This window comes from Ictidomys tridecemlineatus, chromosome 5 (genome assembly GCF_052094955.1).
Source record: "Ictidomys tridecemlineatus isolate mIctTri1 chromosome 5, mIctTri1.hap1, whole genome shotgun sequence".
Classification (NCBI taxonomy): domain Eukaryota; kingdom Metazoa; phylum Chordata; class Mammalia; order Rodentia; family Sciuridae; genus Ictidomys; species Ictidomys tridecemlineatus.
In genome coordinates, this window is record NC_135481.1 from 121,476,262 (window position 1) to 121,592,259 (window position 115,998).

The window sequence follows — 115,998 nt, forward strand, 5'->3', positions numbered from 1 at the left end:
AAAAAATTCTCAAAAATTTAGAAGGGAAAAAGACAAAGGAAGTAAACCTTTTATTTCCGCTGCTATATAAACTCAATACATAATAAAATGTCAGCAGAATGTTCTCTATATAATTTTGTATTTCACTATGTAAGTGCAATAGCCTATAATAAATTCTGATGTAAAAAGTAATTTTAGTTTAAAAAGAGAAATAGTGGGGCTGGGGATGTGGCTCAAGTGGTAGTGCACTTGCCTAGCATTCAGGAGGCACTGCATTCAATTCTCAGCACTACATAAAAATAAGAATATTGTGTCCACCTAAAACTAAAAAAGTAAATATTAAAGATTAAAAAAAAGAAATAGTAGGGCTGGGGATGTGGCTCAAGCCGTAGCGCGCTCGCCTGGCATGCGTGCGGCTTGGGTTCGATCCTCAGCACCACATACCAACAAAGATGTTGTGTCCGCCGAGAACTAGAAAATAAATATTAAAAATTCTCTCTCTCTCCTCTCTCTTTAAAAAAAAAAAAAAAAGAAATAGTGATGTGATAGTTTGAAAAATTCTGTGAGGGTAGTTAATAGCACTTTAAATGGTCAAAATGATAAATTTTGTTACAAATATTTACCCCCACACACACACATACACAAAGACCATCCCTATCTCAGAGAAGCTTTGGAGTGTGAAGAGCCTGGGTTTTGCTTTGAATCCCCCATCTAACTGAGTATGGTGTTCATTCCTAGCTACTGGGTGAGGTGCTGAGATCAGGGAAACCCAAATATCAGGCCAGTCTGGGCAATTTAGCAAGGCCCTGGCTCTGACTCAATAAAAACGAAAAAGGACTGGGGATGAAGCTCAGTGGTAGAGCACCCCTGGGTAACAAAAACAAAACAAATACAAATTCAGGGGCTGGGAAGAAGCTCACTGTGTAGCATGTTCTCAGCATGTGCGAGGTCCTGGTCTAAGCCTCAGGACGGAAAAAAAATCTCCTTGAAAGGCTTGGTGTAGCTCAGTGGTACAGCGATTGCCTAGCACATGTGAGGATCTGGGTTTGATCCCCAGCACCAATGAAAAGACTCCAGATTCAGCCAGGTGCTGTGGCACAGACCAGTAATGCCAGCATTCAGGAGACTGAAGCAAGAAGATCATGTGAGCCCAGGAATTCAAGACCATCTCAAATAGCACAGTAAAACCCCATCTCAAAAACCAACTAAACAAAAACAACAAATTCAAGGGCTGGGGATAGTTCAGTGGAAGAATTCCTATCTAGCCAGCACAAAGCCCTGGGCTTGATCCCCAGCACTACAATAAATAAATTTAAATAAACAAATAGATAAATTCAAATAGATACTATAACAATATTTGGGGCAATGGGTACATGGTGGTTCATAAAACAATTTCCTTTATTTTGTGTGTGTGTAATAAAATACATACATTTTTTACTTTTTCCTTTCAGTACTGGGGATTGAATCCAGTACTTTCCACTCAGCTGTATCCCTAGACTTTCTTATTTTTGAGACAGGGCCTTCACCAAGATTGCCCTGGCTGGCCTCAGATTTGCAATCCTCCTGCCTCAGCCTCCCATATAGCTGGTATTACAGGCATGTGCCATTGTGCCCAACACTTGCAACCCCTTTACTATCCGCTTCCTAGTTTAACACTATAAATCTCACTTATTCCTCGGGGATAACAGCCTTCTGCAAGCAACAAAATAGCAGAACTGGCTTTGAGTTAAAGTAGGATTCAAATACTAAGGTTTCAATTCCTCTTTCTCAGGGGAAAAACTCCCCAGAGGATTTGAAGGGCTAAATGTACCTGAGCAGTAGGGGAATACAGACCAAGTCTCCTTTGTGTGTATCCCAATCTCAATCACTGCTAAACTAGGCATTAGAAAGTCCCACCCATTCCTTTTAGGATTCAAATCCAAATTCTATGCACCACTTGGTACAAATGACTCTTTCTAGGAGCAATTTAGGGACTGTCTCCCTCTCCTGGGACCCCATTCTCCAGCTCAGCTCCACTTAGCTCAGTTGTCCATGACAACCTTCACTATTGAGCAAGGTGGGACTGCACTGTGCTCTCAATCTGGAAAGAACCCGCCCCCCAAAGCTTCCTGTGTTGAGAGGTGGGGCTTCTGGAAAGTTACCTGGAAGGCTCAGACCTCAGCCCAGCCCTTTCCTCTCAGCTCCCGCAGCCTTGAGCTCAGTAGCTTTCTGCTGCCATGTCTTCAGGATATTTCTGCCTTGGAGTTACCATCAACTGAATCTTTGAACTCATACACCAAAAATCTTTAATTGCTCATAAGGTATTTTGGTCACAAAGATGAAAAGCTAACACAGATGGCTCCAAGTAGATTTTGTGAAAACTTAAAAACACAAGGTCAAGGAATTAAGAGGCTAATTAAGAGTATAAGGTGTTAGACACACACACACACACACATACACACACACACATACACACACACACACACACACACACACACACACACACACACGCACGCAGCAGGTGCAGCAGCACATGATTATAATCCAGGATACACAGAGAGCAGGAGGATCACCAAATTCCATGCTGGCAAGACCCAGAACCATATTTTGAGTGCTCCAGAGTTCAATCCCCAGTACTGCTGCCTCCCCTGCCCGCCAAGATTGGATATAAAAATAGTAAGGGGAGTGGTTGTGGCTCAGTAGTCAAGTGCTTGCCTAGCACACACAAGGCACTGGGTTCTAACCCCAGCACTACATAAAATACTACAGGTGTCCATCTACAACTGAAAAAGTTAAGGGTACTGGGCTTGGAGGCACATGCTTGTAATCCCAGTGGATAGGGAGGATGAGGCAGGAGGATCACAAATCCAAAGAGCTGGGAATGTAGCTAAGTGGTTAGGTGCCCCCAGTAACCCAAAACAAGGAAACTCACAAAACTAAAGATATTAAAAAAATCTAGGGCTGGGGATGTGGCTCAAGCAGTAGCGCGCTCGCCTGGCATGCCTGTGGCCCGGGTTCGATCCTCAGCACCACATACCAACAAAGATGTGTCCGCGGAGAACTAAAATATATTAAAAAATTCTTTAAAAAAAAAAATGTAATGCTGGAAATGCAGCCCAGCTGTGGAGCTTTGCCAGTGTGAGAAGACTGGGTGGGGGTGGAAATAAATTACAGGGAAGAGTTTTCTGATCCCATGTTTACTGAAACATGCCCTTCACCTGCCAGCTACCCACATGCACCTTGGGAGGTATAGCTCCATATCAAAAAGTAGCCAGCATTAATTATTCACCTTCACTGGGTCCAGGCACTTTCAACTACTGGGGACCAATGCAGTCCAACCATTAACTCACTCCCCTCCTTTTGCTCCAAAATAAGACACACTGTTCTTAACTCATCTGCATTTATTACTGTTTAAAGCAGAATGTTGACTTGGGCACTACATATTTCCATTCACAAGCCCTACTTTTTGAACAGCTTTGTAACACACCAAGGGAGGTTTAAGCTTTGTTTCTTGAAATACTTTTCTTTGGAAAACAAGCCCTGTAGAGTTCCTCCCAGCCAGTTGTCTGTTTCACATACGTGGTTCTAGAGGACTAGTACATGCACAGTGGGTAACTAAGGGGGATCCTAATGAGATGAAAATCAAGCAACAAATCTTTCTTTTAAACATCAAGGTCTATCCTGGAACACTTCAGGGACAAAAGATTTGGTCTGGTCTACTAAGGGATACAACTTGGTAGTGGAACACTTTAGACTACAAAGTTAGGTTACATGTCTTAGAACAAACATCTCAACCTGTTAAAATAAGCCAATGTGAAACTAGAAAAAGCATTACTAGCTCTGCTTTAGTGCCTAAAGTATCACAGTATATCACTTAAAAGTACAAAGAAATCTTATCTCCCCTTTAAGTAGATATTGTCATGCCATACACATTTTAATAAATGTTAACAAAAACAAAGAACAAAAAAAATCCTTGAAAAGGTTTCAGGAATGAAGGTGAAGTGGGGGACACACTTATGAGTGGTTCTTCAGAAACTAGTCTACTTCTTCCATGCGTGATGTGTCATCATCTCCTTCCAGGGGTGGCATCTCTTCTGTTACAGCAGCACTGGTGTCGTCAGCAGTGGGATCATCCTCATCAATACCTGTTTTGGAAACCAAGCCACCATGTTAGAGTTCTTCAAGCCAGCTAGCAGTCTAAAACTGCTGGTTCAAGCAGTGGGCTTACCAATCACAATAAACATTCAATTAGAAGACTATGTTCCTAAGCAGATGACGGCTTACCTAGACCAAGTTTGATCATCCTGTAGATCCTGTTAGCATGGGTCTGGGGATCTTCCAAACTGAAGCCAGAAGACAGGAGAGCAGTTTCGTACAGCAAGATGACCAGATCTTTCACAGACTTATCATTCTTGTCAGCCTCTGCCTTTTGCCTCAAGGTCTCAATAATGGAGTGGTCAGGATTTATCTCCAGGTGTTTCTTTGCTGCCATGTAGCCCATTGTAGAGTTATCTCTGAGAGCTTGAGCTTTCATGATTCTTTCCATGTTTGCTGTCCAGCCGTATGTGCTTGTGACGATACAGCATGGAGAGGTCACCAATCGGTTTGACACAACCACCTGTATGTAAATCAAGGCCTGAAGTGTTAAGTAGGCCTAGAAAAATTATTTTAACCTCTTCCTTAAGCTTTCCTTGGGAAAAATGAATAAAATCCAAGTAACTGGTTTAGTACCAATGAATGGATTAAAAATGATAATTATTTGCAAAAGAGCCATAAATTACACAGGCTAATTTTTCAAGTTTTTTTTTTTTTTGCCAAATTAAAAAACTCACAGGGGTTGGTATAACTAAGCAAAACACCTTAGGTTAATAATCACAAAGGGAGATAGAAACTTGAGCACTCACATACCTTTTCAACCTTTTTCTCCAAGATGTCCTTCATGATCTTACAGAGGTTTTCAAACTTTGTCTTTTTCTCTTCCTGTTTCTTCTTCTCTTCTTCATCTTCTGGAAGCTCCAAGCCCTCTTTGGTGACAGACACTAAAGTCTTCCCCTCAAATTCCTTCAGCTGTTGGACACAGTACTCATCGATGGGCTCAATCATGTAGATCACTTCCAAACCATGCTTCCGAAGACGCTCCACAAAGGCAGAGTTAGCTACCTGGTCCTTGGTCTCACCTGAGGTATTGTAAAATTACCATTTTAGACCTTTAAGTGGCTTCATCAATTTTGATTTTAAAAGAATCCAAATAATTAACAAGCATGATCTAGCCACACTGGTTATTATCTGGGTTCTACCCTTTATTTCATTTATTTATTTTATGTGGTCTTACACATGCAAGGTGAGCACTCTACTGCTGAGCCACAATCCCAGTCCCTCATGTTAAATATCCTGCCTAGGGCTGGGGATGTGGCTCAAGCAGTAGCGTGCTCGCCTGGCATGCGTGCGGCCTGGGTTCAATCCTCAGCACCACATACAAAGAAAGATGTTGTGTCCACCGAGAACTGAAAAATGGATATTAAAAAAAAAAATTCTCTCTTTAAAAAAATAAAATAAAATTACACCCAACGTATAGAGCCACTTAAAAGAATCAACCCATGGTCTTATGGTATGAAGCCAAAAGAAATAAGCAATGGATTAAAACATTTACTGTTACCTGTGATGTAGTAGATGTGTTTCTGGTTTTCCTTCATTCTGGTGCAATAGTCCTTGAGAGAAACCATCTCATCCCCAGAAGCAGAGGTGTAGTACCGTAACAGCTCTGAAAGCTTCTTTCGATTTTGAGAGTCTTCGTGTATTCCAAGCTGAAAAAAGTATTGATTTTAGTTTTCTGTATTTTTTTTAAATATTTATTTATTTATTTTTAGTTCTCAACAACATCTTTTGTTTGTATGTGGTGCTGAGGATCGAACCTGGGCCGCACGCATGCCAGGCGAGCGCGCTATCACTTGAGCCACATCCCCAGCCCCAGTTTTCTGTATTTTTAAAAATAATTTAAAACTATAGTTAGAAAACTGCTAATAAGTGGCCAATGTGTTTACCTTTATATTTTTAGAGAACTGCTCATAGAATTTTTTGTAGTTCTCTTTATCTTCTGCCAGTTCAGTGAAGAGTTCTAAGCATTTTTTGACCAAATTCTTTCTAATGACTTTCAAAATTTTGCTCTGTTGCAGCATTTCACGGGAAATGTTTAGAGGAAGATCCTCAGAATCCACCACTCCTCTAATGAAATCTGGAAAATAGAAAGACCCAAGGGACTCATTTCATAAACACTGGTGTTAAATATAGACAGAGTCCTTTGCATGTGATGTGACAGTTTAGTGCTCTGCCACCCTAACCCTCAAGTGACATTCTTCCATTTCTTACTTACTCAGATATTCAGGGATTAGCTCCTCACAGTTATCCATGATGAAAACTCTGCGTACGTACAACTTAATGTTGTTCTTTTTCTTTCTGTTTTCAAAGAGGTCAAAAGGAGCACGTCTTGGGACAAAAAGAAGAGCTCTGAATTCCAACTGTCCTTCAACTGAAAAATGCTGTAACAAAAAATTAAGTGGGATGTAAAGGACCAGGCCAGCCAACTTCCACAGGAGCTACCCAACAGATTCACACTTGCACTTTAATAAACTTAACAGTGTTTGGAGCCGAGGGGGTGAAGACAACCCTCAAAATTCAATGGAAAACCTGGAGGCACACTGGCATTGATGCCCTAAGTCACCCACTCACCTTCACTGCCAAGTGATCTTCCCAATCATTGGTCAAGCTCTTATAAAACTCTCCGTACTCTTCGTTAGTGATATCATCAGGATTTCTGGTCCAAATGGGCTTTGTTTTGTTGAGTTCTTCTTGATCGATGTACTTCTCCTTAATTTTCTTCTTCTTCTTCTTGTCACCATCCTTCTTTTCTTCTTCCTCTTCATCAGAACCAACATCTTCAATTTCAGGTTTGTCGTCAGGCTCTTTTTCTTCTTTTTCTTTTTCCTCCTCTTTATCTTCTTTTTCTTCGGCCTCATCATCACTGACTTCTTTATCACGTTCCTTCTCCACCTTCAGAGACAGAAATCACATCACCTATGCACTGCAGAACTCAAGGATAGACTGAAAGCATGGATTGCCTCTACTAAAAAGCCTACATTGGCCATATCCGATGCACCTCCTGAACAGCCCTAGGGACTTAGCTTCAGACTAGTCAGCAAACTTTTTACAAGTTTGGGTACTTCAAACATATAGGCACTAAGGGCTGAATTCAGTCTCTTATTTCCATATAGATTACTTTGCACTGCCATGGACACTTACAAAAAGAGTAATGGGATAGCCAATAAATTGGGAATGTTTCTTCACAATCTCCTTTATTCTTCTTTCCTCCAAGTACTCAGTTTGGTCTTCTTTCAAATGCAGGATGACCTTTGTCCCACGACCCATTGGTTCTCCTGAAAAAGAGAGTGTGCACAGAATTTAACTTTTAGCATTATTTTCAATTTTGTATGTGGTTTTGAGGATCAAAACCAGGGCCTCACACTTGCTAGGCAAGCCAAGCCCTCTATCACTGAGCTACAACCCCAGTCCCTGAATTCATACTCTTTTTTTATAGTAAAGGAACACAACAGTTTTATTTTCTTTATGTGGTGCTGAGAATAGAACCCAGAACCCAGTGCCTCACTTGCTAGGAAAGCAAATGAGCCACAACCCCAGCCCCAATTTATATTTCCATGGCCAAATGAACATTACCAATCTAGCTGTGCCACACCTAACAGCCTTCTGATCAAGCCTGAGGTGAGGTTTCCTAACACTACAAAGGTTCCCAAGAGCAGTTTTAAGCTCTTGCCCAAGATGTTAGATAAACGAACTTAGTTTTACACATTTCACAGCATTTTTGCATGTCCAGTGTTGGCAGTACTCTGCCCCACGTGACTGACGGAAGCAACTTTTCTACCCCGTGCCCACCTGTATCAGTCCTGACGGTGAAGGAGCCCCCTGCCGAGGACTCCCAGGCATACTGCTCATCATCGTTGTGTTTGGTGATCACAGTCACTTTCTCGGCAACCAAATACGCAGAATAAAAACCGACACCGAACTGGCCAATCATGGAAATGTCTGCGCCAGCCTGCAAAGCCTCCATGAACGCTTTGGTCCCAGACTTGGCGATAGTACCAAGGTTATTGATCAGGTCGGCCTTGGTCATTCCAATTCCAGTATCCACGATCGTGAGGGTTCGGTCTTGTTTGTTTGGAATGAGGTTAATATGCAGCTCCTTCCCAGAGTCTAGCTTACTGGGATCCGTCAGGCTTTCGTATCTGATTTTGTCCAGGGCCTGGAGGAGAGACACTCAGGAGTCACGCGCAGCGCCCGGGGACGCCCTCGCCCAACCACGCCCGGCTCCCGGGGCACTTACGTCCGACGAGTTGGAAATCAGCTCCCGCAGGAAGATCTCTTTGTTCGAGTAGAAAGTGTTGATGATCAGCGACATCAACTGGGCAATCTCCGCCTGGAAGGCGAAGGTCTCCACCTCCTCCTCCTCCATGGGCTGGTCTTGTGTCTGTGTCTCCTCCGGCATCTACAAGGACCGCGCGCGCTGAGCCCCGGTGCACCGCGGCCCGGGCCTATGGTTTTCTGCCGACAGCGCGGCCCGGCCCGGCCCGGGCGTGGGGGCGGCCGACAAAGGATGACCTCATTGCGGCCGAAGGGCGCCGGGGCCCGCGCACGCCGTTCAACGGATGCCCCCGCCCCCGCCCCGCCATGGCGGCCCCCGCCGCGGCCCTGCGCGGGCGAAACGCCCGGGCCCCCGGGAAGGCCCGCCGCCGCCAAGGCCCGCACCCCGCTCCACCGGCCCCGTCTTGGGCCAGGCCCGCACCCCACTAAGCGCCGCGCCCCGGCGCCCCCTTCCCCGCCTCCGTCTCCCGCCCGCGGCCTCACCTTGGCTGGACAACCGCACGGGCTCCGCGGCGTAGCAGCACCAGGACGCTGAAGCAACTGGCGCGCCGCCCCCGCGCCGCCCTTATATAGCGGCGGGCCCGCCCAGCGCGCGGCGCCTTTTCCAGAAGGCTCCCGAACCTTCCGGAAGAACCCTCCCCAACCGCCGACACGGCCGCGCGCCTGCGCCTGCGCCCTGGCCACCGTCCGCCCCTGTGCTCGGCGCGCGCGGACCCTGCGCGGGGCTCGGCCGCGCGCCCCTCGTCACTGCCGCCGCGCCCGCGCTCCCGCGCTCCCGCGCCAACCCCAGCGCGCCTGCGCGGCCCGGAATACTCGGAGAGTCTCGCAGCCTCTGGAGTCTTCCGAGCCCGCGGTCCCGCCTCGCCAAGCACGCTCGCGCGCTTCTGCGCATGCGCACGCGCGGCCCCGGTACTTGTGTGGTGGACTCTGCAAAAGCGAAAGTTGTAATTTTCAAGGCGCTCCTGCCTATAGTTTAAGCTTTGGGGGACCCCGCCGCCGCCGCGGCTCGGGCTGCGGGGCCGGCTCAGTGGCCTGGCGCCAGTGGAGGAGTTGGGAACCCAGCAGCATCTACCCGCCTGGGGCCGCGTGTTTGGGGTTTGGGGCAGTTTGGGGCAGTTTGGGGGCCTGGAGCAGCGATTGTGGGGCCCAGGCCGTGTTAGGTGCCGGAGACAGTGATTAGGGGTCCCAGAGTTCCTGTGCCTGGCCCCAGGCGGAGACTGGATTCGTGACGGATGTCTGAGGGGGACCCGACACGTGGACGGCGGGCAGGACATGGACCTGCTGTCCACCCTGACAAGAAGGTCGTCCCCTTGGGCTGGGGATGTGGCTCAAGCGGTAGCGCGCTCGCCTGGCATGCGTGCGGCCCGGGTTCCATCCTCAGCACCACATACAAAGAAAGATGTTGTGTCCACCGAAAACTAAAAAATAAATATTAAAAAAATTCTCAAAAAAAAAAAAAAAAAAGAAGAAGGTCGTCCCCCGAGGGGAAGAGGTCATGTGTGCGCAAGGGGCGTCCAGTTCTGAGGCCAGGGGGACCGGAGCAGCCGTCTCCACTGCCCTAGCCTTTGCAGACACAGACCACTGTCCAGTCGCAGGCCTCTCTCACCTGGGCCAATGGCCGTGAGGAAATGCCATCAGGCCCACTGGAAGAGGTCAAGTCCCCGAACCTGCTCCTACAGCACCCCTCCCACTTATGGGGCCCCTTGGGGCTTCGGGCATTTTAGAATAAATTCATGCTCACCTACTGAGGTTCACCATGATTTTGTAAAGCTCATTTTGTTTCAAACTTTACCTGGGGTGTCCATAGGAAATACTTAATAGTTGGGTGGTTAATTTGCTCCAAAAGCCAGTTTTTATTTTTGTTCCTGGAGATTGAACCTAGGCGCACTTAACCGCGGAGCCACATCCCCAGTCCTTTTTATTTGAAACAGGATCCTGCTTAATTACTGAGGCTGGCTTTGAACTTGCCATTCTCCTGCCTCAGCCTCCAGTGCCTCTCAAGAACTAACACGCGCCACCATGTCCGGCCCAAAAGTTAGTTTGTAAGCAGGAAATTCAAGCGTTTCTCACCAGTTCGGATGATGGCTGTAACAACAATGGGCCTGCCAGGTCAACATTGTGGTTTCATCTTTAAGGAAAGGAGTCTTAGTGCACAATGTCCCTGCCCAGTCCGGTTATCTTTTGTCTTGCTCCTCCCACCATTGGCACTCCTCCCTAGACTCTGGGCCTGGCCTTCTGGAACAATCTGAGAGCTACTACCACTATATAAACAAACTTAAGGAACACTCCTTCCACTTCCAAGTCTCTGGGGATGTTATGCTCGAATTCGGGACCCCCAAAAGACCACCAGAGACCAAGATGGATGTAAACAGCAAAGAGGTGTTTATTGCGAGCTAGCTCGGTCCTCCGTGCACACACAGCAATTGGTGATGCTGAGAGGCCCAAGCCCAGGGTTTGCAGCAGTTTTATACATTTTTTTTGGAGAAGGCAGGGACCCCCACATACATCATAGCATCTCTTAGCAAATCATCACACACCGTGGGAAAATCAAATAACAACTCTAAAATGTGATTAGTACATTCACTGGCAGGAACAAATTGGGTAGGGGTGATTGGTTACTACAAGAGGGGGATTCATTTGAACTAATTGATTTAAGCCAAGAGGGGTGTTCGTACTTAACTACATGGTTTCCCACCACCAAAAACTGCTGGGAGGATCATCTGGCATCCCAGGCATTTCCCTGTCTCATGCTGATTGGTGGCTGCTAAGGGATGGTTATGGGTCCTCACCTAACCTGATTGAGTCAGGGACACCTGGCCCAGCAGATCTCTCCTATTATTTGTAGATAAACCACTTAGCTGGGTGGGAATGTGCCTAGGAGTGCTCTGTGGGTCTTTCCAAGGACAAAGGTCATGTCCCTTCCCTTGGACAGGCTTTGCTCTGAGGTAGAGGCTGGTTTTTCAGGGAAACCTGCTATTCCAGGAGTTCTGGACCATGAGACCCCTTAGGAGCCAGTGCTGCTATTCCAGGAGTTCTGGACCATGAGACCCCTTAGGAGCCATTTACATTAAAAGGGTGGTACATGCCATAGTCCCAGGAGAATGCCAAGTTCCAGGCCAGTCTGCAAAAAAAGACCTGTCTCAAAAAATACAAAAGACTGGAGATGTAGCTTAGTGTAGTGTGTCCCTGGGTTCAAGCCTCAGAATTGGGGTTGGGGGAATTGGGACAATGGAAGAAACAAGTAGTGGCACAGCAAGGGTACTTGATGTTGTTAGGTGTGTGAAGTGTATTTCATGCTGTGTGTGTGTGTGTGAGAGAGAGGAGAGAATGCTGCAGGCCCAGGTCTTCCTTGCAGTCTGGGATGGGGGCAATAAGAGGAAGGGGTCAGGGAAGGAAGAAGGGTAGTTGATATTTTCAGCCTGCAAGGTCTTGGCAGGCAGTACCTTGTGCCTTTTCAACCTGTTCCCTCTTTCCTGATGTGGTGGCTTCCTTCCTTTTTTACCCCAGCTTCCACAGTTGCCCAAGAGATTTAAGATTTCTTTAGATGAGGCATCCAGTGTCCTGGCTTTGAAGTTCTTTGTCCCTCTTTCTAGGGCCTTTACCTTTCCTTTCTACCAGGTTACCCCAAGGCCACTCCCTGTTTCCTGCCCAGCATTAATATCCCTGGCTCCATCCACATCATCCTGTTCTTCAACTAATCATCCTGTTCTTCAACTCATCATCCTGTTCTTCAACTCTCCCAGCAGAGACTGAAGGATATGGAGGCCCAGGGAAGGAACTTCCCTTGTTGTTTCCCTACCTGCCCTCCTGCCCTGCTCTAAATTAACCCCACCACCAAAACTCCTCCCATGACCTGGCCTTGCCCCCAAACTGACTAACTCCTCTAACTCCTCCTTATGATCTGGCTCTAATCCAGACCCTCACGGTAGCCCGCCACAATTTCCCCCTTGAAAATGTTCCCCTCCAGTGCAGAGTAAAGCATCCACTGGTCCTTGAGGTCTCCCTCCATTTTCTTTTTGTATTCTCTTTCATGAGCTTTCAGTAACTGGACATTTTGGGGGGTTAACATTACACTGTTCCCCAGCACTCCCTTCCTTGAGAGCTCTGCCTGTTTTCCTCCATCAAGGTCTGTGGTTTCCTCCCTGCCCAAGGCTGCTCTTTCTCTCTGCTCCCTGGATTGGAATTTCTCTCCCTGGCCTGTGGCTGGAGCCCCTGGAGGGGAGCTCTAGGCCACCAGAAGATCCTCTCCAGTACTTTTTTTTAAATAAAAATTTTTAGTTGTAGATGGACACAATACCTTTACTTACTTATTTTAATTTATTTTTATGTGATGCTGAGGATCGAACCCAGGGCCTCACATGCGAGGCAAGTGCTCTACCACTGAACCACAACCCCAGCCCCCAGCACTCTCACTTTTTAACATTATCTGTGTGCATATAACTCACAGAGGCCCAGGCCAAGAAGCTGGCTCCATACCAGGCTTAAAGTTCCCTACCTAACCAACTCCCCTGGGACTCTAGAGCCAGGTGACTGTAAGCACAATGAGGGAGGCAGGAAGCAGACCTTGGATTAGCAAGCTCTTCTTTATTCAGCTGAGGAGTCAATTGGCCAAATAACTGATGTGGCTCATTTCTGGGGCGGGAAAATGGTGGTGGGCCAAAGCAAGGGTTTCATAGGCTTCATTTATAGGGTGGGACAGGAGGGTAGTTCCTGGGGTTCTTTGTATTGGAGCCTGCTAATCCATTAGTGTGGGCGGGGAGTGTGATAGGGAATTTCCTGGGGCTTATTGTATTGGAGTCAGCTGGCCCCTTAGGGTGAGGGGTACCTGACCTGTCAGGTGTGAGTTCCTTTTGTGTTCCTTCCCTCTGGCTGAGGCCTGGGCTTTTAAATGACAAAAGCTTCAATTTTATCCCAAACAAGGCGGATGGAGAACTGACATAGATAGGGGAAATGTCCTTGGACTTATTCTGCATATCCTTCAATGACCACCCCACCTTATTCCAGAACCCCAGCTTCCTTCTGCACTGGGTCTGACCCACCAAGTCCTGCTTTGTCTGCCTCCTAAATACATCTTTTTGTATTTCTTTTTGATACCAGGAATTGAACCTGGGGCTGCTTGACCACTAAGCCACATCCACAGCCCCTTTTTTATTTTGAGGCAGGGTCTCACTAAATTGCTGTTGCTGGCTTTGGACTTGTGATCCTTCTGCTTCAACCTCCTGAGCCACTGGGATTACAGGCATCTGTTACCATGCCTGGCTTTTTTTTTTTTTTATGTTTAATTAGTGCATTATAGGTATACATTATATTGGTTTCATTTTGACATAATCATACATGCATGGATTATAGTTTGCTCCACTTCAGTTTCCAGTACTTTCTCTTTCTCTCCTCTCCTGCCTCCCCCTATTCCTCTTCCTCTACTGATCTTCCTTCTATTATAGGTTGTTTTTTTTTTTTTTTTGGAGGGGGGTACCAGGGACTGAACTCAGGGGCAGTTAACCACTGAGTTGCTTAGCATCTCACTTTTGCTGAGGCTGGCTTTGAATCCACGATCCTTCCGTCTCAGCCTCCCGAGTGCTGAGATTATAGATGTGCAACACTGCGCCTGGCTAATTTTATATTTTTCAAAATTAGTGCCTAAATACACCTTGAATTATCCTCTGCTCTCCATCTTCATCCCCCGACTTTTTCCATGTGCCTCCCTCACTCACACAGCCATCACTCACATGCAAGACCTCCTAACTGCTTGCTGCATCAGGTCTGTCCCAACCCATAAAAGGGTGAACTTCAAGAACACACCTCAGTCCAGGGTGGCTCCTGGTAGAGTGCTTGCCTACTTGCGTCTCCTCACCAGCACCACTGAAAAAACACACAGCTCTGACCCCATCATTCCTCCCTGCACACTCTCAGTGACTTCCCATCATTCCCAGGAGAAGAGCTCCATTGTGGAGCTTTCACAGCTCTGCAGATTGATGTCTGCTGCCACCCGTGTGCCCTCAGGTCACCCTGTATCCCCCTCCAGGTCTAAGCTGCCCCTCTCTCCATGATGTACCCCCACAGGGCAGTGCACAGGCTGTTCCTCATTTAATTAATTTCTAGTGTACCTTCTGCTCACATGTTCCCTTAGGGACACTTTCTCCTTCTTACCATGTCAGAACACTGTTAAAAGGGATTCTCAGCATGCTGTGTACCCTGCCCTCAGATGGCTAATCAGGTCATCTGTTCCTTGAACCCTCCAGCCTGGATCCCTGCCCATACTTTTCTGTTTAGCCACCTCCTCCAGGAATAGTGTATTTCTAATACACGACCACATTCTGTAGCTTCAGCTTCCTAAATATTTGGTGTGTCCCAAGGCACCGTTCATTGTTGGGGATTGAACTCAGGCTTCTCCCTCCCTAGGCAAGTACTAGCTCTACAGGACTCCCAGTCCTGTTAGTGTCTGTGTCTGTTCCCCTCCCATCCCCAGTGATTTTACTGCACAGGAATCTCACCATTCTCCCTCTCCATTTGAAACCTTTCAGTGTCCCTCCATTAAGCTGGAACACAAGGGACAGACTCTATCCTGGTAGCCTGCATTCAAGTCCTGGCTCAGTCATTGCGTGTCTACCTGTGTGACTTGGGGCAAGGCACTTACCCCTCTGTACCTCCAGTTTAGGATCTATAAAAGCATGGGAATGTCTTCCTCACAGAGTGTTTATGAGTCTTAATGAACTACTTCTGTTTTGGCAAGTGGCCCAGACCAGGGCCTGGCACACAGTAACTGCTAGTAACTGTTGTATATGTTTGCTAAAGTAAACAAACCCTGCTGGAACCTGCCCTCACCTACTCCCAGGGTGGCCAGGTAGAGCAGCAGCTCTCAGCTAACCCTCCTGACTGAAGTAGGTGGCTTTAGTCCATTGAACAGATGAGAGCATAAAGGCTCAGGGGAGGTAAGTCCTCAACTCTGGGGTCACCCTGAGCAGGACAGACATCCAGTTCTGATTCACATAATTTTTTTTTTAAAGAGAGAGAGAATTTTTTAATATTTATTTTTTAGTTTTCGGTGGACACATCTTTATTTTGTTTGTATGTGGTGCTGAGGATTGAACCCAGGCTGCACACATGCCAGGCGAGCGCGCTACTGCTCGAGCCACATCCCCAGCCCTCACACAATTTTTTTTTTTTTTTTAGTTAACCTTTTTTAATATTTATCTATTTTTTTAGTTTTCTGCGGAAACAACATCTTTGTTTGTATGTGGTGCTGAGGATCGAACCCGGACCGCACGCACGCCAGGCAAGCGCACTACCGCTTGAGCCACATCCCCAGCCCTCACACAAATTTTTTAAAAAATATATTTTAATTGTAGATGGACACAATATATTTATCTTTATGTGGTGCTGAGGATTGAACCCAGGGCTTCACACATGCTAGGTGAGTGCTCTACCACTGAGCCACAACTCCAGCCCCCTCACACAAAATTTTTTTTTAATATTTATTTTATTTCTTAGTTTTAGGTGGAAACAATATCTTTATTTTACATGTATGTGGTGCTGAAGAGGATCGAACCCAGTGCCTCATGCATGCTAGTCGAGCACGCTACCACTGAGCTACCACTAAGCCACAACCCCAGTCCCCCCAACAAATTATTATGCATTGTATTTTCATCATCATTCAGTTCAAAATACTGATTTCCCTTTTGATTTCTACTTTGACTAAGAGTTGTTTATAAATGTGTTATGTAGTTTACAAATATTTGGAGGTTTTTCAGGTGTCTTTCAAATTTTTTTTTTTTTTGGTACTGGGGATTGAACCCAGGGGCACTCAACCACTGAACCACATCCCCAGCTCTATTTTGTATTTTAGAGACGGTGAAGTTCAGGAAACCAGTGATCTGTGGGCACCTTGGACTAGTATGCATTTTCTAGAATTTTATATATGTGATCATCATCCTTCTCTCTGAATAATTATGCTGCATATAGGACATTTATCAAGATAGACTATATTTTGGGCCATAAAACAAGTCTGAATAGGGGCTCAGTGTAGAGCACTTGCCTAGCAAGTGAGGCACTGGGTTTGATTCTCAACACCACATAAAAATACATAAATAGGGGCTGGGGATGTGGCTCAAGTGGTAGCGTGTGCTTGCCTGGCATGCGTGCGGCCCGGGTTCGATCCTCAGCACCACATACAAACAAAGATGTTGTGTCGGCTGAAAACTAAAAAAAATTAAAAAATTCTCTCTCTCTCTCTCTCTCTCTCTCAAAAAAAAAAAACTTTAAAAAAATACATAAATAAAGGCCTATACATAAATATAATGCCTATTCATTATAATTAAAACTATTTTTTAAAGGCTGAATAAATTTAAAATGACTCAATCATACAAAATATATTCTCTGACCACAATGAAATTTAATATTCGTAATCAATAACAAAAGACACCTGGAGGAATGGGGCTATAGCTCAGTGGCAGAGCACTTGCCTAGCATGCGTGAGGCATTGGGTTGGATCTAAAGTACCACATAAAAATAAAAACAGATAAAGGTATTATATCCATCTACAACTAAAAAAATAATAACAATATAAACAAATAAAATGAAGGCATTCTGTCCATCTAAAACTACAAAAACAAGCAAACAAACAAAAAAACACCTGGAAGCTGGGCATGGTGAAGCACGCCTATAATCCCAGAGGCTCAGGAAGCTGAGGCAGGAGGATTATGAGTTCAAAGCCAGCCTTAGCAAAAAGCAAGGTGCTAAGCAACTCAGTAAGACCCTGTCTCCAAATAAAATATAAAAAAAAAGGCTGAGGATGTGGCTCAGTGGTCAAGTGCCCCTGAGTTCAATCCCTGGTACTAAAAAAAAAAATCAGCTGGGTGTAGTGATGCATATATGTAATCTCAGCTACAGGAGGCTGAATAGTAGGATTGGAAGTTCAAGGCCATCCCAGGCAATTTAGCAAGACCCTGTCTGAAACAACAAAAAAGGCATATCAAACTATGCTTTAAACATACGCAGTTTATTGCTTGTCAACTGTACCTCACAAAATAGTTTTCTAAAAATTGATGTTACCAGGTGTGGTGGCACACACCTGTAATTCTAATGGCTTGGGAGGCTGAGGCAGGAGGATCACAAGTTCAAAGCCAGCCTCAGCAATTTAGGGAGACCCTAAGCATGTAGTAAGACTCTAAAATAAATAAAAAGGACTGGAGATGTGGTTAATGACCTCTGGTACCAAAGTGTCTCTCAATTCCTGGTACAATAAAAATTAAAAATTGATGCTTAGGAGCCCGTTGTGATGGTATATCCCTGTAATCCCAGGGACTTTGGAGGCTAGGGTAGGAGGATCATAAGTTCAAAGCCAGCTTCAGCAATTTAGGGAGGCCCTAAGCAACTTAAGACCCTGTCTCAAAATAAAATGGACTGAGCTGGGGTTGTGGCTCAGTGGTAGAGCACTTGCCTAGCATGTGTGAGGCACTGGGTTTGGTTCTCAGCACTGTATATAAACAAAATAAAGGTTCATTTGATACCACTGGTTATTGGTGAGGGTGAGGAGTTCTGCTTCCCTACATGTTGAAGTTTGAACATTAAAGAAGCACACCTAGGAAAGCATATGAAGCAGGGTTTATTTAAAAAGGGGTAACATAGACTTCTCCTGCAAGGGAGAAGGGGCCATAGCTGGTATCCCAAGAAACGAGGTGTTCTGCCCTTTTTATATGTCCTAGGATTCCTTTGTTCTCCTGCCTTTTTCCCTTTTATCTTTCTCCTTCTTGTGGAGGTGGTGACTAGGCCCAGGAGTGCTGGGTGGGATGGCCAAAAGGTGGGAACCAGGTGGGCTGAAGGGGGAAGGGCAGGTGGAATAGACAAGGACACTTTAACAACCCTAGAGCTCCCTGGAGGGAGGGGCAATTCCTGGGACAGGTTACCCTGGCAACAGGTTGGAGCAGGGGCAGGTTCTACATAAGATCCCTCAGGGGACAGTCTCCAACTTCCCAGAGTAACTTAAAATTGGCCTCCTAGTTCTTTTGACTCAATTCATCTATCTACACTGACTACCTATCTTTAAATCTGGCTTCACATTGACAACTAAAAAGTATTTTAAGTAAATAAATAAATAAATAAAATTAAAAAATAAAAAGGACTGGGAGGGCTGGGGATATAGCTCGGTTGTAGAGTGTTTGCCTTTCATGCATAAGGCCCCTAGGTTCAATCTCCAGTACTGAAAAAAAAATTCAGGGGACTGGGGATATAGCTCAGTTCGTAGAGTGCTTGCTTCACATGCACAAGGCCATGGGTTCAATCCCCAGCACCACACACACACAAAAAAAAAAAAAAAAAGAAAAAAATTCAGGTTGAGAGCTGGGAATGTAGATCACTGGTAGAGACTTGCCTAGCATGCACAAGTCCTTGAGTTCCACCTCTGGCAATGTAAGAAGAAAAAAAAAGTTGATGTTTATCAAAAGCTTTGGAGAAATGTTTAGAATCAAGTTGTAATTACCACATATAAGAAGAGCAGTGAGGGCTGGGGATGTGGCTCAAGCGGTAGCTTGCTCGTCTGGCATGCACGCGGCCTGGGTTCGATCCTCAGCACCACATACAAACAAAGATGTTATGTCCACTGAAAACTAAAAAAAATAAATATTAAAATTAAAAAAAAAAGAAGAGCAGTTATTCATGGCTTATACTTCAGAAAGAAGTGTGCCTCCCATGTGCAAGGCCCTGATTTCAAAAGGAACCATGGGGATGTGGGGGAAACAAGGTCTGGAGTCAACTTGTGACTATGCAGCTTTGAACAAACTACTCAGCCTGTCTGTGCCGATGGCAGGCATATGGAAAGAGGTCATAAGCTCATCCCAGGGAAGCCCTCAGCACCTGGCATGCAGGGAGTACTCAGAGATTAGAGGCACTGAGGTTCTCCTAACAGAATGGGAGAAGGTGACCTATACCTGAAATAAACTGCTGGCAACCACTAAACTGTTCCAGAGTACTGCCATTTACCCTTGACCCTCTAAACCTTCTGAGTCATCCTTGGCTCACCCCTCACCCTCAGCCCCCATAGTCTGATGGCTGCCAAGACAAGTAGAATTTTCCTTGGAAATGCTCTTTCTCTTCATGCTCAGGGGTCCACCTGCCATTTTAGGCCCTGAGGCCCTGTACTGTGGCAATCTTCTGCTGACTCTTGCTGAACTGAGTCTGTTCCACATTCCTTTCTCAACTGCCCATCTCCTGTTGTAGAAAGTCCCAGGCTCCTGGTGAAGCCAGAGTTAGAAAGGCAGTCAGTATAGACAGGTAAATGGAGTCAGGTCAGATCAAGGAGGCCAATTGTGAGTGAGTCCCAGAAGTTGGAGACAGTCCCCAGAGGGATTGAAATGTGAATTCCCTCAGAGTCCTTCCTCCACCCTCATCAAGAACCTGCCCCTGGGGGGCTGGGGATGTGGCTCAAGCGGTAGCGCGCTCGCCTAGTATGCGTGCGGCCTGGGTTCGATCCTCAGCAGCACCACATACCAACAAAGATGTTGTGTCCGCCGAGAACTAAGAAAAAATAAATAAATGTTAAAATTCTCTCTCTCTCTCTCTCTCTCTCTCTCTCTCTCTCTCTCTCTCTCTCTGTCTCACTCTCTCTTTAAAAAAAAAATAAAAATAAAAAAAATAAAAGAACCTGCCCCTGCTCCAACCTGTTGCCAAGGTAACCTGTCCCAGGAATTGCCCCTCTCTACGGGGAGCTCTAAGGTTGTTCAGGTGTCCTGGGCTGCACAGCACATCCTGCCCTTCCCCCTTCAGCCCAGGGGTTTCCCACTTTGGCCCTCCCACGGAACATTCCTGGGCCTAGTCACTGGAGGGAGAAAGAGAAGGGGAAGAGGGCAGGAGAACAAAGGAAGCCTGGGACATACAAAAAGGGCAGAAAACTTCGCTTCTTGGGATACCAGCTATGGCCCCTTCTCCTTTGCGGGAGTCTATGTTACTCCTTTTTAAACAAACCCTGCTTTATAAGCTTGCCTCCCTGTGCTTCTCTAATGTTCAAACTTAAACAGGTGGGAAACCAGGATTCCTTACCCATAACCGGCAGTATCACTGGGACACACAACAGAGGTCCCTCTTCAGGTGTGCAGACCACAGGGGGCTGCCACGCAGCTCATCCCACCTCTCCCTTCTCTCTGCTGGGGTATCTACCCACATGCTCCTTGCCTGGGAACTCCCATTGAATGTCCTTGTCCAGTTTCATGGTTTGCCCAGGCCAGGGGCTTGTGCCCGCTCTGCTGTTTGACTGAAGGCAGGCCCCAACACAGATGGGCTTCCACCAGAAGCCAAGGGGTTGAGAAGGCCACGGGAGGAGGGTCCTGCCACCTCTCACAGGTCTCTTGCCCTCCCAGTTTCTGGGCCTTTGACTCTACAACATCATCCTGCCCGACCAAGCCAGCCCAGTTCCCTTCTGTTCCTAAGCATCCCCTGTAAGTGTGTTCCTGCCCTCACTCCCAGCATCCTGTTTACTGAAGCCCATCCACCTGGATGCTCCACAGATTTGTTTACCCAACACTGGGGTCATTAAACTGGTCACCTGCCTTCATCAGCTTGAGCCCCATGTTCCCAATAACCACAGCTCCAGCCCACTCTGTGCCCATCTCCACGCCTGACCTGGCTGCCTCAGACCTAGGAAGCCATGCCGGCCCTGCCCTCCCTCCCGCGGAGAGGCCCAGGTGACTTGGCCATTTATGAGGAATACGGGGCGGCTGGAGCTCAGTGGAAGCAGCCTGCTTAGCATGTCTGATGCCGGGTTTCGACCCCAGTCCCCGGCACAAAAACAGTGTGTAAAAGAAGTGGGCACGAGAGAGGAAGGACAGGCGGCGCAAGCCCGGCGGGGCCGCACCCTGGGCTCTGACCGCCCGCGCCCACCGCTCGCAGCAGCTCCTCGGCGCTCCCACCCCGGGGCGCGCGGAAAGCAGGTGCCCTCCTCCCGCCGGTCCGTGGACCCTCCCCTCCCTGCGCTCGCCCACGGCTGTCGCCGCCAGCGGAAGGAGCGCGCCCCGACCGCCCGCCGGGGGCGGAACCCTTCCGCGCGCGGAACCCTTCCGCGCAGAGGCGCCGGGCGCCGCCTGCAGATCCGTTAACTGGGGGTTTGTGGCCTCCGACTGGAACTTCCTCCCCCTCCAACGGCAGGACTGGGCCGTCCGGCGGCTGCCGTCTGAGAATTGACCTCAAATCTTCCAGCATTCCCCTGGGTAGCTGTCTGCACTTGTAAGAGAAGAAAAGGACTTTCTGTTATTTGGGTTGGGGTCCTGGGGATTGAACCGGCATGCTCTACCACAGACACGTTCCAGCTCTTTTTACTTTTGGAGACCTGAGGCTGAGCCTTGAATTTGGGATCCTCTGCCTTGGCCTCCTGAGTTCTGAGATTACAGGTCTGACCCCGGCTTCTATTTATGTATTTATTTTGGTACCAGGGATTGACCCTAGGGGCACTTAACCACTTGGCCCATCCCCAGACCTTTTAAAATATTTAGAGATAGGGTCTCGCAGAGTTTCTTAGGGCCTCACAAAGTTGCTGAGCCTGGCTTTGAACTGGTGATCCTCCTACCTCAGCCTCCCGAGGCAAGCGGAGTGGCTGGGAGTACAGATGTGTGCCCAGCTAAGCTTGTTTGCTTTTAGTGCTGGGAATTAACCCAGGACCTTGAGCTTGGAGGCAAGTATACTACTTCTGAGCTACTTCCCAAACCTCCTATTTTAATTTTAATTATTTATTTGAGATGGAGGTCTCACCATGTTGCCCAGGCTGGTCTCCAGCAGTCCTTCTGCCTAGAAGCAGTTTTTTTGAAAGAAGAAAGCCTGGAGGGTAAAAAAAAAAAAAATGTAGAATTTACATCAAGCAGTCTTAAGCTGGAGAGAGCTAGGCACCTTCCTTAACTCCCACCTCTCCTGGCCTCCCTAGATCTCTTAGGACCTCAGAACGGTGGTGGCCACTCATCTCTTGGGATCTCAGAATGGTGGTGGCCACTCATCAGCTGGCTCTGCTTGTGTGGGACTCCCTTTGTTGTCTTGGCCAACCACAGGGCAGAGGCCTCTGTGCTGAGACCCACCCCAGGACAGTCTCCATGTCAGCCAGAGGAAGAACAGGTCCAGCTGCCCTGACAAGTGTCTGGGGGAGGGGGGGGTGTGCGCAGGTAGGGGCAGCTGTGTTTATCCTCAGATAACCCAGGGTAGTGGTGGGAGTGGTCAGCAAGTGAAACTGCAGAGTGTGAGCAGGTCTGATGACCCTGGCTAGCCCAGCTGATAGTTTTTTTCTGTTTACATGAGGCAAGGGTCACCTTGGCTGTCCGGAATCTGCCTTGTGGCCAGTGGACCAGATGGTGGGCATCTTGGTGAATTGCCTTGTGGTGAATCTGAAAATCCTCCAGGCTGGCCCTGGTGGGTCTTCCAGGATTAGTTCCCTGAGCCTCTGCCCTCAACTCCTCACCCTCCAATAAAGGGTTCCCCTGCCCAGTCTCCTGCTGGCTCATACCTCTTGCTTGGAAACCATCCCTCCTTGAAGATCCAGGACAGCTGTCCCTTCTGCTGCCTTTCTGCCACCTTGGGGGAGGTGGTAGGGGTTTGCTTTTTTGTCCCTGCTTTTTCCTCTACTGACTTTGGGGCTTCTCTGGAAGCCTTGGTTTCCTTATCTATAGAATTCGGGTAGGGATAGGACGGTTGGCTAAGGTTTCATCCTTGTCTTAATGGGACTCAAAATTCTTTCACCTGAGGACACATTGGCTGGCTAGAAGTGCCATAAGTTGACCTGTGCAAGAATAAGTTACTGGGAACTTCTACACATTGCAAGCCCCTTGTTCCTTCTCTGAAGTCAGAGTAGATATGCATGATGTGAGCATTTCACTGAACTGACTGTGTCCCAGTTAATATGATGTGGCAAATCGAAATACTGCATCCACCCTTCAGGAGGCTAGGGTCACGTAGCAAGAGCCAATCTAACACTTCCCAAGCTACTTTGCAGTGTAGTATTCTGAGCAGCACTAAATAGCAAGCAGCATGCTGCCTCTGAATCCAAATCCAATAGTTGTCAATAACTATTTCATTTAGAAATGAAATCAACCCAATCTCCAGTTCTTTTTTTTTTTTTTTAAGAGAGAGTGAGAGAGAGAGGGGGACAGAGAGAGAGAATTTTAACATTTATTTATTTTTTCTTAGTTCTCGGCGGACACAACATCTTCGTTTGTATGTGGTGCTGAGGATCGAACCCGAGCCTCAGGCATGCTACTGCTTGAGCCACATCCCCAGCCCCAACCCAATCTCTATTTCAGTAAACATTAAACATTACTGTTTAGGGCTGGGGGTAGCTCAGTAGTGGATATTCTATGCATACAAAAGAATATTGTGTTAGCTTCCCATTACTGGGACAAATTAGCAACTTGTAAAGAGAACAAATGGTTTATTTGGCTCACAGTTTCAGGGGTTTCTGTGTATGGTGGGTTGGGCCTGAGGCAAGGCAGTACTCCATGCAGCATTTCATGGTGAGGCAAACTTTCACCTCATGGCTAGAAGTCAAAAGAGAAAAAGGGAAAGCTAGGGCCTTACTATACTCTTCCAGGGCATGTCCCCAGTGACCAGCAGCCCTACTAGGCCCCGCCTCTCAAAATCTCTACTCCCTCCCAATAGCACTTAGCTAGGGACTAGCCTTTAAACATACAGGCCTCTGTGGACACTGAGGATCTCAACTGTAGTAAAGATGTCTGTATATAAGTCATAAGAATAATAATGTGTTGAGCTGGGGATGTGGCTCAAGCCATAGCGCGCTCGCCTGGCATGTGTGCAGCCCGGGTTCGATCCTCAGCACCACATACAAACAAAAGATGTTATGTCCGCTGAAAACTAAAAAATAAATATTAAAAAATTCTCTCTCACTTCTCACTCACTAAAAAAAAAAAAAAAAAGTAAGAATAATAATGTGCTGGGTGTGGTGGTACACACCTGTAAACCAGCAGCTCTGGAGGCTGAGGGAGGAGGATCAAAAGTTCAAGGCCAGCCTCAGTAGCTCATCAAGACCCTATGGCAAAATACAAAATAAAAGGTCTAGAGTTATAGCGCAGTGGTGTTAGACCAGGACACAAGAAAAGACCACTGACTCCAATTAAAGCAAGCTTATTATTTCGACAGGCCGGGCTGCCTCTCCCACCCAAAACCACAGGAACAAGACAGCAGCTGCATCTTTCCTGCAGCCCAGCTTTATAGCCCAGAAAGTTACACAAAGGGGGGTTACAGATAACAAAACTCTGAGGAGCATGACACTAATGGTAGTTTACATTTTTGCAGGCCCCAACATCAGAATTTATGAAGGTCATTAGAGCCTCAGAGAGGGTTGTTATCTGGCCAGGGAAGGCCAAGATTTGTGAGGCGTCAGTAAAGTTTTAGAGAGGGCTACTATCTGATCAGAGAGCCAGGCATGGGTGAGTTCAAGGCATGGGCAGGCATTCCAAGCAGGTTCAGAATTTGCAGTAATTTATAGTAAAGCCGAAATTAGCTTTTCATGGCTTTATGGTGAGATGGCTTCCAATTTTAAGAAAAGATCAGGTTGGGTCTATCAGTGGTAGATCGCCCTTGGTCAACGCCCAGTATGGGTGGGGGAATGATAATTCTAGCACCTACCTACTGCCTGGACTGTTCCCACATCTCCCCACTCATTTGCCATCACCACTCTCCTAAGAGCTGGTCACTCCAATCTCTGCCCACCTTTTTCTCCTTTGCTTAGATCCTCTCCATGAGTGGGTGGTCAAGGTGTAGCCACAAGCCACCTTTCTGGAGGCTCAGGGAAAGTACTACCTTTCCACTGTGGCCCCCTTGACACCTTTTATAGGTGGGCTGTTGAACCATGTTGTGGTGATTTGCCAAATGCACTCCAGGCAGGGATCTAGGACCCTCTTGGGCACTGTGTGGGCACTAATGGGATGTCAGTGCAATAAATACAGAGAATACACAAAAAGATAATGACACTGTCTCAATGTACTGTGACCTTTGCCAAGGGTTGGTCGGAGGGATGGTCAACTTGAACTAGAAATGTTTAGATTAGCCAGACACTGTGGTGCACATCTATAACCCCAGAAGCTCGGGAGGCTGAGGCAGGAGGATTGAGAGTTCAGAGCCAGCCTCAGCAATTTGGTGAGGCCCTGAGCAACTCAGTGAGACCCTGTCTCTAAAAAAAAAAAAAAAAAAAAAGGAAATATTTGGGGATGTGGCTCAATGGTAAGTGCCCCTGGATTCAATCCCCAATACCAAACAAAAACAAAAAACAAAGAAATGGGGCTGGGGATGTGGCTCAAGCAGTAGCGCGCTCGCCTGGCATGCAGTGTGGCCCGGGTTCGAGCCTCAGCACCACATACAAACAAAGATGTTTCGTCCGCCGAAAACTGAAAAATAAATATTGAAATTCTAAAAAAAAAAAAAAAAAAAAAAAACAAAGAAATGTTTAGACTAGCAGTTTTAAGTCTTGTCCACTCACCATTAGTCAGCCTAAACAACATGAACACTTGCAGATCCACAGCTCTGTCCCTTTGTTTGGCAACAAAGTCACTGTCTGGGAGAGCAGTTTTCAGAGAAGAGTGCAGTGGTGGGTTCAGACACAGAGGCTCGGGCCTCCTGTGGCCCAGTGAACAAGTGCTCGCTCGGCTGGGAACAGGGCCTTCTGGACTTCCAAGCCTAACACACAGGTGGGGAATAATCTGTAGGTGAAACCTGAGGAAGAGCTAGTGGGTGATGGATTGCAGAAGCCCTGGCTGTCAAATGTGTCCCCATGGCTGTGGAATGGGGTAAAATACGGTCTGCTCTCCTGCTGCTTGGAAAGCCGACTTGGGAAACTGAACAAGGCTCTGAAAGGCAGACTGAGAAAAGGGGGCTGGATATATATTTAAAATTTTTAATTATTTAATTTTAATTTATTATTTATTTAGCATTAGGGATTGAACCCAGAGATGCTGTACCACTAAGTCACATCCACAAAGGGTCTTGCTAAATTGCTGAGACTGGCCTTGAACTTGTGATCTTCCTGTCTCAGCTTCTCTAGTCACTAGGATTACAGGCACCATCAGCCTGGCATGGAGCTGGATTTCTTTAAGGATATTCTATGGCCTAATCCTCCAACCCAGTGGTATTTTTGCTGTCATCTGAGACTCTTGGATGGACCCACAACAAAAACTGGAACGGAATCCTTATTTTTTCCAGCCTCCATACAGACCTATTTTGATGATGCAGCCAACTGCAGCACAGCTGTATGGGTGGACTACAGTTCTGGCTGGGCTCCAAAGACAGTGGCTCAGGGAAACTTGAAACAAGGGGGAAAGCCCCTTAGGGAGGTGTCTTACTGGGGCCGACAGGAGGCCTCTTTGCAGGTGTGAGCTGGTACTGGTGTATGTTCTTCTCCAAGCACCAGGTGGGCTGGTCAACTGGATTTTGGGACCAAGTTGTATGAAAAACAACTCACTGGATCATATGAGGGCATAGCTGGTGACAACTGCTCCCGCCCAGGCACTTGGGTACATTCCTGCACTGAAGGGCTGTGTGCATGTGGAGACACCAGTAAGCCAAACATATCAATAGTGTCAGTGCCCTATAAGTCACCAACTTCTGCTGCTGGGTGAAGTGGTGAGCACCTGCAGTCGCAGCTACTCAGGAGGCTGAGGGAGGAGGATTGCTCAAGCTTGTGAATTTGCGACCAGTGTGAGCTGCACAGTGAGACTGTGTCTGAAAAACAAATTTCTAATTATTTATGATTTTATCTTTTGTGGTGCTGGGAGTTAAACCCAGGGCCTAGTGCATTGCTAGGGAAGCACTCTATCACTGAGCCACATCCCCAGCCCTTTACTTGTTATTTTGAGGTAGGGTCTTACAAAATTGTGAGGCTGGATGGAATTTATGACTCTTCTGCCTCAGCCTCTGAGTGGCTGGGATCATCGTGTCTGGCTCATACTTACTTCTACCGTCTGTATCACCCTGTATCAAAGGGCCCAGAACTGAAAAGCCTCGGCTCACACCCAGGCACTGCCCTGGCCTTGTCTCTCCTGTCAGTTACATGAGGACAACAGCATTTACCACCTGTGGGTCTTTGGGAGGTTAATTTAGGTGAAATATGGGAAATGCCTGGTACACAGGGCTCAAGCTGGTCTGAATTCTCTGTTGCACTGGGTGTGGTCTGTGATTCCTCCTAGTCTCATTACAGCAGGGTTACAACCACCCTTTTAGGAGGGGCTGATGCTAGTATATCTGGCTATAGTTTATTTATTTATTTATTATTTTTGGTTGCCTCAATTTCTGGAAGTTGATGGAGGTGTAAGACGAAAATAAATAATCATTTTTTTTTTTTTGGCATTACTGGGAAATTCAACCCAGGGTCTGGCTGTGGGAGCCTATAATCCCTTTTTTATTCAGGCTAATGGTGGTGGGTTCCCAGTACTTGAATCAAAGGAGTTCTGAATGGCACATCCCTGGAGATTTGTAGTTGGGGGCATGAATCTCAAAAGAAGACATAAATAGAGCTCAGTATCTTAGGAACTGAAGAGATAGAACCTTGTTTCTAGTGAGACAGGACTTCTAGTTAAATGCTCTTGCCATTCAGGGCAGACACTATTGAATCAGTCATTTCCAAAAGCCTCTCCCTTGACACTTCCCACCAGGAGATGGAAAGGGGAACACTGGCCTTCCTAGCCTTGAAAGCCGGCAGAGGGAGCCACTTGACTCAGTCTGGAAAATAAGACACAGCAGGACTGTTACTTGAGCAAATGGCAATGGCGGGGAGTGGTTTAATAACTTTTTTTTTTTTTTTTCAAGACAGGTTGTCAGGAAATTGACCAGGCTTACTTCAAATTGTCCATCCGCCTCCCTCAGCTTCCCAAGTAGCTGGGATTACAGGTGGGTGCTACTATATCTGGCTATAGTTTACTATTTTTCTTTCTAGGTTGCCTCAATTTCTAGAAGTTGGTGGAGGTATAAGATGAATGGGAAAAAATAATCTTTTTTTTTTTTTCTTTTTAGTACTGGGACATTCAACCCAGGGTCTTGTGCATACTACAAGTGCTATACCACTAAGCCAGCTCTACTAATAGATTTTTTTTTTTTTTTTTTGGTACCAGGGATTGAACTCAGGGGCACTTAACCACTGAGTCACATTCCTAGTACTTATGTTTCATTTTACTTTTGGGTACTAAGGATTGAATTCATGGTCACTGAGCCACATCGTCAGCCCTGTTTTTTTGTATTTTATTTAGAGATAGGGCCTCACTGAGTTGCTTAGCGCCTGTTGCTGAGTCTGGCTTTGGACTTGCAAGCCTCCTGCCTCAGACTCCTGAGTTGCTAGGATTACGGGCGTGTACCACCACGTCTGGTCAATAATGGATTTTTATTATAAAAATGTCTAAATTTTTTCTTTATAAAAATAAGATTTCAAACATTCCAAAATAACTTATGAGGTAAAAATAATTTGAAAGAAGAGAGTAGGCATCGCTAATGCCTGATGTTCCCTCTCAGAGGCAAGATGTTTTGTTCAACCTGTATTCAGCAACACCAACCCAGTTTACAAGGTGCCGGGGGCTTTGCTAGGTCTGGGGAGTCAAAGATCCATAAGGCCCAGTTCTTGCTCTCTCAGTTTGGGAGCTCACTGTAGGAAGACAGACCTAGGAATAGGTAACTCTGACTTAAGTGCAATGACAAAAAGAGGCTCAAGGTGTTATGAGGGCACAGTGAGGCCCAGAGAAGGCTTACTGATGGCAAATGACACCCGAGACAGTTGTGCAGTATAGGGGGGGGGGGCTCAGCAGAAGGGCATACTAGATGGAGGAGACTGCAAGTGCAAAGGTGTCAAGATGAGAAGCTGGTGTGGCCAGAGGCAGTTGGGAGGCCAGGGGCAGTGTGGAAAGAGGCCTGCAGGGAGGCAGGGTACCATCTGGAGATCGCCAGTGGGCAGCATGGTCTCCAGCCTGTAGGAGGGCAGTTCACTCTGAGATACATACTTTAGATGGATCTTGGGGGTGGGTGATTTTGGATTTGAAGGCCACAAGGGAGACACTTGTTGCAATGATCCAGGCAGAGGGGAGAGTTCTGTGATTGCTGGTGTCTGGCATTCTCTGTATACTGGGACATGGGCATTGGTAGAGCCTGGTTTCTCTAGTTCTTGTTCAGACACCTAGCTCTCATTCTTGACCTCTAAAGCATCTGCCCATATAACTATGCATTTGTTTCTGGAAGCTTTCTGTATTTTCAGAGCAACTTTTTTTGTGTGTGGTACTGAGGATTGAACCTAGGGTGCTCTACCACTGAGCTATGTACTCAGTCCTTTTTGAGTCAGCATCTTGCTAAGTTGCTGACACTACAGGCATGTGCCCCCATTAGGCTCACTCATAGCTTCCTGAGAAAGGTATACAGAGGGTAAACTGTTTTGAGATCTTTTTTTTTTTTTTTTTGAGAGAGAGAGAGAATTTTTTATTATGTATTTTTTAGTTTTCGGCGGACACAACATCTTTGTTTGTATGTGGTGCTGAGGATCGAACCCGGGCTGCACGCATGTGCCAGGCGAGCATGCTAGAGCTTGAGCCACATTCCCAGCCCCCTGTTTTGAGATCTTGCATGTCCAAAGATGTCTTTACTTCTGCCCCTATACTTGAATGATATTTTGCATGGGTCTAGTTATAGGCTGGTAGAAAGATTTCCTCAGAATTTGGAAAAACCATTTTTCTATTCTTTTGCATCCAATAATTTTTTTCTTTTCTTTCTTTCTTTCTTTTTTTTTTGGTGGCACCCTAGAATGAACCCAGGGGTGCTTTACCACTGAACATTCCTAGCCCTTTTTACTTTTTGGTACCGGGGATTGAAGGGGCACTCGACCACTGAGCCACATCCCCAGCCCTTTTTTGCATTTTATTTAGAGACATAGTCTCACTGAGTTGCTTAGTGCTTCACTTTTGCTGAGGCTGGGTTTGAACTCAAAAATCTCCTGCCTCAGCCTCCTAAGCCTCTGGGGTTACAGTTGTGCATCACGCCACTTCGGATTCTTGAGTGAACAGAAACAAAGAGACCAGGTCTGAGTTTATATTCTAGGTTGAGTTGTGGTTTTGGAGGTGTTGAAGTCTGAAGCTTTTTATATGATTTGTCCTCCCTATGGATGCTCACAGGATGGTCTTTGATCTGAGACTACTAAATTTCATGATAGTGTGCCTTGGGATGGATTTTTTTTTTTTTTTTTTTGGTGGGTGGACTAATACAGAGGCTTCTCAGCTTAGGTCATTCTTTTATTTTTAAAAATTCTAATTAGCTATATATGACAGCAGAATGCATTTCAATTCATATTATACATACAGAGCACAATTTTTTATATCTTTGGTTGTATACAAAGTATGTGTGTGTGTGCACACATATTTCTTTCTTTCTTTCTTTATTTTTTTTAGTTTTCGGCAGACACAACATCTTTGTTTGTATGTGGTGCTGAGGATCGAACCCGGGCCGCACGCATACCAGGCGAGCACGATACCACTTGAGCCACACCCCCAGCCCTATACACACACATTTCATATTTTTTTTAGTTGTAGATGGACACAATATCTTTATTTATTTATTATTATTTAAAAACATTTTTTAATATTTATTTTTTTAGTTTTCTGCGGACACAACATCTTTGTATGTGGTGCTGAAGATCAAACCCAGGTCGCATGCATGCCAGGCAAGCACACCACCGCTTGAGCCACATCCCCAGCCCCTATTTATTTTTTAATGTGGTGCTGAGGATTGAACCCAGTGCCTCATGCACCCGAGGCAAGTGCTCAAACATTGAGCTACAACCCCAGCCCCTACAAGACACCCAATTTGTGTCTTCATACATTTACTTAGGGTAATGATATCCATCTCATTCCACTTTTTTGTTTTTTTGTGGTGCTAGGGATTAGACCCAGGGCCTTATGCATGCAAGCACTATACCAAGTGAGTAATATTCCCTCATTCCACTACCATTTCTAACCCCATGCGCACTCCCTTCCCCTCTCACCCCCTGCCCTATCTAGAATTTCTTTATTCCTCCCATGATCCCCCTCCCAACCCCTTTATGAATCAGCCTCTTTATATCAGAGAAAACATTCGGCATTGGCATTTAGTTTTTTGGGATTGGCTAACTTCACTTAGCATTATCTTCTCCAAGGCCATCCATTAACCTGCAAATGCCATGATTTTATTCTTTTATTGCTGAGTAATATTCCATTGTGTATATATGCCACATTTTCTTTATCCATTCAACTACTGAAGGGCATCTAGGTCGGTTCCAGTTTAGCTATTGTGAATTGTGCTGCTAAAAACATTGATGTGGCTGTGTCTTTGTAGTATGCTGTTTTTAAGTCCTTTGGGTATAGACCTAGGAGTGGGATAGTTGGGTCAAATGGTGGTTCTATTCCCAGCTTTCCAAGGAATCTCCTTACTGCTTTTCATATTGGCTGCACCAATTTGCAGTCCTACCACAATGTATGAGTGTGCTCTTTCCCCCACATTCTCGCCGACACTTATTGTTGTGTTCTTAATAGCTGCCATTCTGAATGGAGTGAGATGAAATCTTAGTTTTGACTTGATTTGCATTTCTCTAATTGCTAGAAATGTTCAACATTTTTTCATATATTTGTTGATTGATTGCATATCATCTTCTTTGAGGTGTCTGTTCAGTTCCTTGGCCCATTTATTGATTGGGCTATTTGTTTTTTTGGTGTTTAGCTTTTTGAATTCTTTATATACCCTAGAGATTAGTGCTCTATCTGATGTGCGAGTGGTAAAAATTTGCTCCTGAGATGTAGGCTCTCTACTCACCTCATTGATTGTTTGTTTTGCTGAGAAGAAGCTTTTTAGTTTCAATCTGGGATGGATCTGTTTTGATCCCTTTTGCTGGGTATTTGGATGTGCTCACTTTGTAAACCATATGCCTCAGTTCTGGGAATTTTTCTTAAATACTTTGTGGATGACTCCCTTCTCCAAGGTTTGGATCCTGAACCTCTTAGGATGATTTTCCATTTCCCTATTTTTCTCTTCTTCTGTGATGTGAGGTCTCCTCAATAATTTTCTTTTCCAACCCTTCTCTTTATTTCTGCTCTCATGTTTTTAATATTGAAGAGGTTTATTTTCTGAAGTTTATTATGAGGATGTGTGTTGTTGCTTCATGGATGCAGTATCTACTTAAATCTATTAGCACTTGTTTTAAAATTTCATATTCTTGTAAAGTCCATTAAGAGTTGGGTTTTGTGTTTGTTTTGATGTTTAAAACCACGTTCAGAGGCTTTTCTCAGATGCAGGAAAACCACTGGAGGTCTGCTTATGATCAGGATGGGGTCTGGTTGGAAGTGTGGCTCAGGACTACCAGATGGCTCACCTGGCAGGTGTGAGGTCCTGGGTTCTATCTCTAGCACCACACATGGCTCGGAAGACTTTTAGACTTTGAGATTCAATTTACGGTAATCTGCATAGGCAATTTGTTACATAACTTATGCCTATTTCTTGGGAAAGATCAGATGCTTCAGAAAATAATCTTCTACAATTTCAGGTTGGTGAGTAAAAGTTTGGGTGCCACAGCAGTAGGAGACCAGTGAGGAGAAAAGGCTGGGGATCCCAGCATTCAGTAATCACATGCCCACATAATCCCCATTTTCAAAAGACTATTCATGTCTTAATTTGGCCTAGATATTAAATAAAGATGTGGCTTCCTGAACAGAAATTCTTTGTTTTGCTTTTTTGGAGAATGAGCTTTCAGATTCTGCTAGGATAGAAGAATCTAGGAAACTATATTCACAAGGATATAGAATAAACATAAAGAAGGGTTGCTGGATTAGAGTGCATACATTTTAGATTTTTATTAGTTATTGCCAAATTATCCTCTATTAAGCATGTACCAATTTGCACCACCAGATGCAATATGAGAGTATTTCTTTCTTCATACCTTGTAAACAGTTACCAATTTTTAAAAATATTTGTTATTTTAATTTACATTTTTGTTGAGATTAAGCATCTTTTCATGGCTGAGAGACATTTGTTTTTTTTTTTTCTTCTTGTGTGTTCAGATTCTTTGCCAATTAGATCCTAGTCTTTTATTGATACCTACAGAGCTTTATTCTTTTTCCATTTTGTTGTTGGTTGAGACAAGCTCTCACTATGTTGCCTAAGCTGACCTGGAACTCCTGGGGTCAAGTGATCCTCCTGCCTCAGCTTCCCTAGTAGCTAGGGATTACAGGCCTGCACACCATGCCCAGTTTAAAAACCTTTCTGAATGTGATTAAATTTCTTCTGTTAGCCAGCATGTTAGGTGAATGCTTGTAATCCCAGAGGATCGGGAGGCAGAGGCAGGAGGATTTCACGTTTAAAGCCAGCCTCAGCATTTTTTTTGGGGGGGGGAGGGAGGAGAGAGGAGAGAGAGGGAGAAAATTTTAATATTTATTTTTTAGTTTTCGGCGGACACAACTTCTTTGTTTGTATGTGTTGCTGAGGATCGAACTCGGGCTGCACGAATGCCAGGCGAGTGCACTACCACTTGAGCCACATCCCCAGCCCCAGCCTCAGCAATTTATTGAGGCATTTAGCAATTCAACAAGACCCTGTCTCTAAATAAAACATGGGGATGTGGCTAAGTGATCGAGTGCCCCAGAGTTCAATCCCCAGTACCAAAAAAAAAAAAAAAGAAATAAAGGGGGCTCAGTAGTTGAGCACCCCTGAGTTCAATCCTCAATACCAAAACCAAAACCAAAACAACAACAAAATTCTTCTTTAGGCTGGGGATATAGCTCAGTAGTAGAGCACTTGCCTAGCACGTTTGAGGACTTGGGTTAAATCCCCAGCACCAAAACCTAAAAACAACAACAATTAAAAAAAACTAGCTTTTAAGTTTTGTGTCATATTCAGAAGAACTGCAAGTTCCAGGCCAGCCTGGACAGTTCATAAAGAGGGAAAAGTGTTGGGAATGTGGCTCACTGGTAAAGTACCTCTGGGTTCCATCCCACTACTGGGGGCAGTGGGGAAGTCTTCCCTCATTACTTCCATTACTGGGAATTGAATTTAGTCTTTCTTACTCTAGGCAAGTGCTCTTCCACTGAAGTACAGTTCTTTTTTAAATTTTGAGACAGGGTCTTCCTAAATTGCTGAGGCTGGCTTTGAACTTGTGATCCTCCTGCCTCAGCCTCTTGAGTCGATGGGATTACAGGATGCAAGTCCAACTGCATTTCTTTAATCATCAGAAACACTAAGCATCTTGGAGTGGGAAGTTCTTTCTAGGCATGACAGGAAACCAGAAGTCATAAGCAAAGTCTACTGGGCAGTTACTGAATGCAACTATTGTGAGTTTTCTGCTCTGATCCTTTGCCTATTTACTTTCCAGTGGGTTAGTTTTCCTGATTAAGTGTTTTTATTATTAGAGATGTTTTTCTCTTGCCATGCATATTAAAAATATTTCCAAGTTTGTTGTTTTTTCAAATGTGTTTTTTTGTTTTGTTTTGTTTTGTTTGCTATGGGAGATATTAAATAAAAATGTGGCTCCTGAGCTAGGGCTATGTATAGAAAAGCCTTTCCCATTTAAGACTAGACATGTATTTATTTGACTACTTTCTTGACTTCTGTGGTTAATTTTTATTTTTTTATTTTTTAAGAGAGAGGAGAGAGAGAAAGAGAGAGGGAGGGAGGGAGAGAGGGAGAGAGAATTTTTTAATATTTATTTTTTAGTTTTTGGCAGACACAACATCTTTGTTTGTATGTGGTGCTGAGGATCGAACCTGGGCTGCACGCATGCCAAGCAAGCGCGCTACCGCTTGAGCCACATCCCCAGCCCCTGTGGTTAATTTTTATATTTAAATTTCTGAATCATCTGGAGTTTATTTTCGAATGAGGGAAGCAGAAATCTATATTTTATTATAAATGACTATTCCGTTGTTCCAATACCTTTTATTGAATTAATCCTGCCATTTCCAGCATATATTCATTTTCACTGGGTCTAATTCTAAACAATTCCACTGACCTGTTTTAATCAAAGAGGTTTTATAAAATGAACTTGCCGGGCTGGGGATGTGGCTCAAGTGGTAGCACACTCGCCTGGCATGCGTGCGGCCTGGGTTCGATCCTCAGCACCACATACAAAGATGTTGTGTCTTCCGAAAACTAAAATAAATAAATAAATAAAAATATTCTCTCTTTCTCTCTTTAAAAAAAAAGAAAGAAAAAAAATAAATAAAATGAACTTGCCACTGGTATTACAGGCACATGCCACCATACCTGGTCTTTTTTTCCCCTGTATGTTTTTTAACTGAGGCATTACAATTATACACAATGGGGCTGGAGATGTGGCTCAAGCAGTAGCGCGCTAGCCTGGCATGCGTGTGGCCTGGGTTCGATCCTCAGCACCACATACAAACAAAGATGCTGTACTCGCCGATAACTAATAAATATTAAAATTCTCTCTCTCTTAAAAAAAAAAAAAAAACCCCAGTTATACACAATGTTACATATTCATACATGAACACAATATATTAATATAATTTGGTCAACATCATTTCCTAGTATTTCTTCTTCATATTTCTCCTTCACTTCCAACACATCTTTTTTTGGTCCACAATCAAAACTTTATTAAAAAGCACCAAAATAGGAGACTTGTACACCTTATAAAATCAAACATATTACAATATCTTGGTAAAAAAACTGGAATTACTGAACTTATAAGGCTTCTGTGAGAAAACACAAATTCTGGAACTTGCATAGATCATTAGCATTGCTTTCTTCTAAATAAACAATGTTCTGTGAGTCTGGTCTTTCCTCCTGTAGGCTGGCACAACACTGGGACTGTGGGTGCATGCCACCACCCATGGCCCTTTTTTTTTTTTTTTGGTATTAGGGTTTGAACTCAGGGGCACTCAACCACTGAGCCACATCCCTAGCCCTCTTTTGAAATTTATTTAGAGACAGGGTCTCTCTGAGTTGCTTAATGCCTCACCATTGCTGAGGCTGGTTTTGAACTTGTGATCCTCCTGCCTCAGCCCCCTGAGCTGCTGGGAATTACAGGCATTTGCTACTGCGCCTGGCTCCAGATTCAAAAAGCTTTAAAACCATAATCAATATCCAGCTGGTAATTTTGCTGTTAGAACCTCTCTAGCTAATTCAGTATTCTTCCCTACTAAACTGAAATGTGACGTAAATCAAGATGATTTTCCATAGACAGAATAGTGTTTTGTTTTTGTTTGCTGTGGGAAAATGCAAAGAGCTGGACTAAGGAACCAAATGAACAGTGTTCATTCGAAATATTGACTCTAAGATAAATCCATACAATAAACAGGGGGCTGGACCCCCTCAAGCTAGATGCAGAGCTATCTGAAAGGCCAAGTAATGTGACCCTAAGACATGTTATCTAGGGGACAAGGTAAAAGAGATGAAAGCATGAAGGAGCATGTTTTCATGTATGTGACATGTAACAACCATCTGTAGCTAACAATCCAGGTCAATGAGACAGTAGTGTAATAAATGTATTAACAGGAGGTGCTGATAGTTTGAGAATGTTTTTCAAAGGTGGCAAGGCACTCTTCTGGCTGTTATGCACCAATGGCAGGCCCAATCCACTCATAAATTGCTGAACAAAAAGCCAGGACTCCTGTTTTCCAAGAATTTAGGACATCTTGGGGAGGTGGATGTCTTGAGAAATTGAGGTGATGCAACTTAGAGTTGGGGTGTCAGGGAAAGCCTCATGAGAAGACAGCTTTCTAAACCCGAGGGATGGACAAGCACAGTAAAGAGCCCAAGCACTGGAGTTTCTTGGAGTTAGGTCTCCAAGGATGAGCAGCATTCTGTCCCCTCTGATGGATAGAGAATCTCAATCATGCATAGACACAAAAGCCCAGGTGTGACATGAGAAACAATGTATTGCAGCCAACCAAGAGAGGATGTGGAAAGGAAAATTCCAGGGAGAGAAAGAAGGGAGGAAGACAAAATATGAGGAAGAGGGATATCCGAGGGGATTATTACTCTAAAGGAAAAAATTAAAACTCTGAGTTATATTGGGTAGAGAATAGAAGGATTCTCTAAGAATCTTTAAGAGAATATCCTTGACTCCATTCCCCCCCCCTTTTTTTTTGGTACTAGGAATTCAATTTAGTACAACTCAGGGGCACTCAACCACTGAGCCACATCCCCAGCCCTATTTTGTATTTTTATTTAGAGACAGGATTTCACTGAGTTGCTCAGTGCCGAGGCTGGCTTTGAATTTGAAATCCTCCTGTCTTAGCCCCCAGAGCCGCTGAGATTACAGGCGTGCACCACAGTGCCCAGTCCAGAGTAGACCCTTTTAATGTTATAAAAGAATCAGAATATTAGAATATTATATTGTAGGAATTACTGTTTTTGTTTTCCCAAACAGTAACTTCTACAATGAAAAAAAATTTTAAAAAGAATCTCTTTGGGGTGCTGGGGATTGATTACACTGAGCAAATGCTCTGTCACTGAGCTACTCACCCTTACAATGAATTATAAATTAACAAAGCCCCCAAGTACAACTTTTCAGCAACCTGTTGCTAGAAGTCACTCTTATCGTTGGTCACTTCTCAGCAGCCAACAATATTGATGAGGCTCTCCAGAGAGTAACTGAGAGTACTTTTAATTATATGAGTAAATTTTTTTCTTTCATACAGCAAGCATCAGTTTTCCATTGTGTACACTACTGGGTATTAAACCTATGGGTAGTTTGCCGCTGAGCCACATTCCCAGGCCCTTTTTGAGAAAGGGTCCTCTTAAGTTCCTTAGGGCCTTGCTAAATTGCCAAGGCTGGCTTTGAACTTGCAATCCTGCTGCTCCAACCTCCTAAACCACTGGGATTACAGGGGTCTGCCACCACACCTAGCACATATAAATTGCCTACTGAGACTACAATTCTGTGTTTTTAGCATATTCAGAATTGTGCAACTACCACCCCCAAAATAAACCCAGCAATCATGTCACTTCATCATCCCAGGGGAACCACTATTTTCTGCCTTTACACTTCTACCACAACTGAATAATATTCCACTGTATTGATATGCCTCATTTGTTTACCACTCATCAGTTGATGGACATTGTCTGATTCCACTTTGGGGCTATTATTATTTGATGGTGCTGTGAACATGCTACAAGGTTTTGTTTTGTATGGACACATTTCAATTTCTCTTGGATAACACACCTAGGAGTCATATGGTAACTATGTTTAAACTTTTGAGGAACTCCAGGATTTTTTCCCAAGGTGGCTGTACTGTTTTTCACTCCCACCAGCTATATATGAATACATAAAGGGGCATATGATACCTTGGGGACGGGACTTAAGTGTAAACACATAACTCATTTGTTTCATATACCTCATATATATCCTGAAGCAATTCTAGGTAATATTTTTAGTGCACTTATTTTTTTTTTTTTGGGGGGGCGGGGGTACCAGGGATTGAACTCAAGGGCACTCAACTACTAAGCCACATCCCCAGCCCTATTTTGTATTTTATTTAGAGTCAGGGTCTTGCTGAATCATTTAGTACCTTGCTTTTTCTGAGGCTGACTTTGAACTCACAATCCTCCTGTCTTAGCCTCCTGAGCTGCTGGAATTACAGGTGTGCACCATTGCACCAGGCCTAGTGTACTTGTTATTTTTGCTGTGACTCATCACATTAAGTTAAAGTGTGGAATTTTCCACTTAGAGTGTCAGAAGGTACTCAGAGTTTTGGATTTTTGAATTTCTAATTAGAATGCTCCACTGGCATTAAGGGTTGCATTGACTTAATAAAGATCATAGAATTTATTTTTTTTGTGGTGCTAGGGATTAAACCCAGGGCCTAGTGTATGTGAGGCAAGCACTCTACCAACTGAGCTATATCCTCAGCACGAAGTTCAATTTTTATTTAAAAACATCATAATAATTCCAATGGTGTGTTAGGCTTTGTTTATTTATTTTTAGTGGTACTGGGGATTGAACCCAGGTATGCTTTCTCCAGCTCTCCCCCTTCTTAAATTTTGAGACAGAGCTCATTAAGTTTCAGAGGCTGGCCTTGAACTTGAGATACTCCTGCCTCAGTCTCCCAAGTAGCTGGCTTAATAGGTGTGTGCCACTATGCCTGGCTGGTGTGTAACTTTTAATATATGCAATGATGAAGTATAAAGTAGAAGTGTTGTATTAAGGACAGTGTAGTATGTGATGTTTTCCAAATTTTGTTTTCAAGCAAGGAAGTACTGAGTCATGTTGTAATAAGAGAATAAGCCTGGTCAACTAGATAAATCTGAGAGATTGGTTGCTTTACATGGCTGAGTCAGTGAAGATTTCAAATGTGGCTCCCAAGGACACTTAGCTGTATCTACTTATCTCTGTAAGGTCACTACAGCCCAAACATTACCCTCAAAGTTTTAAATATATTTTTAAGGGACTGGGTTGTAGCTCAGTAGTAAAGTGCCTGTTTGAGACACTGGATTCAATTCTCAGCATCACATATAAATAAATAAAATAAAGGTCCATCAAAAAAATTTTAAGTATCTTAATGCATAATTAATCTCTGAATCTGAATGACAGTGATAAATATAGCCTAAAGTGAGTAACTCTCCTTTTTCCCTCATCCTCTTTGTCTCCTTCCTTCCTCCCTTCTCTCCCCCTTTCTTTTTCTTGTACTGGCGATTGAACCAAGGGCATTTTACTACTGAGCCCTAGTAACCCCCACTTTTAAGTTGTAGTTGGACACAATACCTTATTTATTTATTTATTCTTATGTGGTGCTGAGGATCCAACCCAGTGCCTCACAAGTGCAAGGCAAGGCTCTACCACTGAGCCACAATCTCAGCCCCAAACTACTGCCCTCTTTAGTATTTTCAGATAGGGTCTGGCTAAATTGTCCAGGCTAGCATCAAATTTGCAATATTTCTGCCTTCCTCCCTGAGTAACTGGGATTACAGGCTTGCACCGCAGCGCCAGGCAATTTTTACTATTTTGCGCTGTGTTGGCAGGCTGGCTTCCAAATCCTCCCCCTCAGCCTTGGAGTAGGTGGGACTACAGGCGCACAGCACCATGTCCTCCTCCTCTCACTTTTTTGGTATTCCCTGGATAAGACCTGAATTTTCAGTAAAAGTTTTTACCTGGTGTGACAAATGTTTTTTCCCCTTGAATTCTATGAGGGCGTTTACTCCTCAAGAGTTATTATTTTAGTGCAACATGCCAAGAAACCTAAGTACAAAACGATGGTGGTTTAACCTTACCTGAGCGTGCGCCTGTCCTTGCCTATCTATAGTATACACAAATAACTATGCTCACGGGGTCTCGTAGCAAACAGTGCCAGATTCCACTGGAGCCTTTTGGACAAAGTCAATTACTGCCGGGAGCGGTGGCGCAGGTAATCCCAGCCATTCCAGAGACTGAACCAGGAGAACGTCCGAGTTTGAGGCCAACCTCACAATTTAGATCGTCTTAAAATAAAAAATAGAAAAGTCTCAGTGGCAAAGCGCCGCTGGGTTAAATTCTTAGTAACCCCCCAGAACCTTTAATTTTATTGAGGTCTTAATAATCTATTGAACAAGTGAGTGCAGCACAGATTCGGCGTCAGGTTGCTGAGCGCCGCCCAGCGCGCCGCTGCGCCAGACACCTGGCAGAGGCGCCCGCGGGAGTCCGTGGTGACAGCACGACTCACTTCCTCGCGGTCAGCGACGCCAGCTGTAGACGGGACTTGACAAGTGCGCTGCCGGCACCGGAGCCGTACTTTCTCCCCACCCCCCTTAAAGGGAAGCGTAAAACTCCATCCTACCGTACCTTCTCGGCGACCGACTCCCGGCAGCGCGGGGCGGCCGCCCTCAGCGCTCGGCCTGGACTGCAGCCGAGGCCTAGGAGCCCGAGGGAACCACACGCGCGGAACCCTAACGGGACCCTCCGACAGGGCTGGCGCAGCGGCAGCCGCAACTAGTTCTCCCAACCCCGCCGCCCACCGCGGGAGTGCGAGCTACCCGGAGCCGGCCCCACCTGAACTGTAGCGAGCCGCGCCCGAGGAAGGGGAGGAGCCTGCGGCGCCCCGGCAGTCCAGGTAAGCACGCGTGCGCAGTCCGGCCGTAAACAAGCCCGCCCCTTTCACTCGGCACGCCTTCCCGAGGCAGGCTCGCTGGTGGGCGGGGCCGGGAGAAAGGGGCGGGGGGAAAGAGCGAGCGCCGGGGACGGCGCCTGCGCGGTGGGCGTGATCCGGGCACTTAGGGCAGGATGAACGCTGCTTTCCAAGATGGCGACGGAGGGAGGAGGGAAGGAGATGAACGAGATTAAGACCCAATTCACCACCCGGGAAGGTCTGTACAAGCTGCTACCACACTCGGAGTACAGCCGGCCCAACCGGGTGCCCTTCAACTCGCAGGGATCCAACCCTGTCCGCGTCTCCTTCGTCAACCTCAACGACCAGTCTGGCAACGGCGACCGCCTCTGCTTCAATGTGGGCCGGGAGCTCTACTTCTATATCTACAAGGGGGTCCGCAAGGTACCGACCCGGGCGTCGCCGGGGTCCGCCAGTCGCGGAGGCAGCGGCCGAGGGCAGGGCGGTGACAGCAGGGCAGGGCAGCGGGGGGCGGCGGCCGCCCTTACTTTTGAGTGGGCCGGGAACTCCGCCGGGGTACTCCGAGGGACGCGGCGCCGGGCGAGCGGGTGGCGGCCGGCTGTGGCGGCGGGCCGCGGCGTGTGGGGCTCCGGCTGGCAGGCCCCGGGAGCGGCCGGCCGCCTACCCCGGCAGGTCTGCCGGGCTCCGGAGCGGCCAGGAGCGGGCCTGCGAGTCCCCGGAAGAGGGTGGCTGTCTGGGGCGCCGCGCTCCCCGCGAGGACCGGGGCGCAGGGCGGCCTGGAAAGGTCCGTAAGGCGGAACCGGGGTAGGTGGAGGAGGACTAGGATTAGGTCAGAAAGGACCTGCTCGGCACGCAGGGCTACTCCACTTGCTGCCGCACTGACACTTCCTAGGAGCCTTGACTCCTGGCGTTGACGCTTCCTGTGTCCCAAAACCTCCGCGGGAGGATGACTGTCATTGTCTCCGTCGAGGGAACCTTCTGAAGCACAGTTAAAGAGGGTCATCCTGTCCCTGTAGTGTAGGAAGTACTGAATACTACAGTTGGAAGTTGAAATTGTGTTTTCAGTGAACTAAGCTGCTCCAGAGGGTGTCTGTGTCAGCGTGCCCGGATTAATCTTGTCCGACAAGTCAGGCTGTGTCCCAAGCAGGGAGGGACGCGCCTTGAAAGCTACTTTAAAGGAACCATTCTTCTTGGCGGGTGACTTAAAAATAATTCTGTGAAGCATATAATCATATTTAAAAATATCTCTTTAAAAGCAGAAATTTATTGAGTTTTTCTTTCATTGGCAATGTAACTATGTTTTGAGAATTGCTTACTTTTGAGGTGGTGGTCTTAACTGGACTGTGGGGAGAGTTCGAAAATTAATGTACCCCATGGGACAAGATAATGAAAGATTAATTTATAAATGTTCAGTTAGTGTGAAAATTGGACATATTGAAGAGTAAATGTTCCCTAAGATTTAATATATACCCATCCAGTTCAGTGTTTTTTGCTTGGTTACAAAAACTAGGGAGGTGAAGATTGTATCTAAATGTTGCAAGTTTTTTCTTCGTTCAAGGTGATACTTTTTATTAGTGTTTGAGTGTACTAATGTATTGGGGATGCTGTTAGAAGTTTCTGAAAATAAATCTCTTTTGAGTTTTTCTTTCTTCTTTTTTTTTTTTTTTTGAATCGGCAAAGTGTGAAGGTAGTAGTCTGGAAAATGAAATTTTAATACTACTTCCAATTTTGTCACTGACTTGTTGGGTGACCTTGGATAAGTTATTTAACTTTTATTTGCACTGCTTAAAAAGGGAATATTGCAGTGCACGTATTGTAATTAATAGTATAATAATTAGTGAATCCTAAAGCCTTGAAACACTCAGTAAATGTAAAATATAGTGAAAAAACAAGCATTGAGAGTAACTGTCCAAAAAAAAAGCAACTGTTAAGCCAGATGTGGTGGCACACACCTGACACACCTGTAATCCCAGTAGGTCAGGAGGATCACAAGTTCAAGACCAGACTCAGCAATGTTGTGAAGCCCTAAGCAATATAGTGAGACCCTGCCTCGAATAAAAAACAAAAAGGGGTGGGGATATAGCTCAGTGATAAAGCACCCCTGGAACACCCCCCCCCCAAAAAAAAAAAAAAAACCTGTCAAGCAGGAAGCTGTGATCTTGACATTCATCTGGAAGTAAGTTTAGAATTATAAATTATTTAAATAAAATGTGTTTAAAAGCTAAATTAACTAATATTGATGATCAGTAGTGCAGGCATTACTTTAAAAAAAATTTTTTTTGTCAATAGACTATTTATTTATATGTGGTGCTGAGAATTGAACCCAGTGCCTCACACATGGTAGGCAAGTGCTCTGCCACTGAGCCAGAACCCCAGCCCAAAAGTTTGCTTTCTTTTTAATCATGATGCTGGGCAACAGACCCATAGCCTCTTGCATACTAGTCAAGTGCTTTCCCTCTGAATTGCCCCTCCAGGCCTGAAAGGTTTATTTCTAAAACTTTCTTGCTGCATGAATTTTTATTTTTCACTTTATTTTTTATTTGGTTCTGGAGGATTTGAACCCAGGGCCTCATGCATGCCAGACAAGCACTTTACCACTGATCCACATCCCCAACCTCTTCTGGATCTGATAGCCCATAAAAACAGGTCACTTGCCTGGAAATACTGTTGTAATAATGGGGCACATTGAAGGGTAAAAATCAAGAGAACTATTCTAAACTACACTAAAAATGTAACCCCAGCACCTAAAAAAAAAAATTACACAAAATTTATTTTAAGCAAAAAAACCCTGAATTAATATAAATTGCCTTTACTTGCATATTTGAGCATTTTAACTTTTCTTGATTTTTTTTTTTTTATCTATCCCTATTTGAGATGGGGTTGGGGGTCTCTGTGTTGCTAACTCCTGGGCTCAAATGATCCTTCCTGCTCAGCTTTCCAAGTAACTTTGAGTCCTAGCACTGGTCACATCAGATTTACACTTTACTTTTTAAAAAAATTTCAGGGGTACTAGATAAAGTCAACGGTATGTGGCAGACATTTAACTCTTCTAGCCAGTGTAACTTAAAATTTTTTTTCTATAAGTGAGTTTGCATTTATTTATTGTCATTTCTTAGTATAAGTGACTGGTTTTGTGACCATATTTTCTGATCTTAAATGGAGCTGGGGACAGCTCAGTGGTGGAGTGATTGATTTCCTGGCATGCAGGGGCCCCTGAGTTCAATCCTTAGCACTTATAAAAAAATAAAACAGGGCTGGGGATATGGCTCAAGCGGTAGCGCGCTCGCCTAGCATGCGTGCGGCCCGGGTTCGATCCTCAGCACCACATACAAAAACGAAGATGTTGTGTCCGCCAAGAACTAAGAAAAAATAAATAAATGTTAAAATTCTTTAAAAAAAAAAATAAAAATAAAACAAAGATAATTTAAAAATTTTTTTTCTATATTTGAAATATTTTTTAGTTGTAGATGGACACAATGACTTCATTTTGTTTGTTTATTTTTATATGGTGCTGAGGATGAAACCCAGTTCCTCACATGTGCCAGGCAAATGCTCCACCACTGAGCCACAACCCCAACCCCGACAATTTTTTTTTTTTTTTTGATACCCAGGATTGAACTCCCCTGACATTCGACCACTGAGCCATATTTTGCATTTTATTTAGAGAAAGGCTGTCACTGAGTTGCTTAGCACCTTTCTTTTGCAGAAGCTGACTTTGAACTCACCATCTTCCTGCCTCAGCCTCCTGAGCTGCTGGGGTTACTCGCTTGTGAAACTTCACCTGGCCCTAAACACTTATTTTTAATTAGAAAACCAATGTTTAATTGTTGGAATCAGTAGATAGCAATTTCTTGACAGTTGGCGAATTTGATTTTTTTTATTGTTGTTCCATTTTTCATGTTTTCTTTAAGGCATATAAAGTTTTACAATCGAATCATTTAGAAGCTCTAATTTGGATGAAATTTAAATCTAGCTTAAATATATATGGAAAATATGTCTTCTAACGAATTTAAATAATAACCTGAAGCCAGGCTTGGTGGACCATACCTGTAATCACAGTGACCTAGGAAGCTGAGGCAGGCCAGACTCAGTAACTTAATGGACACTAAGCAACTTAGTGAGACTCTATCTCAAAAATAAAGGGGGGTGGTGGTGGTGCTGGGGATAGAATTCAGGGTAGTGCACCCATGGGTTTAATAAAAAGTGGGTTTAATAAAAAGTGCTGAGAAGGTAGCTGAGTAGAGCACTTGCCTAGCTTGTACGGCCCTGGGTTTTAGGAGAGGGGGTGTGTGTGTGGGGGGGTGGTATTCACAGTGAAACCTATTGATTTGTACAACTAATATGTGTTAATAATAAAAAGCATAGTATGAGCATTGATTTAATACTGACACTAATCATTTCACAAAGATTTGATGAATACTAATGATACTAGGCAAAATGATATGGGGTGTTCAAAGATGAGAAAGACACTGCCCCCTCCTCCATACTAGCTTTCATATATTTTTATAGCAAATTTTGTGATCCTTTTGTTTTTCTAAAGTGGTTGTTTTAGGTTAAAGATGCCAGACATATTTGGGCTTATTGGACCAGTTCTCACATTTAATGGAGATCTGTTTTTATATAAATGTGAATGTCTTCATTCAGATCTTAGTTTAACCATTACTTCCTAAGCAAATCCTTCTGGAATTCCCAATCTAGATCAGTTTCCCCCTGTTAATATGTTCTCAAAGTTTCCTGTACTTTGCTTTTTCTCAATTTGTATTTTTCTTTGATAATCTGTATCTTCTGTAAACAAAGATCCTTTAGAATAGGCACTATGTTTTTCCTGCTCTCTATGTTCCTGGTGTCCAGTGCAATGTCTAGCATAGAGTCAGGTCCTTACTGTGTATCTGTTGAGTGAATAATTGATAGAACTATCTATGCCATACTTAAAAAAAAATCTTTAAGAGGCTGAAAAACCATTCAGTTTGGGACCCAAAAGTAACTTGTTTTTTCTTTTTTCTTTCTGCTACTGGGGATTGAAGCCAGGTCTGCTTTACTAAGCTACATCCCCAGTCCTTTACTTTTAATTTTTTAAAATATTTATTTTTTTCCTTAGGTGTAGATGGACACAACACAATGCCTTTATTTTTATGTGGTGCTGAGGATTGAACCTGGGTCCAGCCCATGCTAGGTGAGCGCTCTACTGCTGAGCCACAATCCCAGCCCCTATTTTTAAATTTTATTTATTTATTTATTTTTAAAAACTTTTTTTAAGTTGTTGATGGACCTTTATTTATTCATTCATTTGTTTATTTATTTATTTTTTTTGACTTTTATTTATTTATATGCCTTGCTGAGAATCGAACCCAGTGCTTCACACGTATTAGGCAAGTCCTCTGCCACTGAACCACAACCCCTCCCCTAAGTTCTTTTTATTTTTTATTTTGAGACAGAGTCTTAGTTGCTCAGGTTCTGCTCAGTTGCTGAGGCTGAGGCTGGCCTGAAACTTACAATTATTCAGCCTCAGTCTCCCTAGTAGCTGGGATTACAGCTGTATGCCACCACACCCAGCACTTGGGTGTGTTTTTAGTAGTTCACATATTTTTTTGGGGGTGTGGGGGTAGGTACTGGGGATTGAACTCTGGGGCACTTCACCACTGAGCCACATCCCCAGCCCTGTTTTATTTAGGGACAGGGTCTCACTAAGTTGTTTAGCGCCTCAACATTTAAAATTTAAAATGTTGTTAGTAGGTAACAAATGTAGCCTTCTTTTTTTTTTTTTTTTATTTAGTGAGAGAGGGAGAGAGAGAATTTTTCTTTTTTCTTTTTTTTAGAGAGAGAGAGAGAATTTTTTTTTAATATTTATTTTTCAGTTCTCGGTGGACCGCTTGAGCCACATCCCCAGCCCGAGAGACAATTTTTTTTTTTTTTTTTTTTTTTTTAGTTTTTCAGCGGACACAACATCTTTGTTTGTATGTGGTGCTGAGGATTGAACCTGGGCTGCACGCGTGCCAGGCGAGCACGCTACCGCTTGAGCCACATCCCCAGCCCCAAGCCACATCCCCAGCCCCGAGAATTTTTTTAATATTTATTTTTTAGTTATCGGCAGACACAACATCTTTGTTTTGTATGTGGTGCTGAGGATCAAACCCGGGCCGCATACATGCCAGGCGAGCGCGCTACCACTTGAGCCACGTCCCCAGCCAAATGTAGCCTTCTTAAAACTGGGAAATTGTTTGGGGCTGGGATTGTGGCTCAGTGGTAGAGTGCTCGCCTAGCATGCATGAGGCCCTGGGTTCAAACCTCAGCACCACATAAATATAAAATAAAGATATTGTGTCCACCTAAAACTAAAAAATAAATATTAAAAAAAAAAACAAAAAACTGGGAAATTGTATTGCAAGAGATAGTGAAGAAATGGAAAGTAATTGAATGGTATGGGTTACTTTTGATCCATTTCTATCAAATTGTTACCAATAAGATCCATGTGCTGGGGCTGCGGTTGTGGCAAAGTGGTAGAGTGTTCTCTTAACATGTATGAAGCACTGGGTTCCATCCTCAGCACCACATAAAAAAATAAATAAAAAAGGTATTGTGTCCATCTACAACTAAAAAAAAAATTCTTTAGAAAAAAATCCATATATTATCTACTAACAGCTTTTTAAAACTGTACTCAGAATTACTTATTCAATAAGATGGATATAATTACCATGTGTGACTCTACTTTGTGTACAACCAGAGACCTGAAGAATTGTACTCTGTGTACTATGAATCGAAATGCATTCTGCTATCATATATATAACAAATTACAATAAATAAATTTTAAAAAAGAATTACTTATTCAAATCAAAGAATCTTGCTCTCTTCCTTTACCTCATTAAGATTCCACTCCATAAATGTACTGCTCAGAGTGTTACTGAAGTAGTTCCTACAGTAGGTAGGAAGTATCTTTAAATGGTTTTAAGGTCTTATCTAAAGATTGTATGATTCTGTGCTCAATAATTTTTGTGTATGAAAATAAATTTATTTTCTTTTGGGGAGAGGTTTTCATGTAGATTTATTTCCTGCTTCTTGAATTTGAATTGGGAGGAGTGAGGTGTTTGAGAAAGCAAGGTGAAAACATGTTTCCTAGGTCTTTTTGCTACAAAAGTTTTATATTCCCCATGGTGAGATGAAGTTGGGACCTGAAGAGTGAATTAACAGCATCTAAAATATTTTTAGAGCCAAGTTTTAGAGGAACGTGCATAATGGGTTGATTTGGGAGAGAATGAGCATTCTGTTATGGGAAGTGTTTTGCCTCTGTCAAAAACTGCAGCACTACCTGTTGGTGGGTGTTGCAGGAATTCATGCTTTGTGTGGCAGGATGAACTAGATGCCTTTTAAAGGTTGTTTCCACAAAATGTTTTTAAATACTGGATTACTTCAAAGAAAGTCATGTTCACACCCTTCTCCCCATTGGTTAATTTTTCACACCTCCCCACTCCCCATTTATAATTTAGAAAGAGGTTTAGAAGTCTGAAACTTCTTATATTAGATAGACTTTTAAAAATCTTGTACTTAATTTAGTGGCTATACATGGGGTTTGGAAGGATTGAGAGCCTGTGTTTCTTTTCCATTAAGAGATTCTTACCTGACTTGTGAAATATTGATAAGATCTAGTTATTTGACTTTAGGATCACATCCTGAGGGGAAAACATCTCAATTGTCACTGAAAGCAGGAAATACTTTTATACTATATCTTGCCTCTCGACCTTGAAGAGAAGGGTAGTGATGAGATTTTTGAAGTCTCCCTGGGAGCATATGAGCATGTAGAATATGCAGACTGCATCAGTGAAATCCAAGAGATAGTAATGAATATCACTCTTTCCAAGTGTTTATGGATCATGTCTACCAGATAGTACTGTTCCTGATGTAGGATGTAGACATTGTCTTTGCCTGCAAGAAACTCATCACTGTGTTTATTATCATTGAGTTAATCTAGTGACTTAAGTGGTATTACACTTGGTAGAAAACTTGAGCAAGAATCAAAACATAGTTCTATCCCCAGCACTAAAAACAAAAACAGCTCCTCCTCCAACAGTGACTTTGTCACTCACCGATTTGTCTGAACATATGGCTAAAGAAACTTATTTTAAATTAAATATGAAGATTTTTGTAGACTGCATTTTATGTCTTAGTAATTTCATTTGTTTTCCAATGAGGTTAGTTTGTGCAGAAATATAAATGTGGCTCTGTTTGGTTATTTAAGAGAAGTCATTTAGGGAATAAATAAGTTTAATTGATAGACATTCTCAGTTTTAATATTCAGAACATTTTCAATTATCTCAGAATATTAGTGAAAAGTTATCTTGTCCTTTGAACATTTGATATATTTTTTAATACCTTTATTTCACTTATTCATTTTTAGAGAGAGAGGGAGAGAGAGAATTTTTTTAATATTTATTTTTTAGTATTTGGCGGACATAACATCTTTGTATGTATGTGGTGCTGAGGATTGAACCCGGGCCGAGCGCATGCCAGGCGAACGCGCTACCGCTTGAGCCACATCCCCAGCCCAACACTTATTTATTTTTATGTGATGCTGAGGGTCGAACCTAGGGTCCCACTCGTGCGAGGCGAGTGCTCTACCACTGAGCCACAACCCCAGCCCTTGATATCTGTTTTTATAATGGAGTATAAGGCATGTCATGCTTAAGGAAAAAAAAATGTATTATACAAGATACAACTGTTCATTGAGGATGACTTAACGGTGATTTAAGACATACTTCCTAGCCAGATGTGGTTGCCCATGCCTGATTCAGGAGACTTGAGGCAGGAGAATCACAAAGTTGAGGCCAGCCTCAGCAACTTGGCAAGGCCCTATTTCAAAATAAAAAATAAAAAAGGGTGGGGAGGCAGCTCAGTGGTAGAGTGCCCCTGGGTCATTGCCCAATATGAGGGTTGGAGAACATGCTATTTTTGAAAAAAAATTTTTTGAACTTATTATAATATAAAGTAGAAGATGTACATTCTACATGTGGCAAACAGTTTATCAAGTGGATTTAAGGAATAAAGGTGAAGCAGAAAAGTATTTCTCTATTAGAATAATATTGGGTTGGGTTTCAAATAAGATGATCATGATCTGTCCTGAAATGTTGTGTATAGGTCATATTTTTATAAAAGTTTAAAGTTGTTTTTTTAATTTCATAAATGCTTTATCTTCATTTCTGGTTGAGTTTTAGCATTTTTCTCAGTTTCACACTTCTGCCAATTGGTAATTTGTAAATTAAGTGATATTTTGTACTGTCAATTATTATTATTTTTTATAATATGGAGTTTTGAAAAGTAGGTATAATGTACAAAAACAAGCCAAGGGGCTGGGGATGTGGCTCAAGCAGTAGCGTGCTTGCCTGGCACGTGCGGGGCACTGGGTTCAATCCTCAGCACCACATAAAAATAAAATAGACGTTGTGTCCACCGAATCTAAAAAATAAATATTAAAAAATAAATAAAACAAAAAACAAGCCAAATTAGTCTGTTACGCTTTATCTTGTTTTGTAGCAGTAGGAAAATGTGTTTGAATCTATAGTTTTTATAAGAAAGATGCAAAAATTATTCATAAGGCAGGATTTTTTTTTTTTTTTGGTCCTGGGGATTGAACCCAGGGCCTTGTGTATGTGAGGCAAGTACTCTACCAACTGGCTATATCCCCAGCCCAACACTGAATTTCATTCCCAGTCCTTTTTATTTTCTTTTAATAAAATTTTGAGGCAGGACCTTGTTAAGTTGCTGGGATGACTTCAAACTTGTGATCCTCCTGCCTCAGCCTCTTGAGTTGCTGAGATTACAGGTGTGTAGCATTGTGCCTGGCATAAGGAAAGAATTTTACATAGTTTTTATATGTATTAGTGTTGGTCTAGGGATATAGCTCAGTGGTAGAGCACTTGCCTAGCTATGTGAGGCCCTGAGTTCAATCCCTACTACTAAAAAATAAAAAAAAAAAAGCCCTGACAAAAAATATTGAGTCATTCAGTAGGAGGGACTGTTTTAGCATTCTCAGTTACCTACCTTATATACCTGAAGGTATTTTTCCTTTTTTTTTTTTTTTTAATTTTTTAGTTGTAGACGAATACAGCACCTTGATTTATTTATTTTTATGCTGTACTGAGGATTGAACCCTGTGCCTCACACATGCTAGGCAAGAGCTCTATCACTGAGCCACAACCCAGCCTTTAATTGATTAAAAACCCGCTCCTTCTTCTTTGCCCTTCCTCTCCTTGCTATAGCAAAATTTGTGTAGGTTCTCATTCTCTTTACTTTGATCTCTACTTCAGAGGCCGTCTTGCCTTAGTATTTCATTTAATAAATAACTGAGTGGTTTTTCTATGAAAAGCATCATGCCAGACTATGAGGAATCAAAGAAATATGAAACATGGGCCTGACCTTAAGAGGCTTATCATCTAACTAAGGAGACATGATACTTACACGTGCAATGTAAAGAGTGCCTGCTCTACATTGTTGTTTGGAAAGAATTTCTACCTTCAAGGAGTTCACAGTCCAGTGGAATAATAAAAGCTTGTTCACTCAACTAACATTTACTGAATCTGTGAACCTGAAGACAAAAAAGACGTATTCCCTAGTCTAAAAGTCCCTGCAGTCTAATGCGAAAGGGACAAGTAAACCTGTGGTGACATAGTACAGTTCCTGCAAAACATTCACAATCGAGTATTGCCTGTGGGGGAAAATGGCTTTTGGAGTAATCATGACCTGTCCACAGTTACTCAAGGAATGTGGTAGAGCCTGGAGTTGAACCAAGGCCTCTGTCTGAGTAGGCCTTCCATACAGATTTTCTGTCAAAGATGAAATGTTACAGGGGCTGGGGATGTGGCTCAAGCGGTAGTGCACTAGCCTGGCATGTGTGCGGCCCGGGTTCGATCCTCAGCACCACATACCAACAAAGATGTTGTATTCGCTGAGAACTAAAAAATAAATATTAAAAAAATTCTCTCTCTCTCTCTCTAAAGAAAAATAAAAGATGAAATGTTACAAGGCAGCAGGGCCTGCTTGTTGAGATGCTGATGTTGTTCCTGAGAGGGAGATGGTAGGCTAGGAAGTAGCTAGGAATTATGTTGTAGAAGACATGTGTAGTGAGTACCTTTCTTATTCTCCCCAGACATAAAGAAGTGAGCTGGATGTCCTTAGAAATTCTATAGAGGGAGACAGCAAGGTATAAGAGATCATGTTAGGGGTAGGGTTGTGGCTCAGCAGTTGAGTGCTTGCCTTGCATGTATAAGGCACTAGTTTCAACCCTCAGCACTACATAAAAATAAATAAAATAAAGGTATTTGTTTAAAAAAAAGAGATCATGTTAAAATACTAATAGCTAATACTTATTATTTTGTGTATGTGTGTGGGGATGTGGGACACCAGGGAATGAACTCAGGGATGCTTTACCACTGAGCCAGATCGCCAGCACTTTTTATCTATCGGTCTGTCTATTTATTTATTTTTGGTACTGGGGATTGAACTCATGGGCACTGAACCACTGAGCTACATTCCCAGCCCATTTTATGTTTGATTTAGAGTCATGGTCTTGCTAAGTTGCTGGGACTAGTTTTGAACTAGCAATCCTCCTGCCTCAGCTTTCCAAACTTCTGAGATTACAGGCATGGGATTTCAACCATGCTTGGCTATTAATACTTATTATTAATAATGCATATTATGGACATTCTGCTGAGTGATTATGCATGATTTATTTAATCCTCACAAATAATCTTATAAAATAGGTCATTAATTTCTCCATTTTGGGGCTGGGGCTGTAGCTCAATGGTAGAGCACTTGCCTAGCATGCGTGAGGCACTGGGTTCAATCCTCAGCACCACATAAAAATAAATAGACATTCTGTCCATCTACAACTACAAAAAATAATTAAAATTTTTTTCCATTTTACAGGTGAGATTTAGAGAGAATTAAAAATTTGCATAGGTTATAAAACCTAGGAAGCAATCATTCTGGGGCTTGAATCCAGTTCTTTTTTTGGGGGGGAGGTGGTACCAGGGATTGAATTCAGAGGCTCTTGACCACTGAGCCACATCCCCAGCCTTATTTTGTACTTTATTTATTTATTTATTTATTTTAAAGAGAGAGAATTTTTTTTTTAATATTTATTTTTTAGATTTCAGCGGACACAACATCTTTGTTTGTATGTGGTGCTGAGGATCGAATCTGGGCCACACGCATGCCAGGCGAGTGCGCTACCACTTGAGCCACGTCCCCAGCCCGTTATTTTGAACTTTATTTAGAGACAGGGTCTCACTGAGTTGCTTAGCGCCTTGCTTTTTGCTGAGGCTGGCTTTGAATTTGCAGTCCTCTTGCCTCAGCCTCTCAAGCCGTTGGGGTTACAGGCATGTGCCACCACGCCTGGTAAGGAATTGGTTTTTGATTTTAATTACCTAAAACATTTTTTTGGTTCTAATATCAGAATCATAGAATAAAGTTATATTTTATTTCTGTCTTCCTCCCCTCTCACAATTCCTTCATTTCCCTACAGATGATCATTTTATTTTGTTTTAGTTTTATTCCAAAGTTCTTCAATTTTCAAAATAAAAATCACACATTATTAGAGACTATCTACACTGGAGTTAAGCAAAATAGTTGCATGGGCGTAAGCCTACACAGGTTTGTTAATATATACATATGGTTCTAAAGGTGCTTGCAAAACTGGTCATTGGAAATATACACGAGGCTCTGGAAATGTACTCCAAAATTTGTTTTTGATTCATCTTGATAGAAGAGTAAGATGACATTTGAGTAGAGATTTGAAGGGATTGAGGGATTGTAGTAGGTGTGGAATTTTGCATCTTATTTATTTATTTATTTATTTTTAAAGAGAGAATTTTAAATATTTATTTATTTTTTAGTTCTCGGCAGACACAACATCTTTGTTGGTATGTGGTGCTGAGGATTGAACCTTTGTTGGTATGTGGTGCTGAGGATTGAACCCGGGCTGCATACATGCCAGATGATCGCGCTACCGCCTGAGCCACGTTCCCAGCCCCGTTTTTTAAATTTTTTTATTTTTATTTTTTAATTTTTTTTAAAGAGAGAGAGAGAGAGAATTTTTAATATTTATTTTTTTTTAGTTCTCGGCGTGGAATTTTGCATCTTGCTTTTTCTGTTTAATGATGTATAGAGGGCTGGGGTTGTGGCTCAGTGGTAGATCAGTGGTAGAGCGCTTGTCTAACATTTCATGCCACTGGGTTTGATTCTCAGCACTGCATATAAATAAGTAAATAATGGGGCTAGGGTTGTGACTCAGTGGCAGAGTGCTCACCTAGCTTGTGCGAGGCCTCGGTTCGATCCTTAGCACCACATAAAAATAAATAAATAAGATAAAGATATTGTGTTCAACTAAAAGCTAAATATTTAAAAATAAAATAAAATAAATAAGAAAATAAAGAACCAAAAACATATTTAGAATATTAGAACCAAAAAAAGTTTTACATTTTTACATTTTTATTTTACATTTTAATTAAAATTAAAAACCACCACCAGGCGTGGTGGCACATGCCATGAACAATTAATAAAAATATTTTAAAAAAATGATGTGTAGAAGGAATCTTTTCATGTTAGTAAAAGAGTGTCTTCAATTCTTTTTTTAAAAAAATATATATTTATTTTAGTTGTGAATGGACCTTTACGTATTTATATGTGTTGCTGAGACTTGAACCCAGGGCCTCACACATGCTAGGCAAGCGCTCTACCACTGAGCCACAACCCCAGACCTGCATCTTGATAAATAACTTTCTTCTCCATGCTTAGGATGTGTCATAGTTTAGTGAATCCCAGGTAAGTCTTTTTTTTTTTCCCTCTAATTTTTTTGTAGTTATAAATGGACAGAATGCTTTTATTTTATTTGTTTATTTTTATGTGATGCTAAGGATCAAAACCAGTGCCTCACACATGCTAGGCAAGCGTTCTGCCGCTGAGCTAGTTACAGCTCCAGTCACCTAGGTAACTCTTTTTTTTTTTTTAGTTATAGATAGACATAATATCTTTATTTTGTTTGTTTATATTTTTGTGTGGTGCTGAGGATTGAACCCAGTGCCTCACATGTGCAAAGCAACTGCTCTGCCACTGAGCTACAACCCCAGCCCCTGCCAGGTAACTCTTGATTGTTAATCCCTTTAAAGAGAAATTACACCTATATTTCCAGCGGATCAGGAGGCTGAGGCAGGAGGATTGCAAGTTCAGAGCCAGCCTCAGCAACTTATTGAGGCCCTAAACAACTCAGTGAGACCCTGTCTGTCTGTAAATAAGATTCCCCAAAGGCCTGGGGATATGACTCAGTGGTTGAGTGTCCCTAGGTTCAATCCCAGTACCAAAAAAAGAAGAAATTATGAATAATACTATAGCAGATAACTTCACCTGTATTTACTGTATTTAACTTCACCTGTATTTTATTTCACATGGCGGCACATAATTTCTTAGGCACTGGAAATTTTAAATTTCCAGAGATGGTACTCCTGGGTTAAAGGATACCACATGTGTGTGTATATGTGTGTGTGTGGTTTTTTTTTTTTTTTTTTTTGCAGTGCTAGGGATTGAACCCAGGGCCTTGTGCATGCAAGGTAAACACTCTACCAACTGAGCTACATCCCTGTCTCTCACATGTATATTTCTTTTTTCTTTTTTCTTTTTTTTTCAGTTATCGGCGGACACAACATCTTTCTTTGTATGTGGTGCTGAGGATCGAACCTGGGCCGCACGCATGCCAGGCGAGCGCGCTACCGCTTGAGCCACATCCCCAGCCCCTCTTTTTTTTTTTTAATATTTATTTTTTAGTTGTAGTTGGGCACAGTACCTTTATTTCATTTATTTATTTTTATGTGGTGCTGAGGATCGAACCCAGGGTCTCACACGTGCGAGGCGAGCGTTCTGCTATGAGCCACAACCCCAGCCCTCACATGTATATTTCTGATAGATATTACCAAGTTATCCGGTGGTGGGTTGTACTAGTTTTACTCCCATGTCCGAGAGCACTTGTTTTACCACAGGCTCACTCAGAGTGTTGTCAGGCTTTTGCATTTGACAAATTAGTGAATTTTTGTTTGCTTGTCTTTCTCTTGTGATGAGTGAGGTTGAACATCTTTCTGTATATTTAAGAGCAACATATGTTTCTTTTCTTTTTGAACTGTCTGATATCCTTTGCCCTTGTAGAGTTTTTATATTTTTCCCCAGTGCAGGAGATTGACACTAGAGGTATTCTACCACTGAGTGACACCCCCAGCCCTTTTTATTTTATTTTTTTTTGGGGGGACAGGGTCTCACTAAGTTGCTTAGGGCCTTGCTAAATTGCTGAAGCTGTCCTTGAACTTGTGATCCTTTTATCTTAGCTGGCTAAGTCACTGGGGTTATCACCCTGGCAATTTTGTGTGTGTTTTTTTTTTTTTTTAAGTTGTGTTGTGGAATGCCTGAATTTTTTTTTTCTTTTTCTTTTTTTAAAGGAGCTCTTTCTGTATTGGAGCTTTTTGAAGATTTTGTTTTCTTCCTAGTTTGCTGTTTGTCTTCTTCCTTTGTGTTCTGTGAATATGTGTTGTGTTCTTGCTATGAAGAATTTTCATAGTTGAAATTATAAATTTTCTATTATGAATTTTTTATAGTTTGTAATTTAACAGTTGTCACTCTCCAAGGTTTAAATAAGAGAGAAAAGATTTACATATTAATATTTTGGAATTAAGTTTAACATACTTTTTTGGAGATGAGATGAACATTGAAATATGATATAAAGGGAGTTGGTTGACTGATTCACTAGTGTGTTATAGGATTTAGTGTATTCTGGGTATCATAATGTTAGCAATGTTTTAGTTTGCAAGGAATAGGAAACCTACTCAAAGTGGTTTAATTTTTAAAGGGATGCTTGGGTTTATGTTGCTGAAAATTTTAGAGGTGGGGTGGGCTTCAGCATGGTTTGACTGGGTGCCAGCTGTGTTTTGCTGAGATTCTCTTTGTTCTGCTTTCTGTGTTCTGTCAGTCTGGCTTAGGTGGCCAAACAGTGGTAGAGGTGTTAGGCTTCATATGGCTGGACCACGTAGACCAGAAATGAGAGCCAGTATAAGAATGAACATCTCTTCAGTGACTCCCTCAGAATAAGGAATTTTGTAAAATCTCCAGTAAACCTCCTTGACTTATAGCTCCAAAAGGAATTACCAGCCCATTCCTGTGGTCAAGGAAATATGCACTGGTTGACCTAGTCTTGACTAACCCACACCTTTAGCAAAGGGACTGGATTATCTGATACCCTTGTTGCCCTGGAGACCACTCTGGAACCAGGATATGCAACACTAGAGAGGAGAATGGTCTACAGATAGACACTGGGCAGTCAACCAGGAGATGTGAACTGCTGAGGATCTTACAAGGGGACCCAGAAGTAAGAAACCCTGTTCTTCCTTGGGAACAGTCCAGTGAGGGGGTACTCAGTACAACAGGGCTTGCATCACAGCAAGCAAAGCATTGGGAGCGCTGTGCTCTTGCCCTGCTTGCAGACCTGTCTCTCCTGTGCTCTTGCTGGTAGGCTGCCATGAAGATCCTCCCACCTCTTCATACAGTGTTGGATCTTGCATGTTTGAATTTCTGTTTCTACCTCTACACTGAATCTTGAGGGCAGAATCCATATCTTACTCATCCATGTTCATCACAGTGCCTGTACATAGTAGGCATGTTATATTTTTTAAATGAATAAATTGTTCAGAATTATCATCTTCTAAGAACTGAATTGAATAAAGTGATTTTTCAAAATCCCTTTCATGAATCAAATGCAGCGCACATTAGTACTGAAACATACACAGTTAGGCTTGCTGGGCCCTTTTGCATTGTTTGAGATGCTTTTAGAAATGAGTCACAGCCTGGAATCTTATGTTCTTAGAATTCTATGTTTTTTAAAATTTTTTTTTAGTTGTTAATGGATCTTAATTTATTTATTTATATGAGGTGCTGAGACTCAAACCCAGTGCCTCAGACATGCTTAGCAAGTGCTCTACCACTGAGCTACAACCCTAGCCCTAGAATTCTTTTGCATTAACCAGGGAGAAACTGTGTCTAGTGTCTTGAATGCCTGGAGCATCTTTTTTGGAACATGTGTTCCTTGTCCTGGAGAACTGGTGAAAAATGCTCATTCTCCCTTCAGAAAAAAGCTGTTGTTGTCTTTTCTCTTCATTATAGGAATTGTACAACTCCTTGTGGCTCTTTTTTTCCCCCTGGATTGTGGAATAGGTGTACTTGTAGTTAGCAAGACTGAGGCAGCATTAACTCAAGTTTATTTAAAAATGATGCATGTTGTCCTCAGGGTTTTCCTTGATGCACCAGCACTTTAAGTTTCCTTGAGAAAACTCAGGTGGAACTGTGGAGGCCTTGCAGAGAGATGACTGCTACATTGTCTGTGCAGTGATGGACTAGGCTTCAGTGAACCCTTTGCCTCTCCAGCGTCCCTTTGGAGCCCCTTCTCTCAGAGTCATACCACTTTCTCTGTCTTCTTCATAGTCGTACACTGACTTCCTGGCCACCTCTGCTCATTGCATACGCCAATACCTGCCTATAGCCTTTCCTTCCACTCTAGTTCCTGCCATTGTCTTGGGTGATTTCATTTCCACTGCATGACCCTTAAGCACCTTGACCACTTGGTTTCAGGGGCTTCCAGGGCTCCCTGAGGGTCTCCTCTAGACCATCTCTATCACTCTCTTCCACAGTAACACTCAGGATCTTGTTATCATCTGAAACAGTTTCAAATCTAGAATCCAAATTTATAGTTATCCTTCTACTTCAATATGACACCCCCCTCCTGCCAGCCCAGTTCTCATTGTCCAGGAAACTAGTTACCCAACTTCATGCCACCAGGTTCATTGGAAACTATTTGGTTCATAACTTCTCCACCTTTTAGCAATATTTAATACCATCAATCATTTTGTCTTCATTGAAACATTTCTTGTCTTGACATTCTATATCCTGATTTTTTTTTTTTTCTACCTTTCTGGCCCACATCTCTCTGGCCACCCACTACTTTACCTCCTACGTTAGTTCCTTCAATGCCTAATTTTTTTTTTTTTTGGCGTGTGTGTGTATGTGTGTGTGTATGTGTGTTAGTTACTGATAATTGAACCAGGAGTGTTTTACCTCTGAACTACATCCCCAGCCCTTTTATTTTTGAGACAGGATCTTGCTTAGATTGCCTAGCTGGCCTCAAATTTGTGACTCTTCTGCCTTAACCTCTCAAGTAGCTGGGATTATAGATATGTACCACTGTGCCCAACTTCTACCTTGTTTTTATTTTTTGGTACCAGGAATTGAACCCAGAGGCACTTAACCACTGAATTACATCCCCAGCCCTTTTTATTTTTTATTTTGAGACAGGGCCTTGCTTAGTTGTTTAGGGCCTCGCTAAGTTGCTGAGGCTGGCTTTGAATTTATATTCTTTCTGCCTCAGCCCTCTGAACCACTGGGATTACAGGTATGTGCCATCATGTCCAGCTCTACCTCATTTTTAGCTATTGGATTTCCGTAATGACTCAGTCTCAATTTCTTTTCTCACTTCCATTGAACCTCTCTGTATTTGAAATTACGTTTCCCTTTAGTTCCTTGAATTGTTTGTTTCTGCCTTTTTTTCTTCCTCTCCTAGGAAAAAGTGTTTATTGCAGTCAATTAACCCGGTGGGTATTCCTGTGAGAGCACAAAGCAGTTAGGGCAATTAAAATTTAAACTAGCATATGCTGCAGTAAAGGGCTGTCTCAGTCACTATCCACTCTAGTAGGTCTTCCTTTTTGACAGTGATTTGCCATCTCCTTCTCTGGCTTCTGTTGCTTTCTGGGCCATCTGTCTCCAGTACTGACTGTGGCTCTCTCTTGGTTATAACTGGGACTCTCCTGCTCCTGCAGGCTTGTGACCTGCTCCAGAGCTGCTGGGGCGTGGCTATATTTCTGTGGCTGCTTAGGCAGCTGCTGGGCCCTGACATCAACTTGAGCTTCACCTCTCATTCAGATTTTAATTTTTTGCTGAACAGACAAGATTTGTGACTTAATTTTTTTTCAGAGAAACAACTATTATTTTTTTTTCAGAGAAACAACTGTTATTTTTTTCTACTTTGTTAATTTGTTATTTTATTATCTGTTTTCTTTAGGTTTACTCTGTTCTTTTTCTTGCTTACTGAATTGGAAACATAACCATAAACTTTATCATTTTTTATCATGCTCAAGGTTCTAGTATTGCCTTCTTTATGTTAAATATGTGGTGATAAATACTGTAATAGAGATCTAAATATTTCATTATTTCCATTTTTGTTCCCTCTTTATCCTGTGAGTTTCTAAGCAGAAATTCAAAAATTTCTGTTTATGGTATTTAGCTATTTTATTTATTTATTATTTATTTATTTTTTGGGGGTATTGGGAATTGAACTCAGGGACACTCAACCACTGAGCCACATCCCCAGTCATATTTTGTATTTAGAGACAGGATCTCACTGAGTTGCTTTTAGTGCCTTGCTGTTTCTGAGGCTGGCTTTGAACCCGTGATCCTCCTGTTTCAGCCTCCTAAGCTGCTGGGATTATAGGTGTCACCGTGCCACTGTGCCCAGCCCGTGTTTGCTTTTTTAAATATTGATTTGCTTTATTTGTAGTTGTACTGTCATAGAACATATTTTTATGGTATCAGTTATTTGAAATGTGATGAGACTTTCTTTGTGACCTAATAAAAATATTCCTTGATTTTGTATGTGTGTGTCTTTTACAATACTGGGGAAAGAACCTAGAGCACTTTTCCACTGAACTACATCCCATCCATTAAACTTTTTTTTTTAATTATGAGATGGGTCTTGCTAAGTTAAGTTGTTGAGGCTGGCCTTGAACTTGCAATCCTCCTGTCATAACTTCTTGATAGCTGGGATTACAGGCATGCACCATTGTGCATGGCTTCTTGGGTTTTTAAAAGAATGTAGGTCCTCTTTTAGGGTCAAGGTGAAATATCAGCTTTATATGTAATGGTATTCACACTGTCCTGTGTCACTGATTTTTATGACAGCCTTATTAGTTTCTGATGTTTTAGAATAACTCACTATGATTCTGAATTTATCAATTTCTCTTTGTCAGGTTTGCTTTATATTAAATTTAGAATTGTTAATCTTGGTAGATTATTTTTTGTTGGTATATATTTTTTGTTATCTCCTTATTTTTACTCTAAATTCTATTTTGAGAATTGAACTGTCAGTTTATTTTGGCTACTGTTTGCATGAAATGCTTTTATATTCCTTAGCTTTCAACTTATCTATATAGTATTTCATGTGTGTGGCATCTACTTCTGTTTCTGTTGCCCCCACTTTTACCTGGGCAGCTGCAGCCTCTGGTCTCCAGCTCCACTCTTTACCCCTCTTATCTCTATACAGCAGTCAGAATGAGCGATCTTAAAGAATCTGAATCTAATTGTCTTTCCCAAGCTTGAAATCTTTCAGTGGTTCCTGTTGATTCTAGCATGAAAAACAAAATTATTAACATGGCCTATTAGGGCCTGCATGAGCTAGCCCTGGCCTAAATTATTAGCCTCTCTCTGCCCTTCACTGTCTCTTTCTAATTCGCTGGCTTTCTTTTTCTGACAAGCCTTCAGTTTCTTGCCATATATTGTTATCAGCCCTTTCCTTTGCCTGGAATGGGAATCCATTTCTTCCCTTTCTCCCTCCATTCTGTTCCTTGAAGAGCAGCTGCACCTACCCTCCTCAGAGCCATTGTGCATGTCTCTTTGCAACTAGACTGCTTTCCTCCTGGTGGTCTTGGGACTGACTTCCTCACTTCACCTTTTTTTTTTTTTTTTCCTGCCCAAATGCAATTCTGTTACCCCTTTCCAGAAAGGTACTGCCATCATTCTTCTACTTCTCCCTTTCACTCTCTTTTGGTTTTTCTTCATAGTCCTTACTACTCTGAAATTCATTTGATTACTGATTTACTGGTTATGTCTCTCCTAAACTCTACAAGAGGAAGGATTTAGCTTCTAAAATAGTGCCTGGCACATATAGTGGAATTCAGTAACATTGGCTAAGTGAACAGTGAAAGAACTTAAGTGGTATGGAGAGAGAGTCTTCATTTAGGACATGGGTATGACTTCCAGTGGACTTGTCTTATTTTTTAAATAGGTACTACATTCACGTGGTTCAAAATTCAAAGGCATACAATGAAAAGTCTCTCCTGTCCTGGCCCCCAGCCACCCTGTTCCTCTCCTCAGAAACAACCAATGTTAAATTATTGCATATATCTTCAGAGACAGCCCATGTACAACATAAAATCACAGGTGTATTCTGTTTTTAACAAAATCCAGATTTTAGCATCTACATTTTTTTTTTTTTTAATTTTAATTAGGGGGCTGGGGATGTGGCTCAAGTTCTAGCATGCTCGCCTGGCATGCGTGCGGCCCGGGTGCGATCCTCAGCACCACATACAGACAAAGATGTTGTGTCTGCCAAATACTAAAAAATAAATATTAAAAAAAAAATTCTCTCTCCCTCTCTCTCTCTTAAAAAAATTCTAATTAGTTATACATGACAGCAGAATGCATTTCGATTTATCATGCACAAATGGAGCACAGCTTTCTGTTTTTCTGGTTGTACATCCATGTAGAGTCACACCATATGTGCAGTCATACGTGTACCTAGGGTAATGATGTTCATCTCATTCCACCATCTTTCCTGCCCCCATGCCCTCTCCCTTTCCCACCCTCCCTCCCCTTTGCCCAATTAAAGTTCCTCCATTCTCTCCATACACCCTGCATCTGCACTGTATTGTACCATTTTGTTTTGTAAAATATACTTTTCTTTCTCAGTCCATAAGAGGCTTCTTCATTTAATGATTGTTCCATATTCCATTGTATGAATTCATCATAATCTCCTCCTCTTTTTTTTGGCATGGTGCTGGGAATGGAACCCAGGGGTGCTCTGCCACTGAGTTACATCCCCAATCCTTTTAATTTTTAGTTCTTTTTTTGGGGGGGATACTGGGGATTGAACTCATGGGGATTCGACCATTGAGCCACATCCCCTGGCTTATTTTGTATTTTATTTAGAGACAAGGTCTCACTGAGTTGCTTAACACCTTGCAGTTACTGAGGCTGGCTTTGAACTGGTAATCCTCCTGTTTTAGCCTCCTGAACCTTTTTATTTGCTAAGTTGCTGAGTCTGGCCTTGAACTTGGGATCCTCTTGCTTCAGCTTTTGGAATATAGCTTGGTTTCCTTACGACTGTGACCAGCCATAATTCCCCTTTTGATGAACATTAAAGTTGTTTCCAGTCTTTAGCTATTATAGACTGGGCTGCCATAAATAACATTATACATATATCATTTTGCCATGTTGTATATCTGAAGGACGAAGTGCTCTGAGTGGAATTGCTGGGCCCTGGGCCAAAAGACATGGCATTTTAATTTATTTTTTGGTACTAGAGATTGTTACCCAGGGTGCTTTTTTTTTTTTTTTTTTTTTTTAATTAAACTAAGCTACATCCTCAGCCTTTTTCTTATTTTTTATTTTGAGACAGAGTTTAAGTTTCTTAGGGCCTTGCTGAGTTGCCAAGGCTAGCCTTGAACTTGTGATCCTCCTGCCTCAGCCTCTGGAGTTTCTGATGTGCTACCACTGGAAAAATTTTATTATTTTTTTAATAGAAAACTTATTAATCTTTTATTTTATGACTATAAAAGGTTTCGAGTTATAACTTTAGTATACTAAAGCCTCCTAACTTCATTTTTAAAACATCCTTACAGTGGGCTGGGGTTGTGGCTCAGTGGTAGAGTGCTCGCCTGGCATGCATGAGGCACTGGATTTGATCCTCAGCACCACATAAATGTAAAATAAAGATATTGTGTCCACCTAAAACTAAAAAAATAATTATTAAAAAAATCCTATGGTTTCTTCTTGTACGTTTGAGGTTTCAGTTTTTACATTTGCTATCTCTTGGTGGCTGCTGAGATTTATTCTAAGATGTGAGGTGAGCCAGGTTGGTGGCACACACTTTTAATCCCAGCAACTCAGTAGACTGAGGGAAAACTTGCCTCAGCAATTTAGCAAGATCCTGTCTCCAAATAAAAAATAAAAAGGCCTGGTGATGTAGCTCAGTGATTGAGCACACCTGGGTTCAATCCTTAGTACTAAAAAAAGATGAAGTGAGGTTTCAAGCCCATTTTTTTTAAAGCCCATTTAAAAAAAAATATTTGTTTTTAGTTGTTGATGGACCTTTATTTTATTTATTTATATGTGGTGCTGAGAATCGAACCCAGTGCCTCATGCATGCTAGGCAAGTGTTCTACCTCTGAGCTACAACCCCAGCCCGACACTAAAGCCCATTTTTAAACAAAGATTTAGGATTTCTTAGTCTTTTGTGTCTTGTATAAAAAATAATTTTTCAGTTTTCTTCTTCTCCTTCTCACCTCTTTTTGGTGCTGGGGATTAAACCCAAGGGCACTTAATCTGAGTTAACATCCCTAGCCTTTTTTATCTTTTATTTTGAGATAGAGTCTTGATAAGTTGCTGGGGCTGGTTTTGAACTTGCGATTCTCCTGCTTCAGCCTCCCCTAGCAGCTGGATTGACAAGTGTATAGCACTACACTGACTTGTCTTTTTTTTTTTTTTAATCAAATCTTACACAGGCTTACATTTCAACCTTTTGCTTCAAAAGGAGTAATTGTAGGTAGATGGGTTAAATGCTTTATAGACAAGGGAGAAACCTGTGCTAGGATCATCTTATTTATCATTTTCTTCTTTGTCTTTATCTTCCTCCTCTTCTTCCTTTTTTTAAATTTTTAAACTTTTTTTTGTTTGTTTTAGATGAACTCAATACCTTTATTTTATTTATTTATTTTTATGCAGTGCTGAGGCAAGTGCTGTGTCACCAAGTCCCAGCCCTCCTCTTCCTTCTATGTGTTATTTTATTTAGCCTTGGTGATTCCCTGCATTCTGAATTTATAGACCATTGGGCCCTGTCCTATGTAATTTTCAGTATAAAATGAAGTTGTCTTTCTTAAGAACGTTGACTTAAAAATAATGATTGAAATACAGCCTATTAGGAAACATTTATTTAAAATAATTTTTGTAGAATTTATTTGTAAATGAAGATTGACAAGATGAGTAATAATAAGCAGTGATAGCTAATTAACATTATGTACTACATTTAAGGAATGTGTGTAATAAATTACATAAAACTCAAGAAATAAATAAAGGGATTTTCTTTTCTCAGGTGATTCTGAAGGGCATCTGAGAACTACTGCCTTACAGGATCTAATTCAGAGAAACCTTATAACAAACTCAGTAAAAGCTTACTACTTGTTTAATTTGTAGGTTATGTTAACAGCCACTGCTATTTGTTTCTCATTACAGTTCCCACTTATTACATACCTATTTTGTGCTAAACATGAACTAGGTGCTTCACATCATTGTCCCATAGGACCTGACAAATACTTGACAGAAAGCAGTATTTATTTATTTATTTGTACTGGGGATTGAACCCAGGGGTGCTTTGCCACATCCGTAGCCCTTTTCATTTTGAAACAGGGTCTCGATAAATTGCTTAGAGCCTCACTAAATTGCTGAGGCTGGCCCCAAACTTGTGATCCTCCTGCCTCCGCCTTCTGAGCTGCTGGGATTATAGGCATACACTGCCACCCCTGTGTGTTTTCTACTTTATATAGAGAGGAAAGTGGAGATAGTCTGAGGAATGCAGTGTCTTGCCAAGGTTACACAGCTGGTGATAGTGTGAGATTTCAGCAGGCTTGTGAGACTTCAAAGCCTGTGTACTTCCTAGCACACCACACTGCTTTGCACAGAAACTCTTTTCTCCCAAAGAAGACGTGAATATGTGGTGTTGTAAGTTTGTATAGTAAGTGGTTGTAACACCCATTCACTAAGCAGCAGCAGCCTTTCAGCTGTTTTTTTTTTTTTTAACAGACTATTTCCTTTTCTTAATATTCATTTGTTTGTAGTGTTTGAGAGAATTGGTAGAGAGGCCTTTGAGATCATAGTCCAACCTTTGTTTTTATGTACGTAGTTACCATCACATAATGGTGCTGCTGTATTTGACTAACAAATTATATTTCCTTTACTATTGCACAACAACAACACAAAAGACTTCTGTGACTGCAAAAGATGTGGTGGTTTCTCCTCACCAGGACACAAGCAGTTAAGTATGCAGCAAGGGACACCAGATGGGTGTCCTTTAATCCAGTCCTGACACGTTTTCCAGAGATAGCTGCATATCCCACAGGTTGAGGCTTAGTCCCCACAAAGGTTGTCCCTACTTCAGACCCAGTTGAAAATCACAGCCCCCAGAACTCTGACAGATTGGCTACAAATTGGGGTTTTTGTGACCCCTTCCTCAGTCAGGCTCAGTTAATTTGTTAGAACAGCTCACAGAACTCAGGGAATCACTTTTCTTAACATTTACTGATATATAAAGGATATTTTAAAGGATACAAATAAGCAGCCAGAAGAAGAGATAACATAGGGCAAGGTCTGGAAGGGTCCCAAATGGAGCTTCTACCCTAGGGGCTTGGATGTACCACTCTCTAGCACATGGGTTAGTTCTTGTTCTCCTTCCTGCCAGTCTCCACGAGTTTTCCATTGAGAGGATTTCTGAGCCTTGTCCTTTTGGGATTTTTATGGAGACTTCCTTGCATAGGCATGATTGCTAATAGACTAAAGTGAGGAAACCCAGCAGGGCCTGTCAGATCAGATTCTTCAGCATTCCTTTCTCTGAAATAGGGTCATACTGTCTATAGCTACAAGGTGAGAATTTAAGAGTTTCTGTGAACTCCCAGAAGTAGTTCTATGGATGAAAACATACAACAGGCGCACACACGTCATCATCTCACTGCTACTCAGTATTTTTGTGTCAGAAATTAACTTGTGGTTTCATTGACTGGTAAATTGGTGTACTATGCAGCCCTGACCTCTGAACTTATTTTTCTAACTTTTAAAAATTGTTAATATTGAGTTTAGTAAACTCTTAATTGATTAGAAAAAATAATTTTGCTTACACAGTTTTTATCAGACACTTAAACAGAAGAAATTTTAAAATGTCTTGGGGCTGGGGATGTGGCTCAAGTGGTAGCGCGCTCGCCTGGCATGCGTGCGGCCTGGGTTCGATCCTCAGCACCACATACAAACAAAAATGTTGTGTCCACCGAAAACTAAAAAATAAAATATTAAAATTCTCTCTCTCTTAAAAAAAAAATGTCTTGTTACAGGGTGCAGTGGTACACACCTGTAAGTGCAATTATTTGGTAGGCTTAGGAAGGAGGATCACAAATTTCAGGACTGCTTAGGCAACTTATTAGAAAGACTATCTCAAAATAAAATAAGAAAATAAAGTCTGGAGATGTGGTTTAGTGTAGATCACTTGCCTTGTATGTTGAGAGGCCCTGGATTCAATCTCCAGTACTACAAACAAATCAAAACAAATGAACAACAAACACTTTTCTTTTCTTGAAAGACTTTTTTTGTGTGTGTGTGTGCTCTATACCGATTCAAATTCTGCCCTGTTAGCTTGGACAAGATATTTGCCTATCCATACCATTGTTTCCATAAAATAGGGTAAAGGGGGATAAAGTATTTCCCACCATATGCACCCTTGCAGGACTTTTTGGTTTGTTTTGGTTCTGGGGATTGAACCTAGGGGTGCTTTATGACTGAGCTACATCCCTGACTTTGTTTATTTTTAAATTTTGAGACAGAAGTCTCACTAAGTTGCTAAAGTTGAATTGCCTTCCTTCTGCCTCATTCTTCTAATTTGCTAGGATTAAAGTCATGTGCTGCTGTGCCTAGACACATCTTTGAAGACTTAAAGGAGTTAAAATTTGTAAAGTGATTAGAATCATGCCTGGCACAAAGTAAATGTATTTAAAAGTCAAAGTTTAAGAAATCTGACACCTGGAATAGAAGTAGTAGACTGAACAGAGTCCCAGTGAACAAAACAGTGGAACCAGCTTTGGCTTCCTTATCTGTGGTCTGAATGGTTGGCTTCTAGAGAAGAAAATAGTATACTATTTATTATTTTTGTTTTCTCAGGGGAAGAATGAGATTGGCTCATGAGTTCACACAGAGAAATAATTCATGTCCTTTTAAAGTGTTAATTAGGTCATTTGCCAATAACTTGGGCAGAACAGTGTATCTGGTAGTAAAGACAGGTGACATGGGAGTGGGACAGTTCTAGGCTTGAATAATGGCCTCACAGTGTTTTTCCTTAGCCTTATCTTGTACTGGGCCAGAGCCTGGCTGTTTTGCTTTTGTCATACTGTCTTTCCTTCATGTTCTCGATCGTGTCAGTGTATTTGGCTATCCATGATGCATATGCATGGCTTGGGGTCCCAGAATTTTGTGAGAAAAGCACAAGTTCTCAGACTTGCTGCGGGCAGCAAGGTTTGGTTACACACGTTATCGTGTGTCTCTTCTTACTGAGAGACAAATATTCTGCAAGGGGAGAGGTCAGGAAATCTTTCCAGACCATGGTAAAGCCTGCCTTTTGTCTTAAAGTCATTGCTGCTGCTTATGGAATCTGCTAATTATATTATTATTTGGAGCCTTAAGCCTTTGTCATAACCAGATGTACCACTAACCTGAGTTGCTGGCCTTTGTTTCCATAGCTATACAACCTAGTTTAAAATTGTTGCTAGTAGCCGGATACGGTGATGATTGCATGTAATCCCAGTGATTCAGAAGGCTGAAACCGAAGGATGGCAAATTAGAGGCCAGCCTCAGCAATTTAGTGAGACCTGCAACAACTTAGTAACACTCTGTCTCAAAATAAAAAAAATAAAAAGGGCTGGGGATGTATCTCAGTGACAATAAAGTGCCTTTAAGTTCAATCCCCAGTATCAAAGTGGGGGAAAGCTGATGATGGTTTCTGCCATACTTCTTGAATTTGCGTTTGTTCCTGCTGGCCAGAATTTTATTTGTGAGCATTTGGTTGTGCTGTAAATGTATGATTTTCTGGAAGGTAAGTCAGGAGCTTTGGAAGGAGCTGTGAGAGTGGGCTTTAGCCTCAGTTGATCAGGACATAGCCAACTAGAGAACTTTGAATTCTCAAGAGGCAAGCACCTCATTTCTGGTGCTGTCTTCTAATGAAGGCTGGCTGCAGTTGGCACATACCCATGAGCTTTGCTCTAACTAAGTGAATGTCATTTGGTTTATTCTTAACCTAATGAGTTTTGCAAAGTCTTCTGTATTTCTTTTACTCTGTTTTATAAATAATATAGTTTACAAGTTCTGACAACTAGTTGTTACAATCTGATATAGAAACAAGATTACAGTGAAAGGAAAGACAGAAATGAAGGTTTTGGCTGGGTTACTGACTCCAGTGCCTTTTAGAGGTTATTTGGTGCAGTGCACTTAACAGTAATAAGACCAGAGTTGCATGGTTAACTGCAGTATGAATTGATTGTATGATTTTTAGGCATTTTACTTCTTTGGTCTAAGTTACAGCATCTTAAGAGCAAATGTGATTTTTTAAAATTTAAAAGTGCCATTCTAGCTCTATTTATTTGCCCTCCTCTGATCCTCTATACCAGACTAATATTACCTACATTCATGACTTTTGAATATATAGTTATATCACATAGTTCTTCACCCTGGAAAATGAGTTACTTCTTTAATCTGTTTCTTTATGAATAGTTTATAAATGTGCACTTGTTGTTGAGCTTTTGGATTATGTTGATTTTAGCCAGTGCAGAGCTGCTGCTTCAATTCTAAGTGGGTTGGCCTGTTAACCTATATTTCAAATATGTTACTGTCCTTCATAGAGACCATGAATATATCATCTTTCCTATGCAGCCTAATATTTCTATTTCACTTTTTTATATTTATTTTTTAGTTTTTTTTAAAGTGGACACAATATCTTTATTTTACATTTATGTGGTGCTGAGGATCGAACTCAGAGCCTCAAGCACGCGAGGTGAGCACTAACACTGAGCCACAACCACAGCTCCTCTATTTCACTTTTAAATGCTAAATACTTAAAAATCAATTATGAATTGATTAATTAAAAATCAGTTATGATTTGTAAAAAGTTGCTGTGTAACCTTTTTAGCATTTTTTTGGATTGAGGGTAATTTAGGAATCAGTTTTTCTAGAACCTCTAGTGGAGCATAAATTTAATGATGCGACTTATGTGAAGCTCAGTGATAGAGCTTCTGCCTAGCAAGTGTGAGGCCCTGAGTTCTCTCCCCAGGTACACTCCTCTGCCCCCACCCTCCAAAAAAATTCTTATTTCAGTCCTTCCTTCCTTCCTTCCTTCCTTCCTTCCTCCCTCCCTCCCTCCCTCCCTCCCTCCCTCCCTCCCTCCCTCCCAGGGGTTTGTGCATGCTAGGCAAGAGAGCTATATCCTTAGCCCCCTTGTTTCAATTCTAATGAGACAAATGTGGACTCATATTTATCATCTACATTAGAGGAAAATAAATTTAGAGAAGATTGGATTTTCCAACAAAGAATCTGAGAAAAGTTGTCTTTATCTGTACTGTAGCCAAGGAGGAATACACAATGAACCATTCTAACACTGTAGAGCTATTTGAAGAGTAGAACAATAGCACCAGCCTTGGATTCCTAATCTGTTGCCCGAAGGGTTGGCTCCTAAAGAAGGAGGAGCCAATGGCTTTTCTCATATAGTGACATCACTCATGCCACAAAGACATAAATAATTGACTCCATCTGTCCTGATTAGTATAAAGCTTGTGATTTGGCCTGTTGGAAATAGATCATCAACTGTTGGTGATATATCATCCCAATTCTTGCATTTGTTTGATATAACAATGTGCTTCTTTTTTTAAAAAAATATCTTTCTTTATTTTTATGTGGTGCTGAGGATCAAACCCAGGGCCTCGAATGTGCTAGGCAAGCGCTCTACCACTGAGCCACAGCCTCAGCCCCACAATGTGTTTGTTTTTACAATGAATTTCACTGTTTTTCAAAACATTTTTCTGTGACCCTGTACTAGGACTCGTCATGCTTTTATACTATCTTTGTTGCTTAATGATAGGAATACATTCTGAGAAATGTGCAATTAGGCAATTTTGTTATTATGTGAACATGGTAGAGTGTAGTTACACAGACTGAGGCTGCTGTGAGATCACTAGGCACTATAATCTCATGGGCTCACTCTTGGGGATGTGTGCACCTGGTCATTGACATTGTCTGAATCATTGTTTTGTGGCACCTGATGCCAGAAAAATTTCGAAATTGATTCAGTTGTAATTTTTTTTGCTTTTTTTCTTTTTCTACATAAAAAATTATGTGTAATAACTGACAAAAGTTAAAAATTGATAGGCAGAATTATCCCTTAAACATTACCTTTGTTTTAATGCAAATGCCGTACTACTTAGCTGCCATCCTTCTTTGAATAATAACTATCATTAATGTTTCAGTGGATATCTTTTCAAACTTTTTTCCTTGCAACTTATACATGTAAATAATTATTTGGCTCAAACAGAATTATACTTTCTTAAATTATGAAAATGTCCCAACTTACACAAAAATAGAAAGAATGATATAATGAATTTCCATGTACCTGTCTCCTAGCTTCAATATCTACTGACATGGCCCAATCACAGTTCACCCATTATTTTATCCCCACTGGATTATTTTAAAGCAAATCCAAAACATCATAATTTTTGTTTTTGTTTTTTTTTTCTAATGGCACACGGACTATTTTTGGTGATAAAACCACATTTTCACATGCAAAAAATTTTATATTTGAACATAATTTATTCCTCAACAGATTATTATTATTATTTTTGTATCGGAGGTTGAACCCAGGGGTGCTTGATCACTGATATATCCCTGGTCCTTTTTATTTTTTTATTTTGCTGCAGTCTCACTAAATTGTTGAGGCTGTATTTGAACTTGTGGTCTTCCTGCCTTAGCTCACCAAGTTACTGGAATTACAGATGTGTGACACTGTGTCCAGCTATCAGATTCATAAATATTTTTTGGGTGTATGTATGTGGTACTGAGGATTGAACCTAGGAATAAATGTTTTACCACTGAGCTACATCCCTCGTCATTTTTTATTTTGAGACAGGGTCTCACCAAATTGCTTAGACTGGCCTGGAACTTGAAATCCTTCTGTCTTATCCTCCTGAGTTTCTGTGATTATAGTATATGCCACTGAGCCCCTCCATAATATTCTTTTTTTTTTTTTTTTTTGTAGAGAGAGAGAGAGAGAGAGAGAGAGAGAGAGAATTTTTTTTTAATATTTTTTAGTTTTCGGCAGACACAACATCTTTGTTTGTATGTGGTGCTGAGGATCAATTCCGGGCCGCATGCATACCAGGCGAGCGCACTACCGCTTGAGCCACATCCCTAGCCCCATAAATATTCTTTATAGTTGGTTTCTTGATTGCGTTCTTCAGTTTTCTGTCATTAGGACAAAATACCTGAGAAAATCAACTTATAATGAGGAAAGATGTACTTTGGCTTGTGGTTTCAGAGGTTTCAGTCCATGGTTGCATGACTCTGTTGCTTTTGGCTCTGGCATGAGGCAGTACACTGTGGCAGAATTACATGTCAGAGGAAACCTGTTCATCTCATGGTGACTGGGAAGCAAAGTCAGAGGGGTGAGAGTACCAGTAGCCCCTTCATAGGCACGCTTCCAGGGACCTAACATCTGCAGGCCTCACCTCTTGATGATTCCACTGTTTCACAGTAGTGTAAAGGCTGGCAACTAGCCTCTAGTATAGGGATCTTTGGAGGACATTTATGATCTAAACCATAACATTGATTTAGAAGAATCTTTTTACCATCACCATGCCTGGCTTATGGCCTACATTTTGGGTAGAATACCACAGAATTGAGTAGTGTCTTTTTTAGGACAGCATATCAGGAGGCACATGAGGCTGGTTTATCCAAGTGAGTATTGGTAAATGATGACATTGATTATTATTAGTTTAAGGATGAATTTGCCAAATTAATCATTTTTTAAACTCCCAATTAATCTATCCTTAAGTTTCAGTTTTTTCTTTGTAATTGCTACACAGTTTATCTGGGGAAGTATTTTGAAACTACATATATATCCTGTTTCCCATCAAATCTTCACCCTCTGGTTTTAGCATCCATTGATGATTTTTGACTAAATTGATTTTTAATGTGTTATCATACTATTTGTAAAATGATTTTTTAAACTCCATTATTTTTTTTAAATTTTTTAATATTTACTTTTTAGTTCTCGGCGGACACAACATCTTTGTTGGTATGTGGTGCTGAGGATCGAACCCGGGCCGCACGCATGCCAGGCGAGCGCGCTACCGCTTGAGCCACATCCCCAGCCCCCATTATTTTTTTTTTTTCCTGCTGTTTACTGGTGCTAGTCCACTATAATGGAGAGCTTCTCCCCTCCCCATCTCCAGATGTTAGCATAAACTGGTTTTATCTATAAGAATTCCGTAATATTGTTTTGATGTTTAAGATGGTTCATCTTGGCCAGTGGTAGTCCCTTTATTTTGCCTCTTAAGTCTTTTTGCTTATTTTCAGTAATTGTTGATAACTTTCTTGCTCAGAGGCAGCAGAAGATGTTCCAGATTTGTTTTTCCATTTCCTGCCACATACCAATATCTCAGGAATCTTGATCAGCTTTGTGGTCAGTAGCATTTGCAACAGTCTGGGCACTAGGAGTTCCTCTTGCTGTTGGTTATTATTTTATACCTTTTCATTTGACAGAACTAGAAAATGCCTTAAAACAAGACAGACTTTTTTTTCCTTTTTGCTCTGCTTTGAACCCAGGGCCTTGAGCATACTAGGCAAATGCTCTACCACTAAGCCATATCCCTAGCCCCCGCCCCCCTTTAAAAAAATATTTTTTAGTTGTCAATAGCCCTTTATTTTTTTTATTTATATGCAGTATTGAGAATCAAACCCAGTGGCTCACACATGCTGGGTAAGCACTCTACCATTGAGCGCCCCCCCCCCCCGCTTTTGTTTTTATTTTAATTTTTTTGAGAGAGAGAATTTTTAATATTTATTCAATATTGTTATTATTTAATATTTATTTTAATGTTTTCGGCAGACACAGCATCTTTATTTGTATGTGGTGCTGAGGATCGAACCCAGGCCGCACGCATGCCAGGCGAGCGCGCTACCACTTGAGCTACATCCCCAGCCCTGCTTTTGTTTTTAAATAAGAAAAAGATACATCATGAGTTCATATTTTTCCTTCATTTCAAAATGTAAAAGTAATGGATTTTGCATTTGTACCTATTTTGTGTAAAAAACCTTGGTTCCCATTGACATTCATATAATTAACTTTTTTGCTCTATTTGACAAGATGTTTTCAAAACAACAATACACTTATTACTATTAAAATGTGAGTATAAGGCTGGGGCTGTAGCTCAGTAGCAGAGCGCTTGCCTGGCATGTGTGAGGCACTGGGTTCGATCCCCAGCACCACATAAAAATAAACAAATAAAATAAAGGCATTCTGTACGTCTACAACTACAAAAACATTTTTTAAAAAATGTGAGTATAGTTTTATGATTTGTTTGTAATTTTTTGGTCCTTAGAATCTTATTTTTTATTTTTGCATTTTCACTTGGTAATATAGTGTTTAACATCCTTCTTTGCTACTAAATAATTTAGAATGGCTTCTTAATTACTCATTGTCTTTTGGAACGCATAGGATATTAATAATGTTATAAACAAAGCTGAGTTGACTTATCTTTATCCATGTGTTTGCTTAAGTTTAAGGATAGTATACAAACTGGAATGTGCAAAAGTATAAAGTCTAATTCTTTTTTTTTTTTTTTAAAGAGAGAGTGAGAGAGGGGAGAGAGTGAGAGAGTGAGAGAATTTTTAATATTTATTTTTTAGTTCTCGGCGGACACAACATCTTTGTTGGTATGTGGTGCTGAGGATCGAACCCAGGCCGCACGCATGCCAGGCGAGCGCGCTACCGCTTGAGCCACATCCCCAGCCCTATAAAGTCTAATTCACTTTCACAAAGTAGAGTCAACTGTAGATTAAGAAATACCTAGAAGCCTCTCCTGTGGCCTTTCCCACTTACCCTCCTTTACAGGTAACCACTAACCTCACTTCCAACATCACAGATCCTTATTTTCAAACTTTTTGTAAATAGAAGTATTTGGTATATACTTTTTATATCTGACTTCTTTCACTCAAAATTTTTTTTTGAGATTTGTCCATGTAATCAAACTGCTATATTCCATGACTAGTGACCTGTTCATAGGCCACAAGTCTGCTTGTTTTGACTATTACAGATAGTTCATACACTTGAAAAGTCTTTTCTAAGGATAAATTCCTAAGAGTTCAATTTTTTTTTTTAGTTGTACATGGACCCAATACCTTTATTTTATTTATTTTTATGTGGTGTTGAGGATTGAACCCAATGCCTCACATATGCTAGGCAAGCACTCTACCACTGAACTATAGCCCCAGACCAACTAGGAGCTGAATTTATGTGAAAAGGAAATGATACTACTCTATGTTATCATCTTGCTCTTCATAACAGCTGTGCCAGTCCTCCTGGACTTGGACTGCATTTGGAAACTGTCTGCTCTTGGGTTACTAGGGGTATACCAGAGTCTGATAACATAAAAAGGTTCTTTTAATCTGGTAGGGGAAAAAGTAAGAAATGTCTATGTGGCTGTTACTGGGGTGACCTATAAGAAAGATCTTTCCCCCCGAGTTGAGAGTAATTGGAGAGATAAGTTATATATGACAAATGACCAATAGCACGAGTGTCAAATGAATAGTTTCAGTAGTGAACTAATGCTTACAGTGGTATTTAGACAGAGCAGCTCTATGTTACCCTCATGGGTTTGAGCTGTAGTCTTCTGCTGAGGCCTGGCTGGATCAGAGACTATTTGAATCACAGAGGTCCAATCTAATCTTTTGGCCACTTGTTTTAGTGGCTGATCTAATGTGTAAGGTAGCTTAATGTAGTGTCACTTCTTCTAGCTTGCTTGCTTTCTCTTTGACAACACAGCAGTATATAGCAAGCACAAAATGCTGTCAGTTGATGTAATCAAATTGCTAGTACAAATCAATGTCATTTTTTAAAGATTATTTTTAAGTTGTAGTTGGACACAAGACTTTTTATTTATTTTTATGTGGTGCTGAGGATCGAACCCAGAGCCTTGCACGTGCACATGCTAGGTGAGCGCTCTACCATTGAGCCACAACCCCAGCCCCTATTTTTAAAAATTTTATGTTACATATTCTATAGTTCGTTGTTCCAGCTGAAGTGGATGATTAAGAGCCCCCTAATGGCTCATTGTGGTTAAAAGTAGTTTTTTTTTTTTTTTTTTGGTGTGTGTGTGTGTGTGTGTGTGTGTGTGTGTGTGTTAGTAGGGATTGAACCCAGGTCCTGGTACATGTTTGGCAATCACTCTGCCTTTGAGCCACAATTCCAGCCTTACAGTACAGTTCAGTTCTAAGCACTGTACTTTTAGGAGGCAGATCACCATATCTGCCCCTCCCCCGCCCCGTCTTTGTAGAATGAAGAAGTGATAGAAGTTTGTAGGGTTTCTGCACAGTTGGGGATTTAGGGCCTTTCCCACTAAGAAGGGGAGCTTCTTTACAGATTGCTACTTATGTTCTCAGCAACTTGAATTTGAAAATTCAGAAATCATTCATGTGCTCTGCCAAATATAGAAGTCCAAGGATGGTCTAAATGGTCAGTAAAACAGCAGTGGAGAGTTAAGCTGCAGGAAGGAACTCTTCCCTGCTTCATAATGGTCTTTAGTTCACCAGTATTGTCCCAGCAGTTTTAGAAGGGCATAGAATTTCCTCTCCCTGCCCCTTTCAGAGGGAACTTTTTTTTTTTTGTGGGGTTGTGGGGGTGCAGGTGGATAACGGGGATTGAACTCAGGGGCACTCAACCACTGAGCCACATCCCCAGCCCTATTTTGTATTTTAGAGACAGGGTCTCACTGAGTTGCTTAGCTCCTCGCTTTTGCTGAAGCTGGCTTTGAACTTGTAATCCTCCTGCCTCAGCGTCCTGAGCCACTGGGATTACAGGCACGCCCCATCGCACCTGGCTCAGAGAGAACTTTTAAAATTTTTTTTTTTTTTTAAAGAGAGAGTGAGAGAGAGAGGGGGACAGAGAGAGAGAGAATTTTAACATTTATTTATTTTTTCTTGGTTCTCGGCAGACACAACATCTTCGTTTGTATGTGGTGCTGAGAATCGAACCCGGGTCGCACGCACGCTAGGTGAGCGTGCTACCGCTTGAGCCACATCCCCAGCCCTTTGTTTTTTGTTTTTTTTTAAAGAGAGTGAGAGAGGAGAGAGAGAGAGAGAGGAGTTTTAATATTTATATTTTAGTTCTCGACAGACACAACATCTTTGTTGGTATGTGGTGCTGAGGATCGAACCCGGGCCGCACGCATGCCAGGCGAGCGTGCTACCGCTTGAGCCACATCCCCAGCCCCCTTTTTAAATTTTTTTTTAAAAAAAATTATTTGTAGATGGACAGAATGCCTTTATTTTAATTATTTGTTTATTTTAAAGTGGTGCTGAGGATCGAACCCAGTGCCTCATGCATGCTAGGCAAGCGCTCTGCCACTGAGCTACAGCCCAAGACCTCAGAGGAAACTTTAAAAAAAAATTATTTTCTTAAGAGTTTAAGATGAATATTCTTTGCAAAAATAAAAGCATCTTATCTGTAATGTATATGAGATATTGGTATTCCCTTTGGAATATATTGATATCTATGCATGTTTAATTGAATGGTTTAATGAAAACAGGTTATTTGAATGTGACACATTTAAATGTGATGAGATCTGGGTTGGGATGTGTGCAAATCAAATTTATCTAATGTTTATTCATAGTTTTTCTTTAATGAAGAAACCAGTATTTCATTAGCTTAAATGAAGCGCCAGGACAGCCCTTGTAGTGACTCACCTTGTAATAGGAAATTTAACCTGAACTTTGCCACATAAGAAATGAGGGGATGATAAAGATGTTGCAGTTTAGCAGCTTATTAAATTTATTTTTTTTGGGGGGGGGTGCTGGGGATGTGGCTCAAGCGGTAGCGCGCTCGCCTGGCATGCGTGCGGCCCGGGGTTCGATCCTCAGCACCACATACAAAGATGTCGTGTCCACCGAAAACTAAAAAAAATAAATATTAAAAAATTTTCTCTCTCTCTCTCTCTCTCTCTCTCTCTCTCTCTCTTTTTCTCTCTCTCCCCTTTAAAAAAAATATAAGTTTTTTAAAAAATAAATAAATTTCTTTTTTTTTTAAACTATTCTGAGGGAAGAGGAATCTTTTTTTTTTTTTTGTACTGGGGATTGAATTCAGGGGTTCTTGACCACTGAGCCACATCCCTATATCTATTTTTGTATTTTATTTAGGGACAGGGTCTTACTGAGTTACTTAGCACCTCACCATTGCTGAGGCTGGTTTTGAACTCAGGATCAGCCTGTATCAGCACCTCAAGTTGCTGGGATTACAGGAATGCAAATGCTGGGCTCAGGAAGAGGAGATTTTACATAGCTAACAGTTTTAAAGTGACAGGCTGCCTTGGGGAATAAATGACAGGGTGATAACAACAGAAGCTTGTTATTTCAGCAGATCCTTGCCCTACAGTGGGCCGGGAGAAGATGCTGTTGTCTCAGCCCTTAGCTTCCTCCCACTAGAGTCCACCTGTCCAAAGGACATCTCGAGAAGAGAACACTCTGGGAGGGAGAATCCTGCCTTTGGTGAGGAGCAGGCAGTTCCTGAGGTGTTTGCCATCAAAGTTGGACCTGGCACGACTGATGGGGATACTCTTTGTATCTGACACCTCATTGTCTGCCAGTGGTTCTGACTGACTGCTGTCTGTCCGATTGTCCTCTCTTTCTCTCCCTTGCCTGGTTCTCTGCCTTACCCTCCAGCCTCTCTGCTACTGTGCACACAAGAGGCCTTTGGAAATGGATGGTAGGTGCTTATTCCAGGGTCGGAGCCCATCAGAAGCAAGCTAACAGGGGGCTTGCCAAGGTTTGTTTTTAGTAAAGAGGATGAATCTGGAATGCCAGGCAAGTGTGGGCTGTGAACTAGTGTGTGTGAGAATGAAGGAGAGATGGCAACCAAGAAAGAGAAGCTCCTGTCTTGTTTTGAAAAATTATATTGGAAGGAAAACATGCTGAAACTGGGGCTTCTGCCACTGTTTTTCTTTGAAATTTTAGTGTGGAAAGAAAGGTATTGCTGAATGATGAGAATCTTCAAGCCCTGTAAGAAGATAAAGTTAAGTCCTTATGTATTCTTGAGTGCTTTTAAGTGCCAAGCTTTATGCTAGAAACTTTGTCACTTGGTTTTAATCAGACAGCCTTGTGAAGTCCATGCATTGAGAAGGTAGGTCTAGAATCTGGGCCAAATTGAGCAAGGTTGGAATGTTTGACTCCTGCTTCAGCAAGCATAGGAACATGGAGTCACCCAATGCTAATTTTTAGGATGTGGTGCTCCTTCTGATGTTGTTTTGTGAGCTTTCTCACAAAAACATAATGCCATATTATAATAGGAGATCATGGGCTGGAATTGAGACATTGCCTCTCCCACTTGTCTTGATAGCTGATTCTGTTTCCTTTTGTTTCATGGAGCAGTAGTACTTATCTAACAGGCCTATAATGAAGGGTGAAAGAACTCATGTGTGGAGCTGCTTTATATATATAAACTGTAAAGTGACTTACCAGTATTTGCTTATGGAGGTGGTTTTCTTGTCCACTCAAGAAGACAGTTAGTTGTCACCATTTTGGTTAGCAAAAGGATTATATAATGCCTGTAATCCCAGTGGCTTGGGAGACTGAGGCAGGAAGAGTGCGAGTACAAAGCTAGCCTCAGCAAAAGCGAGGTGCTAAGCAACTCAGTGAGACCCTGTCTCTGAATAAAATACAAAATGGGGCTAGGATGTGGCTCAGTGGTCGAGTGCCCCTGAGTTCAATCCCCTGTACACGTCCCCCCTCAAAAAAAGATTATACACTTAATTCTATGCATGTCTTTTTCTAGGTCTTTCTTGGCTCCTTTCACATTTTTTTCCTTCCATTTTTGGAATGGCTTCCTTTCTATGAGAGTGTGCCAGGCTCACTATTAGAAGACAGAGTAGCGAATAACACAGACAAATTTTGTCCTATTTGAAATGCTGAAACTCTACCACTATGACATTGTTTTCCTGTTGGGATAGATGATCTTAAGACAGGCTGACTTTTACATCCCTGATAGGAATGTGTACATACATATGTAGATATGTATGTACATATACACACATATACCTACACACACATATATATGTATATATGTAAATAAGTGTTAGGTGTATACATTGTTAAAGCTAATTGTGCAATTATTTTGGATGTGACTGTTCAACTGAAGGGACTCTAAGAAAGATGAATTATGCAGATGTTTTGACAAAATGAACCAAACTCGTTTAAGAGTAGGTGGGGGCGGGAGGGAGAGGCTGAGATTGTAGTAGAGCATCGCCTACCATGTGGGAGGCACTGGGTTCAATCCTCAGCACCACATTAAAAATAAATAAAAGTATTAAAAAAAAAAAGCGGGTAGGTTGGGCCATAGCATTGACGTCCCTACAGTGCTGTACAACTCATTGTTACTTGAGTGTTAAACTGTTCGGCCGAACATGAGAGTAGGCAGAAAAGGTGTTTGAAGTCACTCACTATGTGATATTTTTTTGTCATTATATCTATTATTTCTCACTATGTTGAACTAAATTTGGGCAAAGTAGTGCATTGAGTTATGCTGAAGAAGTGAATTTGTCTTGGCTCTAAGAGTTCCATGCCCCTTACCCATGGCTTAAGTGTTTCCCAAGTTTCAGCAGATGCCTTCAACCGTCAACAGGCAACCAGCCCCAGGCTGTGGGCTGTGGATAAAGACACTGGAAGCCCCAAGCCTGACTACATCAAAAGTCCTCCCAATAAAAACTGCAACTGTCTTTCTAATGTGTTTATTTTGGGCCCCAAGCAGTTCACCTTTGTCCAAGTAGGTGACCTTTTGTGGTCCTGAGAAGTAATCCCTTGATCAGTTTTGGCCCCTCTTTTGGTTGAAATGTGATGAGGAGGGGGTGATAATAGAAAGTATTCTATCAGTTGTATACTCATTTTCAAAATGGTGACTTTGATGCCACTCTTGCTCCTGCTATTTTTGAGTAATTGGTTCTGGCTGTCAGTGACTCAGCAGCCTCCTGCCTGCTTTCTTGTTTTATTTAAAAGACCTAGACTTTCACAATATATGGAATATAGTTAAACTGTGGTCCATAGTGGTGGGCATTCCATTGGAGGTTGGGTAAAAGAATGTCACATCTACGTGAGTCAGGTCAGGAAGAAGTGACGTTTATATCAGTGAACAGAAACTTTAAGGATACTGAGGGTAAGAAAGGTTTTTCTGGGTGAAAATAAGAAATATAAGGAAAGGCAGGCAATAGCCAAGTGCCTTTGGGACAATGTTTGGGGGCAGGGGCCACATTGGGAGTCTGTGCAGGCCAAGCTGTTCTGCCTTATAGAGCCCTGGAGGTTTCGCATGGGAGAATGACCTAAGGCCTCCTGAAGATGATTCTGGCAGGCTGTGTGGGTTGAATTAGGGCAGAAATGGATGGAAGGAAACTGGTACAGATCCAGGGATCTCAAGGTAGACTGGGCTTGAACTAAGGAAGGACAGGCCTGGGCAGAGCGTGTAGTGCCGCCCCAAGTGAGGAGCAGAGGAAAGCTGAGGGGGAGGGACTTCAGAATGGGAGCAATAGGAAGGGCAGCAGAATAAAATAGACACTAGTATTGCTGTATGTATATACGTGGCTGTATAACCAATGTGATTCTGCAACCTGTACACTTGGAAAAATGAGAAATTATACCCCATTTGATTCAAATATATGATATGTCAAGATCATTGTATTGTCATGAGCAACTAATAAAAAATGTGAAAAAAAAGGATTAAGTGGGAGGAATGATTACAAGTGTAGATAAGGTAAAGGTTCTGGTGGTACTGGACATTTGACAGCTGTTGGACTCGCCAATGGAAGGAGATTTTACTCCTTCATGGCAAAAAGACTTGTTCTTTCTGACTTTCTGAGATAATTTCTCAGAATGGGATGAGGAAGTGGTAGAGTAAATCCATCTATTTTTTTGTACCAGGGATTGAACCCAGGGGCACTTAACCACTGAGCCACATCCTCAGCCCTTAAATTTTTTTCTTTTTTTTTTTTTTTGAGACAGGTTCTCACTAAGTTGCTGAGGCTGGCTTTGAACTTGCGATCCTCCTGCCTCAGCCTCCCAAACCACTAGGATTATAGGTGTGTGCCTCCACATCTGGCCTATCTTTATTAATTATACTGCTTTCCCTAATTCATTTTGAATCTATCTAAAATAATTTGAGGTGCATTTTTCAAAAGAGGTCTGTGATATTTTTCATACCACATCAATGCTTCTGGTACTCAAAAGTATCAGGTAGCAGGTTCTCATGAGGAGAACTTGGCACAGGCCCACATGATATGGCATAACTGTGCCCATGAATGGTACAGATTTGGGGAAGCCAGATGGCTGTGAGAGCCAGGCTGCCCCTCATGGGTTTGAGTACTCCAGAGTCCCTGGCAGAGGTGTATCTGGAACTGGAGGGCTTCTCTTATAAAAGCTTTGTGGTGCTGGAAAGAAAAGTTCTTCAAGTACTTGTAGACTCTGTATTTCAGCAATATCCATCTTGATAATAATTTCTAAAGGATCGGCAGTCCAAGGAGAGAAGAGGAACCTAATATTTAAAAACATGTATTTATTGATTGAAGCTTTGGGAGTTAGCTCTGTTTCTCTAATAGGAATTTTTAAACCATTATTGAAAAATTTATACTACGTTGAGAACCAGTAAGCATGATGAGACAATGACAAATTATTTGTAGTTAGTAATTCCTTGTACAGAACTCATGAGCATGATAATGGTAATCTTACTGTTGAAAAAATTCAGGAATAATTGTGGTTTCAGCTGTTCAACAGATATTGAGCATCTGTGACATACCGGGTACTCTGCAGGGGCTAGAAACAAAATATGACCTAATTCTTAAAATTGATAATATTTTTTTAATATGTAGATGGACACAACACAATGCCTTTATTTATTTATTTATTTATTTTCATGTGGTGCTGAGGATTGAACCCTGATCCTGCCCATGCTAGGCAAGCGCTCTACCGCTGAGCCACAATCCCAGCCCCAAGAATTTTTAATAAATAGGTTCTGCCACAGATTAATGTTTAAGAGTTCAGATGATTGGCAATAATTAGTGTACAAAACTTTTTTTAAGAATCCCAAAGTATGCAGAATTCAGAAGAAAGCTAAAAAAACAAAAGGCTAATTTTGTAGAACAGTACAGTGGTAACCGTTTAATAAGTCCTACTCCTTAATGGAGTTTTTAAGCTAACACATAAAAAATATTCTGAAGTCATAGAGGTGATTAAATACTAAACCTGTGGTTCTAATTATTTATTTGAGAGCTGAGATAAGCTGAGCACAAAGAATGGTAGTTGGGAAAATTCTTGCAACAGGTGATGGGACTGGAACTAAATAGGGTCAAGAAGGTTGTATTGACCAAGAGGTTGGCACAATGAAGCCAGGAAAGAGGGCCTGTCTCCAAAACCAAGGCTTGGCTTGTGTTGTGGAAAGCTCACAAAGGGTGGAGAGGAACACAGAATTTTGCCTGCATCCCTTCTCAGAAGAAGGAAGAAAGAAAGGATCATAGCCAGAACTACTTTGAAAGGTGACTGTGAGATTAAATGGTTGATGAGCGTCAAGTCCTGGTCTGGGCCTGAATCAAAGGAAGGGTACAATAGACAGAAAATGGCATTGCTATTGGGAAGGATAGGTGAACTATGGCAGGCAGGATGCATCTTCCTACTTTGATATGATGGGAATGAGGAAACCACAGCTGCTTTTGAACAGAGCTAGAATGTGACTGGAATGAATTAATAATGGCTTCCATTTGAGATCTCTGTTTTGTGCTAGAAAACACTGAATGTTCAGCCCTCACCACTACCCTGTGGGGGAGGAAGGGTGTTGTCCTCTGTGGCTCAGTGGGAGCAATCAGACCTTGTCCAAGGCCATCGCACTATTGAGAGGGAAGATGTGTTTGAACCTGAGCTCCCTGCTTCTAAGTCTGGGTTCATTATTCTCCTCCCGGACTGTCTCTATCTGAGAAGCTATCTGTCAGGGACTGATGACCCTTTGGAAGAGGAATAGCTAGCTCAGATAGTGATCACTGCTACCAAAAAGATGTGCAGGCTTGGAGTACATGTTGGCAGACCAAAGGAGGACGAAATAGGACAGTCATACATTAGTGGAAAAAGAGACAAATTTAGTGATTGCTATAGAGGAGAAAAGACAGGAAGATTGGCTGTTTGAAATAAAGGCCTAACTCTCTGTTGTCTGGGCTGGGTTCCAGAAATTTCAGGCACCAACAAGGGTGTTCATGGATTTTTATTCAAAATGTTAATTTTTTAACAGGCACATACCTAATAGTTACTTAAGGCTTCACAGTACTTCTCCATAGTAAGTCTTGCTGGGTGTAGTCTAGCATGCCACTGGGGAGGGCTGAAGAACAAAGGAGTATCCTCAGGTAGGAAAGATTCTATGTATTCCTTTGGCTCAAGTGTATTTTTTTTTTTTTTAAGTATCAGGGATTGAACCCAGGGGTGCTTTATTCTTGAGCTACTTCCCCAGCCCTTTTTATTTATTATTTTGAGATAGGGCCTTATAAATTGCTTAGGATCCCACTAAGTTGCCTATGCTGACCTGGAACTTGTGATTTTCCTTCCTCAGCCTCCAGAGTCTCTGGGATTACAGGGATGTACCACACCCAGTGCAGGTGTACTTTTGTGTCTTCTGCACAGTAGTGAAGGACCACCTTTAAAATTACCCAGTTATTTGGATTGATACTTTCGTAAAATAGAAAAAGAAACTGAAAAAGACATGCAGAGCATAAATTCTTTCTTTATTTTTTGTCATTAGATTCAATGTATATAAAATTACTGTCAATTACCAAAGAAGTTTTTAAACTCTTATTCTGTATTTTTGCACTGCAGTCAGTACATTTGTCTGCAGGTAAATAAATTATTCATGTGTTGTTATACTTTGAGAGCATTGATCTAGGAAGAAAGTTTGTTAAGCAAATTAGCAAACAGGATGTTTTTGGAATATTTATCTAATTTAAGAGCAAAAAATCTTTCAGTTGCCACTAAATACTTGCCATCTTTTCAGTGATGTTCCTTATTGGGGACAGGGATGTAAAAAAAATCCAAGAACTGAGGCTAATGTCGTTATTGTAAGGGATGCCTAAGTTTAAACTGGTAGCAATACTTGGATAAAACGGGTGCTTTTACTTCCTCTGTTGTGTTTATTTTTTATTATTTTGATTTATATTAACATATCTTCTCTGTTAGTTTTTGTCTATCCTTTGGATAGACTTTTATTTTTCAGTGTATAATTTTAGATTAGATGTATCCTTTTAAGGGAAAATTCTCTAAGCAGTTTTTTAAACTTTCAAGAGTTGCACAAGTTGATAGAGTGATCATGTAATAATTACTCATATTTCAAAGTAGAGTTTTGTTCTGTAGCTACAGTTGTATCTTAGTCTACGTTTTTTGGCTACTTTTGCTGATATCTTTCTTGTTCTGAGATAACTTGCTATTCCCTGAGCCTGGACTCCTGTTTCCCTACTTTTAAGGCCAAGCTCAGTAGATGCTTCCTTCAGACTGCCTGTCCATAGTGTCCCTCTGGATGCTTCCACATTTACTGTCAGACCTCTGCTGAGCTGCCCTCACCCTGCCTCATCGAAGTTACTGTCCTCTTGGCCCCTTTTCTTCTTGCTTGAAAGTTGGGATCCCCTTTTGTTTTGTACTGAAATTACATTATGCTTTCCAAGGCACTTTCATATGTATATTCTTTTATTTCATCCTCCAGACAATTCCATGAGGTTGGTAGGACAGAGATTCTCATCTCCGTTTTAATTGAGGTGAGGCTAGGAGGGTGTCTACATGGCATATCCCTCTCCTTTGCTCTGGGGCTTCCAGGACCACATGTACCACTCAGGCCCATAGTTCCAAATACTCAGGTTTTGAGTTTGCTCAGAGTTGCCTATAATTTTGAGGACTTTTTCCCTACTCAGTATGTATGTTTGTTATTTGAAAATCAAAATGTTAACTTGATACAATGTCATAGGCCTTTTTGGAAGAAAGGAATCCTCAGAATCCAGTGGAGGGGGGTGTCCAGTAGGGAACTAGAGCTGTGAATCCTGAATGGTACACAGGGAGAAGGGACTTCTTGTTGTTTGTTTTGCAGTACTAGAGATTGAATCCAGGGCCTTGCCCATGCTAGGAAAGCACTGAGCCACATCCCCAGGACATTTTATTTTATTTTAAGATGAAGTCTTGCAAAGTTGCCCAGGCTGGTCTGGAATTTGTAATCCTCCTGCCTGTGCCTGGGGAGTAGCTGGGATCACAGGTGTGGACCTTCATGCCCATGAAAGGGGATGTTTTTAAGAACACATTCAGCAGTGCTAGTTGTCTCACAAATGATTTATTTTCTTTCCCTTTTTTGGGGGGCTACCGAGGATGGAACCAGGGGCACTTAACCACTGAACCATATCCCCAGCTCCCTACCCTGCCTTTTGAGGGGTTACCAGGGATTGGACTCAAGGGCACTTGACCACTGAGCCACATTCCCAGCCCCTTTTTTTGTATTTTATTTAGAGACAGGGTCTCACTGAGTTGCTTTGCACCTCACCATTGCAGAAGCTGGCTTTGAACTCCCAATCCTCCTGTTTTAACCTCCCGAGTTGCTGGGATTACAAGCATGCACCACTGCACTTGGCTCTACCTGTATTTTCAAACACAGTGAGAAAGTGAGTTTGCCTTATTTCAGCAGTAACAGCCCAGTAGATTGAGATTACACAGAGCATTTCTTTCTTTCTTTCTTTTTTTTTTTTTTGGTGGTGCTGGGGGATTAGAACCCAGGGCATTGTGCATGCAAGGCAAGCACTCTACCAACTCAGCTGTGTCCCCAGCGCTACATAGAGCATTTCTTGTGCAAAAAAGATCCTTCTTGAAAAAAGGGAGTTGGAGCAGGATGAAAAACCACTTTTAGTTCAAATCAGAAACCATTTGCTTTTGCTTTGGGGATGTGTTGGATATCATCTGTTTATGGTCGTCAATCCTAGGTTTCACATCCAGCCCTGCCACTTGGTCTAGGTAGTTATGTGACTTTGGCTAAGTCATTTTACTTTCCTAGACTTTTTTTCTCACCTTGTAAACTGGGGTAAATATTAACTCTATTGCAGGATTTTTGTAAGGATTAAAGGCATTATATGCAAAGGACTCTCTAAGTGAAAGTTCCCTGGTACCTAATACAGAGAGGGAGTGTGACCCTCCCTCCAGCAGTGGTTCTCAAGTCTGAGGGAGCATCAGAATCACCTAAAAGGCTTTTTTTTTTAAAAAAAAAAAAATACAAAACTGCAGCTTGTGAGGCCCACCTCCAGAATTGCTGGTTCATTGGATCTGGGGTGGGACTTGAGAATTTGAATTTCTGAGTTTCTAGGAAATGATGCTGCTGGTATTGGTGGTCTGGGGACCACACTGTGAGAACTACTGGGCTAACTTACCAGTAGGCATTAGGTGCTATAGATATCTTTGAAAGCGGAGCTTTATGTGGTTAGAGTTACTCTATAATATAAAATTTTTGGAATGCATTTTGAAAATTCAGAATTTAGTATCTTGTAGTCCAGTAGTCTTTATTACAAGTATTTGAAGGAAAATAAGTTGTGGAAGTAATAGTTATAAATAAACATTATGGATAGTCTACCAATATCTAATTGGATGAAGTATGTGAAAGTGCTTTTATGAAATGTTAGATGAATATTAAATCACAACTGAAAAAATATTTTAAGTAACTTTGTTTTTAAGATTGACCATCATAATGGGGTGTAAAATAGTGTGACTTAGATTTCTCATCTCAATGTGCTGTTTACTGTATGTATTTTTCTCTTTCTCCTCCAGGCTGCTGACTTGAGTAAACCAATAGATAAAAGGATATACAAAGGAACACAGCCTACTTGTCATGACTTCAACCACCTAACAGCCACAGCAGAAAGTGTCTCTCTCCTAGTGGGCTTTTCCGCAGGCCAAGTCCAGCTTATAGACCCAATCAAAAAAGAAACTAGCAAACTATTTAATGAGGAAGTAAGTAGCACGCTGTCTTAGCTGTTAAGAATCCCTTTAAGACTTTATGTGTTCTTACCAAGGGCAGTGGGCCTAATTTTATACTTCAAGATAAGTTTTTCATTTACTCAGTCATTTTACCTAGTATTACAGATTTAAATGTGGTGGATTCATTTGTTGACCTTTACCTGTTCTTCCTTGGATAACTGTCTCGTGCATTTGTATGGGGCATGCTCAGGTACCTACATCAGATTCTTTAAAAATCTTCTATAATGGAGATAAATACGAGACTGTCACTTGATAAGAATGATTTAAAGAAGAAAATAAAGAATTCCAAACTTTGTTCACATTAGTGGAAAGTTTCATGCCAATCAACCTGATATTTCCTTAGACTGCTCAAATTGCATCTAAAGTATTTATATGCATGTTTGACAGGGCCGATGGGTAGTTCTCCTGTTCTTGAAAATATTTGCTGTAAAATCACCTTTGACATAGTTAGAAATCCTGGCACTTAAAATTGGATCACACCACAGAGCTTTTGTCAGTGTTGTTGTGTGTTCTGAGGTTTCTGGTATTTGTATTTTCATTGTGGAGGGAGCCTGAGCTGTCTGACCTGCCTGTTCAGGAACAGGTCAAGACTGTTAAATGTGGCAAGTAGAAGTTACCAATAGTTTATGTTAAAATCATTGGAGGGGCTTTTCGGCTCTAGATATTGCCTTTATATACTATGGACTTTCTCCTCTGTTTCAGTGTGACTTTCTAGAAAAGGCAAGGCTGAAGTAGACTTGCTGAGTTACAAGCTCTGGTTTCCAAGTGTTACTTGTTATTCAGCCCTGATGTGCAAAGGATTGAGTCATATGGTAGTTTTGCAGTGTTACATGGTTTTAACATCATTGACTTTTAACAGAAACTTTTTATAGAATTCTGGTGTTTTAAGAAATAATTTTGTTTGGGAAGAGTCTGCCCCAAACTTGACAAATTGCAGTTAAAATTCCAATTCTTTTGCATTCATTAGGGTAAAGACTCACCATGCATATCAGGTATCCATACATTTTGGCATTGCCAATGGATTTGGTGAAATCTTTTGAATCGAGCCATCTCCTCTTCTAGTTTCACCTGGGTTGACTGGAAACAAAACTTGCCATCTGAATTGACAGACTGCAGAGGAAAAGTGTTTAATCTTATTTTCCTGTTAAAAAAAAAATCTTAAGCAAAAAATATTCTGTTTATTTATAATATCTGAAGAAGATTTCTAAGTAGCTGGATGTGTTTTTAGGGAGGGTGGGGTATAAAATTGGCCTTTTCTTCACTGTTAATAGACATTGTGAATTTGTGGGGTTTTTTTGTGTTTAAGTCGAGGATAGTGTGATGGAGGGGGGCGGGACTGGAACCATGTGCAGGGCTGTTGGTAAACAAGATCTGGAAGCAGCTCTGGCTGAGGATGGCACAGAATGCCACTTAGAGAACAAGAAAGGTTTGTGTATCATGGCTGGGGGGAGGGTGGGAGTTGGAGTCCAGGAGGCCCTGGTGTCTTAGGGCTCCAAGAATACTCAGGCGGCCTCAGCCAGATCCATCCCTGCCCTGGGGACCAAGAGTTGCCAGAACGTAGCACCTTACTCTTCACAATTTAAGCACAAGTTATCTCATAGTCCTTTTAAATTTTATTTGAAAAATGGTTGTTCAAATGTGTTTGTGGTTTGATGCCAGGCTGGCATTTGCAGCTTGAGGCTGAAATTGTCTTTCCCAGTTTCTTTGGCATTTGGGTACATTTTCATCAGAATTTAGTCAGGATAGCTAAAAACATGGTACTAGAGGTTCATTTCTCAGATAGTGCCAGGACTGGGTTTGAAGCAGTCTTCATGCCATGTTTTGCACTGCTGTGAGATTTAGAGGTATCCGAGTTCTTGTACATGGGAGGGCGGACACTTCCCATTTTGCAGAACAGGATATAGTTAAAGGGAAGGTAAGTGAGTGGTCTGGATCAGATAGCAAGATGATAATAGATTTAGAACTGGAAATTAATACCCAAAACTTTGGTTGTAGGTTGACAAATTACAGTTAAAATTCCAATTCTTTTGCATTCATTAGGGTACATGCTTACCATGCATATCCGGTATCCATTCATTTTGGCATTACCAATGGATTTGGTGAAATCCCCACTGTGTGTGGCTGCCAGGCTGGCCCTTGCCTTCTCAGGAGTCCACAGTTAGTAAGGAAGGGTGGGTAGAGTACTGAGGCATATATTATCATAGTGATGTGAACAAATACCAGTGGGATACATGTCACCTTTTTCTTTAGAATGTATCAAATGTACAATTTTCTTAAAAGTTAAGTTTGGTGGGAAAGTCTGAGAATGCCTTCAGAAGGTGACATTTGGTCTGGGTCTTGAAGAGTGTTTACAGGTGTGGGAAGGGAAGTTAAGGAAGGCTTTTAAAGCTGGAGAAAACAGCTTGGCATTTGGTGGAACATCAAATAACATCATAGCCAGATCATAGGGTTTGAGACTTGGGGTGGCAGGAGTTAAAGCTGGAGAGATAAATTGGAACCAGATTATGAAGTCTTTTCATGTCATGCTGAGAAATTTGGGTCTGACACTGGAGGATGTGGGGAAACCTTTGGGCTTTTAATCAAGAGGGTGATAGGATTAAATAGTTTTTAGAATTTTTGTCAGTACTTGTAGGTGGATTGGATTTAAGTAAGAGAAAATGAAAGTAGCAAGACCAGTAAGGAGGTGAGAGCTGAGGCTTGGGCTAGACTTGGGGCCATTCTTACCTTAGCTCAACAGACCTTGACCGTCTATTATGTGCCCAGCAACAGGATCTACAGTGGCAGATAAAACCTATCCTTGTGCAACTTTTAAATAACTGTACCACTCATGCACATTGATGGTAGCTTTAAACTAGCAGACAGAGGAAGTCTGAGCAGAAATGGTGTTCTTTAAATGGAACCCTCATGAGGGGGAATCCTCCCAGGTAGGGAATTGCTGCAGAACACACAGCAGGTAGGAAACATTGCAGGAACAGGGAACTGAGAACCTGGCCTGGGCTGTGTGAAGTGAGGGTGAGATTGGAAGGGCCTGTTCAGGGTGCTGCTTAGCCTGAGTAATGAGATTCTGTTGAAGGAAGTGGAAGCACAAGACAGCCAAACTCTTGGGAGTTTTTGTTTGTTTGTTTTAACATTTTTAAATTTTCAGACTGGTATTTTTGGAACTTACCCTGGTTGCTTTCTGGAAGTTGAATTGAAGATAGGTATTAATAAATCTTGTGTAGGGCAAGGGAGGTAGCTCAGTGGTAGAGCTCTTGCCTACCTTTCCCAAAGCCCACTATAAAAATTTAAAATAAAAATAAATAAATCTTAGGTTTCTGGTTATTAGTTACTCACTGAACAAGACTGGGAAAGAACCAGAAGAGGGGAACAGAAGGAAAGAGCAGAGGTTCTCTTCTATACTTGGTAAATTTAAGATGCCTATAGATAATTGGATGTAAGGATCTGAAGCTCAAAAATAGGGATTAAAAATTTGGGAGTTTTCAGCGTACAAATAGTAATCATAAGCCCTAGATTAGATGGAAAGGTCTCTAGAGAGAGTGTACTAAGATCAAAGAAGAATGCCTGGGTCCCAGTCCTGAGTGTATTCCAATTCTGGTCATCTCTTTCCACAGCCTCCAGAGAAGCCTAAAACCATCAATTAATCTCCACTAAAGTTACAGTGTTGCAGCCCAGTGGTTAAGAACATAGACTCTTGAGCCTAGATGGCCTAGGATTCATGTGCTTTTTGCTTGCAGGGTGTGGGTTTTCACCTCACTTGCCTCTGCAGTTGGCAAATGGGTGGAAGAATACTCACTGGAAGTTTGTGGTGAGGATAAAGGTGAGCCCATTCAGGTCATTTAGTAGTAAGCCATGATAAGTGCTCTGCAGTATGGCAAATAGTGGCAGACTCTTGAGGCTTCCTTCCTGGAGTTGGAGATTTAGATGAAAAGGCATCCTTGGGAGGTGAGACACCCACAGCTTTGAAGGATAAAAAAAATTTCTAGCACAAGAAGGTGTGGTGGTGCACACCTGCAATCCCAGCTGTTCAGGAGGCGGCAGCAAGAGGATCACAAGTTTGAGGCCAGTCTGGGCAAAGTGGCAAGACTCTGTCCTAAAATAAAATAAAAACAGGGCTAGGGATGTAGCTCAGTGGTAGAGTGCTTGACTAACAAGTATGAAGTTCTCCCTTCAATCCTACTACCACCCAAAGAAAGAAAGAGCAAGCAGTGCAACCCAGGCAGAGAATCACACAGATGAGGCAGAGGTGGGGCTGCTTGTCAGGTAGTGTCCTCTTCCTGTCTTCCTCACCAGAGTGCTTGCTTCTCTTACCACTTGTTACACATGTGTGCCCAAAGCATTAATATCGATGACCTTTGCCTGCTGCCTAGAACATGAATATTTGGGTGGGTGGATGAATGGCCTGTGATTATAAATCTCTGAAATCTACTGGAAATAAGTGAAAATTTTCTATTTGAAAACAGGTTTATTTTAAAAGGCAACTCCCTCCCTATCAACTACAAAATATAAAAATTTAAAATACTTGTTTAATGGGAAAATAGAGAGGTACAAAGAGAAAAGCATCATCCATCAGTTGTAGTGCTATTAATCTTCATAGTCTACTTTTTTTTTTTTTAGTTATAAATGAACACAATACCTTTATTTTATTTGTTTATTTTTTATGTGATGCTGAGGACTGAACCCAGTGCCTCACAAGTGCTGGGCAAGTACTCTACCACTGAGCCACAACCAACCCCCCCCCCCCTTTTTCTTAATGAAACAAGACATTAAGGGTTTACACTTTTCATTAGAGATACTAGCCAAATTTACTTCCCACAATCTGGCCATTGATCGGTTCAGGTCAGTGAGCAGAGGGAGCTCTGAGCCTTTTCCCCCCTCCTCGGCCTGTCTCTAGCCACACTGGAGATCCTTGCTGCTTAGTCCCCTTTCTGGCCTTTCCTTGGAAATGAAGTCCTCAGCTCCCTGAGTCTCTCTAGTCTCTTAGGTGGGTTTGAAGTTTATGGATCATTCTGTTCATTCTTATGCCCTGACAATGTCTAGGAGGCATTGAGAATATTTTGTTACACAATTCATCCAATAAGACAAGTGGCTAGGCCTGGAGCTTGCCTTCATAGTAAGAGCCATCTGGAAGGAGAGTCACCCATGGTCAGCACTCAGCCTGTGTGAAGTACTACAGAGGGCGAGGAGTTTACTTTTTATAACTACTGTGTATATATTTGGGGACATCCTTGCTATCTTTGTAAAAATTCTGATATGGGGGTTGTATCCGCAGAGTAGTAACTTCAGAAGATCTTCAAGTTACATTTTGATTGTGGCAAACTATAAAATCTAAAAAGAACTTGTCATCTCTGCCCCTCCTGTTACTGATGTGTGATGAGACCTTCTCTTCTGGGTATTGTCTCTCAGCTGTGAAGCTAAAGAGAGCACTCTGGGGAAGTCTCCATCTCCTGTGCCATTGAAGTCAAATCTAACTGAAGGGCACGCTAGGGAGATGATGACCCTGCCTCAGTTGTGGAGGAGGATGGTGTCCCCTACCAGCTTAGGCTCCTGCAACAAGGCCCCAGGAGTGGGGGAAGAGAGCAAGAATCTACTTTTCAATGTTCAGTCTGGTTCTGACTCAAAAGAATGCAATGTGCATTTTGTCAATTTTGGTTTTGTTGCTTTTTTTTAATCAAAGGAAGGAAATGAGCACATGATGATATATTCCTTATTCTTAACATTGGTAAAAATGACATCTGATTCTTTCTTACATGGCTTTGAAATACCCTTTCCTAATACTTCCTGAAGGAAGCATCAGCTGCCTCCAAATTCCTTTTATATAACCAAACCCTCCAGTTGCCATTTTTGTTTGTGGTTACATTATGGCTTTTCCAGCAGGTTCTGTGGTTTTTGAATTTTTTGTTTCAGTATTTTTGTTACGAATTAATATCTGCATTATAAAATTCATATCCACCTCTTTCCCCCAGATAAATTTTCCTACTTGTCATGTCGATGGAAGTGAGAGAACGAAAAAGAAAAGGAAGCGCTTCAGAAAGCTTCAGTTCAGAGTAGTTGAGCAGTGGCACTTTAACATGGTTGCTGATTGACTTTTATTGTTTCCTTCTAACTCATATGATTTATTTTAGAAAATCTTACTTGTTAATACTATTGAATATGCATCCTTTTTCTTTGGATTGCTGTCTGAAATAGGTCCATGTGTTTGGCTTCCAGAATTAGAAAGTTGGAGAGGGCTTTGGCTGAGTACCTGATGAAGAAGGGATCCTGGAGGCCACAGCTCTGCGCCTGAGCTTTCTTGACATATACAGAAATGTTATATTGATAGTCTGTTGTTGTTTTAAATTATTTTGCTGTTGTTTGGTTGGGTTTTTTGCTTGTTTTTATAAAAGTGGGTTATTAAGATGGACCGTGAGGCATTTTGAACGTGACTCTCAACGGAAAGCCCTGTGGCCATGCCAGTCAAAACTCTTAGTTGCTTCCTCCCTGTTATCCTCCTAGCTGAGCACCTGCCTTGCACTGTCCTTGAAACTGCACTTCCCAGATCTATTAGGGCCCACACTTTTTTCCCTGAGGGAGCTGGAGTGGGGTTCCAACGTTCCTCAACTCCTTTTTTTTTAGTTTTCCTTGTTTCTGCCTCTTTTCCTGCAGCTTTTCCTCTCCAGGCTAGGGAGCAGGGGGCTTGCTTCCCCTTGATCCACCCCCATCCCTCTCTCCCTGGCCATACTTTTCCTCTGCCAAGCACCTGCCCTGCATTACCCTTTCTATCACTTCTCAGCACCTTCTCAGTCCCCAAATTTACTTCCTCATGATCTCTCCTATGTCCCTGGTGCCCAACTTGGCCTATGCTTCCTGGACTGTCCAATAGTATCAACCTTGAGAATCTGTTCCCTGAGGAGAGGGACATGCAGAGCAGAGCTCCACTAGAGGTAGATTCTCGCACTGTGGCAGCTTCCTTTTCTGCCTGCTCTTTCTTCATTGCACTGCTGGGCCATTTCCTCTTTTCTTCTGCTTTCCTAATTTTTGTCCTGTTTCCTCTAAGTGGGTTTTTCCAACAGTCTGTGCTTCCCCACTTCAGCTTGCTGGGTCATCTTAGGCTTCTCAGATTTGGGTCTTGTATTCATGACTGATTTACTTGACTTTCCTTGTCATTTTTTTTTTTTATAAGTTGTTGATGGACTTTTATTTTATTTATTTATATGCAGTGCTAAGAATTGAGCCCAGTGCCTCACACATGCTAGGCAAGTACTCTACCACTGAGCCACAGCCTCTCCTGACCATTTTGTTTTTTTTTTTTTTGTGGGGGGAGGGAGTACCAGGGAAAGAACTCAGGGGCACTCGACTACTGAGTCACACCCCCAGCCCTATTTTGTATTTGTATTTTATTTAGAGACAGGGTTTCACTGAGTTGTTTAGCACCTCGCTGTTGTTAAGGCTGGCTTTGAACTCAGATCCTCCTGTCTCCCGAGTAGCTGGGATTATAGGCATGTGCCACTGTGCCTGGCCCTTCGGGTCATTTGATAGTTACAGATTAACCTTCCTAGTTGCCTGTGAACAGAACTAGGTTGTTACAGACATCTGCCCCCCTCATCTGCTGTCCCCATACAGCTGCATCTGCTGTGTGAAATAGATCTCTCCTATCACACTGCTGCTGGTTAGCTGAAGGTCTTTTTGTTCATGTCCTAACTAGTTGTCATAAGCTTCTAACCAGTTTTTCCCATCTGGCCTTCCATTTGATTCTTAGTGATAGGGGATTTTTCCTTATACTGTCCCCTTTGGTGCCACCACAGTCTGCAGTAGCACTGCCTATAAAAATATTCAGTGAGCCACAGGTAGAATTTACAGTTTTTTCTCTTTCCTTTTCATTTTTAACAGTACTAGGATTGAACTCTCGGGTGCTTTTTTGCTTCCGAGCACCCCTCCCGTACACTTTCTGAGACAGGATCTCACTAAGTTGTTGAAGCTGTCCTCAAACTTGCAGTCCTGCAGCCTCAGCCTCCTGAGTTGCTGGGTGTGCTGACTATTGCACTTGGCTCACTCTGAATTTTTCTAATAGCCATGTTGAAAAAGTAAAAATCAACTTAAATATATTTTATATATTATATTATAGCTGGGGCTGGGGCTCAGCGTTAGAATGCTTGTCTGGCATGTGTGAGGCCCTGGGTTCAATCCTCAGCACCACATAAATAAAATAAACGTTTTGTATCCACCTACAACTAAAAAATTTTTTGAATTTTTTTGAAAAAAGAAATACATTATCTTTTAGCCAGGCGTGGTGGCACATGCCTATAATCCCAGCAGCTTGGGAGGCTGAGACAGGAGGATCAAAAGGCAAGGCACTAAGCAACTCAGTGAGACCCTGTCTCTAAATAAAATACAAAAAAGGGGCTGGGATGTGGCTCAGTGGTTGAGTGGCCCTGAGTTCAATCCCTGGAACCCCCTCCCCCCCACCAAAAAAAGAATATATTTTATCCAAATATCCAAAATATTATTTCGACATACAACCAGTATAAAAATTATGATAATATAGTTGACATTCTTTCTTTCTAATGAAGATACAGAATCCAGTGTGTATTTTATACTCACAGCACATTTCCTTCAAGTCAGCAATGTGACTTCAGGGTCAGGGTCACAGCCTGAGCTCTGAGCCTGGGCTTCACACTCCTAAATCCCAACTCAGGATTCCAGAGCAGTCCCCTCTTCCTGCTTCAGGAATTTAGACAGCAGAGACACAGGGCCTGTAGGGCCAGTACTGCATCGCCCTGGACTATTCTGTCTGAGCCTTTGTCTTTGTGCTTCTGCCTCTTCCATCCCCTCCCCCAACATCTCTCCCCAAGAACTCCTGGAGGGATGGCGTTTTGCTTCAGGGATAGTTTTTCAGAATGCTCATTCAGTTGAAGTCCCCATTCATCCTGGAGAGTTCAGGCCTAGCAAGGAAATCCCATTACTCAACATTTGACTACCAACTAAGAGTCTTGCCTTTTTTTGCCCAGACGCTTTGTGGAACAAAAATATAATTTTATGTGCAGTAGCTGGGCTGTGTAATTGAAGAAAATATTCCAGATATTTCTGTTTTTTAATTTGAAAGGCAGGAGAAAGATGCTTTCTGTTCTCTTTCTCTTTTGTTAAACCCAAACCAGGTAACAATCCAGAAAAATTTAAATTAAAACAATTTAAATTAATTAACCCTGGAATTGTGTTTCCCACCCTGGCAGTGGGGTCTGAGCTAGTTGTCACCCTCTTCCTAAGAAATCCTGTGAGTGGCCCTGCCAGGCTGGTGTCAGAGCGACTTGATGTTTGTCTGTGGGATCCTGTGACCTGCACAGGATCTATCTGCATCATCAGAGCAGGTTCTGCGGTCTCCCTTAGGCTTGCTTTGCTCCCACCTCAACACCTGACACTTGGGAGTTGTTGTTCTCTCTGGATGGATGCACTTCCTCACACTTTCTCTCTACTCTCTTCCCAGTTCTTGCTCAGCTGCCCCCCAATCAGGGAAAGTCCATTCTTGGCTCTCTTGTTGGAGACTGAAATCACTACAACCCCCTCCCTCCATCACTTTATCTTCTCTCTGTGGCTTTTTTGTTTCTTCGAAGCACTTACACCATTAAATCATAAATTTCACTTATTTTCTCTTTCCAATTGAACATAAATTCCATATAGGAAGGGATGACTATTTTGTTTAATGCCATATCAGTGCCTGGCACAGGATAATCACTCAGTGCTGAGTGAGGAGATGAAGGTAATGGATGTCAGGCAAGTTTCTTAACCTTTCTGAGCTCCTTTCCTCGTGGGCAGGTAGGTGTTCTATAGAATAATACCTACCTTCCTGCAGGAAAACAGGCTCAATGACATTGCTGTTGGGAATGTAAATTGTTTCATTCTCCATGGGAGGCAATTTGTCCCTATGAAATTTATGAATGTATATGCCTTTTGACCTAGCCACTGCCCTGGGAATTTATCCTGCAGGTGTATTTGTCAGACATGTGAAAACTGCCCTGTGTTCAAGGGTATTCATCCTGATATTGATGTTAATCAGTGGGGGTTGCACGATAAGCCACAGTACATCCACATAATTGAAGGCAGCTTTAGAAAAAGAGGAAGAAGCTGTCTTTAGACCACACAGATGTATAAGATGTATCATGGACTGAGAAGGCAGAGGTGAGAGTGTGCACAGTATGAAGACAGAATTGGGTAGATTTTACTTATCTTGTTCACGTACAAAATCACTCTGGGTAGGTTAACAAGAACCCAGTATCAATGACTGAGGGCAGAGGATCTGGAATGCAAAAGAGAGTGATTGAGCTTTTTATTGTATGCTTGCACTTGAGTTATAAGTGTATTGCCAGATCAGAAACAAACAAAACCCCTACACTGACCTTGCAGGGTTATTTTGAGATTAGAGAGTGGCGTAAAGCATCTTGCCAGTGCCTGGCACCCAGAGTTGATACTCAGACTGGAAGTTAGGACACTGCTGTGGATGATGATGTGCTGCCCACCAAATGTGCTCCCCCATGTGATTGAGGTGCAGCCCCCCCCCCATGAAATATATGTTCTCCCTCCCTCAAGCACACAGATGACAGGGAAAATTGATGAGGCAGACAAGCAAGAAACCCTTTCTTCCTTCTTGTTATTTCCTTTATCTGCCCACACTGATGTGCCTAGTCCCCCAGGACCAGAGTGTGATAGTAGCTTCTGATTAGGTGTCCCAGCCAGCAGTTGGAGCAGATGAGTGCAGGGTTTTTTGTTTTGTTTTGTTTTCGTACTGGGGATTGAACTCAGGGGCACTAACTGAGCCAGTCTTACTTACAGATAGGGTCTTGCTGAGCTTCTTAGTCCTCCTGCCTCAGCCCCTGAGCTGCTATGATGACGGGCTTGCACAATCACATCCAGCAAGTGCAGGGTTTTTTTTTTTTTTTTTTTAATAATCGGTAATCCACATGTCTATGTAGGGTAGTCTCAGTGCAGCTTTTTAATGTGAGAATGAAGTTTTTAAATGTGTTTTCTCATTGCAATAACATTTATTTTAATAAGTGTTGTAACTGTTTATCTTCATACTTCACCATTATAGACCAATTACTATTTTTGCTTGATAGGATTATAGTTTTTGGATTCTAATGGAATTTTTTTGTTGTACTTTTTTTTAAGGTGCAAAGTAAAATTTATCCTAACCATACTGCTATGAGTTTTTATGTATTTAAAATTTTCTGCAAATGGTAAATAGAATAATAGTGAAGTGATCTTGGAAAAATTGGGATTTGGTAGGGTTTTGCTGAAAGGGAAGGTGCAAGAGTTGAGAATGCTATACTAGGATAAGGGTGGAAGTTTGACTTCAGCTCAAGTTAGCTTGTTAAACCCTGATAAGGGTGAGCTGTGGATGCCCTTAGACACTGGGGCATCTCACTGTCCTGTCTGTGGGCTCAGAAGTGAGTCCTGGGGCTGGACACAGCAAGGACATAAATAGCAAGCCTGGCAGAGCACCATTGGATGTGGGGGGCCTCTTCTTAGCCCACTATCAACACTTGTACACTCCCCAGACCACTCTCCCTGCCCCATCTGGTTTGGCCATGCATATTACCTGCCTAACCTTCTTGCTGAAGAAATGGTGAATGTGTAATGGAAATCCTGCCAGAGCAGTGCTAGGTTTTTAAGTTGTTGACGCTAACATAGATCAGGTGCCTTTTATAGGTAGGTCAGCAGGCAAGAAAGAAAGGCGAGGATGAAAATGTTGGCTGTGTCCCCAAGGACAGAGCTTATTAATTTAAGAGGTCCAGCTATGACATTCGGTGGCAATCAGCAGTGACACCTTCTGTAAAATAATTTGCAACTGACCTATGGAACCCAAGCCCCTCAGGCCTGCATACTGTCCAGGGCACCCACCTCCCCTTCCCAATTTGGCGTCATTTGTTGGCAGCCCACCTTCTGAGGTCTGGTTTTCATACATTGAGCTTGCATGGCTCATGAACTCTTTCCCATCCTTTTAATAATAAAATTTTCATTTAATAATTTTCTGTAAAGAAGCAGTCACATAGTCAAGCCAGCTAGGCTGCAGGCTCCATGTTTTTTTGACAAGGTCCACTCAGTGTGCCCTGGTGGCCCTGAGACTCGAGTTGGGGAATCCCAACCAATTAGGCAAAGTGGTAGCAGTTAAGCCTCTGGGGCTGCCCTTTTACAGGGCAGTGGGACAGTGGAGAATATTTGGCAGCAGGCGTTCCCAGGCAGAACTTGGGTGATTTCTGGTGACATGATTTAGAGACTAGGCAGCCTAGGGAAGAATCATTTGGAGGCTTCTGTGCCTGCAGTGGTCCCCATAACAAAGCCTGCAAGCCAAGGGTCCTTGTTTTGCATTTGGGTGTTTTCACTTTCTGCCTTCTGTTCTTTTGGTCTTAAAGGCACGACTACTGATTCATGCCTGTTAAAGAAGCGACTAGGTCAGTGGACCAGAAGTGAGCGTGGAGTTGAGTGATAGTGACGGAGCGCAGACTCCTGAGTTGACCATCTAGGTATTTCTTTAAACACCACCTCGTTCCAAAGAGGACTCTGAGGAAATGCATATAAAAGATGACACACGGGCAGCGTGTGCAAGTGGGGCGGCCTCAGTGGGCCCGGCGCTGCATTGCGCCCAGCAAGTGTGCTTTCAAGTCCTGTGTGCTGCTGGCAGCGGGCTGCAGATTTGACTCCCCGCCTTCAAGCAGCCGCAGCAGAGGGTCACATGTAGTCAGCACGTGGCCTGCAGTAACAGGAAATGCAGAGAAAGCCGGGAGGCATGGCTTTCTCAGCTATGAGTCCTCACGAGAGGGAGCTGCGTGTAGCTGCTGAGTCACAGGTTGACATGCTCCTGCTGGACGTGAGGAGGTATCCGAGGGCTGCCTCTCACCCATGTGCCCAGTGCCTGGCCTGGGGTCTGGCACAGAGTAGGCTCTCAGCAGATATTTGTTGAATGGCTGACTCCCTCAGTGAAAGCCAGTGGCCACCACCCAAGTGCAATTCTAGAAAGTAGCTCTGCAATGGGCCAGTGATCTCGCTGGCTGGCTGACCACGGGATAAGTGTGGCGTGCCTGGATGGACTCCTTCCTTCTCACCGAGAAGCAACAAGTTTTCTTGCTGGAAAAGTAGACCTTTGCACCTTCTCCCTTGTGATAACCTGTTCTCCTTTGTCTTCACAGAGACTAATAGACAAGGCACGCGTAACCTGTGTCAAATGGGTGCCCGGTTCGGAAAGCCTTTTCCTAGTAGCCCATTCGAGTGGGAACATGTACTTGTATAATGTGGAGCACACTTGTGGCACCACAGCCCCCCACTACCAGCTTCTGAAGCAGGGAGAGAGCTTTGCCGTGCACACTTGCAAGAGCAAATCCACGAGGAACCCTCTCCTTAAGTGGACGGTGGGCGAGGGGGCCCTCAGCGAGTTTGCTTTCTCCCCAGATGGCAAGTTCTTAGCATGCGTGAGCCAGGACGGGTTTCTGCGGGTGTTCAATTTCGACTCGGTGGAGCTGCACGGTACGATGAAAAGCTACTTTGGGGGCTTGCTGTGTGTGTGCTGGAGCCCAGATGGCAAGTACATTGTGACAGGTGGAGAGGACGACTTGGTGACAGTCTGGTCCTTTGTAGACTGCCGAGTAATAGCTAGAGGCCACGGGCACAAATCCTGGGTCAGTGTTGTGGCATTCGATCCCTATACTACTAGCGTAGAAGAAAGCGACCCTATGGAGTTTAGTGGCAGTGATGAGGACTTCCAGGACCTTCTTCATTTTGGCAGAGATCGAGCAAACAGTACACAGTCCCGGCTGTCCAAGCGGAACTCTACCGACAGCCGCCCCGTAAGTGTTACATACCGGTTTGGTTCAGTGGGCCAGGATACACAGCTGTGTTTGTGGGACCTTACGGAAGACATCCTTTTCCCTCACCAACCCCTCTCAAGAGCAAGGACACACACAAATGTCATGAATGCCACAAGTCCTCCCGCTGGAAGTAATGGGAACAGTGTCACAACACCCGGGAACTCTGTGCCCCCTCCACTGCCTCGGTCCAACAGCCTTCCCCACTCGGCGGTCTCCAATGCAGGCAGCAAAAGCAGCGTCATGGATGGGGCCATTGCCTCTGGGGTCAGCAAATTCGCAACACTCTCACTGCACGACCGAAAGGAGAGACATCATGAGAAAGACCACAAGCGAAACCATAGCATGGGACACATTTCTAGCAAGAGCAGTGACAAACTGAATCTAGTTACTAAAACCAAAACGGACCCCGCTAAAACTTTGGGAACGCCATTGTGTCCTCGGATGGAAGACGTTCCCTTGTTAGAGCCTCTGATCTGTAAAAAGATAGCACATGAAAGACTGACTGTATTAATTTTTCTTGAAGACTGTATAGTCACTGCTTGTCAGGAGGGATTTATTTGCACATGGGGAAGGCCTGGTAAAGTGGTAAGTTTTAATCCTTAATGCTGCACCAGATCTAGAACTTGAATAGGTAGTGATTTTTTTTTTTTTTGTGGGAGGGGCGGGGTGTACAATGAATGTGAATGACACTTCTTATTCTTAATGTAAATCTAAATGCATCAGAGCCATAATTTTGGATACTGCATGCCATGTAATTCTGAATCATTTGATAATTCACCTTAGCGCATTTAAAAAATATATAATCAAACTAATTGCCAGCTGAGTCAGTCATCCTTCTGGGAGTATATAGAGCCCCAAGATTAGCACTCCTGTATCAGACTATTTAAATTTAGGGAAATCATGACAGTGGGGAGGGGACAATGACTTTAAAATGCTAAAATTGATGCTTTAACTGGAATATTTTTGCTTAACTACTCAACTAGACTATTGTACACCTGATCAGAGTGTGTGTTCAGTACAGATGGCCATTAATTGTCATTTATATCCAATTTTTTATCTTAATCATAAAATGTTTAGGAATCTATGAAATTTAACTTTAGGAACAAAGCGTTCAGCAGGGTTGATTGATATTATTTTTACATTGTTCTGGCAATCCACAGAAAGAGAAGAGCCTTAATTTTTAAAACCCATTTTAGTCATTTTATGACAATTAAAATTGTTTAATAAACATCTTTTTCCAAAGAAGCAGTTTGTAGAACTCTGATTGAGACTCTGTGCATTAAATCTCCACTTGACCCAGAGCCTGGACAGTTAGCATGCGCTGCAGCTGAGCACACCAGCAGCTGTTGTCAGAAGTGCCTCTTGCCACATAAGCCAAGACTTTCATGTCAGATGTGCTTGGCTTATGTTTTTTTCCCAAGAAGGGAAAAGGAGGTTTTGGTTTTTTGTTTTTTTTTTTTGTCTGTTTTTGGGGGTCAGTAAGGCATGACTGTAGGCGGTGGGCAGGCTCCATGGCTCTGTTTCACCATTAAGCTCCCGGGGCTGCACAGTACCTCCCCACAGGGCACTTGGGTGGGTTTAGTTTCCCCCGAAGAGGGGAATCACAGGTGCAGCTTTCCCTTTTGCTTATTGGGAGTTGTGAATCTGGGATGACGCTTGGGATGCCAAAGCCGGCCTAGTGCTTGTGCTTCCCCCTTGAGCGCCAGGCTCCTGGGCCTGTGTTGGCTCCCTCTGTGGTGGAAAGGCTATGCAGATTCTATGGGAAACTGCCGAATTTGATTCTAGTTCCTTATGGCCCTTCTCAGCTGCATAAGGAGCTTCTTTTCAAATTCCAGTTTTCATGGAGGATGAGGTGGTTGTTTGAGCTCTGTGTTTTGTGTCAAGATGATAGTTATTTTATTTGTTAACTTATTTGGAGTATTGAGGATTGTTTTTCTATTTCACCCACTTTTGTAATTAAATATAGTAATAATGATAATTTATACCCGTTTGAGTAGTGAATGTGGCTCATTAAAGAGAAGACCTGGCGGCTTCCTTTCTCTTATGTGTCAAAACTCTGGTAGACGGAGCAGCAGCTCCCTGTTCTTACCACAGCTCTCCCCGGAGAGCCAGGCCCAGGCCAGCCCAGGCCTGCTTCCCACTTCTTGTCATGCCATGTTCCAATCCATGTCCCCATCACAAACATGCTCCTTACTGCAAGTGACTGTTGTTCAGTGTGGTGGCAGTGACAATGTGCCATGGCAGTCTTTCAGGGCATCTCACCTATGTTGATGGACTTCACGACCTTGAGCGGCACTTCATGGGAATGTGAATGTCCTGTTTACCTTGAATATGTGTCCTTTGTTCCTAAAGGTTAACTGATCTAAAGTAGCAAAGATAGCATTTTTGAGACTGTTTAAGCTTTGGAGGTCAAATTAGGCTGCCTGTGAGGGGGGCTAGTAATGAATATTCTAGGTGCAATTTCATGTCCCAATATAGTTCTAGAAATTCACTTTCAAATGCTGCTGAGGCCTTGAGTATGCAGTTTCAAAACTCAGGACTGTATTTGGCCTGAATAGAGTGGCTGGTCACAGGTAAGTAGCGTTTATGGTGAAACTTGCAGTCACTGGCAGGAGAGCTGCAGGCAGACACTTTCTAACATCCCGCCCCCTTAGTTTTCCCAGTTGCACTGGCTTCAGCATGCTGGTCGGGTGGGGAAGGGATGGGGAGGCAGAAGAGCATTGTTTCCTTAGATGTCCTGATAGAAGCCTGTGTATGTGCTCGGGCCTCTGGGCTTCCAGCTCTTTTGTCCAGTTTCTGCTGCTGATTATAGTATCCTTAGTGCCCGTCTGGAGCCCCCTCATCAAGGCTCCAATGTCAGGTCCAGGGACCAGTGCAGATTAGTGTCAGCCCCAGGCTGCCCTGCCCTCACCCTGTGCTCTGACTGCCCCTTGCCTCTTGCTGTGAGAAATGGCAGAGCCCCTCTGCAGGCAGGAGGACAGAGGCCTGGTGTTCTCCAGGACCAGAAGGGAAGTTCTGCAGCTCCAGAAGAGGACCCAGGTGCAGTGGGTGTGGCTCCCCTTCCCAGGAAAGGAGGGGACGAGGAGAGGCAAGCAGGGCTCCTGACCTCAGGGGTATGAGCTGCAGAGCTAATTGCTTCCACTATGAGAAATTTGGGGAGCATTTTTGTAGTTTTCTTACCAAACTTTGAGCTTCCTTATTAAAGTTTTTCAGTGTGAACGTTATTAGGAGCAAGGATATCTTTTCTAACCTCACCTGTGAATAAAACACAGCTTTTAGCAAAGGGAAGGTTGTTACCAATTGGTCAGCACTGCTTGTCAGGCTTCGGCTGAACCTTGTAGTCCACACCAGGCCACTGGGAGGGAGGCTTGCTCTGTCCCAGTAAGGGCAGCTGTCCCTGGACAGCATCCAATGTCCTTGGAGGCTCCATGCCTAGGCAGTGCTCCGCTCACCTTCTTCAGACCCACAAGCAGCTCCAGGAACCAGCTTTGTTGTGGTTTTGGCGAGGCAGCCCCAGCCCCTCCAGACAGCCTCCTTACTCAGCGGGGAGACCACATCCCCAAGAGGCCTGGAGATGGGCCTTGGGAAAGCTCTACCTTCTTTTAAAAGCAGATGCGCAAGAGGGAGTAGGCAGACACTTAAGAGAGTGTCAGGAACTTTGGGTTCCATTTTTGCTTAAATAAATAGTGGTAAAGAACCCTAAGTTTGCCAGGAATGGGGACGCATACCTATTATCCTACTTATCAAGGGGTGCCTGAGGCTAAGGCAGGAGGATGGCAAGCTTGAGGTAAACCTGAGCAACAAAGACCTTGTCTCAAATGAAAATACTTTTTAAAAGAGGGATGATGCTAGGATGTAACTCAGGTGTTGAGCACTTGCCTAGTGTGTGCGAAGGTCTGGGTTCAATCCCTGCATACTGTAGAAAAAAGAACCCTAAGCTTGTCTTTTGTGCTAATTGAGCAGGTGTGTGGAAGGGTTTTTCCTGTGAGCCCCTGACTCAGGACTAAAGATGGAAAACCTCAGAGCATGGAGAGACAGACAGAAGCTGCAACAATTATCATCCCAAAGACACTCAGAAATCTTGAGGAACAGTGTTTATGGGTATATGCACACATCCCGGGTGGGGTTTCATAGTTGTCTCTAGCTCTTGGCTTAAGCCAACACCCAAGTCCTAGCTGGCAGATAGCCAGGCAGCCATTTCTCTCTGATCCTGTCATATCCTGTGGTAGATTTGGAATTTTTAAGAAACTTTGAAATGTTAGACTCAATGCTGAAACTGGTGAAAAGGCATCACTCTGAGTCTACACCTGTGTTCAGGGAGGGCCTTAGTCACCTCTTGCCTGGAGGGAGGTTTTCTCTCTTTGTGGAGCAAGCTCGAAGTGAGGAAAATGCCAGGCTGGGAAAAACCCTGACTGTCCAGGGAAGGGGAGACAGGTCAGCAGTGGCTTTTCATGTGAAAGATGCATGGCATGCAGTGTCACGTGCTGTTGGAGCGGCTGGGCCCACAGAATACCTGGGAGGGAGGAGAAGCGGGTGTTCTGAGTGCCAGTCACAGAACTATGGCAGATGTGTCTGCAGGTGGGGAGAGGCTCACCCTGCAGGTGTAGGCCAGCAAGTGACCCAGAGATGTGCTCTGGGTGACTGGTGAAGGCTGCTCTGGCCCCCATCCTGAGAGCCCAGGGGAGTCAGCAGCCGGGTCCCTTCCTTGTGCAGAGTGTGCCTTTTGACCCGAGTGGCTGGACCCACACTGCTTGTTGGTTCAGGTTAACAAGGTGCTCATCACAGTGCCCCAGTGATGTCCCAGAGAGAGGCGACCTCAGACTGGTGAGAGTGAAGCCTGGGGCTGGCTTTGTAGAAGCACTTTGTGTTGGACGGTCAACTTTGAAATTCAAATCCGAGCTCAGCACTGTAAGAGCATGCCCTTCTAATGGAGGGAGACTATCCCACTGATGCTCATTTTTTAAATTTATTGCTGCATCTGTTACATGAACTTTGTGTCACAGTTAAATTGCTGTTTCTCAAGTTTAAAAGTGTAAAAGGAAACTCCTGCCTTTTAAATTTCTGTATACCTGGATTTATTAAAGATTGTCATCAGGTGACACTGTAAAATTGTATGGATATTTACCTTTAGTGAAAATCAAAAGTAAAATTCACATGTATTTATTTTTTACATTTTTATCTAATTTCTTGACAACTTGAATAAATTTGGGAAAAAAAGAGCCTTCCTAACATATATTAGTAAATTAAGTTCTTAACTGTTGCAATAATTAATGAAGCTTGAATATCAGAATTGTTACTTTATAATTTTAAGAAAATCATGTTTCTGTTTCACTGCTTTGTTTTTTAGCTGTTCCCTTGTCACTGTCACAGCTAAAGAGACTTACCTTCACACTTGACATTCTGAAGTACTTGGGGGTTGTCCTCTGTATGTTGACATTAAATAAACATGTGAATGCATTGTAAATGCAGATAATTTTCAATAGTTATTTTCATATCTAAGCTTTAAAAAATGTCAGTGAACCAAGAAAAACTTTTAAATGCTGAAAATTAAGGGCCTTGTTAATGTATATGAAACAAACAGCCTTAGAAATCACTACCTCTTAATGCTGATATTATTTCTCATAATTAGAAGCTTACTAAAGGAACTGTGTATTGGAGGCCAGAGATACTGTTTTACGTGACCCTTGTCCCTGCTGACTCTAGTCCGGGGAAGGACTCTGATTGACTTTCAACTGAGCCATCCCTGCTTACTGAGAATGCTGACACTCTAAACTCAGCCACACTGCCAGCTTAGTATGTGGCCTCTGGTGCTCTGCAGCCACCCAGCCCACCATTGGAGCAAGCTGAGGGTGACTGGCAGGCCTCTGTAGGAGCTCTTTTCCTAGATAGATTTCTCATGGTCCCTGCCCCTAACCTGGAACCGTGGCTGCAGGTTTGTGATGCCTGTTGGGGCTGTCCTATAGATGCCAGCCCTGAGCCCAGTGCATCAAGAGCTGAGCAAGCAGGAGTGGGTGTTGGCGACACTCTGCGTGGAGTGGGAGGAATTAACTATTTGTATCCTCCTGCTGTGAAGCCCCCTTACTCCCTCTGGACAGAGGCTGCTGTTTTGAGCAGCACGCTAGCACCTCCATCTCCATATGCTACAAAGCCAGAGGTGACAAGCAGGTAAGGGTGAATGGCAGGAGGCAGAGTTGGCCCAAGTGGTTCACTTTCCTGCCGCTTCTGAGATGATAAACCTGGCTCAGGGCCTCTTCCAGGGGCGTGGTGCCCTCCCTGCAGAGCCCCTGGGGCTGGCACACATGCTCTTTTTACCTTGGCCCTTAGGCTGCCAGAGCAGACAGGGCACTCAGATCTGCAGCTGCTATGTGGCCACCTCCACGAACTGCCATGGGAACAGCACATGGCTTTTTCTTGACACTGAGTAGATTCAAAGCCCTAAAAGGTAGGTGATGGCACACACATTTTGATTAAAGAAAATTTTGTTTTTACCTTGAAAAAAATTATATAGCCATCCCTGCTCTGTGGCTGCCCATGCAAATAAGTGGTAGTTTGTTAGTTCCTAGTTAGTGGGTCTCTGGAGAGGGAGACTGGCCTCCCTCTTCTAGTGCTGACCTGCAAAGCCAGCCTCTCTTTTGGGCTGGGCAGACTCTTCAAGTGTGGCCAGTTAGAAGGGCTTCAAGAGGATGCAGACTGGATTCCTGTGCTGAGAGGGCTTTGGCCTGACCGCAAGTGCTTTCCTCTGTACAGGGACCTCAGAGGAGCACTTAACTGGTTGTACCTTTTATTTCCTCTGCTCCTAGATGTCAAAACATGATTGTTTTCCCTGGGTGGCTCTTCTCAGTAATCGAGATAGGTTGCATGGCCTCTTTGTGCCATCTTCCGTGTGGCCTGCTGGAGGTCAGGTCCAGGGTGCCCAAGGTCCAGAGGGCCTGGTGAACAGCAAGCTGCGTGGGCAGGCACAGCCTCCCTGGGCTTCCCAAACCTGGCTCATCTAATCTGGAGACTTGGGCCCCACTCACGCCTTAGAACAGTGGCTCCTCTACCCAGCTCTTCTCTGGCATCTATGTGGTACGTGGCGGTGAGAGTACTGGATTCTTGGGGGAAGGAGTCCTAGGGGAGGCATGTTGTGAGTGGAAGTCAGCTGTGCTCTGTGCCATCTCCAGAAAGCATCACTTTACAGAGCTGAGCTCTCTGCCTCCGACTGAGGCGAGTCACGCTGGAATGCAGGCAAAGAGCTCGCTGAAGAGGGCCTCGCTGACCTCCCGCTCCCAGCGAACATCTCTGCACCCCCTCACCCTGTGGCCACAGGGAACACAGGCTCCCGTGGCACTTGCTGCTGGACCTCCAGAGAGAAACTGTGTTGTCTGCAGTAAAGCCTGATTTGCATGTTGTTTTGGTCTGCGGTGGGGAGGGTGACCAGAGAGGGTTTAGGCCAATCCCAGGTAGATGGGCTGGTGAGGTGGCATTCCATCGAAACTTCCAGGCCTCATTCCACAGCTGCACCTGAGGTTCTGTCCCCTCAGACTCTTATGGGCCACTCAGATTTGCATGGGTGCATGGGGAAGCCCTCCCAGAACCCAGAGACAGAAGGCTAGTGTGGGCCTGACAGAACTTCAGGACACGACCGTCCTCTGGTGTGAACCTCTTTTTTTTTTTTTTTTAATTTATTCTTTAGTTGTAGTTGGACACAATACCTTTATTTATTTATCTTTATGTGGTGCTGAGGATCGAACCCAGGGCCTCCCACATACTAGGCGAGCACTCTACCACTGAGCCCCAGCCCCAGCTGTGAACCTCTTGACCCCACAGTCTTGTCTTGCTATCAGACTCCCCCATCAGTGATGTCAACTAGAGCGGAACATGGACACGTTCCTTTGTTGTAAATTATTTTCAAACCAAAATATTGTCTTCCTGTATATTCTGCTGGAACAAAGTTTAATTCTATTGCTGACTACTGTAAATGGTAATCAAACCCAAACTAAGAGCTGGAGTATTTCATCATTTAATTTTGAAATGAAATCTCCAGGAGGAATGAAGTGCAGCTCTGCTGAGGCCATGTCAGCTTCCTGACAGATGCAGGGCCTGTGGATACCCCGGTAGACCCTCCCTGGGGTCTGTTGCATCACTCTGCTGGGCATCTCTTGCCTAATGGATATATGTAAAACCTCAGTGTCAGCTGTCCCATTTCTGGTACACAGACCATGGGTCACACAGGTTGCTGAGGACAACTGGACAGAGGAGCACCTTCAGCACCTTCACCTCAGGGTCCTTCACTGTTCCTGCTCGCTGCCCCCCGTGGAAAGTAATAAGGAAGCAGTGAATTAGCACCTGCCCAGTGGGCCGCAGGATCACTGTACGCTTGACTTTGGTGACGGCTTGGAGCAGACTCTCCACCCTTAAAAATGGGGCTCCCACAGCTCTTTGGTGAGACTGTGCAGCCTGGCTTCCCCAGGTGGTGTAGACCATCCTTAATACCTGTTTTTTAGCTCCTCTTGCACAGCCTGGAACTGTGCAGACTAAAGCATGGGCTGATGGTGGAGCTCAGTGGTAGCACACTTGCCTAGCATGTAGGAGGCCCAGGGTGCCACTCCAGCACCAAAAAGAAAGAAGGCAACTTAGATTTTATCTCATTTTGAATTCCAGTTCCCCCCATTGCCTCCACTGTCCATCATGGCAAAATGATTCTGTTTCCAAGAAGTGAATGGGCATCCAGAGTCGTGTAACTTCTCAGAGGTGATTTGCTTCTCCTCTGGCTCTATGAAGGGGCTCCAGTAAGCCCTTGACCAAGTGCCCGGGCCTTGGGGGTTTTCACCCAAGGCATACCTGATGTTGGCTACTTCCTGGCTTAGGGTGAGAGGGTGGGGAGCCCTGCACAATGACTCTTCTGAAGTAGTTGTTAACCAGGATTGACATGACAAGGATGAAGCCCACCAGCAAGCCCCTGACTCTCCCCGCTGTGGACTGCAGAGCCGAGAGGAGGGGGGTGTGAAGGCAGTGGAAGGAGTGGAGACCTGAAGCTCGCTCTTGACCCTGAGCCTGTGGAGGACAGTGAAGGTGGCTGTGGTTGGCTCAGGGCTGTCACCACAGACACTGGGAAACAAGTGTGCATTTCCTCTACTAAGAGCGGGGATTCTCCTTTGGCCCAAGGGTTGGTGACTTGGGGGTGAGGAGGTGGCCAGTGCGGGCAGTGTCCCCACTGGTATCAGGAACTAGAAGCCTGGTGCCCAGGTCACCCTTTGTCTCCAACCCCCACTCTCCCCTGGAACTTCAAATAAAGTTGCTGCATCCTCCAGGGTGGTCACATCTGGAAGGAGGGGCGGGGTGACGGTCAGACCATCACTGTCCCTGCAGCTGTCATGGACCTCCTGTGCTGCTGAACACCAAGACTGGAGCCAGTCCAAACTGAAGTGTGCTATGCGTGCCGCCCACACACCGACCTCCATAGCTTTCCACCAAAAATACCAACAATATGCATATTGATTAACATGTTGAGACAAGTGGGATATAGTCAGCTAAATAAGATTAAAGTTAGTTTCACCTGGTGTTTTTTGGAGATGGACACAATACCTTTATTTTATTTATGTATTTTTATGTGGTGCTGAGGATCAAACCCATGTGCCTACCACATGCTAGGGAAGCACTGTACTGCTGAGCCACAGCCCAGCATTCACCTGCTCTTTAGTTGTTAAAGATGCTGCCAAGAAGTTGTGCCTTTGGCCCACTCTGGTCTAGAGGCAGCACCTTCCAAGCCAGGGTGGGGATCGTGTCAGGGCAACCTGCCCCCCTCCCCACCCCAGGCCAAGGGTGGAGGGCTGGCCCGGCTGTGGATCTTGGCCCCTCTCCCCCCAGAGGGAGCCCCTTGCCTCTTCACTTAGTGGCACTGACAGTGGCGGAAGCCCAGTGCCGATGGGCCCCTTTCTCCGTCCACCAACACGTGCATGCCAGGGTGTGCGTGATGTGCTGCCACCTGCGGTGTCACTGCCCCCCACTAGGCTCAGGCTTCTCTACCTGCTGTGCCCCCTGTGCCAGGGCTGCGTGCACCAGCCCTATGGCGTCCAGGTTTCCTCCCCTGCTTTGGGCTGAGTGGGAGTGCGAGGTGTGTGCAGCTCTTCACCACAAAACTCAGGACAGGGGCCTGTCCCCCTGTGGGGATTGAGAGGAAAAGAGCTCCTACAGAAACGGGGCAGGGGCCAGGGCCACATTCAGTCTGCTCTTGCCTGATCTATCTAGAGGTGAGAGACAGCAGATCAAATGACATGGAGCCCTCAGCCATTCCCTAGTGTCCCTCCAACTGGGTGTGGACGCAGCTGAAGGTCGATTCAGATAGTCACCCCTCATTTGTATCACTGCAAGGCCCATGTGTGACAATGTGGCAATGTGTGCTTAGAGTTAACAGTGCACCACGTCAGCAGTCCTGATCCAGCCAAGAGCATAAGAAGCCTATGCTGGGGCGGGAGCCCGTGCCTCAGGCCACACTGTTGTCCTCTTCAGAATGTTCAGCACATGATGGACTCTGATGCATACCAGTAATAAATGCAAAGAAACGCAAATGTTCTTGACTTTGTGCAAGGGCTGTAAGCCCTCCTGGGCTTCTCGAAGCTCAGCCTGTGCTGCAGGCCACACAGGAGAGCCTTCCAGTTCCTTACACCCTCCCTGCAGGGGTGGACACTGCCTGGCCTTCCTGGTGTGAGCACGATGCAGTGTTCAGGATGGAGATACTCTGCTCCTGCTCCTGCTTCTCACATGTAGCTGCAGCCTCATGGCAGGACTTCCCACCCCAGGGCCTGGACCCCCTTTTCTGTATTGGTAGGCCTCTACCCTGGAGGTCAGTTAATCCAGAGGGTGCCGCCTTTGCACCACTCAGCAAGAAAGAAAGACACCCCACCACCACCAAAAATAAAAAGAAATATGTCTTTTTTAGAAATGCCATAGACTGTGTCTTTGGGGGCCAGACCCTGCCTCTGAGGGGCCGGGTATGCAGACCAGAACTGTCGTGCCCTGGGCTGCAGTGGGGAGTCAAGGGGGCCACAGCCCTGCCTGAAGGCCCTGATGACCCAGCAGGTGCTCACACCTCTGGGCCAGTGAAGTTCTACAGAACCCAGACTGCTCAGGCCCAAGAGACCACTCTGTACTCCCCAGCCAAGGCCAGTCCCACTGTCCCTTCTGCGGAGTGTTGGGGCCCAGGTGTACCTGCACGCAGGCTGCATGGGTAGGAGTGTGAGCAATGGCCGCAGAGGAAGCAGATGGGTGGAGCGGAGGACGCTGGAAGCACTGGCGTCCTAATCGACAGAAACTGACCTTGTGCGCTGCTGGCGAAGGGTGAGCACGGGGCTTTCTGCACCCCTGTGTCTTGCTGGATTAATGTAGACTGCTTTGTTTGCAGGGCTTATTGTCATCCCCAAACCAGGCCAGTTCTCCAGGTGGAACTGTAGTGTAGCGACCCCACTGCGCTCAGACTCCCCGACGCGCGGGACTGCAGGGACCGAGGATGACGACGGAGAGCCGCGCTGGAGCCACGCCAGGGTGGCAGGCCTCAGGCAGGCAGGCAGACATCCCGAGGGCCGTGCAGACCCGTGATGTGGCGCCGTGCTGCGCACTCTGCTGCCCGCCCAAAGAAGTTTCCATTTGAAGTCGGTCTGTTGGGGCTGCAGTAAAAATAAGAAATGGTGTTTTCTTGTTTTTTACTCTAAAACTCGATGTAATGAAATCTCACACATATATAATATATACATATATACATAGTGTAAATAAAGTGCTTCTTGGACAGAGACCTCCTTGATTCAGCTGTTACGAGTAGTACTTCCCTCACTGGTTTTGCACTGGTTTTTTATACTTTGGGTGGTCAGAAGACAACCTAGAATGCACTCAAACAGAAAGGGTTTACTTTCTGACTTAAATGTGTAATTCAGGAAGGTGTACGCGTCAGTCTTACATGTTGAAATATTGTTTGCACTTCAATAGTTTAATGCTAATAGAAAATGGCTCTGAGTGTGGTGGATCCCTGGCCCCTCACGGTGTGAAGGGAAGACATCCTTTTTTATCTGTTAATGTTTATTTTAATACTGTTGTTTCTAATGCAATCAACTCTGTATAATGTGTATATATAATGTAATTCTGCAACTGGGGGAAATAGCTACTTCACTAGTACTTTTCATCATTTAAGAGTGATATTTCTAATTTACAAGAAACATTAATATTAAAATTATCTTGAATATACTATTTGTTTATCTTCTGTTAAATTTGCTCAAATTTTAGCATGGTCTTTGCTGAATGAAGGGTTGGTATGGCATCAGGCTGTGCTTTGGAGTCCCCTCCATTGTCAGAGTGTGGCTCACTTGGAAGTGCTCGGGTTCTTTGCCCATGAAGACTCATCCATGTGGCATTGTGGGCATCTGCACGTGTGTGCAGAAATTGGACTTAGCACGCGGGTCTCTTAGAACTTGGAGCCCATCTCCTGTCCTTGAAAGCTGTGGCCGCACGTGACACAGCTTGTGAGTGTGAAGGTGCTCGTTAACTGCTCCTGGAAGAAGCCACAAGTGGCATACCTAGATGGCCAGGACCAGCTCAGGGCATCTCGCCCCTGTGCTGTAGCAGCTCCTCAGCTCAGCAGCCAACAGGACGACTTACTCTTTGTTGTTTCTTTTCTTTTTTTTTTTTTTTTTAATCTTATTCAGCTGGATCCTTCAGAAGTTTTATTTGGTGACACTAAGCCATCAAGTGTCTGGAACACATTGCTCTACGTTATCATATCAATTTGGGGAATGTTGAGGGAATTGGGGCTTTTGACAGATATACTGTATGTCCCTCTTCTCTGTGAATGCAGCAGGGGTGTGTGTCACTGCTTCAGAGCAGTTTACTGGGCTCGATCTTCCTGAGTTGGCTTCAGTTCTTCTCGGTTCTTAAGCCGCCTGCACCCCGGCTGGGGGTGTTGGCCTCACCTGAAGCTGCCACTGCCCAGGGACCTTGTGGGGGGACTTGCATGATGGTGTGAGCCTCTGGGAGGTGTAAATAACCAAAATACTAACATTTGCTGTCTTAAGTGAAAGAATTAGAATTCATAAAACATACACATTAAGAATGACAGTATTAAGGGCTGGGGTGGTGGCTCAGTGGTAGAGCACTTGCCTAGCATGTGTGAGGCACTAGATCCTCAGCATCACATATTCATAAAAATAAAGACATCGACAACTAAAAAAATTTAAAAATTTATTTTAAAAAAGAATGCCCATATTAGAATTAAGTGTTAGCATATTTGATGTAGTTTGCTGTTTCTATTAAAGCACTGGTTAGAAAACCCTAAAGGGCCCACGATGCCTGCAGGTACCTTGGAATGAACTGCCTTTCAAAATCTGGGATTCCTAATGTGATCATCTCCTGGCTCTGTTTCCTGTCTGAGGAAGTGACAAATTCAGTTGACATGGGGCAACAATTACACAATGTTAAAATTATAAGCACCATTTGGTCGGATGGCCCACAGTCTGGAGTCGTGTCACTTATGGTGCATGGCGTGGTCCTTGCTGTGCCTCAGCCCAGCCTCCAATGCCCTTTGTTGGGTCCTGGAATGGAGTTTGCACTTG

General features: G+C 43.1%; 2 protein-coding genes and 1 long non-coding RNA gene across 13 annotated transcripts; 1 reads left to right on the forward strand and 2 right to left on the reverse strand.

Annotated features, from left to right (window-relative positions):
* Window positions 1-3,861: 3,861 nt before the first annotated feature.
* Window positions 3,862-9,035, reverse strand: Hsp90aa1 (heat shock protein 90 alpha family class A member 1). The gene is made up of 11 exons (XM_078050931.1): window positions 8,872-9,035; window positions 8,351-8,512; window positions 7,903-8,269; window positions 7,255-7,388; window positions 6,685-7,005; window positions 6,329-6,494; window positions 6,000-6,190; window positions 5,615-5,762; window positions 4,867-5,135; window positions 4,243-4,576; window positions 3,862-4,103 (listed from the first exon to the last, which is right to left on the reverse strand). Exons 2-11 carry the CDS (start codon window positions 8,510-8,512, stop codon window positions 3,994-3,996), a joined length of 2,202 nt encoding a protein of 733 aa, XP_077907057.1. The 5' UTR covers window positions 8,872-9,035; the 3' UTR covers window positions 3,862-3,993.
* Window positions 9,036-28,227: 19,192 nt separating this feature from the next.
* On the forward strand, window positions 28,228-114,637 carry Wdr20 (WD repeat domain 20). Of its 10 annotated transcripts, none has more exons than XM_040275060.2 (4): window positions 28,228-28,245; window positions 88,383-88,565; window positions 101,747-103,006; window positions 113,805-114,637. In XM_040275060.2, the coding sequence occupies exons 3-4, from the start codon at window positions 101,834-101,836 to the stop codon at window positions 113,856-113,858; spliced, it is 1,227 nt and encodes a 408-aa protein (XP_040130994.1). In that variant the 5' UTR covers window positions 28,228-28,245; window positions 88,383-88,565; window positions 101,747-101,833; the 3' UTR covers window positions 113,859-114,637. The 10 variants fall into 10 exon arrangements, with proteins under 10 accessions (XP_040130994.1, XP_040130998.1, XP_040130997.1 ...); XM_040275064.2 differs by lacking the exon at window positions 28,228-28,245 and adding an exon at window positions 41,248-41,387; XM_040275063.2 differs by lacking the exon at window positions 28,228-28,245 and adding an exon at window positions 41,512-41,640.
* Window positions 32,370-41,562, reverse strand: LOC120886342 (uncharacterized). Of its 2 annotated transcripts, none has more exons than XR_005729293.2 (2): window positions 41,327-41,562; window positions 32,370-40,779 (listed from the first exon to the last, which is right to left on the reverse strand). It is a non-coding gene; the product is annotated as an uncharacterized LOC120886342 (long non-coding RNA). The 2 variants fall into 2 exon arrangements; XR_005729294.2 differs by lacking the exon at window positions 41,327-41,562 and adding an exon at window positions 41,120-41,262.
* Window positions 114,638-115,998: the final 1,361 nt, after the last annotated feature.

What these genes read in the sequence shown, in the direction of transcription:
- Wdr20 (XM_005340996.3), top strand. Translation starts at nt 41,577, where the DNA reads ATGGCGACGGAGGGAGGAGGGAAGGAGATGAACGAGATTAAGACCCAA. An exon ending in GCAAACTATTTAATGAGGAA is followed by an intron (nt 88,566 to 101,746) that starts GTAAGTAGCACG and finishes TTGTCTTCACAG; the next exon opens with AGACTAATAGACAAGGCACG. An exon ending in GGGGAAGGCCTGGTAAAGTG is followed by an intron (nt 103,007 to 113,804) that starts GTAAGTTTTAAT and finishes CTTTGTTTGCAG; the next exon opens with GGCTTATTGTCATCCCCAAA.
- Hsp90aa1 (XM_078050931.1), bottom strand. Translation starts at nt 8,512, where the DNA reads ATGCCGGAGGAGACACAGACACAAGACCAGCCCATGGAGGAGGAGGAG. An exon ending in TGATTTCCAACTCGTCGGAC is followed by an intron (nt 8,270 to 8,350) that starts GTAAGTGCCCCG and finishes TCTCTCCTCCAG; the next exon opens with GCCCTGGACAAAATCAGATA. An exon ending in AAGATCACTTGGCAGTGAAG is followed by an intron (nt 6,495 to 6,684) that starts GTGAGTGGGTGA and finishes TTTTTGTTACAG; the next exon opens with CATTTTTCAGTTGAAGGACA.